At 45.3% G+C, this 144,179-nt stretch overlaps 2 protein-coding genes across 2 annotated transcripts; both read right to left on the bottom strand.

The window, feature by feature from the left end:
* Window positions 1–21,461: 21,461 nt before the first annotated feature.
* On the bottom strand, window positions 21,462–76,740 carry LOC148479044 (calcium homeostasis endoplasmic reticulum protein-like). Its single transcript, XM_088455009.1, has 19 exons — window positions 76,553–76,740; window positions 75,422–75,595; window positions 74,645–74,829; window positions 74,147–74,284; window positions 61,420–61,571; window positions 58,617–58,728; window positions 57,091–57,180; window positions 56,638–56,842; window positions 56,319–56,497; window positions 55,562–55,994; window positions 53,843–54,081; window positions 44,795–44,928; window positions 42,265–42,351; window positions 28,972–29,118; window positions 28,410–28,520; window positions 27,890–27,984; window positions 26,195–26,380; window positions 25,792–25,842; window positions 21,462–22,172 (listed from the first exon to the last, which is right to left on the bottom strand). The coding sequence occupies exons 1-19, from the start codon at window positions 76,575–76,577 to the stop codon at window positions 22,135–22,137; spliced, it is 2,781 nt and encodes a 926-aa protein (XP_088311135.1). The 5' UTR covers window positions 76,578–76,740; the 3' UTR covers window positions 21,462–22,134.
* Window positions 76,741–124,609: 47,869 nt separating this feature from the next.
* Window positions 124,610–132,347, bottom strand: LOC148479045 (solute carrier family 35 member E1-like). The gene is made up of 6 exons (XM_088455019.1): window positions 131,909–132,347; window positions 128,294–128,364; window positions 128,068–128,205; window positions 127,440–127,565; window positions 126,417–126,662; window positions 124,610–126,085 (listed from the first exon to the last, which is right to left on the bottom strand). Exons 1-6 carry the CDS (start codon window positions 132,261–132,263, stop codon window positions 125,858–125,860), a joined length of 1,164 nt encoding a protein of 387 aa, XP_088311145.1. The 5' UTR covers window positions 132,264–132,347; the 3' UTR covers window positions 124,610–125,857.
* Between the last annotated feature and the right edge of the window lie 11,832 nt (window positions 132,348–144,179).

Genomic DNA, 144,179 nt, shown 5'->3' on the forward strand with positions numbered 1-144,179 from the left:
CGGCGCCGGTGGCCACTGCGCCGACGAGCGGGTCAACCATGGCTGGGTCCTCAGAGCACACAGAAGAGGCCAGCCGCAGACGATTGCTGAGGGAACACTGGTAAGGCTCCCCCGCTAGACCGCCAGGGTGCTCAGGTGGTGGGGGGTTCTACACTGTAGGCGGCCATTGCCCTGGGGCTCTATATCAGCAGAGGAAAGTAGGCTCTCCCTGCTAGCTCCTCCCGCAGCCCATAGTGTGATCCCTCACGGAGGCTTCCTGCCATTAGGTGAGTCCTCCTCTCTCCTTCATGGCCATTGTTGAGCTGTCCTGCCTACAGTTAGTCTCCAGAGTGGTTGGCTCCTGTATCCCTGTATAGCTCCCCTCAGGTCAAGTTATACAGTCTAGCTCCATCCAGCTGACAGGTTTGGATTGTTGAGCACTATCTACCAAATAATTTTATGCATTGAATGTGACTGTTTGCTTGTTCTCTATTTCTGTATCTATACTTTGCTGTATACTGTCCTAAGCCCCAATCATTGTTAAATTTGTGTGGCCCCTACATCCTTTGCACTATTCCTTATTGCACACCTCTGTTTATATAACTTGGTGTGTGGGAATTGCCTTGGCATTCAGTATCCTGTCTAACGAGAACAAAGTGCCTGAGGAGGTGGAGTCTTATTTGCTGTGTACATTTAGAAATTGTTCTGCTGGTCTTTCACCATAGGACGTGGCACAGCCAGAATTCTGCATGGGCGGCCAACCTCTCACAGGTAATGGCGCAGTTGGTTGATCGCCTTACAGCCCCTGAATTCGTCCTCCCCACTTTGGGAGTTCAGCCTGCATCATTTAAGCAGTCTCATTTGCAGCTTCCCACTCTGGAACCCCCTTGATGATGAGTACCTTATCCTAGTCAATGCAGGGTTTAGCACAGGTGTCCGCCTCATTTCAGCAGATGCAGAATAAGGACCGTATTTCCAGGCACAGACCAACCAGGCGGGTTATGCTTCAGACTCGGAAATCTCAGATCAGAAGGAGGATTTTTCCGGTGCTTCAGAGGAAGAGACCTCCTCTGTCAGGGAAGAATCCATCTCAGGTGGCAGTTGTGGCCTTAGGACCAATGTTACCGCCCTACCTTTCTATTGAGGATGAGGAGGCGGGCCCTAGATCCAGGTCTCTGGTTTTCAAGCTTCAGAACTGGTTTCGGTAGAATTCCCTAAATCTGAACAGGCGGTTTGAGATCTCCAAGCGAATTGCATCCTTCTATCTGTTCTCTGTTGAGGAGTGTAACAAGTTGGGAGTCTCCACTCCCACAGTTGATGCGCATATTGCCTGTCTTGTTAAAAACCTCTACTCTCCCTATCCCTAACATGGCTTCTCTTACGGATCCAACGGATAGGAAGTTGGAGACTTTCCTTTAGGTCATTTATTCACATGCAGGTGCTATCGCCTGTCCGGTCCTTGCATCTGCTTGGGTGGCCAGGGCAATCTTCTTGGGCGGAAGCCTGAGAAGAGGGCATTCTGGTGCCTATGGGAACCAGTTGTTACCTCTTATGGCAGATATTAAGTAGACTGCTTCCTGTGTGGACGAAGCGGCCCTTGACATGGGTATCTTAACCTCCAAGGTGTCAGCCAGAAGGGCCCTCTGGTTGCGCTCTTGGTGCGCTGACAGACTCTAAGAAGGCTCTTGAAGCTCTTCCTTACTCTGGCGCTGTTCTCTTTGGTCCAGAATTGGACAAGATTGTAGCCACTATGGCGGCTTGCAAAACTGTTTCTGCCTTCGGCAACAGCCCCTAGGGCCCGAGCGTCTTATTTTCAACCTTTTTGCCTGAAAGGGAAAGCAGACAGTCTTTTTCTTGGTTCCAGAGTTCTTCCTCCAAGACCAGCAAGCAGTCCTGGCCTACCAGATGCCCGGCTGCTAAGCTAGACGACAAGCCCGCCGATTGAAGGGGCAGGCCTCTCCCTGGGGGATCGTCCGGCTTCTGCTTTTCTCTAAGGCCTGGATGGCGACCACGACTGATGCCTGGGTACATGGTGTAGTCTTGCAGGGCTACACTTTGACTCTCTGTAAACATCCTCTGCAAGGTTTTTTTTCCACAGGTCTTCCAGTGGATCCAGGAAAAGCAAAAGCACTGGGCGAATCCATTCACTCTCTGCTGGCCTTCAAGTTAATTGTTCCATTCCCCCTGGCTCAGAGGAGCTCAGGCCTCTATGCCAACCTCTTATTGGTTCAGAAGTCGAACGGTTCCTTCTTACCAATCCTTAACCTCCAATCCCTCAACAGGTATTTACAGGTCCGCAGATTCCACATGGAGTCTCTATATTCCGTCATTCTGGTGCTGGAACCGGAGGATTTCATTGCCTCTGGACATCCAGGATGCCTAGTTACATATTCCAATCTGGCTCAGTCCCCAACGCTTCCTCCGGTTTGCGGTCTGGGATGATCACTACCAATTTCGGGCATTGCCTTTTGGTCTTTTTAGGGCTCCTCATGTTTTCACAAAAGTCATGGCAGCTTACGGCACAGAGGTCTCAGGAATCTCCCTTACCTGGGCAACCTTCTTATCCTGGCCCAATCTCTGGGCTCAGAGAGCTTCTCTGGCTCACAATAGATCTCCGATCTCACGGATGGATCATCCATTGGAAGAAGTCCTCCTTGACTCCATCGCAGGAGATGCTCCATCCGGGGGACTTTTGGATTCCAGGGTTCAGAGGGTCCTCCTCCCCGTGGACAAGATTCATGAACAGCAGGACAGGAGTCACAGGTTCTTACATAATTCACCGGGTATCAATACATGCCTGCATGCAGATCCTGGGTTCACTGGTGTCTACATTCGACATGGTGGAGTACTCTCGGTTTCACTACCAACCACTTCAGGGGGAGATTCTGGAACATATTCCATCACCAGATAAGACTGCAGGCAATCACCCTATCTCAGGAGGTCCATCTCTCCCTCGCGTGGTGGCTCCAGAGCACCCATTTAAACAAGGGTCACCTCTTGTGGATTCAGGAATGAGTCCTCCTCTCCACAGATGCAAGTCTTCACAGGTGGGGGGCAGTGACCTGCCAGCAATCCTTCCAAGGTCGATGGATGGCTCAGGAGGGTCGCCTTCCGCTCAACATCCTGGTACTCCAAGCTGTCTTCAGGGCTCTCTGTCAAGCACAGCAGCTCCTTCGGGATTGTTGCGGTGCCGCCATGAAGGAGGTGAGTCACATTCTCTGCTGGGCAGAGCGTCACCATATCTGTCGGCGGGAGTCCAGAATTAGGAAGTGGACTTTCTAAACCGCCAGGACGTTCATTCAGACGAGTGGTTCCTTCATCCAGACATCTTTCAACTTTTGGTTCATCACTGGGGCCTGCTGGACATCAACTTGATGGCGTCTCGGCACTACCACAAGTTGCCCAGGTACTGCTCTTGCACCAGAGATCTGGGAGCTCTTCTGATGGACGCCTTAACGGTTCGGTGGACCTTCCATCTCATGTACGTATTCCCCCCCCCCCCCCTGATCTCGCTTCTTCTGAGGGTTCTCTGCAAGTTGAATTTGGAAGGCTGCACTTTGATTCTGGTAGCTCCCAACTGGCCGCAGAGGGCTTAGTATGCAGATCTTCAGAGCCTCTCCACCGTCGATCCACTCAGTCTTCCTCTTCTGTCTCAGGGCCTGTGCTTCCATCCGGACCTGATTCGCCTGGCTTTGACACTTGGAACTTGAGACATCAGTCTTGAGAGCTAGGAGGTTTTCGTGGTCAGGCATTCATACCATGTTGGAGGCACGAAAACCCTCCTCTAGTTGGATTTATCATCGGGTTAGGCATATGTACTTCTTCTGGCTATTGCTTCAGCCAAGAGGGTGTCTGGTCCCCCTACATACCTCTCCCTGGAGTTAGGTTATGTAGCCCTATAGCCTACCAGATGTTGAGTCACTGGCCACAGAATCTGTGTAGTTGATTGTAGTACCATTCTGCAGTTATATTGTATTTCTGCATTGTATGTGACTTATGCTAGCGCTGCCTGTCTATTTCTCTATACTGTCAGCATATAGCTTTCCCTTTTTTTCTGACTTTGCCCTAACATACAGCTGTATTCAGGGTTTTTCCCAGTACCTCACATGGTGAGGGTTGTCACATACAGTTGGTTACCGCACAGTGCCATATTTGTGCTGTGCCCTCCTGCAGCTTGCCCAAGACAGGATCAGTATATTGCATTCCTACTTGTATCATACATACCCAGTGCCATATTGTGTGCTATACTACTCTATGTCTAGCAAAGGCAAGAGTAGCAAGCATCTGCACCCATACTGCAATCATGTAAATTATGTGCTGTAGGTTTAAATGAGGAGGATTTGATACAAGATAGGTTATGTGTTAAATGTTATACTCCGCCAGGCCCATCATGCCCGACCCCCCCCATTCTCAGAAGTCCTGTCGCAAAAAACAAGGTAAGCGTCCTTGTAGAAATGGGTCAAGTTGCAGCAGGTCTGGACGAAGTGGGAGACACCACCCTGTACATACCGACCTTGGGAGAACATCTGTGTACCATGACTAGCATAGCCAGCCTGAAGCCGCCAGGATTACCCTCCCTCAGGAAGCCTCAATGCCCCTGGAGACCTGAGGGAACAGTGTGGACAGCGGAAATAGATGCTCTGAATGAAATATTCCCCGGAACAGACAGGCAGCCACCTGTGGAAGCCAGCGGATACCTGGATCACATACCAAACTGTGGAGCCTTGCAAATGTGCCGAGACGTCTTCCTACTGTTCAGAAGGCCTCACGCCCGAATGGTAGGAAGACCACTGGAGAGAGAACCCACTGCCCTGGGAGAAAACTGAGTCAACTGTCCAATCTCCCCTTATCCGGTATGACCACTGATGAGAGAGATGGAACAAAGGACTCCACCCCCAGAAAGCCCCCGACATCGTCGCCGCATTTTAGTGCATGCTGGAAGACGTACATAGGCCATCGCCGGGTCATTTGTCTGACCGACTGCGCCCGACCGGCCTGTGATTGCCCCCAATAGAGCCAGCATGATGGCTTGTAGCTTGAGTCCATCGAACAGCCGAGAGTCGTAGACGGTGACCCAAGGCCCCGGACCCAAACGGCACCTCAGCCCAGGAGACTCACTGTGACCTCGACCGCGAGCCAATACGGAAGGACCAAGGATGGGACCCGGAGGAGAAGAATGGAAACCCTACATCTATGGAGAGTGACAGGTGCTGTCGAGCAGAAGGGCAACTGAGACCAGAGCGATGCAGAGCAACCCATTCAACCATTCAAGTGCTCAGTGCACTAGGAAACCAGAGCGGTCGGAATGAGCCATTCAGCATTTGAACCAGGAAGGAGAAGCCCAGTTTCCGTACCTGTTGCGGAACTGGAGCAGAAAGAGGAGTGGAATGTCACCGCATTCACCGCTTCATAGGGAAGAGTGATGTGAAAAAACAATAAACAACACCTTGGTGGCGGACCTCCGAGGTCCCAGATGGAACCCTAGCGAAAGATGCCAAGCACCCAGCTGTCTGAAGACATCATTCAACGGTCACTGAACCAGAGCAACCACCCTACCAGTTGCAAGCAAACTGAGTAGAGAGAGACACTTCGTTAGGCACCAGGCTTCTTTGGAGCTATGGGCCTGATTCAGAGTTGGGAATAGAGGGTCTCATTCAGACCCGCTCGCGAGGGTCGATGTTACCCCAATGCGCACGTCCCGGACAGCGACAGCCAAGCTGTCGCTCCGGGTCTCGCACCAAAGGGGGTGTGCTGTCGATGGTGACTGACATCACGCCCCCTTTGGTGGGCGTGCTGGGGGCGTGGCTGCCAGACGGAGGCGTTCCCATGGGAACACCTACCGTCTGGGTCCGGCCCCACTGACATCACTAGTGATGTCAGTGGGAGTGATTTTGGCTCTGATAGAGCCAAAATCACTCCAGGGCTTGCGGCCACGAGACCCTAGCGCAGGGTCTCGTCGCAAGCCCGATGGTCTTGACCATCACGACCATCATCATGGACGCTCGCATAAGCTGTGGGTGGTAACCCACAGCTATGCGAGCGTCCAAAAGGCCGCTCCACATTTAAATAGGACGGCCCTGATTCAGAGCGAGCGGCTCTGAATCAGGGCCAGAGAGAGATCTCTCTATCAACTGTGAACCTGAACAAACCATATTGAAATGCAAGGGGTGTAAATACTAAATTTTTTTTTACATGTGGGGTAAATACTGGCTGCTTTTGCATGTAGCCCACAAATACTGCACAGCTTTATTATTACTCTACAATTTAGATGTCAGTTTGGAAACACTCCTCCCAACTCTAAATCTCTCTGCACATTTTAAATATGCCCCGCCTGCAGTGCAGCATGGTTTCACCAAGATCATCAGTTGAGAGAGATATCCCTCTCTATTCCCAAGTCTGACTCGCGCCCTATGTCCTCAGAACAGAGTGTGTTATGAAAAACAGCCACCTGCAGGTGAAGACTTTGCTTGTGTCAGACTGACCTTCCAAGGACCTACCGCCTTGAAGGAGCAACGAAAATGTGGAAACTCGGACCCTGCCGTTGGGGTGGGCCACCGGCAGACAAGTGCTTGTCCGACCGGTGGGGATTATTCAGTTGTGGCAAAAAGAGAACGTCCTTACCAAACAGAAGATAGTAGAAAAAGGAGGGAGATTTAACCCCCTATTGTACCTCAGCACACTGAATAATACCTGCAACAATATATGAAGACTATATGGTCATAGAAATTCAGAGATATTAGTTGCATGCATTTGCAAATACATGGGAGGCTGCTGGGCCACGTCACGGCTTCTGTTACCAGCAGTCCCTAACACTAAGGGGTTCACGTCCGGGGCACAGTGCACCCCAAAAAATGTCCAGCCCAGGACCCCCCCAGGGCATCACACGAAAATGGAAAAAGAGTGACAGTGCAGTGTAAAGTATAGCTGTGTGTGAGTAATCATTAAGTGTGGTATGAGAGGTTAAAATATATGTGAAAAAATACATGAATAATAAACAAACATAAAAGGTGATGTGAAAAGCAACTATGTGTATTAAGTGGTGATGCCCTGAGGAGGCCCAGCCAGACCAGTCCCGGGGGCCCTACGCCCAAACGCTCACCCCAAATGTAAAATATACCAATTATAAGGCCTCATGATAAAGGCACATATATAATTTTGTCAAATGTAAGGCCTCATGATAAAGGCACATACATAAATGCATCCAAATTGAGAGCCAGCTTACCTGGGAGTCACCCCTGGGAACTCCAACTAGCACTACTAGAACCAGCATGCCCTACTAATGCTGGCTCCTTCATGCAACTCATAACAAACAAACAAAAATGGCAGCTGCTCAATCAATCTAGCAGTACTAATCAGGTGCATGAAAGGGAGGGGTCATACTAAGTAGAAAAAGGAGGGGGATTTAAGCCCCTATTGTACCGCAGCACACTGAATAATACCTGCAACAATATATGAAGACTATATGGTCATAGAAATTCAGAGATATTAGTTGCATGCATTTGCAAATACATGGGAGGCTGCTGGGCCACGTCACGGCTTCTCTGTTACCAGCAGTCCCTAACACTAAGGGGTTCACGTCCGGAGCACAGTGCACCCCAAAAAACGTCCAGCCCATGTATTTGCAAATGCATGCAACTAATATCTCTGAATTTCTATGACCATATAGTCTTCATATATTGTTGCAGGTATTATTCAGTGTGCTGAGGTACAATAGGGGGTTAAATCCCCCTCCTTTTTCTACTTAGTATGACCCCTCCCTTTCATGCACCTGATTAGTACTGCTAGATTGATTGAGCAGCTGCCATTTTTGTTTGTTCAAACAGAAGATAGTGTAAGGAACACACTGGTAATGAATGCGTATGCAAAGCACGGACCCAAATGGCCTTCAAGCCGAACCAGTCGTAGCTGAACCTGGAAGCTACCTGTGCCCCGTCTTGTCTGGCCTCCCACACAGAACCAGCCACTAATGTCCCGCCAATTCAGCAGGTAATCCCAAGATGAATCACTGTGAAGCCCCTAGACTGATTCATCAATAAAAGTGACCATAGCTCATGCCACCCAAGTCACGGTTCGCCAGGGCCGGATAACGACCCTAGAACCTAACTAAACAGACCGGAGGCACCACTCAAAGGTCCAGCTAACGAATTCCTACCAGACGCTGAGCCCTGCACAGGAAGGGCATTTGTGGCGCTCTAAACCGCTACCGCCGCAACTACCGTGGGAGGTGCTTCCACTTGGACACCCAATCCGCTGGAAGCTAATGTACGAGGAAGGGAGCCCTCTGAATCTGGCGCCTCCTAAGTCTCCCTGAGGAGACTGGAGAGATTCGCCAAAGAGAAAGCAGTGACTTTCCGTCACCCATGCTTGTACAGACCCACAGCCACTGCTGGGGAATCCAAATGTAAACTTCCTAGACAGTAGTTGCTATAAAATATTGTATATCACTGCGCTTTGTTTTTTATCTGCTCATTAAAATAAATAGTATAGAATAAAAAGGGGTTATGAGCGCCATTTATAATATAATGAAATTAGTGGCACCTGTAAAAAAAAAAAAAAAAAAAAAAAAAATCATTAATTAATAAAACTCCACCAACTAACATCTCAGCCCGGACCTGACCTGACCCGCAAGGAGTACCCCTTGGAGGGACAAGGTAGGGACACCCAGGGCAAGTAGCAATACAGCAATAGTGATCCAAACCGGACTTCATCTCACATTTTCCTAAAAGGAGCTATAAACATATGTTTTATTAATTAATGAACATTATTTTTTACAGGTGCCACTATTTTCATTATATTATAGATAGCGCTCATAACCCCTTTTTATTCTTCCTAGAGAGTAGTGCATAGCAGCAGAGAATCGAACAGGACAGGAGGTCCTCATCCTTTGGAACAGTGCAAACTGTGCAAGGTCCGGTGCATGCAATACATCTAATGGGGCCCTGGAAGAAGGAAGACGCCTCCAAGACCATCCTCTACCTGTGCCCCGCACAGCAGAGGATTCCTGAAAAAGCGTGCCACGAACTTGACGCAATTCATGACACCGCACACTGCAAAGGACAGAGCCAGAGCAGGACATACCTTGGCTGGGAATTAACCCTACATAGGGAAAGAAGCCTGCGCCAGCTACAGGCTCCGCACCTGATTCATGGATGCACCCCCTCTCTGCAACAAGTGCTACTCCCTTGCTTTGGGAAAGCACTTGGTATGCTCGGTCTGAGCAGCCTGTGAGGTGCGCGCTCTCGCACTGGAGCCTCCCTCCTCAAAACACTGCAGGATGGCGTCGCCGTCCGAGACCGCGCTGCCTCCCACCACCATCTAAAAGGGATAGGGTGCACCCTGTCCCCGGGTCCAGGCAGCCTCTCTGGAGACCGAAGCGTCCCGCGGACGCACACCCTCCTGCCGCAGCTGCATATTGGCAAGCTGTTTCACAGCTCCAGCAGCCGCCCACACTCACGCTTTGCGCTGCTGCAAGTAGCGCGCAGCTCAACTAGAAATGAAAAAAAAAGTTTTACAAACAAAACAAAAAAATAGCTACCTACAAGGGCTGCATGGCAGACGAGGCTGAAGTTAGCTTCTTATTCGAGCTCCAGCTTCTTATTCAGTTTCCAGCTTCTTATTCACATCATGTTATATTAAAACATTTTTATAAAATAGAATCAATAAGCTTACATTAAATAAACAAAATATGGTATCTATTACACAAATTTCAATTGTACTTTGCTTGGCCCACAAAGCTTTTGGGCATGAAATAGGGTGGTAAAGTGGGCACAAGGACCAGATTTTCTATATTTGAATAAGTAGCTGTAGTTGTGCAAGGGTTAACTAGCCTTGGGCAACAAATTTGACATTTGGAATCCACAGAGGGGGGTCACTTACATATGACCCACTTGCAATTGGCCTTGCGCAACAAGCTTTTTAGCATGAAATAAGGTGGTAAACTGGGCACAGGCACCAATTAATACATTTGAATAAGTAGCTGTAGTTGTGCAAGGGTTAACTAGCCTTGGGCAACAAATTTGACACTTGGAATCCACAGAGGGGGGTCACTTACATATGACCCACTTGCAATTGGCCTTGCGCAACAAGGTTTTGGGAATGAATAGGGCAGTAAAGCTGGCACAGGCACCAGATATTGTCATTTTGAATAAGAAGCTGTAATTGTGCAGGGGTTTAACCCCATTTGTCTAGGGTTGGGTATGGGATCCCATCGGTCGGGATGGCGATGGTCAGAGTACCGACAGCGGCATCCTAACAGAATCCCGACAAGATAATGTAAGTACCATAACCTACCTCTCCCCACACCGTAAACCTAACCAGGACCGGATTAAAGGCAGGACGACAGGGGCGGTCGTCCGGGGGCCCCCACACACTGTGCACTAAACATTTTTTTTTTTGCAAATTTCAATGAGAACAGGGCTGCTGTTGGTGGAGGCGTTGCTTCAGTGCAGAGTGTGGAAGCTACGTGCTGATTGACAATCACAATCTCACTCAGCCTCAGCCACGCTCTGGACTCCTGCTGACAGCCTGCCTTAACACTGTGGAGCCCTGCAGTATTCTGCCGCCCCCCTGTTAGTATGTGCCTGTCAGAGCCCGGTGGTCATAGGGGGCCCGGCAACCCCTGCCACTTGTCCGCAAGTAGGGAAGTGTTTCAAAGGGTGGATTGCCCCACCAAGAACACGAGCCGGCTCAGAAGTACCCTGGCCCGGCCGAGGCCACCCTAATGACAATGGGTGGGCGGGCTGGGCCAGGGGTGCAGGGTGTAAGTGCCCCTTGGCTGCACTCTGTCCTGACCTGACCCTATCCGCGGGCTGATGATGGCGAGAGGTGAGGAGCAAGCAGATTCCAGACCGGAGCCTGTCTGCGATCTTCCGTTTCAGTCAGCAGAATTGATGATTGGAGTTGAGCTGCGGCTGTGTTAACTGCCAGGTATGAGTCAAACACAGCATGCAGCCGCACGGCTCTGTCTCTTAGCTGTAGCTGAAGTGTCCCTTGGCTGAATCTGCCTCCCCCGGCTCCTTCACATTTGGCACAACTAGTGCAGCTGCAGCAGCACTGACAGAGTGCACTGTACAGTCTAAGAAACCCCCTCTGTTACCTCCCGGTTGGAGGGTGGGCTGCCACTGGAAACACTAGGGCTAGTATTATTGGGCTTATATTGTCAGACATTCCTGTAACACACAGATTGGAATTTGGCTCCACCCCTTTGCTTCACACAGCTGCCTTTATTTATATGGCACCCGCCACAAAGGTTCCATCAATATCTGAATGAACGGCGTGAGTGTGGTGGACCCCTTTGTGTGTGTGTGTGTGTGTGTGTGTGTATATATATATATATATATATATAATTTAATTATATAATTTATTCAACTTTTATTGATAGGGGCCCCCACAGACCTTGATCCGGCCCTGAACCTAACCTAACCATCCCCCTTTTTTGCCTAAGCCTCCCCCTAGTGCCTAAACCCAACCCCATAAACCTAACAATGCCCCTGGTGCCTAACCCTAATCCCAAACTCCCACTATTCCCGGATACTTACCTTTGGGTTTCTTGCACCGGTATATTGATCGCCGGTATATCCAGAGCCGGCCCTAGCCAATTTGGTGCCCTAGGCAAAATTTTGACTGGTGCCCCCTACCCCTACAAATATATATATACATATATACGTACTGTACATAGTAATGCCCCTGTAGTAGTGCCCATATACAGTAGTAATACCCCATAGTAATGCCCCTGTAGTAGTGCCCATATACAGTAGTAATACCCCCATAGCAATGCCCCCATAGTAATACTCCTGTAGTAGTGCCCCATATCAATGCCCCTGTAATAGTGCCCATATACAGAAGTAATACCCCCATAGTAATGCCCTTGTAGTAGTGCCCATATACAGTAGTAATATCCCCATAGTAGTGCCCATATGGTAATACCCCTATAGTAGTGCCCATATACAGTAGTAATACCCCCATAGTAATGCCCCTGTAGTAGTGCCCCCATAGTAATGATCCCGTAGTAGTGCCCATATACAGTAGTAATACCCCCATAGTAATGTCCCTGTAGTAGTGCCCATATACAGTAGTAATACCCCCATAGTAATGAGGGCAGAAGTGCCGTTCATGCCCATTAAGGCCAGCTAAGCAAGTAAGTTGTCCCGTTGCGGGCTTGCTACGCTCGCCACAAGTTTATATTCCCCCTCTATGCCCACTTGGATGGTAGGGAATGACGCTGGACACTGGCTGATGACGTCAAGGTCCTCTCCGGGAAGGGGATTTAAACATTACACAGGGAAAAGGTATATAATTAGGGCTAATTGTAGAAAAAGGTGTGGTATAGATATAATAAAAAGTAAAGGGAGACAGTCAGTGGGAATCAGTATAATTTAACCCTAACCCCCCCCCCCTCCCCCCCCCGGAACCCTAAACCTAAGACACGGCTGTCCACTGCAGCGCCCGCCCTCCTTTCGATCGGGATTCCAGGCGCTGGTCTCCCAGCATAGGTAAAATGACAGGCGTCGGGATTTCGACGCCTGTCATTTAACCCTTGCCGGAATTAAGCAGTCGGGAAGCGGGAGGTCAGCATTGCGTCCACCGGCTTCCAGACTGCTTCCCAGTCAGAGTGGGAAGAAAGAAAGTATCATGATTGTAGGTACAAATCATGAGGAGTCAGAGAGACATGAGGGGGGAGGTGATAGAAGAATGCACACTGGGGGAGGGTAAAGAATTCTACATACAAATGAATTAGCTGCAGAATGAATGAATCAGGGAGGATGAGAAGAGGTGCTCAAGATCTGAACAGTCAGGGGGTAGCATAGGCACAGGAAGAGCTGCACCCCCAGTGAAAGAATGGATGCTAGCAGGGGTGTAACTATAATGGCTATGGGGGCTATCCACTAAGCGATTTAAGCAAGCGATTGCACGATAACGATGTCGTTATCCTGCAATCGCTTGCAAATCGCGCATGCATCGGGGATGTTTTGGATGGAAGCGACCCGCGATGCGCGTGCCCGCGGGTCGCTCCCGACATCGCCCGTACATGCAGGTCAACCTGACGATCTTGTCAGGTTCTGCATTTGCGGGGATGAGGGATGTGCCGGGACTGAATGAGTGAACGTTCAGTCTAGGCACATCACTAGCTATACAAACGAGAGCACGACTGCACTGTCGCAATCGTGTTGTTGTTTGTAAATTGCTAAGTGGATACCCCCCATTAGGGCCCCATAGCGCAATTTTGAAAGCCCCCCATCCCCCAGCTGCTAAAGAGTCACCTCTTTCCACAGCATTCCCTCAGACTTAAGTATACCCCCTGGTCAGGACCCCTCCCAATGTAAGCTCTTCTGAAGTCTGCACTGCTGCAGACTATCACAACTATGTGCAGGTGCTGAGTGCTCACCTCTCCCTTGGGTGTCGGTTTCTGTTTGGCTGCATGAGCTGCTGCAGTCAGAGTAGTGTTGGCTCCTCTAGTCCCGGCCCAGTTCATCTCTCTGATGCTGGGAGGATGGGGCTGCCCGGTGCGGTCCTGCTTCACTCTGATGCTGGGAGGATGGGGCTGCCCGGAGCAGTCCTGCTACACTCTGATGCTGGGAGGATGGGGCTGCCCGGAGCAGTTCTGCTACACTCTGATGTTGGGAGGATGGGGCTGCCCGGAGCGGTCCTGCTTCGCTCTGATGTTGGGAGGATGGGGCTGCCCGGAGCGGTCCTACTTCACTCTGATGCTGGAAGGAGGGGCATGCCCAGCGTGGCCCATAGTTATCATTCAAAGGGGCATCATGATTTTGTGCAGGGGGAAAGGCAGGCCCTGGGAGGTCTGGTTAGGCACTACAGAAGCAGGACCGCAGGCAACCACGATAGAGGGATGCATACGGCTAAGCTATTGTTTAGTCTCCACTCTGCCGGGGACTGATCCCCGGCGGTATATTAAAAAAGTGATTGTATGATTGATACCCCCATTCAATGCCTTGTCATAGATGGCGCCTGGAGCGTGACCTCCACGCTCCGCCCCTGCCTATAGTGCCGCTTATAAAAAAAATAAACACTCACCTTAATCCCCTCTCCTGCATCCGCCGCCTTCCTGTCTGCCCGGCTGCTCCTCAGAACTATGGGAGAGACGTCATGACGTTCCTCCAATAGTGCTCTCTGCGGGAGCCGGAGCTCAGGAGTGAGCTCTGACTCCTCGGATCTATGGGAGAGACATCATGACGTCTCTCCTATAGTGCCCGTGGGGAGACCCCGAAGCCAGAGTCCAGGAGAGAGCTCCAGCCTCCCGCTATCGCGACGCTGCAGGGAAGGAGCCGGGTGCCCGCTGGTAATAATATCTCAACGGGCGTCTGGCTTGGAGCCCCCCTGCGGTGCCGGGCTGGAGGACACTGGCGCCGGGTACAGCGGCACACGGTGCACATGCCGCCCCCCCCCCGTACAGAAGCTCATTCTGACCTGGCCAAACGCTGAGTTGCCAATCAAAGCTGAGCTCCGATCACGGCAGGCGGGGAGAGGGCAGCAGTAGAGCCGTTGGATTCCTCTGGGCATTTGCTTATACTGCCTATGCCTAGGGCCGGCGCTGGGTATACCGCACACCAGGATGCCAACTACATCCCTTCATCTATTCTTAGTGAATAATAACCTTTCTGCAGTCTCCACAATTCATATCTTAAATGTGACAGTTCTGTGATGCAAATTTTATGCTATAGAATCATACTCACAACTACAGCTACTTATTCTAATATAGAAAATCTGGTCCCTGTGCCCACCTTACCACCGTATTTCATGCCCAAATGCTTGTTGGGCAAGGCCAATTGCATGTGGGTCATATGTAAGCGACCCCCCCTCTGTGGATTCCAAGTGTCAAATTTGTTGCCCAAGGCTAGTCAACCCTTGCACAACTACAGCTACTTATTCAAATATAGAAAATCTGGTCCTTGTGCCCATTTTACCACCCTATTTCATGCCCAAAAGCTTTGTGGGCCAAGCAAAGTACAATTGAAATTTGTGTAATAGATACCATATTTTGTTTATTCAATGTAAGCTTATTGATTCTATTTTATAAAAATGTTTTACTATAACATGTTCTGAATAAGAAGCTGGAGCTCGAAGAAGAAGCTAACTTCAGCCTCGTGCATGGCAGCCCATCCAGACTGTGCCCTACTCCTAGGCACTTAAAGAATGGAATTGTGGGATTGCAGGGGGGAGGTGCTTAGGATTTAAAGCTACATTTTATTAAATGCCAGCTCTAGCCCCAACCTACAATCTCCATGGTCCAGTGTTCCCCAGCCTTGCTGCAAGAGAAGTTACATACAAGAGTGCCCCAGAAAAAGAGCCTTCTTCTCTTCCATTACTGTATCAGCGCTGTTATTTAATTGAGGGAAATCCAGAGAGAGGGGGGAGGTGTGATGACATGCATGAACCTGGTGGAAGGAAGATTTAGAGGGGGTCATAGATGTTATCATTACCTTGGTAAATGGATGGTTTGCAAAAATCTGTGAGCAAACCATCCTTTAGTATACAGTACTCAGTACTTATACATACAGTATTCAGAAGTGTATGCAGTTATGAGTCAATCCCTTTTGCTAGGTCTTTATTAAAAACAAATTAATTAGAAAAAGCATAATTCAGGAGATTGTAAAATATAGGATTATTCATCTTTATCAACTGCTTTTGAGAAGTATTTCAAATTGTCTCCTAATATAGAGGTTCCCAAACTCAGGCCTCAAGGCACCCGAACTGTTCAGGTTTTAAAGGATAGCCATTCTTGGCCACAGGAGAATTTATTAGTACCTCAGTCCGTTTAATTTAACCACCTGTGCTCAATCATGGATATCTCTAAAACCTGGACTGCTAGGATGCCTTGAGGACCGTGTTTGGGGACCTCTGTCCTAATATTTATTAACATCAACAAAAAAGAATTGATTGTTTTTTGTAATGTTGGATATTGCTAAAATACACTTCAGGTTTAGATTATGACTGATAAAGTTTATATGGTTATTGAAAAGCTCATGGCTTCAAAAGGGGCACCTTACAATTACTACTGTGGGCAGGACTTTGATGTACTTGGCACAGAAGGCATAGGAATTCTGTTACAGGAAATTTATAGTCCTTTTTCATATTTCAAGAAGATACCCATGAGCATGTCCATTAGATTAGGAAGGGCCTGGACAATTAATGCACCTCCAAATTTATAGATCATTACTTTGTTTTTATTCAGTAGCTTTTATGTTAAAATCAATTAAGCATTTACTGTTATTAATTAAAAACATTGATCTTTTATACATACAGATTACATAAACCAAAATTAAATATAGTGATTACGTAATAATCAGTCTCAAATATGGGAAAATATAAATTGCAGATACTATATATCATTTCCCATGCCAAACGCTCAAATTACCAAACTCCCTGAGAAAGTCTTTCATGCAATACTTAATACAAAGTGCACTTTTATGTGGATACCACACCAGGAAACTGCCCTGGCAGATGGTCAGGGCTTTCATCCATTCCTTAGTGACAAGCTTTTACTTGTTTTTAAATTTTAGATCAAAGTTCTTCTAAAACTTTTACACTATATATGCAACGGTTTTCTTTCAGATCTCAAAGACCATAATATGCCTTATCTTCCGCACCCTCAAAGAGAAACCTGGGCCTGCAAGACTGATACAGATGAGCTTATTTTCTTATGTATTTGGTACAAATTCAATTACCTTTTTATTAGAAGGGCACAGTTGTGCCCTTATATTAAGGCTGCATTATTTCTCCATAGAGAATGCTGGAGGGGGGGCAGGGTGTTCAAGGGGCTACACCTCAAAAACTATTAGAGGTACGGATCTGAAATTTGGTATGGCCGGGTAGAACTGTCACTGGGTGCTGCATGCCAAATATCAAGGCCAAAACAATTTAAAATTGAGGATTTGGGAGTAATCTAAAGCTGCAACTGTCAATTTTTTCTGACACTCAATTAGGACCACTTTTCTGCTGTAGTCTATAGGGTTTTTTTGGGAAGGTTAAACTCAGGGTAGGGGTGGAATTTAGACTTGGGGTTTGTTTTATTATGTAGCTATTGTGCCAGGGTACGTGCTTTTGGGGTTCAGGTAAATTAGAAAGTTACAGTTTTTAAACTATTACCTCAAGAAAGCGCCATTGTAGAGATAGGACTCTTCAACTTGTTGCGCAGCCACAGTAGGAGCCTCCAGCCAGTGTAATAACTGTGGCTTCACTTGGGTGCACAAAGATGGCTGTCGTTTGCGGGCTTTAGCGGTGGTGGGCTCAGGGGAAAGAAGCTGGCGTCAGCTGCAGCCGACGGAAAGGCGCAGGGGGTAGTGGGCGTTAGCTGCGACCAGAACCCGGGGACAGTAGCGGGCTTTAATAGCGGAAGTGAGGCTGGCGCTAGGACCAGCACACAGTATACAGGCTGAGATCTGGTAAAGCCATGATACCTGCTTCTGTGTTTAATTCAAGAAAAAAAAAAATGGCGTGGCCCCACCCCCCAGAAAGCAACCAGTCCCGGACTATGGAGCCCCAGTACTGGTTGTGCTAAATACAGGGGACAAACGATGTAGGGGTCCCCTGTATTAAGCACAACCAGCACTAGGCTTTTCAGAACCTGTTCTGGTTGCCAAAATACAGGGGACAAATGAAGTAGGGGTCCCCCATATTTAGCGGAACCAGCACAGGGCTCTGAGCCGGTCCTGGTTCTGGAAATACAGGGGGAAAAAAATGCATAGGGTCCTCCTGTATTTGGCCCCACAGCCGCAGCATCACCCCTGACCACTAGTCAGCCCAGAGATCAGTACAGAAATCCCGATGCGGAGCGCTCATTGGCTGAGAGAGACAAGCCTTCCGCCTCTCAGCCAATAAGCTGTTCTCACCATTGACTCTAATGGTGAGAGCAGAGAGTGCCCTTTTCAAAAATGGCGTCTCAGCTCCATTTTTGAAATTCAGAGACATCTCGCGAAGTCATTGCCCCACCCCCTCGGCTGGCTTAAATACAGCCAGCGTGAGGCCCCGCCCATTCAGTCATCGACAGGGTAGCTGAAGAGACCAGCTGAAGCATGAAGACGCCGCGGAAGCGCTGGATGGATGGCGGCCGCACAAAAGAGCTTAATGGCCGCCTCGCTCCAGGTGAATACGCCGTAGAAGTCCTGGGGGAGCGGCAGCCATGTAAAAGAGCTTAAAGGCTGCCGCTCCACAGGTGAAGGTGCAGCATAATAATATACTTTAAAAACTGTGTCTGTTTGTTTTCTTTTAATATTTATTTTGCAGTGCTACTATAGGTGCCAGCAGGACCTTAATGCCCCGCCTGCTGGTACTTTTGTTTCTCCAAGTACCAGTATGCAGGGATGCCTGGGACCTGTAGTACTACTGCAAAATATTAATATTTTCATATTCACCACATTTTACACAATCAAGCCAGCACCCACCACGCAGGGGTGCCCTGAGGAGGGGGACCCCTTTATTGGGGGGTCCCAAACTCCCCAGGAATCCCCGGCCTGGGCTGACTAGGTCAGGGGTGATGCTGCGGCTGGGGGGACTGGTGAAAGGGCTCCCCTGGTTGTGCATCACCAGCCCCCGATAGGAGTCCGGAGCTGGTTCTGGTAAATACAGGGGGACCCTACGCATTTTTACCCCGTCTTTCCAGAACCGGCTCAGAGCCGTATGCTGGTTGCGCTAAATACGGGGGACCCCCTACGTCAGCTGTCCCCTTGTATTTTGGCAACCAGGACTGGTTCTGAAAAGCCTGGTGCTGGTTGTGCTTAATACGGGGGGCACCTACGTCGTTTGTCCCCTGTAGTTAGCACAACCAGTACAGCACCAAAGCCCGGTGCTGGTTGTCTTCTGGGGGCGGGGCTATGCCCTTTTGTTTTTTACACATTCAATTTTTAACAGATGCGTAGATGGATCTCACTGCTGCATTCATGCATCTGTGATTTATTGATTTGATTACGCACTGCAAGTGAGCCCTCTATCGACCACTTATGCCCCCTTTGCACTGAAACGCTACCACTGCTCTGCACCATCGCTGTTGCTGCTACCCCCACAACTACAGCCGTCTCGCACTCTACACCTCCCAAACCAATCTCCTGTGTGCTGTCCCCTCTTCCACCTGTGTTAGGGTACCATTTTGTTGGTCTTCTCCCCAGCAGGTGGCCCGGTTTGCTCATCCAAACCCTGATGGTTAATAAAAAAAAAAAAAATAATAAAAAAAAAAAAAAGCTATGAAATTCCATAGACAAAAAACCTTACGATTTCACATGTCCCATTAAGGCTGCTTAGACATGATCTGAAAATTCACAAAACCTATTGATTTTCTGCCACTCAAACTTCAAAAAGCAATGAAATTACGATCATTAAGGCTGATGCCTTAATGGACGTGTTCCTTGCGTAATACAGATATGGTATGCCATCATACCCTGTGGTTAACTGCAGATTCAGCACTCTCACAGAATGAGATTGCTGTCACTCACAAAATGGTGGAGCTGCTAATTCCCAGAATTGTGTGCTCATTGGAAAATCAATATATTTTATGAATTTTCAGATCATGTCTAAGCAGCCTTAATGGGACATGTGAAAGGTTTTTTGTCTATGAAATTTTTAATATATCTCACATTTGGGCGTTACATATTGAACCACTGTCAGCAATATAAGCTACACCAGGAAGCTGGGACATACACCCTCATAATAAACACATTAAAAGAGCCATAAATAGATCTGACGTTTCAGGTCTTTAATAGCCCGTTTTCAAGGAGCAAAACGTTACAAAAGCTGTCATCTTACCTTCAAGTATGTATGTGCATGTAAATTACCATTATTTTTAGACTCTTGACTGGAAGCGCCGATCATTGGCTAAAATATTAGATAGATAGGTCTATCTATATCTACGTTATAAGATCAAGTTACGTACTAGTATGGAACAGTCTCTCTCTGTAGCAGAACATGCACAAATGTAAAGGCCCTGACTGAGAACAAGAAGAATTTCATATGGAATGTTAGCCCATGGCCAACTTTACTTTAATCAAAATGCCATTGCCAAATGACAAAAAACAGAACTATACACTCATCAGCCATAACATTAAAACCACTGACATGTGAAGCGAATAAGATTGATTATCTTGTTATAATGGCATCTATCAAGGGTGGGATATATCAGACAGCAAGTGAACAGTCAATTCTTGAAATTGATGTGTTGGAAGCAGGAAAAATGGGCAACTGTAAAGATTCGAGTGACTTTGACAAGGGCCAAATTACGATGGCTAGACGACTGGGTCAGAGCATCTCCAAAATTGCAGATCATGTGGGGTATTTGTGGTATGCAGTGGTTAGTACCTACCAAAAGTGGTCCAAGGAAGGACAACCAGAGAACAGGTGACAGGGTCATTGGTGCCCAAGGCTCATCGATGCACATGGGGAGTGAAGGCTAGACTGTCTGGTCATATCCCACATAAGAGTTACTGTAGCACAAATTGCTGAATAAGTTAATATTGGCTATGATCGAGAGGTAGAACACACACTGCAGCTCAGTTTGCTGCATATGGGGCTGCATAGTTACAGACTGGTCAGAGTGCCCATGCTGATTTCTGTCCACAGCCGAAAGCACCTGCAATGGGCAAGTAAGCATCAGAACTGGATCATGGAGCAACAGAAGACAGTGGCCTGGTTTGAGGGTTCACCTTCTCTTTTACATCATGTGCATGGCTGGGTCCGTGTGCATTGTTTACCTGAGGAAGAGATTGCACCAGGATGCATTATGGGAAGACGGCAAGCTGGCTGAAGCAGTGTGCTACTCTGGGCAATGTTCTGCTGGGAAACCTTGGGTCCTGGAATTCATGTGGATGTTAATTTGACACGTAACACCTACCTAAACATGGTTGCAGACCAAGTACTCCCCTTCATGACAACACTATTCCCTAATGACAGTGGCCTCTTTCAGCAGAATAATACAGCCTGCCACACTGCAGAAAATTGTTCAGGAATGGTCTGAGGAACATGGCTGAGATCAACATGTTGACCTGGCCTCCAAAATTCCCCAGATCTCAATCTGATCCGAGCATTTGTGGGGATACTCTTTGCTGTTTTTATTGGATGTGCTGGGAAAAAAAGTCTGAGCCATGGAGACCCCACCTTGAAACTTACAGGACTTAATAAGGATCCGCTGCTAACATTTTGCCACAGGACACCATCATAGGTCTTGTGGAGTCCATGCCACCATGGGTCAGAGCTTCTTTGGCGGCGCGAGGGGGGGGGGGGGGGGGGCCTACAAAATATTAGCTATGTGGTTTTAATGTTATAGCTGATGGATGTATACACACAGCTATTATTGCATTTCATGGGTTATACTTGTGGCAGACATTGTTGAAACTTTATATCTGTATCAAATATCACTTCAGATCAAAAGACAAAAATACACTTCCATGCAGTTTTGACGTTTCACCTTGTGGGGTTAGTTGTACCAGTTCACAATGATATATGCAGCTTTATATCCGATTGCTAGAAAGAAATTATGTATGTTCCAATTCAACAGTTTATTTTACAAAATAAAATTGTAAGGGGAAGATGGCTAATCACATACAAATAAAAGTTATAGAGCACAGGGTACAATATTAAACAGAAAACAGTCAAGGAGTAAGAAAATTGTGGCATCCTCCCGATCCACAACACCTTAAAATGTAGGAACATGTACCCAATACTTCTTTGTCTGAAAACACCCTACAGAATACTTAAGACAGCGATTTTCAACCTTGTTATGCCATTATTTTTAAAAAATAATTTTTAATGAAGTCTTAGAAAATCCATTGTATATGAGTAAACTGCTGGTGAACAGAACAGCCTTTACTAACAACCTAGTCCTTAATGCACTTAGATATGCCTCTAAGGTGGTGCAAGGCTTTTTACGCGGCGAGTGTAAAAAACAAACAAAACAAAAAAGCTAACAGACTGATACTTGGAGGCTGAAAACTAATTTTTCTCACTAGGTGAACACAGGTAGGAATATCTGACAACAGAGGTGAAAATCTGTAGCAGTAATACCCCTGTTGAATTAAATGGAATCCTAGTGTCAATTTTATGGAGCTGCACAAAGACCACCTGAATGATCCATCCAAAGTATGACAGAAACCAGTACATCTAATGCTTCCAGAGTTTACAGCAACAATTCAGGTTATGCAGGAGGCTTGGACTGGATTATTCTTGCGCTGGAGGATCTTGTCCCTCTCGCTTAACTAATGGGCAAAAAAAAACACAACAGCAAGTTAATATATAGTATTGTCTTTATGTAAAACGTTCCAAATTTTTAACATGCTTAATAATTATATTCAAATCACATGTACTCCTTGTCGGAGCATATTGGTATTTAAAAAAGAAACCTTCTGTTGTGTGGCCTGTGGACATCAGGCAGTGTACAGACTCAGGTAATGAATAAAAGACCATAGAAAAATACATCTAAATCCTTGTTACCTTAACAACTAGGCAAAAAGTACAGTTCATACAAGCTTGCTTTATAAAAAAAAAAAAAAAAAGTAAGTATTAAAGCGTCTTTAGATGTTTTTTAAGATGTAAATAATAAAGCTTTAAAGTGTATAAATATATTCGTGTTACGCTGGCATTACACACGTTATATTAGGATACTAATCACTTGGCATCCAGAGTTTACCAGTCAGTACAGTTACCATTTTTAGATTTCTCATAACTTTAATCCCTTTATCTATTCCAAAGAGATTTTTTATGATTATTACAGAAGTAATAAGCTTGTAAATAGAATAGCTGAGGGGCATAGGATACATGTGGTGCCATTGGGGGTGCGGACAAGGCCAAAAAGGACTGAAAGTATGACATGAAACAGGACACGGCACACACAACCTGCTGCTTACACCGAGATACAAAGCAGGATTGCTAATCTACAGAAAACTGATTTATGGTGGCACTCTTTAGATCGTTATTTACGTTAAAAATTTAACTTTCGATAATTCATCAATATAGACTGACAAAAATCACACAAACGTCTGAACGTTCAGTCATTGGCCAGTTTCAGGCCCATTTACAACTAGATTTAATACTTCCTTTATAACCAAATCACTGGTCTCAACAGTAATTTACAGTTACTCCTCTTTTGTTACTGAACTTAGTGTGATATTTGTCTATATTTAAGAATTATTAAAAGTTAAATTTTAAACAAAAGTAGTTATCCAGAGAGTGCCCCTAAAAAGGAGTTTCTTCCTTAGATTAGCATCCTGCTTCTCTTGCTTTTTCTGAGGAGAAGGAGTATAGTCAAATTCCAAGGGAACACCACCAAACACAATTTCAGACATCATGTGTTTAATATTACAATATTGTCATCATTCTTTATCTATACATGTATATATAGTCTTGTGCAGAATCGTGTTTAAGAATAAATTAAACTTTCTAGCATATAACTATAACTAGGCATAATTAAGCAAAAACAAACACTCTTTATGGCTCCTTTAAAAGGATAAAGCAGTATAATTGTTACATGAGTATACAGAGCACAGCTGTGGAGTTGGAAGAAATGTACAGACTTCAGCTATAAATAAAATCGTATATTATTATGTGTCTGAGCACATGAGCCTGATCATTATCTTGCAGAAAACAGCAAGAGGAGAAAAACAATCAAGTTTGTTGAACATGAAACTAAACCAAGACACTAAAAACAGCACAGCAGTGGTTTTTCTGTTAAAAACAAGAGAAAAAAAACTGCTTGGTGAAGTAAAGCTGCCCCATTGTTCAGGGAGTGATCACTGTGAGTGATAATACACATAATGTTGGTATTGGTACAGGGGTGTATTAAGAGCTAGCCAGTTATTTATCTAACAAAGCCTAAAGGAGCATGCAACAGGTATTAGGTGTGCAACAGGCACAAACACCACAACAAACCAGGGAGGAAATGCAATGTTCCCCAGATGGACTTTGAGGAATTGACTTTACAGTAAGGACGGCAATCATAAATTAGGTGGGAAATCCAGGAACAGAGTATTTTGTCCCTCCTGGAATGGGTTATGTTGGGAGGTGTGGCGGTGGTGGTCACGCACCGGCCAATACCTGCACAAAAATCTTATGCCGGAAACCCGCATATTTGGATGGACAAACCAAGTGGCCTCCCTGCGCAGTTGTTCAACCAAGGCACCCTTCTGTGCCACACAAGAAGCAGTCACAACCCGAGTAGAATGTGCCTAGATAGGGTCAGGCACAGGCTCACCCAAATAGACATGAGCCTGCTTAATAGCAGAGGTGATCCAGCGAGCCACTGACTGCTTGGAGACAGGCCAGCCTAGTTGGTGAGCGTCAGAGGACCAAAAGACTTTCCGACTTCTGAAACGTCATGGGTCGGTCCTCATAAACCGGCACCGCCCAGACAACATCCCAAGAAGTGGAGAGGGCTATCAGAATCAGGAGGGCTAAAAGCCGGTAACACGATCTCCTGATTTAGGTGAAACCACTTTTGTGTAGAAAGATGGCTGAATATGGAGCACCGCTTGGTTGGAGTAGAAAATCAGGAGAGAACTACCAGACTGCGCTGCTAGCTCTGTGGTCCTCCAAGGGGAGGCAATGGCCAACCAAAACGCCACCTTCCAAGTAAGCAAACACAGCTCAATCGACTCCAGGGGTTCAAGATGAGGTTGCTGAAGCACCCCCAAGACAAAATTGAAGCACAATGAAAGGTGGCTTTATATGCAGAACCCCCTGCGTAAAGGTCTGAAAATCCGGAAGCGAAGTCAGGCACTTCTGAAAAAGTACCAACAATGCTGAAACCTGACCCTTTAATGAAGAAAGTCTTTAGACCCTGTGACAATTCAGCCTGTAAAAAGGAAAGGAGACGCAGAACCGCGAAACAGATTCCCTGGTACTCACACCACCCAATACAGAAGCATAGTTCAATTCACAGCCGTAAAACCCCCCTTAGACCTCAAAATCCTGGTCTCAAGTTCCACAACGACAAAGGCAACCAAGACAAATCAGGATGCAGGAACAGCCTTTAATTTAGCAGATCGCCCCGCTACGGCAGTTCAACCAACACAGACAGAAAGCTCCACATACTGTGCTCTCTGGGACCAGTCCGGAGCAATGAGGAGAATGTGGGCCTCCCTCTTGATGCAGCGGAATCACATGTGGCAGCATGGAGTTGGACAGGTACAGGTAACCAATGCGAAAGGACCACATGACTGTCAGAGTGTCTGCCAAGGCTGCCATGACCTCTGTACCCCTAATGAATTGAAACCACTGGAAACCAGAGCCCACCACAACTGGGATTAGAAAAATACTTTTTTCCAGAATTCCAGTGCACAGAGGTGGAGCAGGCTGCACAGAACACCAGTCACTGACTTCAGGATCAAGTGGTCAGCTGCAGAGTTCCCATGGTATGGTGTCTCCAGACCTCCACATGCCTGAGCTTCACTGGCTCAGTAAAAAAATAAAATCAAAACAAAAGCCTTTAAAAAGGTGCACATCCACTAGGCGATGGGGTAACGACAATACGATTACAACATTGTAATCGTACAGTCGTTCCCCATCCCCTGTAGTGCCTGCACCGAAACAATTTGTCGTTCAGTGCAGGCACCCTCCCTCATCCCTGAACAATCTGTCGTTATCGGCAGATTGACCAGCATGTTCAGGCGATGATTGATGTCGGAAACGACCAGCGGGAGCGTATAAACCAGGTAGGCATCCTGCTGATGGGACAGATGCCCTACCAGTGCAAATGTGACTGAGGGTTCACATCCACTTTAAGCAAAATAGAACAATTTGACAGCTCCTACACACAATAATAAAGTAAAATTAGTACATAGGAAAGTAAAAATTCTATAAAGTAATGCAAATATTACTCACTGTTGGCCGGTGGCGTTGAACCTGGGGGGAACGGTCCACCTGCTTTGAAATCTGCGATAGACAAATTTTATGCAAACATCAAAAATACTGCTTTAAATTTTTTATTTAATACAATCACAAGGAGGAAAATACTGTAAATCTAAAATTACTGGAGCTATAACTTTAATTGGTTTGAAAAACGAGGTGCATTGAATTGCATCAATTATAAAACCCATCAAAATATGCAATATAAAAAGGTGAAGTATAATGTGCGACACACCATAGAATAAACAAAATTATTTACACATCCAAAACATTACTTGTAGTAGTCACTAGTGATAGCTTTCTTTACATTTCAAAATATATCATACAATGCACATGTGTGTCAGCTTGCATAAGTCCCACCACCTATCACAGCACTTACTCTCATCCCTTGCCTTCATACGGGCGATGAAGGAATAGCTTTTGTTCCTACGGTAATTTTCATAAGGGTCATCAAGAGACACACCAACTCCTTTGTACTGGTCCCACTTGTCACGGATGTCCCCACCTTTAATGGGATCTTGAATGCCCTGCTCATTTGCACCAAGGCCCCCAGCTCCACTCCATCCTAAGTAGAGAAGCACATACATTCAATGTCAGTTGCTGTAATACAGTAATAAATCTTTATACGGTTATAGTGTGGGTATCATTTTAAAGTAGGATGAAACAAAACATCTTTGTTAACAGGAAGTGGCAGTATAAAGAGAGTTGAATAAGAAGCCTATGGTCATATATCGGGTTTAGGGCATGTGTTTGAGGAGTTCGTCTATCTGGTTGCTTTTGCTGCACTGCACACTTTGGAGGACAAACATCAATTACATTGTGTCGCTAGAGCCGGAACAAGCTCCCTTAATGCTGGGCATACACGTGCAGATAAAATGCCTGTCCGACAGGCATTTTAACTGAAAGCCTGATATTGTGGCCATACACTGATAATTCACAGTGTATAGGCCACAATAGGGGAGGAGACATTTCCTCGTTCCTTCAGGAATTGTCCACATACACTGCACGATGTGGACGACTTTCGAATCGAATGGACATGCTGGATGATCCGACATCCCCGGTCAATCTATATTTTCTGATTGGTCGCCGGCAGACACTGTGCAATTACCCGTCCGATCCACTGAGATATGAGTTTTAAGATTTATACATTATTGTTTTTACATGTTTTTAAGTATAATCAGTTTATATACTATTGTTCTCAATGAAATTTCTTATTAACTAATATTTGGAGAACCCCTGCAACTTTATCGCTCTTGTTTTTGTTGTGTATAGCGATTTTGCAACTCCCTTGGGGTACCAGCTGCTCATTAAGGAATAATCACACATTGTATGACCAGCAATCACTGGGGGAAATTCAATTCAGCACGATGATGAATAGCCGCGGGAGGGAGCTAACGCAGCTATTCAATTCAATGCGCTGTGAACCTTGTTGGGAAGCAAGCAAGTCAGAGAATGGCGGTTCTCACAACTTAACCTGGGTGTTAAGACGCAGTAACCGGCATTCTCCATCTAAAGTCCCGGGCGGGCAGCTGTTAGCGCCGATGAAAGCCCGCAAACAGCTGCACGCCCGGCACTTTTGTCGGATTTCTCCTCGCATCCCCCGCCCTAACAGCGTGTTGTATTGAATAGCTGCGGGAGCTCCCACCCGCGGAAGCTCCCACCCGCACTGAATATAGCACTGGTACATAGCACTGAATAGAATTCCACCCACTGTTATCCAAATATAAAATAAGAACGGCTATGCACCACTTGGTTTATGTAAACACTGCTGTAAATTACTTGCATTAACACTATTATAAAGCTTTTCTTTTCTGTAGAAAATGATTGTTTAACACAGACTCTGCAGTTCTCTGCAGGGTTTGCAGCTACCTAACCAATGTGGCACTGTATGTATGATAGTAGGAGCAGCCTTAAAGTTGTCATTGTTAACTGACTATTTATAGGTGTGCAGAAATTAGACTAATGATCTTTGTGAACAAACATGATAAATAGCACTAGCTGTCTAAATATAACTTTCACCTTACTTTGTACCTATAAAAGAAAGAAAAGGCAAGCAAATTGTTACACATCTTACCCATTTTCACAAGCATCTGGTGCCCCTTGTTCTCCTCCCCAAGGCGCACAGTGGGTACAACTGCTCCAGTACCAGAACCCAAGCCAGAGGATGACCTGTAAAATACACATACACACTGAGAGCAGAAGGCTCCAAATGGAACAAACCCACTTGGGGCAATCACCGTACAAATGTAAGGCATTTACATTTGTACAGTGATTGCCCCAAGATAAGCTAAGAGCCCCCTTCCACCCACGGAGCCCTATAACTACCATCAAAGGCCTAATACTGTTCATTTCCCCCTCCAGATGCCAGTTGAACAGATGAGATGCCTAAATGATCATCTGCCATCCTAGCCATGATACCTAGGCAATCCAAAATTACAAATTTCTGTAACAAACTATTAGAAGTATCTATTTTTCTAATTTCTCAAATTGTTACAATGCTACAAGCTTATCTTTAGATAAACAAATGTCTTTGTTCGGAAAACGTAAATAAATCAATGTGTTTATACAGAAAATATGGTCTGCTGTCTACTTACGGTGGTGTGGCACTGCGAGACCTAGATCTGCGCCGTTTTCCAGGAGAGAAGGATTTTGATCGAGACCGAGATCTGGAAGGACTGCGAGATGACCGAGACCTGCTTCTACTCCTGAAACGAAAGGATATATAATGCAAACTAAACATACATTTGTCAAATGCACTTGTTAGGATCTTAAGTCAGAAACAACTGAACGGCATCCCAAAACCGACAGAAAGAAGGTGGTGGCTTTTACACCAGTCATAAATTTGCCAACCTTCATGTATCTTCTTTTGCAAAACAGCCCTTTTCTTTATGGATCAATAATGATAAAGTTAGCTGTGCACTACCTCCTGTATAGCCATACAGAATATTGTTCCAACCACCTCTTTGGACCCAAGGCAGAACATTTTTCAGCGCATCAAATACTTCAAATTGATTCTGGGGCTACTTTTAAATTTTATTTCCTGAACTGCTGCCGTTTGCAATGCACCGACATGACCAAACACAAATCATGTGGTCATGCTTTGACCTAATGATCCATTGTGTGTCTAAAAAAGATAAAATGCAACATATGCCTCACCTAGATCTGGAACGAGAATAAGACCTGGAACGTGACCGAGAACCTGACCGAGACCTAGAGTAGGAGCGGGAGGACTTTGAAGATCTGGAGTTGGAACGGGAGGAGGATTGTCCGTGACTTTTTGAACGACTTTGGGATCTTGATGGCCTGCCAGCAAAAAAATAAATAAAATATAAGAACATGTAAGATGTGTACACATGTAAAGGCCCTGACTGAACAAGAAGAATTCCACATGTTGGAAAAGTAGCTTAACTAATGTCCCCAAAGCTGACTGTTAAACAAAATTTCAGGTGTGGAAAAATGCTGCAAAGTGAGAATGCTTTCAAAAATAGAAGTGTTAATAATTTATTTTTATCAATTAACAAAATACAGAGTGAATGAAGAGAAGATAAATCTAAATCAAATCAATATTTGGCGTGACCACCCTTTGACTTCAAAACAGCATAAATTCTTCTAGGTACACTTGCAAAGTCAGGGATTTTGTAGGATTATAGTCAGGTGTACAAATAATCAATCATACCAAACAGGTGATAATGATCAACATTTTCATATGTAGGTTGAAACTGTCATTAACTGAAACAAACAGCTGTGTAGGAGGCTTAAAACTGGGTGAGGAACAGCCAAACTCTGCTAAAAAGGTGAGGTTGTGGCAGGCAGTTTCATGTCAGAGATCATACACCATGGCGAGACTGAGCACAGCAACAAGACACAAGGTAGTTATACTGCATCAGCAAGGTCTCTCCCAGGCAAAGATTTTAAAGCAGAAAATGTGCAGGTAGAGGCTGCACTCTCCGTGGATCACCATGCACTAAAGAAAGGGAGGGCTGCTGGAAACATGTAGGATACCCCCACCTACATAAGAAATGTATTTGAACTAAAGAAGAACCAGCGCTCCCCAGAATGTGACAAAGGATGGTAATAAAATATATGACAGACGACCCAGGTCCGGGTAAAGGCAAGGACCCTGAGGCAACAGGTCCGGACGTCGAGGCAACAGAGTGTCGATGGAGAGACTCCAAAGATGTGAGTACCAGTGCCGTCTGGGCCATGCTGGAGCCACCAGCAGGATTGTGCCTCCTTCCTGTTTGAACTTCTGAATTAATCGAGGAAGCAGGGAGAATGGAGGCACAGGTACGCAAACTGGAAGGCCCACTGCACAGACAGAGCATCCACCAGAATCGCCTCGGCATCTCTTGTTCTGGACCCGTACACTGGCAGTTTGTGATTGTGTCGGGAGGCCATGAGGTTCATGTCTGGAAGGCCCCACCTGTCCACTAGGAGCCGAAACACCTCTTGGTGAAGAGACCATTCCCCTGGATGCATGTTGTGACGGCTGAGGAAGTCCGCTACCCAATTGCGAACTCCTGGAATGAACACCGCCAAAATGGCTGGGAGATGACCATCCACCCATTTCAGAATCCGTGACATTTCTGTCATTGCCACCTGACTTCGAGTTCCCCCTTAATGATTGATGTAAGCCACAGTTGTGGTGTTGTCTGACTGAACTTGCATAGGTTTTCCGTGAAGTATGAGTCTGGTTTGCTGTAGGGCCCTGAAGACCGCCCGAAGTTCCAATATGTTGATTGGTAGAGCAGACTACTCTGCTGTCCACCACCCCTGAAAATGAGTGTGGACCTGTCACTGCAACCTAACCCCGGAGACTGGCGTCCATCAAGAGGACCCATTCCGGAATCCAAAAGGGGCGCCCCTTGGTGAGGTGACAAATCTGCAGCCACCAGGCAAGAGACAGACGCACCTCCGGAGAGAGCACCATCGTTTGTGCTTTTATCCGATGGGGTAATCCGTTCCACCTGGAGATGATCAATTTCTGCAGAGGCCTGGAATGAAACTGGGCATATTCCACCATGTCGAATGATGATACCATGGAGCCCAGTACTTGGCATTGCTGAGTGGATTGACACTTGGCGACTGTGGAGACATTTGCGTACTCGCGTCTGCAAAGTGGAGATCTTTTCTGCGGTCAGAAAGACTCTCTGCTGTTGGGATCCAACAGAGCTCCCAGATGCATGGAGTCAAGGAGGACTTTGTCCAATAGATCAACCACCCGTGAGTCTGAAGCACAGAAATAGTCAGCGGTAGATGGTGGTGAAGTACTTCTGGGAACCCTACCAACAATAAGGGGTCATCCAGGTAAGGCAACAGTCGAACCCCCTGATGCCGTAGATGTGCTGCCATGGCAGCCATAACTTTGGTGAACACCCGAGGAGCTGTTGAGAGACCAAACGGCAGAGCCCGAAACTGGAAATGTTGTTTCTGTATAGCAAAACGGAGGAAACGCTGGTGAGATGAAGCAATTGGAATATGCAGGTATGCATCCTGAATATCCAGCGATACCATAAAATCCCCCGGTTCCATAGCCAGTATAATTGAGCGGAAGGTTTCCATCCTAAACCAAGGTACCCTGAGGAATCTGTTCAGGGACTTAAGATTGAGGATAGGCCGATATGATCCGTTCGGTTTCTGGACCAGAGAGAGATTGGAGTAATAACCCGTTCTTCTCTGAGGAAGCAGTACCAGGATGACAACTCCTGCTTGAAGCAAGGATTGTATGGCTTTCTGGATTTGTAATGCCTTGTCTTTGTCTGACAGAGGGCTTTTGCACAAGAATTGCTGGGGAGGCCTTCTGCGAAAGGCAAGGGCGTACCAGTGAGAGACCACTTCTCTTACCCAAGTGTCTGTCGTGGTCTGACACCAGAAGTGGGCGAACTGAAGTCGGCCTCCCACCTTGAAATCCCCCAAGGGGAGGGCCGTCCCATCAGGCTGAAGACTTGTCATCGGACTTGGTCGCCAAACGTCTGGTACTCCAGGCCTGTTTCTTGGACTTTGTAGTCTTTTGAAGGCTGACTGTCTAGGAAAGGGCTGACCCTTAGGGCTTACCTTGGGGCCGAAAGGACGAGGGCCTGCATCTTGAAGAAGTAGATGCTGAAGGCAGACACGCAGATTTAGCCGCTGCCAACGTATCCACAATCTTGTCCAGGTCAGAACCAAACAAGATCTTACCATTATAAGGTAGACACGCTAATCCTTTTTAGAGTCCACTCTCCAAGAGCGCAGCCATAAGGAACGGCGAGCTGACAGCGCAGCAGCCTCATTGATATATGTAGCCGAATCACGTAGGTTACCCACCAGAGTCACTTGATCTGCAGTACATCTGACGGAAAAGACTCCTCTAAGGAGTCTGCCCAGAACTCCATAGCCTTAGCTACCCAGGAGACAGTCATAGCTGGCCTGGCGACTGCCCCTGAAAGAGAATACATTGACTTTAAACGCACCTCCACCTTCCTATCCGTGGTATCCTTTAAGGATGAAATGGATGGCATAGGTAGAGTAGCACTTTTGTCACATGAGAGTCCACCGCAGGAGGTGATTTCCATTTAGTGCAATGTTCCTCAGGAAAAGGATAGGCATAAGCCAGGCGTCTTTGCTGAAATCACTTCCCAGGCGATTTCCATGCCACTTCCATGTGCTCCACTAGATGATCAGATCAAGGAAATAAGGACTACTTCTGCAGTATTTCCTTTAACAGGGCATGTTTGGACCGGGGAGCTGGCGGTTTGTCGTCCTCTATAACTAGGGCTGAACGGACAGCACGTATCAGAGCTGGAATATTGATTTTTTTACTTAGACTCCTCCTCACGCTGAGAGGGCTCAGAGTCATCTTCCTCCATCATCTTCCCGGTATCAGTGTCATCGTCATCATATTGTGTAGATTGGGATGACGGCATAGGCCTTTTGGCCGGTCTAAGGGGTTTATCCCCCTGCAGCATAGCCTGGAGGGTAACAGAGGTATCTGCCAGGGTCTGTACCATAATAGACAGCGTATCTACCCATTAAGGAGGCACAGACTGAACCTGCATGGGTGAAATCTGTAAAGGCAGGCCCTGTGAGGGCATAATCGCCTGCTGTGTGAACCCCACAACGCCCACCGCCATGGTTGTCAAAGCCTGAGCAAAGCATGCCCATGGAGGGTCCTGTGAAGTGACTGGGACTACAGAAGGACCTGGGGGATTATAGCACCTCACACAATCCCACTGAGACCCTGACCCCCTCACCCAGTCCTGCAGCACATGATTTGCATGACAGCAGGACTGGAGTGGGATCGTGCACATCATCCCCACTTTCAGACATAGCAATGAGAGACGTGTACACGGTTTGCGACAAACCACACAATAAATATATTTATATGTGAGGTAAAATAAGCACCCTGACAAAACTTGTATTGTAAGGACTCAGAAAAAAAAAAGGTATAGATATATTGTCTGACAGAATGAGTAGAAATACAGAGACAGCGCTAGCATAAAGTCACATACAATGCAGAAATTACACCAGCACAATGGCACTATACCTCAACTACCCAGACTAGGTGTTTAGAAGGATATAGCGCTACATACGCTGACCAGGAGAGGTATGTAGGGAGACCAGGCTCCGCATCCCTGAGAGATCTGCGACTTTGCCAGGAGAAAATGGCCACCAGAGAGTCCTGTGTGAGGAGTGCTGCTGCAGCTCAGCCAGACCGCAGGTGCGCTGTGCAAAGGGGAGGAGCCGGCTGTAAAGACGGAAGGCTGCCTCCCCTGGCCAACGTTTAACCTCTGGGACGCTGGAAGCGCAATTTGCATTGAGCATTGTGCCCCAGCACTTGTCCCCAGGCAGGTTTTAAGTGGAAGCGCAGGTTACTCAGGCCTGGGTCCACTGTAGTCATCCCCCGATCCTTCCCGAGATCCGGGGGGAAAGGACTGCAATACACGGATCACCACAAGAGATCTGTGACTTACCTTAGCTTCCCCGTGAATCCGGTTGCAGTCCTGGGAGTCCCACGGGGTCTGGCTAGCACAGACCCCGGGCTCCCACCGCGATCCCCGGATCAGTACCGGCATCTTGGCGCCGGCGGGCTGATGGAGCGGCAGTGCTGACATCCCACTGGACTGTCCGCTTAGTAGAAATATATTCTGAAAATCTTCAGGGGCTGTTAAACAGCCCCACTGCGCTACAGTGACCCAACTCTGGCCGGGCACCAAACGAAACTAAGGTGCCTCTGGCCCGGAAGCGGGGTATAGGGAGAGGCCCTGTGCATTCTGGGAGAGAAAAATTAACTGCGTGGTGCCCGGATGTCCATGCCATCACCTAAACCCCAAGGTCTCTCTGTGGAGTCTATACCCTGAAGAAGAAATAGTGAAAGTTCTGAGCAATCTGGTAGGGCGCGCGATACGCCTGACCTGCGTTTTACTCAGCCGACTCCGCTTAGGTAAAGACCTTCCGTTACCTCCGGAGGTGTAGGAGTGAATCAGTCTGGTTTAGGAGAGGTTTTATTTGAAGTTGAACTGCCACGTTTGTGCCGTTTACTGCTGTTTAGCTTGGTCAGCCAGCTAGCTCAGCGCAACCTTTTGCCCTAAACTGAATGGTGTAGCCAGCCCAGGAGCAACGGCGGCCGCCTTCTACCCTGAGGTTCCTTCGCACAGAGTCATAAGTTCCCGGTTCCTGAGGTGTTTCAAAAACTGTGCGAGAACAGACATAGGGAGCCTTCATGCAGCCACATCATTCTATGGTCGTCACCAGGGATTCAAATACCCAGCAATAGTAACTTTCAGTACTTGATATTTGAACTACCAGTGATATTGGGTAAATGAGAAGGAAGAGACATTTCAAAGACTGTAATTAACCATTGAAAAGTTATCATTATGTATTATTTTATATAAATGAGCAATAGGGCCTAAGTATGCAGTTCTCAAATGTCAAACAAAGAAAGAAAAAGAACTCTGGGTGGGGGCACACAATAGGTATAGAGATAATTGAGTCAATAATTGCAAATAAAATTGAACTTTTATTATTAGTCTAAAAAAAGGGTACCAGCATTAGTGTCAACATACAGACGAACAAACAATTAAACACATATATAAATTGGATCAAAGGAGAGATACTCTCCAGAAAGAGATGTATCCTCTCTTGACATAAAAATAAAAGCTAGGCGAATTAATGAGTGTATTATTAATGTCACAGATGTATCCTATCGCCGTAAGCATCACAAATGGGCATGTTAATAGGGCAAATTGTCTATTAAATAATGTTTGTTCATTTAACTCCCCTCAGGGATATATATCACCATTTAGCTATACCAAAATTGGAAAACCATGTGCTGTAGTATCTACATATATCTAGGAATACATCCTAATCATAAATGTTCTATAAAACTGCATATAACCATCAGTATTCTATGAATAATATGTCTGAAACAATAATGATCACAGATTCCAATGCACAAAGGGTGTAGATATCACTAAATTGACAATGCCATACTGAGACTGATAATAAAGAGGACCAGCGAGCAAAAAATATATTATTGAGACAATTTAGAATAGATAACACAGGTCTTGTGCTGCCAAATCAGAGGAAATCTGGTGTGATAGTTCCTCACAGTAAATAACAATAGTCAATGCAGTATAGTGTGGCAGACGTCCAGTGGTATATGTAAAGTGTATAGAAAACAAACTGACAGGATCAGTGGCCGTCTGCCCTGATGCACAGGGCAGTGCAGGGGTTATACGCCACTTACCTGATCAGCGTGAGGTCCAGAAAGTCAGTCTGCAGTAATATCTATCAAGCTGGTACATGCCGCTTGTGTGTGGTCGGAAAGCCGGCGTCACGTGTGCGCACCACGTGACCCGGAAGTGTCTGACGCGCGTTTCGCCTTAAAGGAGCTTGTTCACAGTCCCAACCCTATAGTGATTGTAAAAGGTGCCTCTTCTTTATCCTCATCACTGGCCAATCGCGCGACTTCACAATGGATTGACAGGCAGAATGGCCTATGATTGCACAAATTCCTATAGCCCAATCAGATTGATCCATTCTATGATTGGCATCATAGTTGGCCTATCAAGAGGCCAAAAAAACAGCAAAACAGAAAAAGGATAAATTATCTCATTTAAATTATGGTGAGATAGTCGTTTTTTTGTGATGGATAAATTTAGGTGATGATGTTGTATAAAGCCATTAAAGGGAAAGGAGGGGGGGGGGAAAGGGGATGTAAAATAAGTAAAAAGGAAAGGTTATTTGTTATTTTTTGTGTTATAAAATAAAAACAGTTAGAGATGAGAGACGTAAAATCAATTAGTGCAAGGGTTAATGGATCTCCTTCTCATACTAAGTACACAAATAATCAGGGATTGGAGTAAATGATATTCACAAGGTGATTATATATATCAAATGGTTTGATATATGAAAATATATACCTCATAAAATTAATAAATATTAATGCTTAATGCTGATTTGGATTTCATTAAAGTATCCTGATGGATATTAGAAAAACAGGATAGTCTACTCCCAGATAATGTACTAAGTGAGTAGCTACTGCATATCATTATATCATGTAGTGAATGATATGTGAGCATACTCAGAAAGGCATCCAGGGATGAGAAAAAGTAGGTAAGGCATCTACTGTTGCATTGTATCAGCTGAGGGGCACCTGATGACATGCATTGCAGGTGCCTCTCCTGAAAATCTACAATGAGTGCCCTTAAAAGAGTAGAAAATGTAGAATATATAAGGCATGAAGAAGATAAAAGTCATTCAGTATATTATCAGGGACCCAAGCTATCTCCAACCATATACCAATGGAATTGATGGTTATTGAGTCATGAGGACCTGTATGCTGATGTGAAAGAAAACAGAAAATATTGCAAACATGTTGGCCGTGCGAGACACTGAACTCTGTTACTGCGGCATTGCAGAGTAAAAAATTTCCTCAAGCTCAGTCGTTCATGCTACATATTAGGAAAATCAGAATGATAATAAAATATAATATACAATATAAAATATATATGTGTAAAAAACATCAAAGTGAAGATGACAAAAGAACACCCTCAGGTGTTGCCAAAAAATCATGAAGAAATCATACAGCATCAATGTGAATAAATGAAAGATAAAGAAACCACAGATTCTGTTAGTATAATTAAAAATCACTCAAACCAGTAGCAACAATGTATATAATAAATGAATTATATCTTGATTAAGACAAAGCAGCCAATGCTTATAAATTCAATAAGAGCAATAAAACACACATGTAAATAATGAAATTGCATGTAAATAATGGTTCCTAAAATGTATGAATATAGAGTCCCGGACTTTTGAACAACATTTGGTGAAACCCTCTGAAGAATTCCTCCATACACAAATATATTTTTTGAACTGATGTTGATTAGTTCATCATCCGGTATAAAAGTTACAAAGTAATAAATGGGTGTCGATATTACCTTCCGTATAGTTGGATCAGACCCAGATCTGGGTATATGAATACAATGTGGATGATGGTTACCGTGGCTGAAGATGGCAGACCTCCCGATCTCGACCCAGCTGACGATGGAGATGCAGAGGGGAGTGGGTGGTCGCTCTAGTGCTCCAGGTCCGGCACAGGAGGGGCAAAACAATGTACTCCGTGCTCTATGAGTGAATGGGTCGTCTGACCAAGATGCACGTGCTCTACCCGACCAGCGGGGAGACTTGGGAAGAATTGAATGACGCCGCTCTGAGGCTCCGTGTCAGGGGGAAAGGAACAGAGGGCTCTGCGTCCCGGATGGGTATGGAGGATATTCCACTGCAAGCTGATAGAATGGCTTAAAGCTTGCCAGGCACGGTGTGTAGACGTGCAGAGAGAGCCAGTGATGAGACTCCAGGAATCAAAAACCGGGTAGATGCTGCATGTCTAGTTAGGTAGAATTAGGTCGGTAGAAAAACACCATAATTGATATATTCATTCATGCCTGTAGGTGTTACTGCTCCCAATTTGAAGGTCCACTCACTTTCTTTTCTAAGTAAGGTATTGGTGATGTCGCCACCTCGTATACCTAAGCTGACTTTCTCTAGTCCACAAACTTTAAGTTCGTTATATGATTTATGATGATGGTAATAAAAATGTCGGGCCACTGTGGTTAACTTCTTCATTTTTAATAAGTCTGTAGCTGCATTACGTATTGTACCTATGTGCTCAAGAATACGTTGCTTCAAGGATCTAGTGGTCATTCCTACGTATTTCATATTGCAGGTACACATAATGCAGTAGATGACTCCCTCCGTCCTGCAATTGATGTAGTCCTTGATTCTAATATCATTTCCAAATCTGTCCTTAACAGTATCTGTTTTGATGATGTGATTGCATATTTTGCAACTGCCACACGAAAAAGTACCTGATGCAAGAGATTTTTTAGGTGTCGATTTTATAAAGTGACTGTGTACAAGGTGATCTTTAAGATTTCTTGATCGTCTCCAACCCATAGCAACTTGCTTATCCAGTACTGCTGCTAGATCCGCATCAGCTAATAAGATAGGCCAATGTTTTTGAATCGCATGCTGAAGTTCTCTCCATTCTGTACAAAAATTGGCAATGAATCTTAATTTGCCACTTTTCTCCTTTTTGTCACCAAAAATCAAATCATTTCTTTGTGTGTATTGAACTCCTCTCTGGGCTTTTTTGATGGCAGTATTGCTATACCCTCTCTCACGCAATCTTTGAGATAGATCTAGACTTTGTTGTTTAAAGTGATCATCATCAGAACAATTCCTGCGTAATCGCAGGAATTCACCCTTAGGTATGTTAGCTACCGTGGGTGGAAAATGAGAACTTGTCTGGAGGAGAAGGCTGTTCGTAGCCGTTGTTTTCCTGTATAAATCAGTTGCAATCATCCCATCGTTCTTCACATATATTAATAAGTCCAAAAAATATATTTTCTCTTGGCTCACGTCATATGTAAGGGAGATGTTGAGATTGTTATTATTTAATGTCGCAATGAACAATAGCAGAAGATCAACATCCCCTTCCCAAATCATAAAAATGTCGTCTATGTATCTAATCCATGAGATAATGTGAGATGACAGATTGTCATTATCCTCATGGAAGACGAATTCCTTCTCCCACCACTCTAGAAAAATGTTGGCATAGGTGGGGGCACACGCAGCCCCCATTGCAGTTCCCCTAGTCTGCAAGTACAGTTTGTCATCAAATGGAAATAGATTATGATGTAACACAAACCTTAATAGCTCCAAAAGAAAACTGTGGAAGTCATTGAAACCTTCCATTGTCATGAAATATCGCACGGCTTTAATCCCTATATCATGGGATATGCTCATGTAGAGAGCTTCAACATCTAACGTTACCAGATATTGATTTCTCTCTAATTTGATATCATTGATTTTGCGTAGTACATCTGTCGTGTCCTGGACGTAAGAGGACAGGCTCAACACATGATGCCTTAAATGTAGGTCTAAAAAAGTACTGGCCGGTTCAGTTAGGCTTCCTTTGCCTGATACAATGGGTCTCCCGGGAGGGATATTTCTATTTTTATGCACTTTTGGCAACATATAATATGTTGGAATTTTGGGATGTTTTATCTGTAGAAATGCATGTTCTTGTGAGGAAATAATATGATCTTTAAATGCTCGGTCAATGATACCACAGTATAGAGTTTTATAATCCTCCATGGGATTAAATATCATTCTTTGATAACAATCTGAAGTTTCCAGCTGTCTATTTGCCTCAATAACATACATTTCTCTTGGCCAAATTACCACATTACCTCCTTTGTCAGAAGGCTTAATAAGGATGTCTTGCCACCCTCCAATTTCTCTTAGTGCCTTCTTCTCCCCCTGAGTCAAGTTGGTAGGGTATCTATGTCTTGATTTAGTTTTGAGATAAATATTATCAAATTCTTTGGACACCATTTTTGTGAAGACCTTAACTTCTGGACTTATATTGTCCTGGGGAAAAAAAGTAGATTTTTTCTTGACACAAGGTCTTTGTATTGGATCCCGGAGGGTGAGGCCATTATTTCCTGATTCATTCTCAAGATCTTGTAGTGCCATCAGGGCTTCGACTTCAGTATCCGTTAGATCAAGCATGTTGTCCAAATCCCCATCCTGGACGTTAAGTCCTAATGCAATATTATCCTGAGTGGATGCAGATGGTTTTTCAATGCATTCCAAAGTTTCTTTATTAGAGAACATTTTACATAGTAATAGTTTTCTACTGAAGAGGCGTAGATCTTTCTCCCAGCAGAAACGGTTCAGATTCTGTGTTGGAGAAAAAGACAAACCTTTGCTCAATACTGATTGTTGGGCATTAGTGAGATTGTGAGTGGAGAGATTGATAATCTTTAGTTGTGAGTCTGAGGATGAATTGTTGGGAGTGTCAGATGTTAAATTCAATAGCGTCGTGTCTTTCTTGTGGAATATCTCGTGGGTAAGGGTAATTCCCATTGTTGTTGGTCCCTTCCGCTTTTTGCGGCTCCTCCTCGTCTTCCTCTTGGTTGTCTCTGCCTGCTCCTTACTCCTCGAGGATCCTCTAAAAAAAAGAGGGGCAACATTCACATTAGATCCACCCCTATAATTGGAGGGGTGAAGATCAAGATCGGAATGATCTTGAGTATCCTCTGTACCAGACGATTCTGCTTCAGATGACGTGTAAGATCCTGGATTCAGTGGGGATTCTCTCCTTGGGTGAGTTTTGTGCCACCTGAAAACTTTACCGGATGAGAAATCCCTTTTGTCTCTTGCAAATTTGTTCTTTTTGCGGTCAATAATGTTCTGTTCATACACCATTAAATCCTGTTTTGTTTTCTCAAATGTGTTCTGAAAATGAGTATCATTTTCCCATTGTTCTAAATTCTTACCAAGATGTTCAATCTCCTTTTCACACTCTTCAAGAATTAAATGGTTATGTTTGACCAAAATCTGCATCAATTCCAAGGAACATCTATTAAGGCAGGTTTCCCATTCTTGTTTTAGATTTTCACTTGCCAATTGAAAAGCCGGAAAGACTTTGGGTCTCAATCCCCTTGGGGAAATTTTATTTTTGAGATAATTATCAAGTGTAGTGAGGTCCCAGGAGACTCTCACTTGTTTTTGAAGTGCGTATTTTAATTTTAAATAGTCTCCTTCCCAATTTTTATGTGGTTCAGTGTATGAAATATCACTAGGAAATATATCATCTAAGTTTTCATTATTTTTACGTCTCGCTGAGAGTTCTTTTTGTAAATTGAAACTCATTAATATAGTCTAACTTGAAAAAGGATTTTTGAAAAAAAGATTGTTATAGTATGTTGAGAACTAGTTTTCCCAGTTAGTGTAGCAGGGTTAGATCGTGCAAGGTGTCCCAGAATGACTGAAAAGAATCAGTCTGCAATTAACAATATGGAGAAAAAAGGAAAAGGAACCGTTCTCAAATGTCAACAGGAATTTTAAACGGGTTGGGTACGGGATGCCGGCGCTAGGGATCTGGCGTTCAAAATCTTGGCAGGGTTAGGATACAGACTCCGGTCAGTAAGTAACTCAACCCTCACCCTCTCCCTACCCCTAACCCTCCCTGGTGCCTAAACCTAACCTCCCCCCCAGTGCATAAGTCTAACCTCCCCCTAAACCTATCCCTCCCCCTAACCCTGCTACTTACCTTAGGGATGCTGGCGCTGGGATTCTAACCGCCGGCATCCCATGTGCCAGGATATTCAGATTGCTTTTAAACAAGTGTTATAACAAGCAAATGTGTCAACAAATTAAGCAGCAGCTCTGGGAGCTGCCCGTTTCCTACCAATGTTGTACTACCTTTGTTTGCAGATTTGGCCAATGGATCGTCTCCCTTAGCTTACACCACATTGCATGAGAGTAGTGGCCATTTTCTTATAACACACTTCTAAATAATGATCAGAGCGCTAAAGAACAGCGCCCATTTCCTTATCGCACAGACATTTATCCTGCTAGCTAAACACAAAAATGTATCCAATTGTTAGATTTTACTACTGATAGTACAGTATAATGTTTTTTATATAGTTTTCTTTTATTTTCACATTGAAGACCATGGACTGTCTGTTATGTAGGGCACTGTAAGTTAGCTCAGACTAGTTTGACAGCAGTTACAATATTAATCTCCTTATAGAACGAGGCCATGCACTTCAAATGACCATGCCAGCACTTCTAAGATTCCCACTATAACCACTGTAGGGAAAATGCAGAATTGGCGGCGGTAAACACATCCACATTGCAGGCACGGACAAACATACGAATGTTTGCTAGCATGACAAGTTGTAGCACTTCCCCAATTCATCCCGCTTGGTTTCATAGTGGTCATCAATATCAGTTCCCACTGTTACTAGCTGCACCGTGCAGGCCTCAACTTTGCACATTCTTGTTGACCTTTCTTTTTCTCATTTATCACATTAACCTGTGAGGCTGCATCACATCAGCACTGAGTCCAATAATGCCTAGGTGGATTAGAAAGGAACGCTATTTTATCCTCACCTGGTCCGCTTATCCTGGCCTTTTCTCCGACGAGCCCTCATTTTTGCTCTGAAGAATTCATAGAGGCCATTCTGCTCCCAACCTTCACTGGAGGTAAAAAGAAAAAAACAAGAAATGTTACTATGGAGATTGAGTGGAATCCATAGAGGGATCTAGGCCTCAAGAGTTATCAAGTGATATAGCAAGGTTTTAAAAATCAAAACAAAGCTCATATTAGCTTGACTGTTCTGTATTGCTTGAAAAAGGGTTGTGGACCCAAAATGTTGTATTTTTTTTTTTTATAAACCACTGGGGTTAAAGCATCAATTTGGATTGGAGTGACGTTTATTATGCATTAAACAATAACAATGAGTGCCCACATTTATAATCTCTCTCACTAAAATATATTATATATTAATATTAGAGTAGTATACATATATTGTAGGCGGCATTCAGACAAATAGTAAATGACACAGGAATCCCCGCTAGTCAACGTTTGTCCCTGGTCATCCCTGCAACCACAGCCACAAGAATGTCCAGGAGCTCACCGCACCGACCATATGACATCCAGAGTCGCGGTAATCGAGTCATCATAGTGATCTGCTGACCGAAGTGTGGGCAAGGACACCGGTCTCCGTCACTATAGTCATTGTTAGAGAGACCCAAGTACACAAAATTAACAATATATAGTGCAAATATGTATACACAAATCTAGAGGGACAGATATCCCTGGCAACATCTCTATGAAAGATACCAATCAGCACCACTATACACTATAGGGTGGGCGACAGAGGAAACAAGACAAAAATATTGGAATAATAAACTACATCTAGCGTAAATTAAATGATCATGTCGCAACCCCCATAAATAAAAGTATGTGCTAGCAAAAAAACTATGCTGATGAAGAGTAATTCAGATATTCCAATATTTTTGTCTTGTTTCCTCTTTCGCCTACCCTATAGTGTATAGTGGTGCTGATGGGTATCTTTCATATAGATGTTGCTAGGGATATCTGTCCCTAGCAACGACCATAGTGACGGAGACCGGTGTCCTTGCCCACACTTCCGGTCCGCAGGCCACCGTGATGACGCAATTACCGCAACTCCGGATGTGACATGGATGCGGAGGTGCGTTGAGCTCCGGGACCCTCCTGTGGCGGCGGTTGCAGGGATGACCTTCCAGTGGGGGGGGGAAGGGGGGCCTCTATTTAGGCAAGCTGCTTGTACCATTTATTTGTTGTTTGTCTGTCTATATATCCATCTCTACCTCACAACAAAACAACCAGCACATCCCAGTTAGCAATGCAAAAGAGTATTGTATTCAAAAAAGTGCATTCACTGTAAGCAGTAGGAAAGAGGACATTGAAAACGCATGTTTGCAGCTATTAGGCATGGAGCTAAAATATCATCCTGCAGTAGCAGCCTGATAGGTACGATCTGTCTTACAATTTATTGTTCCAATGCGGATGGGAACAATATATATATTGTGCGGATTGTATAGTGCCCGATCTTCGGCACAGCATATGGGACAAAGCAATGAACGACGCTATGCTGCTAAATGTAGCATGGAATATATATTGCGGGGTCGTATACTGGATCGTGCAGTGTGTATGGCTGATGCGATGTTTCATTCCATTGCGTCATGCCGTCGCTAGGTACACATCTTATAGTGTGTACCCAGAATTAGAGACAGCCATATCGGTGTACCAATGTACACTATCAAAGACTAATGGCTCAACACCAGGGGAAGCTAGATATACCCACAAATCGCACTACTTAAATCAACATAATAACTATGTGTATTTTCCACAGAAACTGCACAATAAATGAAAGGTGCAACAAAGTAAATATAAACCCGTAGTAGAAATACAGTATTATAGGCAACAGATATTGGTGTTCTAGCACCCTGCACTGTCGCAACCCGTGCAATTCCTCTTTCCTGTCTGGGTGTTGTATGCTCTGGTGCCAACTATCCTCTTAGTGCCTAACCCTTCCCCTAACTCCACTACTTTCAGTTGGTATTCCGGCGCAGGCATTCTGATGGCCCGGATCCCAACAGTCAGGATTATGACTACATCCCAAAGATAGTTCCCCCAGCGTAGATGTACACCTCTGGATAGTAAATACAGTGATCTCCTTGCGGGTGATTCAGTCATAATGCAATGTACACTGTGTGGTGGAAACGATAACGTCTATCAAAGACAACTGACAAATCTTCTATATTGCTCTTCTATCAAGATGCACCTAGCATCTTGTGCTTCAGCGAGTACAGTGGATGCATTTACCAGGACTCCTGTGGGATTAATGCAGTCAACTGCACTAGAGGTAAAATGCTATTGTTTCACCTAATATGGTGGAAAATAAATTCTAACTTCTCTCAAGTAGCAAAAGTGTACATATAGTGAAAGCAATTTTCACCATCTGTCAAGACTATGGAATACCAAGATAAAAGGATCTCCTATAGGAGTCAAAGAGGGTCTATTTTAAAAAATAACTTTTGAAAAAACACTTTCAAGCATGTGTACAGTCTTCATAATGTGTTGAGAACTGACCTGTTCCGAGGTCTATCGTGTGATGGGGGGCTGTAAAAAGCTTCAACCGCAGCCAAGAGCCTTTCACTGGGCGGCATAGGAGGAGGCAGCCGTATGTCCTTGGGGTCAAGAGGTTTGTACTCATGGTCTTCCAACTGCAGAGAAGAGAAATGTTATTGTTTCCCCTATGTTGAAAGTCAAAGATCAGTTCCATAAACATATACAGAGGCCAAGGAAGTTTGATGTGGCTTCACACATCCTTAATTTAAGAGGTGGTAAGCTATTCTTAACACACATACAAGTGACATATGCAATTATTTAGTCACACTTAGGGGGAGATTTGTCAAAGCTTGGAGAAAGATAAAGTACCAACCTAATCAGCTCCTAACTCATTTTCGAACCCAGCCCGTAAAATTTTAGTTAGAAGCTGATTTGTTGGTACATCTCCCTCATACTTACAGCCACAATATATTATATTGAAGATCGATATTAAAAGAAAACAAAAAAGAACAAAAAACAGTAACTCAGACCTCCTTTTTCTTTAGGACGAGGCATCACTACCCTATTGCTTTGGGTAGAGTTGGAGAAAAGGAGATTTATGTTATTACCTGCTAAATCCTATTCTTTGACTACATAGGTGGCACAGGGAAAAACAGTGAGAGAGGAGAGTCTGGGCACCAAAAAGTTATAATTTATTTCCCAGCAGCCCAGACTGCCCCTCCTCTATACTTCGCCCACAGCCAATGCCAGCCAGTTAGGTTAGCAAGCCACAGAGAGAAGGAGAAGGAAGACAGTCAGACACTCAAACACATTGGGAAGGTGAACAGAACCGGTACTAGAGCAACTAAACTCAGCAAGGTGCATCAGAATAGGCACCCTGTGCCTATGTAGTTGAAGAAAAGGATTTAACAGGTAAGGACATAAAATATCCTTTTCTTCTTCCTCCACTAGGGGTCACAGGGGTGACAATAGGATGTCCCAAAGCTGTCCACCTATGGGAGGACGCTCCCAGGCTGCACTGAGAACCATTCGCCCGAAGGCTGTGTCTGAAGACTTGAAGGTGTCAAATGCATAGAAGCAAAAAAAAGTGTAGGCGGAGGACCCTGTAGCAGCCTTACAAAGCTGTTCCGCAACAGCGCCACGCTGAGCCACCCAAAAGGCTACCACTGTCCGGGTGCAATAGGCAGTCACCACGGCAGGGGCATGAGGAACCGCCGAAGAGTAGGCCTGGCAGAGAGTCAAATGTAGTCACCTGGCCAAGGTCTGCTTAGTGGCCTGCCAGCCCCGCTCGTGAAAATCATACAGGACAAACAGAGAATCCGTCCTGCTGAAATCTCTGGTCCTGTCCACATAAATCCAGAGAGCCCGCAAAAATCTAAAGAGGCTTGCTCCGGGGAAAAATCTGGAACGCTGAAAAGACGGGACCATGATCTCCTGGTTAATGTGAAACGGGGAGTGACACAACAAGGTGGTTGGGTACGGGTTGCCTATGGTCAGTAAACAGACCATGGCATCCCGACAGCCAAAATCCTGATGCCTGAACGCAAGTAGCCTAACCCTAACCCACCTTTCCCACAGCCTAGCCCTAACTCTCCCCGCACTGCAGCCTAACCCGAATACTTACCGTTGGGATGCTGGCGTTCGGGATTTGAGCCGGAATTCAGACACTGGTATTCTGAGTGCTGGCATCCCAAACAACGGAATGGTGACTGCTACCCCGACAAGGCGCTCAAGTCGTACACTCTCCGGGCCAATGCGATGACAAGCAGGAAGACAGCCTTCCGCGTAAGCCAACGCATGTCCACTGTAACTACTGGCTCAAAGGGAACCGACTGGAGAGCCCTAAGAACCAAAGATAAGTTCCAGGGAGACATTGGAAGAACAAAGGGCGGCTGGACTTGGAGAACTCTGAAAAATGTCCAAACATCGGATAAGAGTGCAGCTGCCTCTGTAAGAACAGTCAGGGCCAAAATCTGTACCTTTAAGGAAGAGAGCCAGAGGCCCAAATCCAGGCCTGCTTGCAGAAAAGAAAGGACCCGGGAGAGGCGGAAAGACCTGGGGTCAAAGTATGTCCGCCAAACGCAATGATAAATTCTCATCAAAGAGGACTTCTGAGCAAAAAAACACGGTATGAATGACCCTTCTGGAAAATCCCTTCGCTCTCAGGACGGACGTCTGAAGTGCCATCCCATCAATGCGACACGAACCAGATCTGGATGGAAGCACAGGCCCTGAGACAGAAGTTTCGGCCGCAGAGGAGGAGCATTGATTGAGACGCCAGAGAGCTGCGCGCACAAAGCTTGTCGCGTCCAATCTGGCACCACGAGGATCACCGTGCCTCCCTCCAACTTGTGGAGGACCCGTAGGATCATCGAGACTGGGGGAAAGATGTATACAAGTGGAAACGTTCCCAGTACAGCTAGACCATTGGGATCCCTGGTGCAGGAACAATATCTCGGCAACTGGTGGTTGTGATGAGACACCATTATATCTATGTCCGTAGGCCCCAACAGCAGTAGCTGGAAGACGTCTGGATGTAGAGCCCACTCACTCGAGTGAACATCCTAATAATGGACTCCAGGGATGAAGAGGCAGAAGATGACGCTCTGCCCAGTGGAGAATGTGACTGACATCCATCATTGTGCAGTGCCTGCGAGAGCCGCCGTGGTGGTTGATGTAGGAGTCAGCGATCGCATTGTCCGACTGTACTTTGACAGGAAGACACTGGAGTAGAAACTGTTCCTGGCAAAGTGGTCTGTATACTGCTCGGAGCACCAGGACGTTGATTGACGCCTCAAGAGACTCAACTGTCCATCTACCCTGGAACATCTGACGACATGTCAACGCCCTTCACCCCCCAAAGACTTGCGTCGGTGGAGAGTAGGACCCAGTCCTGCATTCAAAAAGGACGGCCCCTGATCAGGTGGGACTGGAGGAGCCACCACAGACGAACGTCCCTAAGGGGAATAAGAGTCTGCGCCTTGGAGTTGCAGATGAGACTTGTTCAACCATGCTAGAATGACCAGCTGAAGAGGACAAGAGTGGAAAGGGCAAACTCGACCATGTCGAAGATTGAGACCAGAGAACCCAGGATCTGAATACTGGAGTGGATTAACAGCCGACGGGAGCACAGGAATGCTGTTGTCTGCAGGAAGTAAGACCCGCTGAGCCGTGGAATCCAGTAAAGCACCTAAATGTAACATCTCCTGAGAAGGCATCAAGGTAAATTTCCACCATCTGTGTTACTGCAGAATATCCACCATCAGACGGACGTGGCCTCTCAGAACAGCCGAGACTGGGCCAGATGAAAAAGTTTGTCCAAATAAAACAGGATTCAGACACCCCTGAATTGAAGGTACACTGCCATGACCTTTGTGAAAATGGACAGCCCAAATGGCAATGCCTGAAAGTGATCGTGCTTCACCGCAAACCTGAGGTAGCAATAGTGACTTACTTGGATGGGAATATGTAAATTGGCATCCGGATGTCCAATGATGCCATAAAATCCCCCGATTCTAACCGTATGTTTGTGTGTCGGTTACATACCTAATAGCAGCACTGTTAATGTTAGTTAGGTTACATTTACCATTAATAGTTTAGGTCAAACTTTTATTGTTAATTTAGAGTACACATTTCTGTCTGTCTGGATAGTCAGTATAGCCATTTGTAGTTTCTCACTGTGCCTACTTATTTGTCCATTTGTAGTCACTATATTGCATTTGGGGCCTACAGTAATTTTTTCCACTAGACCACTTATTCCTTGATTTGTGGTCTGTCAGTTCAGTGCTCGCACGCACACACCATTTAGTAGTATACTGTGTGTTTTCATTTGCAGACTGTCTTCAAAAGGAAACCTCCGCAGAGGCTTCCCGAGAGAGGACTTCTCCTGTGCTGCGTGACTACACCTGCAAAGAAAATAATTCATGCTTGGCTCAGGACCACCACTGGTGTTTGTGACCGCTGCACTGCAGAGGCACTGGAGGGGTCTGTCTCAAAGATGGTGACCCCACAAGAGTCTGCGTGATTAGCCTCTTTGTCACTTACCATGATGGAGTTGGAGACTCAGCTTGCAGCTTCCCGAATGGCTCTGCCTTCAACTGTATCTTCTGGTGGTCCCCGGCTACTATCGTCTCACCCAGTCCTTGGGGACCAGCAACCAACCCTCTCGGAACCATCGTGGGTTCAGGGTCTGTCCCAATCGGTCCAGGGTTTGGTGCAGGTCTGCAGCTCCCTGCAACACATGCTGGAGCCTCCAGCTAAAACACAGGGCACCCCACAGAGTTCTAATGCCTCTCCCTTCAGGTTATGATTCCCAATCTGACAACTTCTCGGGAGAGTTATCGCAGGAATCGGCCGTGGATTCTGTTTCAGCTCATGACGAGCACATCACTCAGGTTGACGTTGATGCTTTGGTCAGAGCAGTTAAGTCTGCCTTACTCATTAAGGATTTGGATGCTTCTCAGACTTCGGAAGTACCCATCTTCCAAAGTAAGACAAAGAAGCCAATGGTTTCCCCTTCCCCCCCCGTCCTCTGCTCTACTGGAGGGTATTTTGGCAGAGGTTTGGTCGCATCGTAATACAAAGTTCTCAGTTTCAAAACAAATACCACCTTTTTATCCCTTCCCGTCTGAAGAGCGGAAGAAGTGGGAATCACTTCCCCCCCCCCCCCCCCATGGATGCCCATATTACTAGGTAGGTGAACTCAACCACACTTCCCATCCCCACTTTGACCTCTCTCAAGGACCCCACAGACAGGAAATTAGAACACTTCCTTAAATCCATTTTTATGAATTCTGGGGAAGCTTTACATTCCAGCTCTTGCCTCAGCTTGGGTTGCAAAAGCCCTCGGTTGCTGGGCAGATTCCCTGGAGGAAGGTCTCAGATCTGGATCTCATTGATCAGACCTCCTCTCCTTAGTAGCCAACATCAGCAAGGCTGGATCTTATTTGGGCGAGGCCGCCATTGATTCAGGAATCTTATCTTCAAAGGTGTTTGCTTCCTCCGTGGCAGCTAGACGCGCACTATGGCTTCATTCTTGAGAGCAGACGGAGAGCCCAAAAAGGCTCAAGGCTCTCCCGTTCTCTGGTGAGGTTTTCTTTGGCCCCGAACTGGATAAAATTGTGGCCACAGTAGCATTGTCAAAGACTGCTAGTCTTCCTTCCGCAACGCCATTCTCCTTTCGCCCACAGGGAAAGGCAAGAGGTCAACCTTCTTCCAGAGCTCAGGGATCCTCCAACAAAAATCCCAAAAAAAGAGGCCGTCAGGCCCCTAAACCAGCCGATAAGCCTGCGGCACACGGGGTTGGTCCCCACCTGGAAATTTCCAGTGCGGGCGGTCGTCTCCTACAGTTCGCCGATGCCTGGCTGGAAACAACCTCGGACACCTAGGTAAGGAACATCGTGTCTCAGGGTTATTCTTTGACTTTTCAGGAACGCCCTCTACTTCAATTCTTTTCCACCGGGTCTCCTGTCGACATCGGCAAGGGCGGCCGCCCTTCGGGCTTCCATCAAGACTCTCTTAGCCTCCAATGTGATCGTTCCAGTCCCTCTTCACCAGAGGAGGACGGGTTTCTATTCAAATCTGTTCCTTGTCCCCAAACCAGACGGCTCTTTCAGGCCTATCCTCAACCTGAAAACACTCAACCTGTTTCTCAGGGTTCCCAGGTTCAAAATGGAGTCACTTCGCTCTATCATGCAGGCCATGGAGCCAGGCGATTACATGGCCTCCTTGGACATTCAGGACGCATACTTACAAGTACCCAGGGAGGGTCATCAGTTTCCTCCGGTTCGCCATTCTGAGGGACCGCTTCCAATTTCGGGCTTTGCTTTTTGGCCCATCAACTGCACCTCGAGTGTTCACGAAAGTCATGGCGGTTGCCCTTCGCCGCCAAGGAGTCCGCATCCTACCATACCTAGACGACCTTCTCCTGCTAGCCAGGTCTCTGTACATTCTTCATGAACACCTCCAACCTCACCCTGGACTTATTGCAGTCACACGGCTGGCTGAACAATGGCGGAAGTCCAGCCTGACTCAGTATCAGGAAATTATCTATCTGGGTGCTCTCCTGGACTCCAGAGTTCAGAGAGTTTTCCTACCCAGGGACAAAATAACACCCCTTCAGCCCCAAATCAGACTTTTCCTTCAACAGCAAAGAATCTCAATACATTTCTGCATGTGAGTTCTGGGCAAACTGGGCTCCACCTTCGATATGGTGGGAGTATGCACAATTTCATTCCCATCCACTTCAATGGGAAATTATGCAGCGGTGGAACAGATCCCACTGGCATCTCAAATCCCAGACCCTAGTTCTGTCCAGAGAGGTCCATCATTCTCTCCTGTGGTGGCTCCAGTTGTCACATCTCGACAAGTGTCATCCATTCCTAATTCAGGATTGGGTCCTTCTAACCACAGACGCCAGCCTTTGCGGCTGGGGAGCGGTCACAGTCATTCATTCTTTTCAGGGCAGGTGGAAAGTTCAGGAGACCAACCTACCAATCAATATCTTGGAGCGGTATACCGCGCACTTAGTCAAGCAAAACCCTTCCTTCAACACAGAGCTGTGAAGGTGCAGTCAGACAACACGACGGCGGTCGCCTACATAAACCATCAAGGCGGTACCAAGAGTCAAGAAGCAATGAAAGAAGTCTGTCTCATCCTTCGTTGGGCGGAACGCTACCATCCAACTCTCTGCGGTCTACATTGCGTGAGTCCAAAATTGGGAAGCGGACTTCCTCAGCAGACAGGATGTTCACTCCGGCGAATGGTCTCTCATCCAGCCGTTTTCCAGATGCTGATCCATCGATGGGGTCATCCAGACATAGACTTGATGGCTTCCCAGCACAACAAGCTTCCACTCTACGAATCCCGATCCAGGGACCCAGGAGCTTTCGTGGTGGACACACTTGTGGTACAGTGGACATTTCCACTTGTATACCTCTTTCCTTCGATGGCACTTCTCCACATGTCCTTCGCAAATTTTAGATTCAGTTATCCGGACCATGCTCCGCGACCGGAAACTTTCTTCGGCGAGGATTTACTATCGTGTATGGCGGACTTCCTTTTTTGCTTGCGGTCGAGATCCTCTGGTGTTTTGTCTTTCTAGACTTGTCTTTCTTGCAGACAGGTTTTGATCTGGGCCTTCGCCTTGCTTTCTTGAAGATTCAGGTGTCGGCTCTCTCTGTATTTCAGCGCAGAATGGCTTGTCCGCCAGCTGTTCAGACGTTTCTACCTTCCTTCACATTCAGTCACCTTCCGTTCCCCCGGTAACGCCGTGGGATCTTTCTTTGGTTTTAAGTGTTCTACAAAAACCCCCCTTTGAACAGTTTGATTCCATTGATCTGCGTTGGCTGACGTGGAAAACTAGTTTCCGTCTGGCTATTGCGTCAGCCCGCTGAGTTTCAGACTTAGGTGTATTGTCTCACCGTGCACATTTCCTGGTGTTCCATCCTGACCAGGCAGTTCTCCGCACACGTCAGTACTATCTCCCTAAGGTAGTATTACGCTTCCATACCAACCAGGAGATCGTGGCCCCTTCCCTATCAACTTCAGGTTCTACTGACTCGACGCTGGACGTTGTCCGGGTTCTTCGCACTTATGTTGATCGGACCAAAGATCTTCTGAAGCTAGACTCTCTGTTTGTTCTTTATGACTTCAAGGCTGGCCAGCTTCAGAACAAACTGACTCGTTGGTTGCTCCTTACCATTTGTCATGCCTATCTTTTGGAAAAGAAGCCGGTTCTGCCTTCGGTGAAGGCTACTTCCACTACATCTGTGGGGGGTCTCTTGGGCGGCTCGTCGTGGTGCCTTTACCGAGCAACTTTGTAGGGCCTCTGCCAGCACTTTCATAAAATGTTACAGTTTTGACACCTTCGCCTTTGCTGATGTGGCTTTTGGGCGTCTGGTTCTTAGCGCAGCACAGGAGCGTTCCCTCCCTTAAATGGACAGCTTTGGGACGTCCCACAGTCCGTGTCTCCCATTGGATGAATGAAAAAAATTGGATTTTTGTCTTCCCTGTAAAATCCTTTTTCTGAGTCCATGGGGGACACTGGGCACCCACCCGCTCGCACCTGACTGGCAGGAGGTTTTATGCTTCCAGCATATGGTTCCTAGACAGGTGGTGTGCCCGATCCTGTGTGCATGCAGATTTCTCTTCTCCGTTCCTGTTCTTTGAGCTTGTTAAGAATAATTGGCTTCAGATGGGGTGTACAGGAGAAGGAGCCTAAGCTGCTGCTGCAAAATAAGTTAACTCCATGATGCCCAGGCTCCTGTATCTTACCCTACACACCCACAGTCCGTGTCTCCCATGGACGCAGAAAAAAAGGATTTTACAGGTAAGACAAAAATCCCTTTATTTTCCTATGTAACACTCATTGCTTTAATAAAAATATTTATAAAGAAAATAAATACAAAAAATTGCCGGTGGCAGGGTATAGAGGTGAGGTAGTCTGGGCCACTGGGAAATACATTTTGAAACTATTTGATGCCCAGACTCTTCTCTCCAGGCTATGCCCATTGTCATCCCTGTGCCCCTAGCTGAGGAAGAAGAAATATTAATTGCAGCTTTTCATTCAGTAATTGAACAAGGGACTGGATAGGAACAAAAGTGTTTCTAGGCAATGGCACAACATCCCGCTCTACAGCTGCGACAACACCTGACCGGAAGAGAGCCCATACCTTTCCTCCTGCAAATACCCATTACACCAAGACAACTGTGCCACAGAAACAATTCTTACAAAATGTAACCATCAGAGGCAACCACATGCCAAATATAGGTCGAGATGTATCAAGCCTTGGAGAGCGAAAGCATCAACCAATCAGCTCCTGCCATTTTTTCAAACAGCCTGTAAAACTGACAGAAGCTGATAGGTTGATACTTGATGTCTCTCCAAGGCTTTATATATCTTCCCACCCCCAGTATCTTTCAAAGATCTGTGATTAAAAAAAAAAAAGATCAAACCAGTTGTGCAATACACATGTTGCCCTGACACTGAAGTGGTCAAAGGTTTTGAAGCCACTCAATTCCCACTTGTGTTTTATGGTTGAGTTTGGCAGATCGATTAAGCAAAATTACCTTAACCAGTGGGGCCATAAGTCCAGCAGGAAGGTCAAAGTAAGGGACATTGGGTACAAGGCTGGGGTCATCGTGGTTAACATGTGGAGGTCCTTGTCTACGCATATGAGGTGGCTGTCCATTAAATCCATGTGGTGGTGGGCCAAAGTCTTGGTGTTGGGGACCTCCCCATGGAGGATGTTCATTCATGTTCGGATGGGGCATTCTGTGGCCTTGGTGATGGTGCGGTGGTCCCATATCTAAGGATTTGAGTAATATTATAGTAATACACCAATAGTTATTAACTTTTCTGTTTCCTGAGCATCACGATCTGATGAACAGATGTGCAGCATCGGAAAACGCATTAGAACTTGCGAGCTATTTGGATTACTGACCTCCAGAAAATCAAACCACCTCGACTGGCTAGTTATTGGACTATTTGGCTTATATACCACTCAGACACCTGCTGACACTAAGGCTGGTTTATAGCAGGTGAGCCATAAATACTATACTTACACGGGCTGCCACCGAATTTGGCTGACAGCAAAAGTGAGCTACGGCCAGATAGGGACAGAAATTCGGCAATCATAAACTCAGCATTCAGCGTGTGCTCCTGCTGGATGTACCTCATATTGGATGTGTCGTCCGAGATAATTGGCCTCTGGCAGGCGAGAGTTGCATAGGTTTGCCAGGAGACTAATATATGTCTGCACTCAGTAAGTGGGATCTGTATAATGAAAGCGGACTTGGCTATTAATGAGAAAAATCCACTGACTGATTTACAAACTGCCAATCTGGTGATTTTTTTTCAGCCTGCTAGACCGGGTACAGATATACCAGAAATGGGGATTGTAAAAGAAGCAGTAACTTAATCCTTTCATGAAAGGTGATATTTAAATCTGGATAACATTTTAAACCAGAGTCCACAGAAATACTGGTATCTGACCAACATGACTATACTAATATATTCTATTAACTAAAAGGAGGAACAACAATTTTATTTAATTTTAATTACGTACATCTGGCTCCATCAAATCTACCCAATTTTTTGTCTTTTCAGTTTATTGGTTCATTTGGCGGTAACACAGACACCGCCTAGTTAGGAGTGCTGCAAACCTACCTCTGTACATATAGTTGATAATTATTTTTATTATTTGTATGGAATTGGCTCTTATTGATCTGATTTTTTACTATTGGTCCTTGTGTGTTCATATTTAATGCCATGAAGAGGTGGATCTGGTCTGATTTGTGCACCACAGTGAATGTAGTTGCTACACTAATAGTGTCACATTGGGTGAAGAACATTAATTCTTCAGCAATAGACCACCTTTGAACTATTTATGGGCTCTATTTTTTTTTCCTTTACACATGATAAAGAGGCAAAGTGTCCATTTTGTAAATATAACCAGTATCCCATCTTTATTGTTGGTTTAAACACTCTAGCTGAACGCTGTAATAAGTAGTATGAGTTCGACACACCCTGAAAGAATGTACCTAGCCAATGATTAAAGTTAGGATAAGTGTTTTATTTACAAAATACGTTGGCACTTTAATATTTTTATTACGGACATATTTTTTCCATTAAGTAGTCCACAAATGCGGATAGCCTTTAAATGTGTCAAAAGAAAGCAAAAAAAAAAAAAAAAAAAAACTAAAGAAAAAGTTAACAGAGCATGTTATCATTGGTGCGAGAGGCGATCCATTGATAAACTTTGAACAGTAGTTTCAATTACTGGTTACCTGAAGGAAAGTCTCCTTGTGGATAATCAAAACGATGAGGGAAGGGTGGTCTCTCAAAAGGATGGCAGGGGGGGAAATCCTCCTGCATAAATCGTGGCGGAAATCTGTTAAAGTTGTGAGGGTGAGGTGGTTGATTGAATTGGGGTGGATGCTGTTGGTGAGGAGGGAATGGACCCATAAAGTGTGGTGGGCGCTGCATGCGAAAATGTGGATCCCTTTGAGCTCCAACACCCCATGGTGGCTGATCATGCTGGTTGCTCCAGGGGGCATCAAACTGGTTATTCCATGGAGGTTCTCTCTGACTGTTCCATGCTGGTTCAGGCTCATTATTCCAGTTTGGGTCACGCTCACTCCACATACCTTCATGGCTATTGTTCCATGGAGGGCAGTGAGGAGGAGCCTGGTGGTGAGGAAAAGGGGGCTGCTCGCATGGCTATGGAAAAACATAAGCAATTTAGGATTCTCCTCAGAGAAAAAAGGTGCTGCTCTCTATGGCACATACACAATAAAAAAAAATGTTTAATTTAAGACAATGACACCAATATAGCAAAACAAAGGTTAATCCCAAACAGAAAAGGCATGCTAGAAAGGTGGTAATAGGCATCTTTCATTTATAAATATCAGACACCATAGCTACTACTTCCTGCATGACTGAATTTTGTCAAATTAGATTGTCACAAAAACCTAAATAAAATTGCATTTTCTGCTTTAATTTGTTTTCAAATTAGATTAGTTTGCTATGTGGCAATTTATATACCTGCTGCTGGCCCCAGGAAGCTATAGGCTGTGGCTGGTCAAACCATGGTGGTTTATTTGGAGGAATCTGTTCATGAGGAGCTGGGCCTCTGGTTCCTGCAGCTCCTAGATCTGGTACACTACCAGGAGGGGGCTCAAATTCTGATGGAGCAGGGATAACAATTATCGGCTTCACATCCTCTATAAAGAAAAGAGCAAGGGAGAAACCATATGAAAAAGTGTGGATAGCATCCTTTTTTTTATTAGAAAGGTAATATTAATATAAAAAAAAAAAACAGAAAAAAAAAAAATTTATATAAGAGTAATAGAAAAGTAGCTACCTGGTGGGGGTACAGGAGCTGGCGCAGGGGTAGGAGCTGGTGCAGGAGGTTCTGGAATTGGCTCCACCACTGGGATCTGGATTTGCTGCTGTTGCTTTAAACTAGTCACAAACTCTTCTTGCTGTGTTTTCAAGGTCTGCATCTGCTGCTGGAATGCCATAAGGATTGGCTGCACCACTGTGAAGTATTCACCCAGTAAAGCAGCCTTGAGACCCAATAAAACAGGTAATGAGAAGTCAGACCACTTAAAGACTATTCACTGTCGTCCTGCAACTAACAGTTCTCCCCAGTTTTTATATGATTTGGTACAGAAGTGCCACAGAATGCATAGGTGATCTCTATACTACCCATGTCAGGCCAAACACATCACTAAACTCCTAATCACTTAAGATATATCTAAAGAGCAAAGGATTGTGACAATTATTTATAACGTTGAAATATAAACAGAATTACCTGGTGTTGACCCAAGCCAAGAGCAGGGCTCTGCAGTTGCTGAATTGTAGCCTCATCAAAGTAGCCATTCTTCTCCCAAAGCTGGAGCAACTACAGAAGAGATCATTTGGCATATGTTTATAGAATAAAGTATACACCAACATATCTTGTAAAGAAGAGTGTGCATACACTGTTTTTTCTCTATGCTAACCATTGGCATCACAACCGTAGCGGAAATAAGCTTATGAAGGGACTGATGTACTGGGAAAGCAGTCACCAATGTCACTCAGACAAAGAGGATCTAATGAGTTGGTGCTCTATTCCTGTTAATTCAAGACATCCATGTAATCTCACACACATATACATACATATATATATATATATATATATATATATATATATATAAAAAGACAAATTACTTATCGAAACGCGTCAGAGGGGGTTTAAGCAGCATGCCAGAAGGACCAACCCGGGAATCCAAGTGCAGTAAGATCGCAGGACTTAATCTCACCTACATCTGGTACTGTTTGTGATATGCCGTTACATTTTATTTATTTTATAAATAAATTCATTACATTTTAAACTTCCTCCATATTGGTGGTACTATGCTATATTTGGATTTAATTTCTTTTATGATACTTCAACGGAGCCTTATCTGGTAATTTCAAAGGTGAAGGAAAATACCTTGAGATATGCTCATTTAACAAATTAAGCTAGTAAGAGCAATTTGCCACACTAAGGATTGGTGGAAGAATATGTAAAAGGATACTTGTTTTATTCAGTTGGCACTGAGGTGTTTAATTGTGTCATTATTGCACTATTGTGTTTTTTTTTCTATACATGTTTACATGAAGGATTATTTGATATCTTACAAGAGGAAAGTGAAAGCACAGTGCCCATCAAAGAGTAATTCATTTCAGATATTCTTACTTATGTGCAGTGTTTTATAAGGACACTGTATATGTTTTGGGTCAGAAGGGTCACTGTTTATTATGTTTTGGGTCAGGCACTGCTTAGCGCTGAGAGTAGTTTTATTGTTTACAATCTTTTTGTTAACTATTAATGTTCACATTGGTCACTACTGCTGATATATTTCTTTAATATTTTAGTATTCAACATTAGTGGGTAATGTGTCCTTTTACAATAATTCTCTTTGTAACAGGCTGTTACAACAGACAAAATGTAGTGTAATCCATGATATTTTATAATACAGTGACCATTTACTAATTGGAGCAATAGTGCAAATATGATCATCATATAGAGTACTGATGCAATGCTGCTATGCATTAATTATATATAATCATGTAAGCTTGGATAGTTAATAAGAAATAAGGCCCCTGCATGGTGTTTGGTTGCAGACTAATCTACCAACTACTGATCAGTCCTGGATCGTTTTTCTACCACTTTGCAGCAACTCCCAAACCCTGCCGCTGTTTTGCATGGTCAAGTGTCATTTAAAAAGGAAACCAGCTGATATAATGGGTGTGTCAGTAGTCTCTTGTATTAGATGGAGCGAACCTGAGATTTGGGGCTAAAGTGATACTCACACGTGCAATCTTCTGCTGCTTGTCCTCCTCCACCGCTAGAAAGCTAGTACAGTAAATAGGAACTACTACTTTCTGAAGAGCAGCCAACAGTTCCCGCGCTTGTTTCCTCTGACTGCAAGGAAAGCAAGAATTATTTTATGTACCCGCATGACCATGTGTGCTTACCATTACTCTTTTGGTTATAAAGTATATTTTTACATGCTACTGATAGACAGAAAATGTATTATTAGAATCCGGATAAACTCACTTCAGGAGAACTACTGGCATAGGAATTGTTATAGTTGGAGCTCCTTTTCTTAGACATGTTTAATACTGATGTAAGAGTTGTGGAGGCTATAGGTGTTCCATAGTCTGTATGCAGCAGACACTATACACTGTAACCAGACTATAGTTACAGCCTTTGGTTCCAACACACTGCCAGGGTACCTGACCAACAGTTTTCCATGGGCCTTCACTGCTCTGAGATGCTGCACTTCCCCACACCTTATTACACAGATATAACTGTGGAGGAGTAAGTTATCCCACAAATACTCCAAAGTTATACTGATGTGTCCTCACTCGTCTTTGCTGCAGTCGTGCCCAACAGCCTTTCTCAGCACGCCTGGTCCCATGAGACTGTTAGTGCCGAGCGTCTTTTTTGCCATCTAGGTAGCAATGTGATGTGACTAGGATGCACCTTGACACACTACTGATTCAGTAATCGTGCTGAGAGAAAAAAAAAAAAAAAAATTGTGGGTCCCGGGGACAAAAAAAATCGGGGTCCTACTTCGCGGATTCTGGGTCCAATCACATTATGGGGGGTGAGGGCAGGCAGGAGTTGGAACAGTTCTGGGGGCAGGCGGTAGTTGGGGTAGAGCTGGGGGTAAAGGCAGAGAAAAGTTGGGGTAGAACTGTAGGTAAAGGTGCATAGGGCGGGCAGTGCTGGGGGTGAGTAAAGCGGGCAGTGCAGACAGTGTAAGTGACAGTGCTGCAAGGCAAAGAGGGAGCAAGGGTAGATAGCAGCTGGCGCAGTACTGGGGGGCAAAGAGGGGGTTATGGGGCTTTCTAACGAGGAGGGTATAGGCTGAGGCAAGGTGCGGGAGCAGCACCCTTGTTGGAAAAAGTAAATGGCTGATGGTGCAGTCTCAATGTCTGAATAATCCTGGATAAACAGTGTGGTTTACGCTCCTGGCGAGGCAAGTAATATAGTGGTCGCCGGCTTACGGATGAGTGGGTTCGGAGTTAAATCAGTCCCCAGATATCAGCGCTATTTGTGCTGTATTTAAGAGTACAACTGCAGAGGCTGCAGCGGGAGTGCTGTATTATGCAGCACCCTGACTCCCCCCTATATCTGCTTAAAGCAAATTATATGATTGGCAGCTTGTTACATGTTATAATCCATTTTGCAGTATTCCTAGCCCTAATGTCAACACTGCCAAGTGTATGTCACAGTAATCCTCTGGAGTGATATTTATAATGATTGCTATGTAGCAAGGTTTAGTATTGATTATTCAGGGCTGATCTTTACATTATGCCATAAGGCTGATCCTACTCTAGTGTGCTGTAAGCTCCAGTAAGCAGAGGCTGTAGAGGGATTGCTATTACCCATGGATACGTACCACTTACGGGCGGGCCGTTGGCTTCCATGTATCGGTTTATGCAGTGTCTTTGAAGTTACAGCTTGCTCGCAACTGCCGATCATCCCAAAATTCAGTGACCTGGCTGGTGGAGGATGGCCCGGGGGTGTCAGCAGACCTGAGCATGGAGGACACACCGTCAGCCCGCCTGCGAGGCGCAGGGAACTGGGAGCTGCTGAAGGTAAAATAGCGGCTCAGCTCCACCTCAAAGATCCGTGAGGAGAGGGGAGAGAGCCCAGCGGCGTCATGTGACGCAGGTCTCAGACACCAATTGGATGATGAGACGCTCCTGCCCGCGGTCATTGGTTGGGATACACTGATGTAAGTCACTGGGTCGGCAGCTGCGGCACACACACAGCGCGTCCTACAGGACCCATGGACTTTTAAAAACTAGGTCCCTTAGTGCCTGTTGAGCTTAAATATGCGCTATATTGCTTGCAATCACTGAATAATTTGATATGTAACACTTGTATATTGGTGTGCGACTGAGTCTCTCAATCAGCATGTGAAGTGCTACGATGCAGCCCCCGCAGCTTTTTCCATCTACACACAGATATACAAGTGTCACATATCAAATTAATCAACACAGTCTCCTGGTGTGACTTAGACGCATCTGTGCCAAAAAAAGAGACACTAGCAGAGATGCACAGGACCTGGCGGCTTACTCACGCCAACCATGTCGCGCTGCATGGCGTATTGAGCAAGGACACATCTGTATTCACACTATTGTGTAAATGTCATCATAATTAAGAAAAGCTGCTAAAGTTTACCTTTCACATTTCTTACAATTGTATGCCCACTTTGAACCAGGGGCAGTTATTCTGGAGCACAGTATGTGCGTATATATAAAGGAATGAAGGCAAGTTTTATTTTGTGGTGCAATGAAAGTTCTGGTTAAATACAGTACTGCCTTATCCTGGATATTAAAGCATTACCCCAAAAGGTCAATGAAATAGTTTCTATAATTAATTTGAACTAAAATTTTAACAATACAAATTAATACCAAATCCTACTGGAGTCTTCACAATCATTATTTTCTCCACCCATATAAGCATATTAAAGTGTATGTCCTAATTATGTGCTAGAATGTATGATGAAACATGCAGTTTTATTTTTTATGGATGCAGGGCACTGGTGTAAATGGCATGTACAGATCCCATGAATGTATTTCAATGTGCATTGCTTACCAGTGATGTAATACGTCATTCGTCAAATAAATAAGATGCAGGCGCAATTCAAAGTGTGCCCCTTCAGCTGTGATACGATTGCAGAGATGACCAGCCATAAGCTCACAGTGCTGAGGGGACTTTGCGTTGCTGAACATCCAATTCTTGCCAGCCTAGGGACACAACAGAAAATCTTTAAAAATGACATTGTCACTGTAAGTAAATCAGCCTTTTTTTCAGCAGTACATTAAAATCACACTGTGCTAGCCATTTTTTTTTTTTTTTAAGCGTTCCATTCATTCTATTATATCTTCAACAGTCTTTCTGCCTTCTGTTGATACAGCAGTGTTTAATTCAAAAAAAGATTACAAAGTTGTTTTAATGCAACAAAAAAAACAAACAATAACTTACCTTTGTTAACTCTCTTTCTTCGAAGTCCATAGGGAGACCATGGGGTGTAGGTGGTGGTTGAGGACCGGGCACCACACGGTTAAAGCTTTCAGCTCCTAGGAAGCACTGGTCCAACCCCCTAAACCCCCACCCCCGAACAAGAGGCACCTCAGTCCGTAACAAGCCAAAGGCCAGAGGAGGAAAAGATAGAAGACTGGTACATACAAGAATCACACACTCACGTAGAAGGAGACGGGAAACCGGTGACCAGAAACATAGCCCATATGAAGCCAGGTGCGTCAGGGCGGGTGCCCTGTGGACCCTATGGACTTCGAAGAAAGAGTTAGAAGTTTTACCATTACTCATTTTCTTCTTCAGGGTCCATAGGGCTCCACAGGGAGACCTTGGGGATGTCCCAAAGCAGTCATTTAAGGGTGGGGACGCTCCTGAGCTGAGAGGAGAATCCGGCGCCCAAATGAAGCATCCTGAGAGGCAAAAGGTATCAAAGGCATAAAACCTCTGAAATGTATGGACAGAGGACCACGTGGCCGCCTTACAAAGCTGTTCAGCTGAGGCGCCAGAGCGAGCTGCCCACGAAGGACCCACAGAACGAGTAGAGTGAGCAGTAACAGTAGCCGGTACAGGAAGGCCTGCTTGCGTGTAAGCCTGCGAGATAGTCTTTCGAAGCCATCTAGCCAATGTCCATTTGTTGGCTGGCCATCCCTTCTTGTGAAATCCATAGAGCACAAATAAGGAGTGATCTCCGAAGGGAATTGGTACGGTCCACGTATATCCTGAGGGCACGAACCACATCCAAGGAGGCCTCACCTGTCTGTCAATAGGTCTGGGGATTGAAAGGCCGGGACTACAATTTCCTCATTAATGTGGAAACTAGTAACTACTTCAGGAAGGAAACCTGGGCGAGTCTGAAGCACAGCCCTGTCCTGATGGAATATCAGAAATGGGGAGTGACAGGAGAGCGCCCCTAAATCTGACACCCTTCTGGCGGATGCCATAGCAAAAAAAAAAAAAAAAAGTCTTTGCTGTGAGCCACTTCAGTTCCACAGAATCCAGGGGTTCTAACGGAGGACCCTGGAGGGCATGAAGCACTACTGTCAAATCCCATGGAGGGACAAAAGGGAGGTTGTATATGGAGGAAGGTGTGGACATATGGAAGTGGAGCAAGTCTACGCTGGAACCAAATGGATAGAGCAGAGACATGCACTTTCAGTGAGGCCAGGCAAAGTCCAAGGGCCAATCCAGCTTGAAGGAAGGCCAGGACTCTGGAAATCCTAAACACTTGGGGGTCGTAGCTTCTGGTACGACACCATTGGAAATATGTATGCCACACTCTGTAGTAGATCCAAGCAGAGGCTGGCTTGCGCGCTCTGAGCAAAGTTTTGACTACAGAGCTAGAGAATCCTTTGGACCTCAGGAGGGATGTCTCAAGAGCCACGCCATCAAAGACAGACTACTCAGGTCCGGTTGATGAGCCAGCAGGAACGGAGTGTCGATGGAGAGACTCCGAAAATCTGAGTACCAATGACGTCTGGGCCAAGCTGGAGCCACCAGCAGGACTGTGCCTCCGTCTTGTTTGAACTTCCGAAGAACTTGAGGAAGGGAGACTAGAGGGAAGAGGTACGCAAACTGGAAGGTCCACTTCACTGATACTGCGTCTACAAAGGTTGCCTCGGCATCTCTTGTTCTGGACGTGTACACTGCCAGTTTGTGATTGTGTCGGGAGGCCATGAGGTCCATCTGCTCACAAGAAGTTGAAAAACCTCTTTGTGAAGAGACCATTCCCCGGGTTGCACATAGTGATGGCTGAGGAAGTCTGCTTCCCAATTGAGAACTCCAGGAATGAACACCGCAGAGATGGCCGGAAGGTGACCCTCGGCCCATGTCAGAATGCATGACACTTCTGCCCGACTTAGAGTGCCTCCTTGATGGTTAATGTAAGCCACTGTTGTGGCATTGTCCAACTGTACCTGTACAGGTTTCCCGTGAAGCATGTACTTGGCCAGTATGGGGACCCTGTAGACAGTTTGAAGGTCCAATATGTTGATTAGCAGGGTTGAATTCGACCGAAGTCCAGCGACCCTGAAAAAGGAGTGTGTCTATAGCCACAAAGAGAGGGACAGAGAGAGTACCATTGTCTGAGCTTTGTTCCGATGAGGTAACCCGTTCCACCAGGAGAGGATCAGCCTTTGCAAAGGCCTGGAATGGAACTTCAAATACTCCACCATATCAAAGGTGGACACCGTGGATCGACACCCGGCGACTGTGGAGACATCTGCGCACTCATAGTTGAAGTGTGGAGATCTTGTCTGATGCCAGAAAGATTCTCTGAACCTGAGAATCCAGCAGGGCTCCGGGATAAATCATTCGCTGTGAGGGATTCAGGGAGAACTTTTTCCAGTTGATTAGCCATCTGTGCTTGTGAAGGAAAGCAATGGTTAGCCGTAGATGGCGGTGAAGCACTTCTAGGGATCCTGCTAAGAGCAGGAGGTCGTCCAGATATGGTAATAGTTGGACACCGTGACCACGCAGGTGGGTCGCAATGATAGCCATAATTCTGGTAAACACCCATTGAGCTGTGGATAGTCCGAAGGGCAGAGCCTGAAATTGGAAGTGTTGCTGTAGTATAGCAAACCAGAGATATCGCTGATGTGAGGGCGCTATAGGTACGCGTCCTGAATATCCAGAGATACCATAAAATCCCCAGGCTCCATAGCTAGGATGATAGAGTGTAGGGTTTCCAGCCTGAACCTGGGTACCCTGAGGAATTTGTTCAGGGATTTGAGGTTGAGGATAGGCCGATGAGACCCATTCGTCTTCTGAACCAGAAAGTGTGGAATAGTAACCGGTCCCCAGCTGAGATAGCGGGACTGGCACAATTACCCCTGCTTGCAGCAAAGACTGTATGGCTTTCTGGATTTGCAAGGTCTTGCTTAGGTCTGAAGGAGGGCCTTTGTAGAAAAACTGTTGGGGTGGCAGTCAAAGAAATGAGAGGACGTACCCATGAGAGAAGTCTTTTCTTACCCATGCATCCGTGGTGGTTTGACACCAGCACTGGGCAAACTGAAGAAGTCGGCCTCCCACTCTGGGATCCCCCATAGGGAGGCCCGTCCAGTCATGCCGAGAGCTTATCCTCGGATTTTGAAGCAGGGCGTCTGGTGGTCCAGGCCTGCTTGGTCCTGGGCTTGGCGGCCCTAGAGGAAGCAGACTGCCTAGGAAAGGACTAGGTTTAGGTTTTCCTTGAGGATGAAAGGACCTAAAAGATGTAGTCCAAGGCTTTGCAGTAGTAGTTGCTGAATGCAGAAATGCAGTTTTTGATGCAATCTTGTCAAGGTCTGGGCCAAACAATATCTCCCCATTGTAGGGTAACACTTCTAGGCCTTTCTTGGAGTCCGCGTCTGCCTTCCATGAGCGTAGCCACAGGGTACGGCGGGCAGATACTGCCGTGGCCGAGACTCTGGAGGTTAGGAGACTGGCATGTAATATCGCTTCTCGAATACAAGAAGCTGCATCTCGAATGTGAGCAATGAAAGACATCTGATTCCCAGAAGCATCTGAGGGAAAAAAAGAGTCTTCAAGTGCGTCAGCCTAGATCTCTATAGCTTTAGCCAGCCATGCAATAGCCATGGTCGGACGGGCAACAGCCCCTGAAAGAGTATATCGATTTAAGGCAGGATTCAACCTTTCTATCCCTAGGGTCCTCCAAAGAGGATACTGTAGGGATAGGTAACCTAGCGCTTTTAATTAAATGCGTAACATGCGAATCTACTGCAGGGGGGAGTCTCCCATTTTGAACAGTAAGCTGCAGGAAATGGGTAACAGGTGGTCAGACATTTTTGGGGCTGAAACCTCTTACCAGGCGTCTGCCAGGCTGCCGCCATGTGTTCAGCTAATTGATCCGATACAAGGAATTCTGCTGATGCCACTTTGTCATTTAAACAGTGGGTGCTTTGAGTTAGGGGCTGGCTCGTCATCTTCTATTAGTAAGATGGATCTAACAGATCGCACCAAGGCAGGAATATTAATTTTAGACTGACTCATCCCCCCCCGGAGGAGAGTCAGTGTTAAGAGAGAACAGCATATTCTGTCTCCTCAGATGACACTTCAGAATCTGAGAGCTGCGTGGACTGTGAAGAAAACACAAAATGCTTAGAAGGCTTACTGGGTAGGGGCTTCTCACCCTGCAAAATAGTTCAAAAGGCTATAGAGGTAGCCACCAGACTCTGTACCAGGCTAGAGAATATGTCTACCTATGGAGGGGGCACAGGAGGTACCTGTATAGCCTGAACCTGTTGTGGCAACCCCAGAGAGGGAATCACAGCCTGTTGTGGTAGCCCCATAGGGGGAATTACAGTCGGTACTGCTAGGCGGTCCACAATAGTAGCCAACACCTGAGAAAAGCAAGCCCAGAGGGGCTCTTGTGCAAGAGCTGGGGGGTCTGATGGGCCTGGTGGAGTATAACATTTAACACATAACCCATCTTGTATCAAATCCTCCTCACTTAAGCCTGCAGCACATAATTTGCATGATAGTAGTATGGGTGCAGATGCTTGCTTGCTACTCTTGCCTTTGCTAGACATAGCTGTACAGTAGTATAGCGTTCCCGCTAGGCTGTTTTAGCGGGGCGCGGCGCCCTGCCCTCCTTCTGGAGGGCAAAAAGCACCCTGCCCTCCAGGAGGAGGGCAAAAAGCGCCCTGCCCTAACAGCCTGCGGGAGCCGTTCTCACCCGCGGGACGCAGTGTCCCGCGGGTGGACAAACATGTGGTGACCCGGTCACCGCCGGAGAATAGACGCCGGGCGCATGCGCCCGGCATCTATTCTCTCTTTCTGCAGCGCTTGGGGGCTGCCCGGCATGTCCGTAAGCACCGGGCACGCCCCCAAGTATGCCGAAAAGGGGACGCGTCTTATAGACACGCCCCCTTTTCATAACCACAACCCCTTTTCGGACGCGCGCGCACAAGATTGCCCTCTCTAGCTCCGGCGCCCTGCCTGCCGCCGGAGCTAGAGGGAACACTAGTAGTATAGCACACAATATGGCACTGGGTATAATGCAACCACTGGGTATGTAGGATACAAGTAGCAATGCAATATACTGATCCTGTCTTAGGCTTGGGCAACCTGCAGGAGCGCACAGCACAAATATGGCACTGTGCAGTAACAAACTGTATGTGACAACCCTCACCAATACATTTATTGTAGAGATGTGAGGTACTGGGAAAAATCCTGAATACACATGTACAGTATGTTAGTGCAAAGTCAGAAAAAAAGGGAAAATATGAGATATGGTAAGAACTTACCCTTGTTATCTCTATTTCTACGAAGTCCATAGGGTTCCACAGGATACCTTGGGGTATAGGTGTGACGTCAGTCGCAGGGCACCAAAGAGTTAAGCTTTCAGCCTCCCAGGATGCACTAGGTCCCCCTCCTATACCCCGCCCCCGGGCCAAGGCACCTCAGTTAGTTACCAAGCCATAGGCCGGAGGAGGAGAAGGAAGAGAGAGAACAAAGATCTGGACACATACAAGAATCACATTCTCACCAGAGGGAGACGGAAAACCGGTGACCAGAGCAAAGCCCATCTGCAGCACAGGTGCGACAGGGCGGGAGTCCTGTGGAACCCTATGGACTTCGTAGAAATAGAGATAACAAGGGTAAGTTCTTACCATATCTCATATTTTCTACTTCAGGGTCCATAGGGTATCCACAGGATACCTTGGGGATGTCCCAAAGCAGTATCCTTTAAGGGTGGGGACGCTCCTGTGCAGAAAGGAGAATCCGCCGCCCGAAGGAAGCATCCTGAGAGGCGAAGGTGTCAAACCTGTAATACCTCACGAAGGTATGGACAGAAGACCACGTAGCAGCCTTGCAGATCTGAACTGCCGAGGCACCACGTCGAGCTGCCCACGAAGGACCCACAGACCTAGTGGAATGAGCCTTCAGAGAAGGAGGGACCGGTAGGTCTTCATGAAGATAAGCTTCAGAAATAGCCATACGGATCCAGGCTGCCAAAGTTTGCTTTGAAGCAGGCCAACCCTTTTTACGGAAGCCATAGAGGACAAACAAAGCGTCCGACTTCCTAAACGAAGAAGTGCGGTCAACATAAGTCCTTAAGGCCCGCACAACATCCAAAGAGGCCTCACCCACGGAAAGACCCGGTGAGTTAAAGGCCGGAACAACTATTTCCTCGTTAACATGAAACTGGGAAACAACTTTGGGAAGAAACTCGGGCCGAGTGCGGAGCACTGCCCTGTTCCCATAAAAAACCAAGAAAGGGGGTCTACAAGAAAGAGCCCCTAACTCAGAAACACGTCTGGCCGAAGCAATGGCCAGAAGGAAAACAGTCTTAGCTGTTAGCCATTTAAGATCCACTGAGCCCAGTGGTTCAAACGGCGGTCCTTGGAGAGCCCTCAGGACCACAGCCAAATCCCAAGGCGCCACAGGTGGAACAAAGGGCGGCTGAATGCGGAGAACACCCTGCATAAAGGTGCGCACATCCGGGATTGTAGCAATCCTACGGTGAAACCAGACAGATAGGGCCGAAACCTGTACCTTCAAAGAAGCAAGGCGAAGCCCATGATCTAGTCCCTCTTGTAGGAAGGCGAGAATCCGAGACAGACGAAACTCCCGCGGTGCATAACCTCCCGGTCGACACCACTGGAAGAACGTATGCCACACGCGATGGTATATCCTCGCGGAAGACGGTTTCCGAGCTCGTAACATGGTACGCACCACAGAGCTGGAAAACCCCCGGGACCTCAGCATGGCCGTCTCAACAGCCACGCCGTCAAAGACAGCCGAGTCAGGTCCGGGTGAAGGCAAGGACCCTGAGACAGAAGGTCCGGTCGTAGCGGCAACCGCAGAGGACTGTCCACGGACAGACCCTGAAGGTCTGAGAACCAGTGCCGTCTGGGCCACGCGGGAGCTATCAACAGGAGCGTCCCTCCTTCCTGTTTGAATTTCCGGATTACCCGTGGAAGAAGGGAGACCGGAGGGAACAGGTATGCGAACCGGAACGTCCACCGGACGGACAGAGCATCCACCAGAGACGCCCCTTCGTCTCTTGTGCGAGACCCGTACACCGGCAACTTGTTGTTGTGCCGGGACGCCATGAGGTCGATTTCTGGAAGACCCCACCTGTCCACCAGTAGTTGAAAAACGTCCGGGTGCAGGGACCATTCCCCCGGATGAACGTCCTGGCGACTTAGAAAGTCCGCCTCCCAATTTAGCACTCCCGGGATGAAGACCGCTGATATGGCCGGAAGATTGCGCTCCGCCCAAACCAGGATCCGAGAGACCTCTACGAGAGCCGCCCGACTGCGAGTTCCTCCTTGCCTGTTTATGTAGGCCACGGTGGTAGCGTTGTCCGACTGGACCTGCACCGGGCGACCCTGGAGAAACCGCTGTGCCTGCTGGAGAGCATTGAAGACCGCACGGAGTTCCAAGATATTTATTGGAAGCTCCGCTTCTGTCGGCGTCCACCTGCCCTGGAACAAGTGTGGACCCGAAACTGCTCCCCAGCCCCGAAGACTGGCGTCCGTTGTCAACAGGACCCAAGTTGGAACCCAGAACGGACGTCCCTTGTTGAGGTGGGTCGTCTGTAACCACCACGCAAGGGACAGGCGAACCTCCTGGGTGAGCACAATCGTCTGGAACTTCAGAGACTGAGGCAGCCCGTTCCACTTGGACAGGATCAGGTGCTGCAGAGGTCTGGAGTGAAACTGGGCGTATTCCACCATGTCGAACACCGACACCATGGAGCCCAGTAACCTCATCGCCGAGTGTAAGGACACCCGGCGGCTGTGCAGACAACTGCGCACCCTTGACTGTAAAGCAGAGATCTTGTCCTCCGTCACGAAGATCCTTTGCTGTCCCGAGTCCAATAAGGCTCCAAGATGCAGAATCCTCCGAGACGGGATTAGAGGGGACTTCTGCCAGTTGATTAGCCAGCCGTGCCGTTGCAGCAGTGCAATGGTCAGGTCCAAGTGGCGTAACAGGAGCTCTGGAGATCCTGCCACCAATAACAGGTCGTCCAAATACGGCAACATGCGGACTCCCTGCAGCCGCAGAGAAGCCGCCATGACCGCCATCACCTTGGTGAAAACACGTGGTGCTGTTGCCAGGCCAAAAGGTAACGCCCGAAACTGGAAGTGGTCGCTGCGGATTGCAAACCTGAGGAACTGTTGATGGCGCAAAAGAATAGGGACATGCAGGTAAGCGTCCTGTATGTCCAATGACACCAAGTAGTCCCCAGGTTCCAGCGCCAGAATGATGGACCGTAGGGTCTCCATCCGAAACTTCGGGACCCGCAAAGACTTGTTGAGTGCTTTGAGGTTGAGAATCGGACGATATGACCCATTGGGTTTCTGTACCAAAAATAGATTTGAATAGAAACCCTGGCCCCTCTGGGAGAATGGAACAGCCACTATAACTCCAGCCTGGAGCATAGTGTGCAATACCTTCCGCAGCTCCGTAGCCTTGTTCCGGTCTGATGGGAGACCCGTGGTGAAGAAGCGAGCCGGGGGTCTGTGCCGGAAGGAGAGGGCGTATCCGTGGGAAACCACCTCCAGAACCCAAGTGTCTGTCGTAATGGTCGACCAACACTGGGCGAACTGTAGCAGGCGGCCTCCCACCCTGGGATCCCCCAAAGGGAGGCCCGGACCGTCAGGCCGCAGGCTTGTCATCTGGCTTGGGGGCCGGACGTCTGGTACTCCATGCCTGCTTCCGGGGCTTGACCGATTTCTTAGGGCCAGCCTGTCGAGGAAACAACTGTGGTTTGGGCCTGCCCTGGGCCCTAGATGACCGAAAGGACGATGGTCCCGAACCAGAAGGAGCAGCGGCCGACGGGAGACAAGCAGATTTGGCTGCCGCCAGCGTGGCCACAATCTTATCCAGATCCGGACCGAAGAGAACTTCTCCGGTAAACGGCAACGCTTCCAGACCCTTCTTGGAATCTGCGTCCGCCTTCCAGGATCGCAGCCACAAGGTGCGACGAGCAGCTACCGCTGCTGAAGAAATTCTAGACACCAGAGTACTAATGTCTAGAGCCGCCTCGTTGATGTAGGTGGCCGAATCACGGAGATTGCCAATCAACTCCGCCTGTTCGGCCGGACAGTCGGATTCAAAAGAAGCCTCTAATGAATCCGCCCAGCGCTCCATCGCTCTGGCAACCCAGCAAATGGCCATAGCCGGCCGTGCTGCCCCCCCTGCAAGGGAATAAGCGGACTTCAGGCAGATTTCTACCTTGCGGTCCGTAGCATCCTTAAGGGAGGACATGGATGGCATCGGCAATGTGGCACTACGGACAAGACGGGTCACGTGAGAATCCACCTGTGGAGGGGATTCCCACTTAGCAAAATAATTATCCGCGAACGGATAAGCCACCGCCAGGCGTCTCTGCGGCTGGTATCTTTTGCCAGGTTGTTTCCACGCCTCCTCTAAATGGTCCACCAACTGACCCGAAAGAGGAAAGACTGTGGCATCGCCCTTCACATCTTTGAAAAAGGCATACTTAGATTTAGCCGCTGGGGGAACTTCGTCCTCAATCACCAAGGCTGTGCGGACCGCCCGAATAAGTCCAGGAATATATACTTTGGACTTCGCATCAGCGTCCTTAGTATGGAGAGGTTCCTGATCGTAAGGATCCAGAATCTCCCCATCATCAGACGTCCCTTCGTCATCCTCATAAGGAGCGGACAGAGACGCCACCAGCCTTTTATGAGGCCGCATCACAGACTCCCCTTGCAACACATCCGACAAGTGCTGTACAGAACTCGTCAGGGAGTTAACCCACGCTGGCTCCTGAGAACCCGGGAGCGGGGAAATAGGGAGACTGTGGGGTACCACCAATTGTCGTGGGAACCCCTGCATGGGTGACAACACCACAGACTGCTGGGACAAATTCATCGGAGTAAACGCGGGCTGCGGAGCTAACTGGCCCACTAAAGCTGTTAACGCCTGAGCGAAACAAGCCCAGGGCGGCTCCTGTACCGGTGCTGTAACCGTAATAGGCCGCGCCATGGACAAACACTGCCGGCAAAGGCCCTCCGCGCTACCCTCCCCCTCCGCTAACGGTACTTTGCACGTGGTACACTGTAGCCGGAGGGGAAAATCACTTTCAGACATGATGGCACCACGTATGTGACCTCTCTCACCAATTAAGTATTAAATAGGCGAGAGACCACCCTGCAGCACCGCACCACAAGGGCTTTAGCAGAAGAACAGGGACAGTAATAAAGCTGACAGTTTAGAGAAGAAAAGTTACAGGCAGCGCTAGCACAGTCACATACAATGCAGAGAAATAACAATTCCTGCACTAACAGCGCTGATCACTCAACTACACAGACACAGGGCCTGGTAGGACACAGCGCTGCATACACAGACCTGAGCCACAGCGGAGGAGAGGTATGCGGGGGGACCCAGACCACGATGCTTCCATCCAGCGCTTCCAGCAGCGTTCACCATGCGTTCTGGAGAAGATGGCCGCCGAGGAGCAGAGAGGAGGCTGGCCTGGGGGAGGAGCGCTGCCACAGGACCAGTCGGCAGCATGCAGAGAGGGCTGTGTGCAGCGGGGGAGGCGCCGGCTGTGAGACAGGGAAGGCGCGCTCCCCTGGCATGCATTTAACCCCTGGGACGCCGCAGCGCTACCGCTCTGCTGCGGTCCGCTGTCCCAGGGGGTAGTGGAAGCGCAGGTTGGTCGCCTGGCTCCACGCTGTAGCCAGTCCCCAGGGAGCCCCCTGCCTGGGGACTTAGGACCATGTGATCAGCGGGGACCCACCGCGGGACCCCGCTGCTTACCTCTGTCCCCCTTGAATCCGGCCATGGTCCGGAGCATCTGGGGTCACCGCTAGCTGTGACCCCAGACGCCCACCAGCATCCCCGGATCAGTACCGGCGTTCTGGTACCGGCGGGGTGTAGGGAAGACAGCATGGACGTCAGGACTGACTGTCCATGCTGTTCATCCAGATGTGCAGCCACAGCTGCATGAAGAAAAAGCTTCAGGGGCTCTTCTAGCCCCCACTCCAACAGGTGCACCCGACTCCGGCCGGGCACCAAACTAAACTGAGGTGCCTTGGCCCGGGGGCGGGGTATAGGAGGGGGACCTAGTGCATCCTGGGAGGCTGAAAGCTTAACTCTTTGGTGCCCTGCGACTGACGTCACACCTATACCCCAAGGTATCCTGTGGATACCCTATGGACCCTGAAGTAGAAAGAGATATATACTGACAGTATAGAGAAATAAACAGACAAGTCACATACAATGCAGAAATACAATATAACTGCAGAATGGCCCTACAGATTCTGTGGTCAGTGACTCAACATCTGGTAGGCTATAGCGCTACATAACCTGACTCCAGGGAGAGGTATGTAGGGGGACCGGACCCTGCGTTTCCCTGAGAGAGCTGTGGCTGAGCCTGGGGAAAATGGCCGCCGGAGACCTCTGAGGGGGCGTGGTGTGAGGAGGAGAGCAGTTCAGGGAAGCAAGACCTCAGAGGAATGGCGCCCTGAGCTGAGGGGCCGCTTTAATGTGGATAGCTGACCCCCCCATGCTGATTGTTTACCCACTGGGACGCTGGACTCCCGCTCCATCTGTACCCTGGTGGTCTAGTGGATCACTTTGGACAAAGGCTGTGTTCACTCTCAGCACCTCCGGTCTGTCCACTGAGACCAGAGATGACTGTCATCCGCGGGTCACCGCAAGCGATGACCTGTCTTACCTGTCCCCTTGCGTCCGGGCTGCAGTCTGGGTGCGTCAGCGGGGCCGGCTAGCGAGGAGACCACGATGCCCGCCGAAATTCCCAGCCAAAGCTGGCGTTGCGGCTCCCGGAGGGGTGACGGAAAGTGGCAGCGCAGTCGTCCTGTGGACAGCCTGTTGCTGCACGCTCAGCAGGAAACATTCAAAAAAGTTTTAATAAATCAAATCATAAAATAATAGCATTTTTGCGCTGTATAATGGTGACCCGACTCTGACCGGGCACCGACGAAACTGAGGTGCCTCTGGCTCGGGGGCGGGGTATAGAGAGTTGAACCAGTGCATCCTGGGAGCTGAAAGCTTTAACTGTGTGGTGCCCGGTCCTCAACCACCACCTACACCCCAAGGTCTCCCTGTGGAGCCCTATGGACCCTGAAGAATATATGTAAATGTGCGCATTAGGCATTTATTATTATTTCCCTTATTTAAAGACATCTAAAACTCATAGAAACAAGGACAGCTCCAATACAGGCCACAATCTGCAATAGCCCAGTGTCTGAGGAGCCAACACAAGGGAGAAGTCTAATCAACCAGAAATTATAATTGACTGGATCATTGTTGGAAAATGTAAGACAGAAATGTATTTACTTACAGATATGGCATCCTTTGTACACGTGTCAATGATCGGCTGTAGCAAGTTATCAAACTCTGTCATATCCAGTTGAGTTTCATCACGCAGTTTCTGCATTTGCTGCTCAATGGCATGTACTAGTGCAGTTGAGATTTGCTCCTGAAAGGCAGAGGAGAGATAGACAGACATATATATATATATATATATATATTTATTTTTTATATACATACATACACATTACACACACACCTGGCAACAAGTATATATTAGTGTTCACTCTACGTGTTGATCAGTAAGGAGGGCATATTTAAATTTTGAAGGACAAAATTTAAAAACATGATGTACCACTACAGTAGCTGTAGCGATACATTAGGTATAAAATTTTGCCCTTGAAAATTTTAATATGCCCTCCTTACTGATCAGCACCCTGCACATAGAGTGGAGATATATTATATACACACACACAGTAATATCTAATTTTTCTAACTAATTTAGATTGCAGACAAATCAGACCAATACCTGTCTCGTGGTAAGGAGTTGCTGTTCTTGTTGTTGCATGCTCCACTGGCTTTGCTGAATAAGTTCCTCTAGGACAGTTGCCCCCTGTGGGGGTGGCACCAACGTAGGGGGCATAGGCAGATCTGGTGGGGGAATTGTGGCGATCGGAGGCGTGGGTTCTAAGTCCTGAGTTTGCTTGCAAACCACTGAATTGGACGGAAAGCAAAGACAATTGAAAGCAATAAAAACTACCAACCCATTCTTATAAAATAAAAATAAGTGAAACCCTGAACTAAAATATGTCCACAACAATCCAAAGAATAACAATATGTGCTATGCTAGAAAAAGGGAAGGAAATCCTGACTATCCGCTCCTCAAAGAGTGGAACCACACTGAAGAAATCCATGAATTAAAAGAGGAGCAATCTATAAAAAGGTATAATCTGAAGGAAGATGAAACAAAATACACCTGTAATAATATACATACTGCTATACCAAGTGATACCATATGGATTTCTATTACTTTTCCAGATGTTTATAGACTGCAATATCATTTATTGAAATGAAGACTGGATACAAAATGCATAGGCCTTCTAACACAGGGCATGTATGACACATCAGGTGCAAAACTCAACATTTGTATAGTAATATAACCATGCAAAGAAGCTGGTGGTTTCCCTGACAAAATGCATAAAAAAATAAAGTTCTAGCATATATAAAAATAATCAGCAACTTAATAAAGAATACAGAATAGAATCACTACACAAAAGCATCCATTTTTCAGAAACATTAGACATACACTGCAGTTGTTCCATAGAAAGTTTACACTTGTAGTAGCTGTAGTACTCTCCGCCAAACAGGAATGAAAACTTTGGGTTTTCTTTCTGCTTCTCCATGGTCATGTTCTCAAATTCAGGCCCATTTCTAGCCACAAACTGTGCTAGCTTGTCAATTACATTACGAAGCTCCTGGTCTATAGAAATAATAAATAAAAAAATATAAGTACGATGTGCATTCCTTGTTCACCAATTTCAATAGCTCTATGCTCTCACAAGCTTATTTACATGTATAGCAACATAACATAAAGTGCTATTTAGACTTGAAATGAAATAAATTATACTGGACTCAAATGTGGATGAATACAGGCATTGCTGATGACCCACCAATACCACCACAAAGCATAGAAAATACACAAGGCAGGGTGGACACCATTATGTAGATACAGTATAAGGAATTTGTCAGTCACATCAAGAAACCAATAGCAAAATTATCACATATGGGCATCCGAATAAATAACACCGAAAAAATGTTTGCCACGTGTAATATTGGCATTACGCTCCTGAAATACACAAGTCCAGTCATTCAACTGTCAATCACCAGCTTTCACAATAGTGGGGAAAAAAAGTCAGAGAATTATTAAACATTAGGTTACTTTGTCATCCTTCTACTTACAAAGGGACACCAGAAAAAAAATACAAGCAGGCAAAGACATAAGGCTTGAGCCATTTAAATTAGGATGCTAGATTTTAAATTAAGATATAGGTGCTGTAGATCCCCCACCCCCATTATTCTGGACATAATTACATTGTAACAAAAGTAAACTATAATCTGACATTACACTCTATTTTCCAGAAAATTTTAGAAACATATTCCTCCTAGTAGCTTACAACCATCTACCCCACCAACTCTAACTAGTGATAACGAATTTATCTAAGTGTTTAGATTGGGATATTGTAAGTTTATATTGAGCACTGTGCACCTTTACTATTCCTAGTAATGACACTGGCATATAATTATGCTGTAGCTCTAACACACCAGACACAAAAAGATAAGGTCTCGCTATCACCAGTATTATTCACACGGGCCTCTATGTGCAAAGGTAAAATATACAAATCCCACAGCAAGTATTTGCACGTATGCGGTCTCTCACCGTCGGGGGGCAGGGGAACCTCCATGGCTGGGAGTCACTGCGGCCTGCTGCGCCGAGCCTGACCTCACACCACCACCACTCGCCACCTATACTCGCACCGGAAGCGTCGCAAAACATGATCTCGCCAAACGGCCCATTACTCTGACAGCAAAACATAGCCTGGGCTTTTGCCGGTGACGATACAATTGTGCGCCGGAAGCACTGAGGCAGCCATATTGGTAAGTCCTCGCGTGTTTCTTTTCGGTTGACCTTAAGGACCTGGAAATGACGTTAGGTGAGGGCGGAAGTGCTGTTTCATGAAGAAATGTGTTCGCTCGCCATGCTTCGGGCACGGTAGCTCGCTTCCCTCGCATTATGTTTATATTCCCTCTCTTAGAGAGCCGGCCCTAGACAATTTGGTGCCCTAGGCAATATTTTGGCTGGGAAGATTTTGGCCTTATATATATAGATGTACACATGCAAACGGGCGGTGACACCGGTCTCAAATTAATTGACATCACACCACACTGATGCTGTAATGGAACGTTCAAGTGCTTTATTGCACTTTTGTCAAGCAAAATGCTGCGCTGCATGAGCGTTGAATGAGCCATTACATCATATGTAAGAGACAAGGCGGAAGTCAATGACGGACTCCCCTAGTCTTCAGCAATCACTAATGGCGGACTCCAGAGCATTTTAACAGAAATGCCAGTCTGACAGAACCATATATACACACACATAATATATACACATACATTTACACATATGTACATATATACACACAAATTTAAATATACACATGCTGTATATACATATATGCACATACATATATTTTGGTAATGTATATATACATACATACTGTATATATATATAGATAGATAGATAGATAAATATACACACATCTATTACAGCGGCACCCGTCGGATTTCTTTTAAAGAACCTAAATTCCACACTTAAGATTTCAACGTTTTGAGTATATCAGTAATGAATGATGAAGGGTTGAAAATAAATATACTCGAAACGTTGAAATCTTAAGTGTGACGTCACAGAGCTGTGATGGGTGGGGGGTGTTGTGTAGGAGCCATAATGGGGGGGCTGGATAGAAACTTTGGGGAGGGTGAGACAGAGCTGCAATGGTGGGGGTAGAGGGGGATCAGGATGGAGCTGTGATGAGGGGGGGCACACAGGCTGAGAGGTGGCAGGGTCAGAAAGAGATGGCAGAGCCAAGCATGGAGGAGACAGTTAAACTAGTGCATATACATATACACACACATTATATATATATATATATAATTTAACACAACATATAAAAAATAACTACAATTAGTGAAATCCTCAGTCAGAGTCAGTCAGTGCCTTTTACCAGGGAACTGCAGGACACCTAGGTCACAAGCAGTAGCAGCCAATAGGTTGTCCCCGATCATCCTAAGCAGCCCTTCAGCAGCTAGTTAACTCAGCCTCAATCACGATCTAAAGGCCGCCTTCCCGGAGCTGAGCATGGCTGCTGCAGCTGTTCAGAACTATGGTGGGGCAGTGCTTGTCACACGGCATAAGGTCACGGCGCATGGAAGGCGCAGAGAAACTGCGAGTGTGCGGCGAAGGGAGGGCTTATGCAGCCTTCCACTGCGCCACCATCAACAAATTTGTTATGCCGGGTAGTGATACATTCAACCTAGAGCGGGCGGTGGTGGGGGGATGGGTTAGGGGTTGCGGTTTGAGTGGGTGGGGCCTCTGGCAGCTGCTGCCAAACTGAACAGGAGAAAAAGTTTTCCTGTCTCCAGTGCAGCACAGTGGTTGTGGTGGGCTTATTTTGATATGGGGCCTGGAGCTGCAGCTCCACCCAGCCCATTGAGAAGCTCATTCTGACCTGGCCGGGTGGACGATCACACACAGTCATGTGACCGGCCAATCGCTGTGTTCTCCGATCGCGGCAACAGGGGGGTAGTTAGGCTGGGGGGGCAACGTCAGAGAGCCCTGGGATGCCCCTAGGCATCTCAGTCGCCCCTAGGCATTTGCTTATAATGCCTAGGGCCGGCTCTGCCCCTCTATGTCCATGTGGATAGTAAGGAATGACGTTGGACAGTACGAACCACGGGGACATAGAGGGGGAATATAAACATGTGGCAAGGAAAGCGAGCCACCGTGCCTGAGGGGCTGTGTTTGAAGCCTGGTGAGCCCGTGGGGGAAATGTTTCTTCTTTTGATGGACCTTATGGACATGGAACCACACTTCCACCCTCACTTCACGTCACTTCCAGGTAAAAATACTGAAGCATACCTCCCAACTGTCCCGCATTCAGCGAGACAGTCACGTTTAATTGCAACTGTCCCACTCGCGGGCTGCAGTGTCCCGTGGTGGGGGGGAGGTTGGGGGAAGCACACACCGTTGCTAAGCAGAGCGATAATAGATATCGTGCACATGGCATCTATTCACGGTGCAGGGAGGAAGCCTGTGGGCAGCCCAGCAACTCGGAGATGCTGGACACGCCCATTAGTGATGCAAACGGGGGGGTGCTGCGAGGCCATGCCCCTTTATGGATAGACTAAACCCCCTTTTCGGGAGCGCCCGCCTTCGACGTGTGGGAGTCCCGACCTGTGAATCTCAAATGTTGGGAGGGATATGCTGAAGGGGATCTATACACTACCATATTTGCATTATTTGTTAGGTAAACCCACTACCCAGCAAGTGCAGCACTGGCTCTAGAACTATAAATGGATCATCCCAGCACTTAATCTATATATAAAGTCTGAATTCACTGCTCCTTTTAATCAAAATGATATTAAAGATATAGCGGTAGATGTTTCAAAGCTTGGAGAGAGAGAAAATACCAACCAATCAGCTTCTATCAATTTTCAAACAGCCTGTAACAGAAGATGATTGGTTGGTACTTCTCTCCAAGGCTTAGTACATAGACCCCTTTTATCTATCTCCACTTTATCTCACTCTAAGCTTTGATAAATCTCCATCATAGACTAGTAGCAGAATCAGTGTCGAGGCAAGGTGTATTGGTAAAACACAGCGAAGTTCGTATGAATTATTATTATTAAGTTACTTATATAATGGCAGCATATTGTATAATTTCTATTAGGAAAGGATATCGGAAGCCCATCATCGAATGGTGGGACGAGCTTCCTGTAACTAACCATCGCCTCAAAAGCATTTGATGATCTATTAATTTGTGATGGCTCACGCAGGCGCAATACCCCAAAGCATCTGGCCGGAGTGGGTGGGTTGGGCTTTCTCACTGGAGGAGACAGCAGGACAGGAAAACGCTGCCACTTTTCCAGTGACTGCTTGCTAAACCACCTGTCACTCTGAATTGTGTGTATTGATGCTGGGAGAGGACGCAGCAGGCACTGCAAGTAGCAGCACCAATTAGCCGGGGTGCAGGGAACGTGTCACCACTAACTGAGCTGTCTCTGACTAGCTGTTCATACCTATACCCAGGGCTATTTTTCTGAAAAAAATAGGTTCAGGAACTGGGGGTGGAGCTATAGATTAAAAAAATATATATATATATAATATACATACTGTGTGTGTGTGTATATATACATATATAGAGAGAGAGAGAAAAGAAGGCACTCAATAGGGACTTTAAAATGAAACTTATCTTATGGAAAATACAGTTTGACCCAGTACATTACATAATAGTTAATGAGAGGTTCAGGAACTGATTCATTACGGATCGCAACTGCGAATGCAATAGTGATTGCGCACGCAATTCACCTTCGATAGTATGCTAATTCATTGAGATCGCTATGCCACCGCAGCACTACACATTCGTAATGTTTAGCAAGACGGCGAAACCATCTGTACAATCGAGCCTCACACACACTTTGCTTAGAAATTGCTAACTTCAGCGCACGCTATGAGACCTCAGGATGCGTATGGCATCGCAGTGACTAATGTATGCACGCCCATGTAATGGCATTCAAATGCACTGGCACGCCTGCATTTTGCCGACCACCCCCAGTCACCACCCACAGACGGCACTACCTGTAAATCACTCTGCGATTGGTCTGCGTGGTCCCGATTGCAGTGGCCGGCTCACGCATGCGCAGAATGCAACAATTGGCCGATCGCATGCGTATTAGCAACTGTGATCCTTGCTGCATCAGGCCTTGAATTCTGACTTGTTCCTGCACTGCCTATACCCATATGAATAGACATTGTATACAGTAGATAATGATATATATAATATATTATATATATATATATATATATAATATCCATGTGGTGGAACCGCTCATTGGCTAAGTCCACGTGGGTCCCAGCCAATGAGCAGCCGCTAATGGAAGCCGTCGCTGATTGGCTGTCGGCCGGGAGACTGAAATCATTAGCAACACTGTTACAGTATGGTGAGACATGCTGTTACAGTGTCTCCGCCCACAGAATTGGATATCTGCGGAGAATGTCGCTTGACATAAGGGTGAGTGATGGCTTTTTCTTTCAGATTTTTCCCTCAGATACTTTACGTTGACAAGTAGACACGAACATCTGGCAGCAGGTAAGTCTGTGTGTATGTATGTGTGTAATAAAACTTTTATTTCACGGTGTGTGTAGTGTTTTTTTACTCATTTCTTTACAGGTGAACTACAGGTCCAAGCAGGCCCTTAATGCCCCGCATGCTTGTACTTGTGGTTCTCCAAGTACCAGCATGCGGGGGAGGCTTGCTGGCACTTGTAGTTCGACTGGAAAGACAATCTTGATTTATCTAATTTTACACAACACAGACACTATCAACCCGCCACCCACCGCCCAGGGGTGGCGTGGATAGCCCCGGGCTATCATCCTAGGCCAGGGGTGCCCTGGAGAGGGGTACCCCTTGATTGGAGGGGTACTTAACTCTCCAGAGATCCCTGGCCTGGGCTGACTAGCGGTCAGGACTTATGCTGCGGCTGGGGGGCCCGGTGAAAGGGCTCCCCTGGCTGTGGCATCAGCCCCCGCTAGAAAGGGTCCAGGGCTGGTTTGAAATATAGGGGTACCCCTACGCAAAATTTTTGCACTTATATTTTGAACCAGCCCTGTCCCACCTGCCTGGTGCTGGTACCTCATTTATGGGGGTACCCTATCCATTTTGTACCCCGTAATTTTAGGGACCAGGACAGGCTGCCTAGTCCGGGGCTGGTTAGTGGTTTTTGGGGGGGTCCTCACGTAATTAAAAAAAAAAAATAATAAGAACATTTCTGCATCTTTCTCACCCGAGATTCTAATCTCGATTCTTGGATCATTTGCGGACTGTATTTCTGACATGTTAAAAAGTACCGATGTTTGCTGAAGGCGAGGTTTAAATCTCGGGCGAGAAAACAGGTGAGAGAACCAAACTCACTACAAAAACCCGCCAGAGTTTGCCTTAAGTAAATTTGCGAGATGGAAAACATGTCTAAAAACAGGTGAGATTGCAATCTCGACCAAACTCGTTTCTTAGTAAATAAACCCCCTAGACCACTAGCTTGTGGGGTAGGGTTGATTGTCGACATATCAACAGTGATAGAGATATCAGGTTGGTTTCTACTATTGGGTGGTAAAAATATTATTCATTCTGTTTGAGGTGGTGAGATGACATCCAAAAAAATGTAATCCAACCATTTATCAAAATTAATTTGGATTGAAAATTTTGAGTTATGGTAGACTTACCTAGATAACTCCTTTTCTTCTACGTCCATACGGTCCACAGGGATACCATGGGGGGAATATTATGGTTGAAGACCAGGCACCAAACAGTTAAAGCTTCAGCTTGTAGGCTAAATCGGGTCCTCCATATATATACCCTGCCCCTAGCCATAGGACTTCAGTTTAGTTAACAAGCCTCAAGGCAGGAGACGGAAAGAGGAGAAGGTAGAGCAATCATACACCAGAAACACTCTTACACAAAATGAGGGAATCTGTGCCCGAAAGAAAAAATTACCCATGCAGCCAGGTGCGTCAGGGTGGGTGACCTGTGGACCTCAAAGAAAATGAGTTCTCTAGGTAAGTATCATAACTCTAATTTTTATTTTTCATTTATCTTCATTTACCTGAAAAACGGGACACTACCTTAGGAAGGTAACTCTCCCTTATATGAAGAACAGCTTTATCCTGGTGAAAAATAAAAAAATGGAGAGTAACAAGAAAGCGCTGCCAAATCAGAGACTCTGCGAGCAGAAGAGATGGCGAGAAGAAAAGTGTCTTCGCTGTCAACCACTTCAAATCTACACTTGTAGCCCCTTAAGAACCAAAAGACAATCCCATGGTGCTACTGGTGAAACAAAAGGAGGCTGAACTCGCAGAATTCCTTGGAAAAAAATTCGAACATCTGGTAATGAGGCAATCTTCCTCTGGAACCAGACTGATAGTGTAGAAACCGGCATTCTCAAATGTAACCAGGCGGAGACCACGTCCTGGAAATCCTAAACACCTTAGGATCATACTTTCTATGGGAACACCATTGACCCAAAGAATTCCAAACTCTAATAGATGCAGGCAGAGGCCCTAAGCATTGTTTGAATTACAGAATTGGAAAAACCTTTTGCTCTTAAGATGGAATATTCAAGAGCCACGCTGTCAAAGCCAGACGAGGAAAGTGGATACCGGCAGGGGCCCTGTGTAAGCAGATCCTGCCATAAAGGAAGAGGATACGGACTGTCTATTGCCAGATTCTATATGTCGGTGAACCAATGACGTCTGGGCCAAGCCGAAGCCACCAGTATTACTGTTCTGCCCCCCTGCTTGAATTTCCTGAGAACTCTTGGGAGGAGGGAGATCGGAGGAAAGAGATACGCCAGCTTGAAGTCCCATCTTACTGCCAGTGCGTCCACGAAGGTTGCTGATGGGCCTCTGAACCTGGACTTGAACCTAGGATCCTTGTGGTTGTGATGTGACGCCATGAGATCTATCTCTGGTAAACCCCATTTGTTTACCAGGAGCAAAAAACACTCCCGGATGGAGAGACCACTCTCCGGCGTGTATGTCCTGGCGACTTAGGAAGTCTGCTTCCCAATTGAGTACTCCCGGTATGAATATTGCTGATATGGCAGGAAGATGACGTTCTGCCCAAATCAGAACCCTTGTCACTTCTTTCATGGCTGCGTAACTTCTTGTGCCTCCCTGATGATTGAGGTAGGCCACTGTTGTTGCATTGTCGGACTGGATCTGGACCAGCTTGCCCTGGAGCAGGTCCTGTGCCATGACAAGTGCTTTGTATTAGGGATGAGCGGGTTTGGATTTCTGAAATCCGAGCCCCCCCGATAAGAGTCAAATCCGAGTCAGGCTCGACTTTTCCCGCCTGACTCGGATCTAAAATCGAGGCAAAACGTCATCATCCCGCCTTCTGGATCTCGTGGGTTTTGGATTCTATAAAAGGTCCCCGCGTCGGCGCCATTTCTGACTTCGGCTGTGGACAGTGAAGAGGGAGGGTGGGAGCTAGGGCTGGCTGAGCTGTGTTGTGCTGATGTCATAGGGGCTGGCTGGGCTGTGTTGTGCAGTCAGTTGTCCGTAGGGGCTGTGTCCACTCCAAAGTCTATAGGGGCTGGCTGGACTGTGTTGTGCAGTGTCCCATAAAGGCTGTAGTCCTAGAGGGGTGCTGTAGTGTTGTCCAGGGGGTGATCTGTGCATCAGGGGTGCTCCCCCAAAGTGCACTCTAAAAAAAAAAAATAATAATTTTTTTCCCCTGTGTTTGTGAACTGTGTGCGCAGTAGCCGCACGTGCATCAACAAAGTAACGCCAAGCGTGCGCCTGTGGTATATGTAAAGGGCCGGCTGGCTTGACCGTTAAAGGGTGCTGTAACCCCCAAAGTGCACTCCAAACAAAATAAAAAAGTATTTTCTGTATTTGTGAATTGTGTGCACTGTGGCTCCACGTGCATCAACAAAGGAGCAGCGCCAAGCGTGCGCTTGTGTCATAAGGGCTGGCTGGCTTGTCCGTTAAAGGGTGCTGTAACCCCCAAAGTGCACTCTAAACAAAATAAAAAATTTTTTTTTGTGTTTGTGAACTGTGTGCGCAGTAGCCGCACGTGCATCAACAAAATAGCGCCAAGCGTGCGCCTGTGTCATAAGTAAAGGGCTGGCTGGCTCGTCTGTTAAAGGGTGGTATAACCCCCAAAGTGCACTCCAAACAAAATAAAAAAATATTTTCTGTGTTTGTGAATTGTGTGCACTGTGGCTGCACGTGCATCAACAAAGGAGCAGCGCCAAGCGTGCGCCTGTGTCATAAGTAAAGGGCCAGCTGGCTTGAACGAGTTAAGGTGGCAAAAGCACAGCGAAGAACTGTGCGTTCTAAGAAGATATCACAAATCCCCAAGGAGAGTCCAAGTGTGGTGGCGGTTGCGATGCCTGACCTTCCCAGCACTGGACGGGAAGAGGTGGCTCTTTCCACCATTTGCACGCCCCCTGCAAGTGCTGAAAGGAGCACCCACAGTCCACTTGCTGATATGCAAATTGAAGATGTCACTGTTGAAGTACAACAGGATGAGGATGCTGGTGCTGAGAAGGAAGTTGGCGAGGAGGATTCTGATGGTTATGTGGTTTGTTTAAATCAGGCTCCGGTGCCGCCCACTTGTGTCGCTTAGCATAGTCATCCAGCTACCTCGGTGCAACCTTTGGACATAAAAACACTATTGTGAGGTGTTCAGAATAGACTGGAAATAAGTGGAAATTAAGGTTATTGAGGTTAATAATAGCCTAGGAGCAGAAAAACCCACAAATTCTGAGATTTTAGCTGTTTTTATGCTTTTTTTTTTCAAAAAAATACAGATCCAGAACCCAAAACACGGAAGGATGGTTTTGGCAAAACCAATCCAGATCCAAAACACGAAGAAAGATCCAGATCCAAAACACGTGCACACCCCTACTTTGTATACTGCTCGCAGTTCCAGAATGTTTATTGGCAGATTACTTTCCCGATTTGTCCATCTTCCCTGAAAGGTGTGATGACCTGTCACTGCTCCCCATCCGCGAAGACTGGTGTCTGTGGTGAGCAGCACCCAATTTGGAATCCAGAATGGGCGTCGTTTGTTCATATGATCCTTTCTCAGCCACCACAGGAGGGAGTGATGAACATCTGGAACTTTATTCGATGATACTGGGCCTGATTCAGCAAGGAACGCATGGATGCAGATGCAATCGGCCGATGTTCGCAGTCTACACATGGTCTGGGTTGCAGTGTATGAACCACTCACTGCGAGTGCAGTGAATACTCAGACCCAGACAAGTGATTCACAGGAAGTGCCGTTTGTGGGTGGAGTAGTCGGCCCAACGCAGGCGAGCCAGTGTGTTCGCCCCCCTTTAGAGGGGCGTGCATAAATTAGCCACTGAGATGCCAGACGCATCCTGGCGTCCCTTTTAAGTGCAGGAAGTCTACTCCTGCTGGAGGGTCAGGTCTACCTTAGCGTGCGGATCCGATGTTACTCGATGTTCCCTATGTTTTCTCAGCCTTGCGCATCAGTGCGGAGGGTAAATTGAAGATGGTTTTGTAAAACAACTGGAGTCTGTGCCATTATCAGAAGGTCATACAGATATGGCAGAATTCTAACTCCATGACGTCTGAGAATGGCCATCATGACTGCCATTATTTTGCTAAATACCCAGGGAGCCGTAGATAGGCCAAAGTGTAGAGCCTGAAATTGGTAATGTTGCTGAAGGACAGCAAACCGTAAATAATGCTGGTGGGATGGTATAATAGAAACATGCAGATATGCATCCTGATTGTCCAGGGAAACCATGTAATCCCCTGGCTCCATTGCTAAAACAAGAGAGATTCAAAAGAAACTTGGGTACATGGATAAAACTGTTGAGGGTTTTTAGATTTAGTATAGAGCGATAAGCCCCATTCGGGTTTCTAAACCAGAAATAGATTGGAATAATAACCCCTTCCCTGTTGCGACACAGGAACCGGGACTATTACCCCTGCCTGCAGCAGGGAGTGAATGACTTCCTGCAGCGCCAAAGCCTTTAACGCATCTGCTGGTGGATCTGTGCAAAAATAACATCTAGGGAGGATGCCTCCTGAAAGTGACTGCATACTCCTGAGAGACCACTTCTCGAACCCAGGTATCTGTTGTTGTTTGATGCCAACAATCCGCAAACTAAAGTTGTCTGCCTCCCACCCTGGGAACCGCCAGGAGGAGGCATGCCCCATCAGGCAGAGGGTTTGTCGTCCGGCTTAGAAGTTGTAGGTCTTGCCGGGCCAGACCTCTTAGTTTGTCGCCTTGATATCTTGCGAAAACTATACCTCTTAGAGGAAGGCTGTTCCCTTGCTCATCCCTGAGAAAGGAAAGACCGAAAAGAAACCTGCCTAGACTTTATAGTCACCGTAGATGGCAGACCTGCTGACTTTGAAGCTGTCAGAGTATTATTTTATCCAACTCTGCTCCAAAAAGTACTTTTCCTTAGAAAGGTAAAACTTCCAGCACCTTCTTTGATCCTGTATCAGCTTTCCAGGATCTTAACCAAAGGGCCGAGCGTGCCACTGTTGAAGCTGCTGATGCTTTAGAAGCTAAAATTCTAGCATCTACAGCAGCTCCTCCCAGATAGGAAGCCACTTCCCGTATATGGGAGATATACATCATCTGTTCTCTGGTAGTATTTGGTAGAGAATTTTCCAATGCTCCCATCCATTCTTTAACAGCTTTGGCTACCCAGGCTCCAGCCATAGCTGGACGAGTAACAGCTCCAGATGATGAAAAGATTGTTTTAAAACATGCTTCAATCTTTTTATCCGTGGAATCCTTCAGGGAAGATGCCGACGGAATAGGCAATGTAGCATAATTGATGAAATGCGTCACATGAGCATCCACAGTAGGAGGTACCTCCCGCTTAGTACATACAGAAGCCCGGAAAGGATACAATGATGTTATTCTCTTATTCACATAAAAAAGTTTGTCAGGGTTACCCCATGCCTCATTCATAAGCTCAATGAGCTGTTCAGATACAGGAAACTCTGTTTTGACCACCTTCCGGTGGTGATTAAACACTGGAGCCTTCTTACTATGAGCTGGTTCATCATCCTGAATGCCTAGGATTGATTTAACCGCCTTCACCAAAGAAGGAACATCCACTGTGGATGAATGGTCCTCCCCGAGCTAAACCCTGGAGAGGAACCTCGCACATCATCTGAATTCATATGTTGAGCAGACTGATAAAAAGCTAACTTGTGTGCTTAGGTGCCTTAGTAACTACCGGTCAGCTATCAACATTAGATGGTGCCATACTCTGACTAGAATGGCCATCAACATTCTTCCATGAGGTATGTATAGGAGGTGCAAACACAGCATGCTGTGGACACCCCATCCAAGGAGGCATAGTGGGAGCAGCCATACGATTCACAAACTGCTTCATTACCTGGGACAAAGAGGATACCCAAGTAGGGTCTTGTCCAGGGAGAGGTAAACTGGACTGGTGAGGTGGCTCTTTATAACAGACAACACACAAACCATCCTTAAAGTCCTGAGGGGACAAATAAGCCATACATTATTTACATGAAACCAGCACAAAAGGCTCCCCCTCCTGTATTCCTTTATCTTTTGACATGTTCAAATTAAGGCAATAATTGCAATGTTATGTGACAGCCTTCACAAAATCTTAATGAATGTGAAGTACTCAGAGAAAAACCTCCACCCAAGAGGATGGAGAGAAAAACAATGATAGTTATAATTGACAGACAGAAATAAAAGACAGTGTCAATACAACATCTAGCAAACAGTCACACACAATGCATATGTTATAAAATTACAATCGACTCTAAATCAACTAAATAGGGAAAGGCAGTCACCCAGCTCCGGATAACGGGATGTGCCATAAGTGATAAGTAGTCCAATCTGTGCTCCACCACTCAAATAACGGATGCAGTCCACAGAGCCTACGCAAAGCGTCCGTTATTTGAGTGGTGGAGCACCGATTGGACTACTTTTTCCTTGTGGAACATCCCGTTATCCGGCTGAGTGACTGCTTTTCCCTATTTACCATCCAGGAAGGCAAGGACAAAGTATTTGAAAGTGCTGCCGTTATGCCATTGTGGATGTATTTTTAAAAAAGCTTGAATTTGACATTTTGTAAGTGCAAACTACCATTAAAATATATGTGTCAAGTTTGATCTGTACTATCTTGTATTTCTCTTCATATCCCCCAACACCTGTGTTGCTTTAATCAGCACATAAAGAGGGGAGGTATATATTTATTGTAGATTCCATCAAAGATCTCTCCAAAGGTGTTCTATGTGGATGATCCATTATTCAGTGCAGTCTTTATGGTGATTATGTTTTCATTATATTTATCATTTCCCACTTATGTGAATTTTTTATTGGGAGAGTGCTAGAAGGTGATACACATTATTCAAATTTCTTATCCTCGTCTTGGTTTCACTCAGGTTGATGGGTATGTGTAGTAGGTTTATTTTTTAAGGTTATACAAGTTTATAGGAATACTGGTCCGTTATAATAACCGATCTCTAGTATGTTCCATATACAATCAATATATGAATAAATGACTTTCCAATCTTTCTGTAGTGAATATTTTATATTCCGTTTACTTGTATAATATGGTGATGTACCATAACTCACTGAGAAAAGGTGGCTATAAAGTTTATAAAGGTATATCTTAACGGTGTACCACAACTCACTGGAAAATGATGGCTGTGCCACATATAAAGGTATCTTTAGCCTGTGGGCTTTTTGGTTTTTTTGTTTATATTTTACCCCCATTTTAATCACTTGTGGAATAAAGCCCAATATATATACTTTAACACATCACCTTGTGGACCGTGTATTATGGAGAGGCACTCCACCCAAGGGGGATAAAAAGAAACCGTGATATGTGTCACATATCCAACGCTATCGTGAGTATGGGTACGCCCACCTTGTCTATCTAAAGATACCTTTATATGTGTAACATCAATAATTTTCTAGAGATGTGGTACTTCTTTAAAATATACCTTTATAAGCTTTATAGCCACCAGTTATGGTGCGCCACCATAGTATACAAGTAAACGGAATATGAAAGATTTGACAGTCATTTATTCATATATTGATTGTATATGGAACATACTAGAGATCAGTTATTATGAGGGACCAGTATTGCTATAAACCTGTATAACCTTAAAAAAGGAACCTACTACACATTGTACCTGAGTGAAACTAAGACGAGTATAAGAAATTGTTGAAAAAGAAATGGAATCCCCACCTCTATTAGGGATGTATGGTTTTTATTTATTTCTTGCATGTATGTTTTCCTTTCACACTAACCACATACCAATCATCAATCCCAAAAAAGGAGCGCCACTTGACACTACCTATTCTTATCTATTTTGAGCTAAATACATTGGGGACCTGTAGGAGTAGACTCCTTGGTAGTAGCAAAGGCAGAACCTTTTTGAAGCGCCCCAGCTCCTTATCATACCATTTTGCATTATATATGGAGAAGGACCCAAGGCATCCAGGGAGCTGAAGCTTTAACTGTTTGGTGACTAGTCTCCAACCATAATATTCCCCTCCATGGTATCCCTGTGGATCCCTATGGACCTTGAAGAATAAATGAGAGTTAATACTTGGTAGAATCACCCTTGGTTGGCTTTCGCGCATATACGCTTTTGCAAAGAATCGGCTTTGCATAAATCTCTGAATCAGGCTCTATGTTTGTATCATGATTATCTCAATGTACAGCACTGTGTAATATATGAGGGTGGCTCAATAAATAAGGTAACAAGACCTCTCATTGAGTAAATTTATTCAACTTGTACAAATAGATATAATCAATAGTATGGCCTTGGTACAGATTATTTTTCCCCATACTTTTCTAAGCATGTGTTCCAACGGTACACCAAGGCATCGATCCCTGCATAGATGAAATCAGTGTCAAGCGCCTGAAGCCTGTAAATGACGGCTTGCTGAACCCCATTTGCTCATGAACGATGTTGTGCACAGTACCCACTGAGATATTCAGTTTGTCAGAAATATCACTAACTTGAATGTGTCTGTCCTGAATTGGACCTTCAATGCAGCACAAATTGTCATATGTGGCGGACATGCTTAGCTGGCCGGATGTCTGCTCAACTTCAACGTCTTTCCTGTCGTTATCACAGGTAGTGCACCAAACCTGTCCCCATGACATGATGTTATCACCGTACACCTCAACAAGTTCGTAATAAATTTAATCTGCTGATGTGCCCTTTAGACGCAGAAATCTGATCACACTACGCACCTCAATGTTTGACCATGTTTCCGCCAACCCCACCATCTTACACCTAATGTTGGGACAGTATGACTGATATGAGGCGCAGTCTAATGGCTGTGATAGGGAGCAATGGTCTACCTGCTCTGGCTTGGGGGGAAATTAGAATGAAATAGAGAACATTACACACGTGAGAGGTCTTGTTACCTTACTTATTGAACCACCTTCCAATTAACACTTTAGAAAGAATAATATATGGTACAATACACACTTTATTGTCATCAACAGCAAAACAAAACATGTTAGTTTGTAAATGAAATGTTGATTGCAAACACTTCAGCATATAATACAAACCAATAAAACATTTCCAGAATACTCAGGTCAGTGCATTTTGACAGTTCAATAGACGGAACAGCTACCGGAAAGAAGCTATTTTATAACCTCTTTGTATGTGTGCGCACACTCCTAAAGCGTACATTTGATGGTAATCATTCGAAAACCATATAGTTGGGATGACTAGGATCAGCTAAGATGCTTCTAGTACGCTTTAATACTCTACTCTCATAAAGAACTTGAATTTGGGGCAGTTTTACACCTATTATTTTGCTTGCAGTCTTGACCACCCGCTCAAGAGCACCCCGATCCGCAGCAGAACAATTCCCAAACCATATAATAATCCCATAAGTCAGGACACTATAATACAACGATAAAAGCTTAGGAGCGTCTCCGTACTCAGACAAGCTGCATTCGGTCTCCGCAGAAAAAAAAAGGAGTTGTGAGTTCAAAGACCAGGTCAGATCCTTCGAAATATGAACTCCCAGAAATTTAAAGGAATCCACCTCCTCAATGACCATATCATCCAAAACCACTGGTAATTTAGATCCACAACCCAACTTCCTAAAATCAATTACCATCTCTTTAGTTTTTGTGGAATTTAGGAGTAAACAATTATCCTTACTCCATTCAAGCAATCTTTGCACCTCATACCGATAGGCTTCCTCCCTCTCATTTCCTATCAGACCCACAATGGCAATGTCATCAGCAAACTTCACAATCTTAACAGACTGTGAAGTTGAAACACAGTTATAAGTAAATAGAAAACGCACCCCTGTGGGGCACCAGTTTTCAACAAAATTTCTCCAGAAACACATCCCTCTAACTTAACCACATATACCTATTTAGACCTAACTGAAAAAGCTTTGAAACCAAAGATTCCGGAATAATAGTATTAAAAGCAGAATTAAAATCAACAAATAAAATTCTAACATAAGACCTCTTTTGCTCTGTGAGTCTGCACCGTGTGTAAAACTGTTAAAACAGCATCGTCTGTAGAACGATTTGCCCTATAATCAAATTGGCAAGGATCACATCCAGCAGCAAAGTGGGCTTTAATATGTTTCAGCACTAAACGCATGAAACATATAACAATGGAAGCTAAAGCAATCGGGCGATAGTCGTTTAGACATTTAGGCACACCTTTTTTTGGGACAGGAACAATGGTTGTTCTTTAAAACATTTTGGGACTTGGCAATATGCAAGGGACACATTAAATCTTAATGTAAAAATCCCTGCTAACTCATTACAACAATCTTTTAAAACCCTCCCCTGAATTCCATCTGGGCCCGCAGCTTAACCCGGATTTCCCTATGCAAACACTCCCTTACAGATAATTCATCCAACACTAAGGGTAACTCCTTAGGTTGAATTTCTGGGACCATAATTCCGGACACATTTTCCTTGTCGAACCTAGAATAAAATATATTCAGGTTCTCCACCAAGGCACTGCTAACATCACATAACTCAGTCGCTTTAGTTTTCTAATCAGTGATATCACATAGACCCTGCCACATACTCCTTGAGTCTTTACAATGATTAAATCTATCCCCATCCTAGTTGAATACTCTATTTTGGCCCTTTTAATACCTCTCCTCAAGTCAGACCTCGCCTTTGTATATACAGTTCCTTATTACTAGATTTAAAGGCTCTATCCCGAGCTTTAAATAAGGAACATACCTCACTATTTAGCCATGGTTTCTCATTTGGGAATACCCTAAATGTTTTCCTTAATGTCACACTCTCAACACAGCAGCTAATATAGTCCAAGACCATAATGGTCAGAAGATCAAGGTTATAGACCCTTCTACCATGGAATCCTCAATTAAAACTCTATCCCGAGCTTTAAATAAGGAACATACCTCACTATTTAGCCATGGTTTCTGATTTGGGAATACCATAAATGTTTTCCTTAATGTCACACTCTCAACACAGCAGCTAATATAGTCCAAGACCATAATGGTCAGAAAATCAAGGTTATAGACCCTTCTACCATGGAATCCTCAATTAACATTTCCCAATTTGTAAATGCTAGGTGGTCCTGTAACCTCTCAGTTGCTCCCTCTGGCCAAACTAAAACTGATCTCCTAATAGGCCTAACACACCTGACCAAGGGCTTATACAAAGGTATCATGAACAAGGAGATATGATCCGATTTTCCAATATGGGGACATACAACAGTCTCACAGGCTATTTTAAGATTTGTATAGACTTGATCCAAAGTATTTGCACCCTGAGTGGGAACCATAACATTCTTAAAAAACTTTGGCAGTACCACTTTTAAATCAGCCTGGTTAAAATCACCTGCCACAATAAATATACCATTTACATAAGTAGATTGCAATTTGGTTAAAACATCATATAAAGTGTCCAGTGCGCATCCAACATTTGCCTGTGAGGGAATATAGACAGCTATCACTATAGCAATTGCAAATTTTCTGGGCAAATAAAACGGCCAGCATTTAATCAACAGGTATTATAAATCCACTGAAAAGAAACTATCAATAAACGTAGCATTAGAACACCACTTATTGTTCACATATATACAGAGTCCACCGCCTCTGAGCTTACCAGAGGCCTCAGTCCGGTCTGCCATAAATAATGACTATCTACAAGACATATAGCGGAATCCTGGACCAAACTGTTTAACCAAGTCTCAGTAAAGATTATGATGGAGCAGTTCCTTAAATGATACTTGCTTGCTAGATCCACTTGTATATCATCCAGTTTACTGGGAAGAGACTGAACATTTGCTAAAAAATAAACTGTGTAAAGGGGGATTTAGGGGGCAGAGCTGTGTACTGATACACCAGTTGGCATTCTTTTTCTGGTTCTCACAGTCTTTCTAGTATTAATGCATCCACTACCCAGTGAGTTTTACGGGTTCTGCCACTTAAAAGTACCAAGTGGTTAATAATTAAGTATACATACCTTAAGTTAAACTCTCTGTATTGTCCATCTGTAAATTGTTATGAATGCTGATACTGCTGCAGCTCAAACTCATCCACAAGCTGTTGTAAAGTATAAATATAGGGTGCTACTTGTCTGGAAAACCTTGGCCTCCACATCTGCTGATAACAGATTGCTCTATTATTTCACCTTTTTAAATTTTGGGAGCAATTATAAATCATCTACAATTGTAGAGAAATCACAATTTAATATTAGTGCCATTTTTAATTACAGACTCAAAACCACAGAAAATGTTGCTTACAAAAAGCAACTTCATGGCAAATCTACCCGAGTGGCACCCAAACTTGGTGCTGTGGCATCCAGTGGCGGTTCTAGGGGTGGCCTAACAGGGCCGTCGCCCGGGGCGCCGGCCCCTAGAGGGCGCCACTAAGCCCCCGGAAGGTAAAAAAAAATAAAAAATCCCATAATAACACCCCCCCCCCCAGCACCGGTCCCCCCCGCGTTGCCGGGCACCTGCTGATATTTGTTATCAGCGGGCACCCGGCTCCCTCCCTGCAAAGGCAGCCGAAGCTCACTCCAGAGCTCCGGCTCCCGCATAGAGCACTATGGGAGGGACGTCATGACGTCTCTCCCATAGATCCGTGGTGGAGCCATGGTCGGTCCGGATGGCGGCGGACGCAGGAGCCGGGTCTAAGGTAAGTATTGTGTTTGTATTTTTTATTTTTCAGATGGGAGGCCTGGGGGCATGTCTATAAGGGGGCATTACTACTGGGGGCATGTCTATAAGGGGGCATTACTACTGGGGGCATGTCTATAAGAAGCATTACTACTGGGGCATGTCTATAAGGGGGCATTATTACTGGGGGCATGTCTATAAGGGGCATTACTACTGGGGGCAGGTCTATAAGGGGCATTACTACAGGGGGCATGTCTATAAGGGGCATTACTACTGGGGGCATGTCTATACAGGGGCATTACTACTGGCGGCATGTCTATAAGGGGGCTTTACTACTGGGGGCATATCTATAAGGGGCATTACTACTGGGGGCATGTCTATAGGGGAGCATTACTACTGGAGCATGTCTATAAGGGGGCATTTCTACTGGGGGCATGTCTATAAGGGGACATTACTACTGGGGCATATCTATAGGGGGGCATTACTACTGGGGACATGTCTATAAGGGGGCATTCCTGATGGGGGCACTACTATAGGGGGCACTAATGGGGGCATTCCAACTTTGGGCACTACTATAGGGAGCATTCCTACTGTGGGCACTACTATAGGGGGCATTAACACTGGGGCACTACTAATGTGGGCACTACTATAGGGGGCACTACTACTGTGGGCATTGTATTAGGGGCACTACTACTCAGTACTGTGGGCCTTGTGTATAAGGGTCACTAATTTGGGCATTGTGTAAAAGGGGCACCACTGTGTGTCATAACATGAATAAGGGACTAATGTGTGGCATAATTTGAATTGGGAATACTGTATTATAAAGGGAATTACTGCATGTGGCATAATGTGCTATACAGGGCATTACTGCATGTGGCATAATGTGTTATACAGGTCATTACTGCGTGTGGCATAATGTGTTATAAAGGTCATTACTGTGTGTGGCATAATGTGCTATACAGGGCATTACTGCGTGTGGCATAATGTGTTATACAGGGCATTACTGTGTGTGGAATAATGTGTTTATAAAGGGCATTACTGAATGTGGCATAATGTGTTATACAGGGCATTACTGCATGTGGCATAATGTGTTATAAAGGCCATTACTGCGTGTGGCATAATGTGTTATACAGGGCATTAATGCGTGTGGCATAATGTGTTATACAGGGCATTACTGCGTGTGGCATAATGTGTTATACAGGGCATTACTGCGTGTGGAATAATGTGTTTATAAAGGGCATTACTGAATGTGGCATGTGTTATACAGGGCATTACTGCGTGTGGCATAATGTGTTATAAAGGCCATTACTGCGTGTGGCCTAATGTGTTATACAGGGCATTACTGCGTGTGGCATAATTTGTTTATAAAGGGCATTACTGCATGTGGCATAATGTATTTATAAAGGGCATTACTGTGTAAGGCGCATTACTGCACATGGCAATTATTCGCCACGAGGGGAGAGCTTGGGGTTGAATTGGGGGTGTTCCGCAAGGACACGCCCCTTTTCCGGAAGCGCGTGTGCTTTCAGCGCGTGCAGAGGAACGTCATCTACAAAAAGTTGTTGTTTTTTTTTTGGTGGGGTTGGGGGCGCAACTGTGAACTTTCGCCCTGAGCTCCACAATGTCTAGAACCGGCCCTGGTGGCATCCTTAGGTGCAACGGTGTACTTGCAGGGGTGCCATGTCTTGGTGGTCCAGAACCGAATCAGATTATTTATAGTCAATGTGATAGTCAAAACGATTGCTGGTGACTGACTGCCAATCATAAAATACATGGACAAATAGAAGCTCTGCCCTGTCCACCACCACATAACTGAACATTGGAATGACAGATTAGCACAATTTACTCAATTTAATAATTTTTGTTGAATTTCTCAATAAGAAATTTTTCGTTGTTTAAAAATTCTGATACTCTAGGGTGCCGTGATTCAAGAAAGTTTGGGAATCACTGATTTAGCCTATTGTGTTAAAAGAAGCCATCATTACAGTCAAAATCCCAGAATAAGAATGCAGTATATAATCATTAGTTGTATGTGTTTTCCATTTTTCTGCTAACATGTTGTAATAAATGTTTATTTTTTAACATCAATAATTTTTATTGAAAAGAAAAAAACTTTTGTTTTAGGGGTAAGGAAAGGGGTACCGTGGGGGAAGGGTGGATACAGCATAATCAACATACATGGGATATATAGGTTACATAATTATACATAAAATCACATCAATAATTAACAATCAGTAGCAGACTGTCAAACAAAAAACAATGAAAACAGAATTGACATTGTTAATCAAACTGATATTGCGTTACCATAGAAACATCAGGGAGAGTCAGCCTCAATTGAAGAGGGTTAGACTGAGAATTCTGTGGCAGAAATTGAACTCCTTCGCCTGTCATCACATAGTCTTGCCAAGGCATCCAACGCACAAGTGAGGAGGATGCAGAGAATGAATAAGGCATAAACTCTGCTTCCATAGCAAAATGGAAATGTACCTTATGGAAAACTTTTAAAATGGGGGAGGGGGGAGAAGGTTGTTTCCATGATTGAGCAAGATACAGATATGACCTAAGACGTATTGATGATGGGGTTAGACCGCAGGAGGGTACATGTTTAACAGTGCAACAGTCGGAGAAGGTGAAAAAGGTCAGCCTCCCAACACTTCTGGACCTTTGATTTGGATGAACGTACTAACTCTATAAAAACTTTATACCAGAATGATAAATCACTTCTGGAGCCATGGGATTTCATGCGAGCCATGACTGTAGTGGCTAGTGGGCATAGAGGGGCCTTAGGACTAGGTAAGCTAATGAACCAGTGTTGGATTTTAAAATAATGAAGTAGTTCAGAATGAGGGAGAGAACTTTTCTTGAAGTTGAGAGAAGGTAAGCAGAGCATTGCCAGCTAAAGGGTCTCCAAACAACTTTATACCTCTGGTGTGCCAGTGAGAGAGATTGAGGTTAGGAATAAGTTTAACGATGGCTTGCAATGAGAGAACCGAGAGCTGAGGATGGAAACTAGGGGATTTTAGACACTAATTTATCCCACACCTGAATAGCAGCCCGGGTGGAGGTGAGAGACGTCAGGGAAACTCGGCATAGCAATTTAGCAGGCCATAAATCATCTTCCAATGGAAATGCTGAGCAAGCCAATCTCTCCAGAGGGACCCAACGGGAGGACTTCGTACTCCAAGCCTTAATTTGAGCCAGTAAACATGCTTCATGATATAGTGTGAGATCAGGGAGAGCTAAGCCACCTAAAGCCTTTGAGAGGATTATCCTAGTGCACGCTATCTTGGGAGGAGAGGATTTCCACAAAAAACTCAATAGAATAGAACTACATTTATCCAAAAAATGTTTAGGAAAAGAATATGGGATAGTGCGGAATAGATACAATTTGGGCAAAAGGGACATTTTGAAATCCACCGAGTCCAGGGGTTCAAATGGAGGGCCCTAAGAACCACAGCCAAATCCCAAGACGCCACAGGAGTGACAAAGGGAGGCTGAATGCGAAGGACCCCCTGTAGGAAAGTGCAGATATCAGGAAGAGGAGCGATCCTTGGTTGGAACCACACTGAAAGGGCATAGACATGCACCTTCAGTGAAGCAAGGCGGAGACCAAGGTCCAAACCCGCCTGCAGGAAAGCCAAAACTCTGGATATCTTAAACACTTGGGGGTCTTAACTTCTGGGACAACACCATTCAAAATAGGTATGCCACACCCTGTGGTAAATCCTGGCAGAGGCAGGTTTCTTTGCTCTGAGCATAGTGTTAACCACAGAGCTGGAAAAACCCTTCGACCTTAGGAGGGCAGTCTCAAGAGCCACGCCGTCAAAGACAGATGACCCAGATCCAGGTAAAGGTAAGGACCTTGAGACAACAGGTCTGGACGTTGAGGCAACAGCAACGGAGTGTCGATGGAGAGACTCTGAAGATCTGAGTACCAGTGATGTCTGGGCCATGCTGGAGCCACCAGGAAGACAGTTACTTCTTGTTTGAACTTCCGAAGTACTCGAGGAAGAAGGGAGATTGGAGAGAAAAGATACGCAAACTGGAAGGTCCACTTGACTGACAGAGCATCTACCATGAGAGCATCGGTGTCCCTTGTCCTGGACCCGTACAGAGGCAGTTTGAGATTCTGTTGAGAGGCCATGATGTCCACTTCCAGAAGGCCCCACCTGTCCACTAGGAGCTGAAACACTTCTTGGTGAAGAGACCATTCCCTGGGATGCACGTCGTGATGACTGAGGAAGTCCGCTTCGCAATTTAGAACTCCTGGAATGAACATCGCCAATATGGCTGGTAGATGGCCTTCCGCCCATGTCAGGATGCATGACACATCCGACATAGAAGCCGGACTTCAAGTCCCTACTTGATGGTTAATGTACACCACAATTGTGACGTTGTCTGACTGAACTTGCACGGGTCGTCCGTGAAGTATGAGTCAGACTTGTTGCAGGGCCCTGAAGACTGCTCGAAGTTTCAATATGTTGTTTGGCAGAGCAGACTCCTGTGCTGTCCACCATCCCTGAAAAGAGTGTGGACCTGTCAATGCACCCCCTACCCCGGAGACTGGCGTCCATCGTCAGAAGGACCCAGTCCGGAATCCAGAAGGGGCGTCCACTGGTGAGGTGGACCGACTAGAGCCACCAAGTCAGAGACAGACGCACCTCCGGAGAGAGCACCATCATTTGTGACCTTATCTGATGGGGTAATCCATTCCATCTGGAGAGAATTAATTTCTGTAGAGGCCAGGAATGAAACTGGGCATATTCCACCATGTCGAACGTCGACACCATGGACCCCAGTAACAGCATTGCTGAGTGTATCGACACTTGGCGACTGTGGAGGCATCTGCGTTCCCGTGTCTGCAAAGTGGAGATCTTGTCTGCTGTCAGAAAAATCCTTTGCTTTTGGGAATCCAACAGAGCCCCCAGATGGAGCATCTTTTGAGATGGGATCAGGGAGGACTTCTTCCAATTGATCAACAACCCGTGCGTCTACCATAACCGTTGTAATTTTTGTAAACACCCACGGTGCAGTAGAGAGGCCAAACGCCAGAGCCCGAAACTGGAAATGTTGTTGTGACACAGCAAACCTGAGAAAACGCTGGTGAGCCGAAGCAATCGGGATATGCAGGTAGGCATCCTGAATATCCAGCGACACCATAAAATCCCCAGGTTCCATAGCCAGTATGATCGAGTGTAGGGTTTCCATCCTGAATCGGGGCACCCTGAGGAATTTGTTCAGGGACTTGAGATTGAAGATAGGTCGATGGGATCCGTTCGGTTCAGAAAAAGACTGGAATAATAACCCGTCCCCCTCTAGGGTAACGGGACCGGTACAATAACTCCTGCCTGAAGTAAGGACTGTACTGCCTTCTGAATAACCAAAGCCTTGTCCTTGTTGCACAGGAGGCCTGTGCAGAAGAACTGATGGGGAGGCAGTCTGCGGAAGACCACTTCTCTCACCCAGGTATCTGTAGTAGTCTGACACCAGTATTGGGCGAACTGAAGACGTCGGCCTCCCACCCTGGGATCTCCCAGGAGGAACCCTGCCCCGTCAGGCTGAGGGCATGTCGTCAGGCTTAGCAGCCGGACGTCTCACACTCCAAGCCTGTTTCTTGGGATTGGTAGTTTTTTGGAGGTTGACTGCCTAGGAAAGGACTGAGGGCCTGATTCAGAGCCGGACGCTCTTTGAGAGCGCTTGCTCTGAATCAGGGCATCCCTGTTTATTTTTTAAAGACGGCCTCCTGGCCACTTGCTAAGCTGTGGGTGACCACCCACAGCTTTAGTGAGTGGCCAGGTGATGGTCACGATGGTCACGACCATTGCGGCTTGTGACAAGACCCTTGTGGTAGGGTCTCGTTCCCGCAAGCCCCAGTGAGCTTTCGGCTCTCATAGAGCTGGAAGCTCACCACTGACATCACTCGTGATGTCAGTGAGGCCGCTCCCAAACGGCAGACATTCCTTCGGGAACGCCTCCATTTCACCAGCCACCCCCCCCTGCCCGTCTCCAAAATGGGGCAAGTTGTCAATTAAAATCGACAGCCGCACCGCTTTGTTGCGAGACCCGTAGCGACGGAGCACCCGTCGTTGGCCGGGTCTCGCGCATGCGCATTGGGGTACCATTGATCCGCTTGCGAGCGCTGTGCGCTCGTGAGCGGGTCTGAATCAGGCCCTGAGTTCTAACCTTACCTGGGGTCCGAAAGGATGAAGTCCGAGACCCCACGGGAGCAGAAGGCAGACAAGCTGACTTAGCTGCTGCCAATGTATCCACAATTTTGTCCAAATCAGGACCAAATAGTACTTTGTCCCGTTATAAGGTAAACACTCAAAGCCCTTTTTGGAGTCCGCATCTGCCCTCCAAGAATGAAGCCACAGAGAGCGACAAGCCGCAATGGCCGCAGTGGAAATCCTAGCATTCAACAAGCTTACATCCAAGGCAGCCTCGTTAATATAGGTAGCTGAATCTCGTAGGTTATCCACCAGATTCAAGTGCTCCCTGGTCGCCTCTGAAGACAAGGACCCTTCCAGGGTGTTTGTCCAACATTCTATAGCCTGAGCCACCCAACAGATAACCATGGCTGGTCTGTACGCGGCACCTGAAAGAGAATAGATGGATTTCAGGCAAACCTCCACCTTCCTATCCATAGTATCCTTCAGGAATGACAGTGAAGGCATAGGGAGTGTCGCGCTTTTAACAAAGCGTGTTACATGGGAATCCACAGCCGGTGACATTTCCCATTTAGTAAAATAGTCCTCGACAGGGGCGCCGAGAGGGGGGGGGGGAGCGGGTACAGATTACCCGGGCCCTGGCTTCCTGAGGGGCCCGGCGGGAGCCCGGGCCCGGCGCCACTCCCCCTCCCTCACAGCAGCCCAGCACACAGCGTGTGCTGAGCTGCAGTGGAGACTGCTCGTGGCTGCTGAGCAGCAGCCACAGCAGTCTCCTATGCCTGTGGGGGGGAGCGATCACACTGATCGCGCCCCCCCTGGCTTTGAGCAGGGCTGAGGGGGCACAGAGTGCCCCCCTCCCCAGCGCGCTGCATATCTTTTTTTTTTCGGGGAGGGGGCGTGGCCACGCCTCCTGCAATTAGGCCACGCCCCCTATTACCCGGGCCCGCCACGGCTCTCAGCGGGCCTGGTCCTCGACAAAAGGATAAGCATAGGCCAGACTCTTCTGCCGCTGGTAATGCTTTCCAGGTGTTCAACCAGTTGATCAGGCAAAGGAAATATAGCCGCGGTTGCCTTTATGTCCTTGAAATAAGCATGCTTGGACTTAGCTGCTGGAGATTCGTCCTCCTCTATGATCAAGGCTGCCCGGACAGCTTGTATCAGACCCGAAATATATATTTTGGATTTGGTCTCTACCTCACGTGTAGAGGATTCATCCGGGAGCACCCCATCGTCAGATGATACAGCATTATCATCATACAGAGTGGATTGAGACTCTTTTAGCCAGTCTGCTATGGGATGCCTCCCCCTGCTGCACCTCAACCACACTTTGTAGCGTGATGGGAATCGTATTTACCCACGGAGGAGATAAAACCTATATAGGGGCAGTCTGCGGAAGCAGGCTCTGGGAGGGCGGGGAAAACACAGGAAGGGCAACTAAACGTCCCGCAATGGCCATAAATGCTTGCGCAAAGCACGCCCAAGGGGGATCCTGCTGAGTGGCAGAGACCGCAGAGGGACCTGGACAAGCATAACACCTCAAACATAATCCCTGAAGAATCATGTCTCTCACCACACAGAATAACAGACTGTGAGGCTACACCCTGACAACACTTGTATTAGGGTTCAGTGAGAAAAAGACACAGGGAAAGTAAAATGGCTGACAATTTGGAATGTGAAACTCAGACAAACAGCGCTAGCATAAAGTCACATACAATGCAGAATGGCATGCACTTAATGGCACTTCCAATCAACTAAACAGACTCAGTGTCTGGTAGGATATAGTGCTACATACACTGGCCACCTGGAGGAGAGGTATGTAGGGGGACCCTGGCTCCGTACCGCCTGTGTGATCTGCGACTCAGCCAGGAGAAAATGGCAGCTGGAGACCTCTGAGGGTGAGGATCCGGAGGAGGAGAGCTGCCACAGCCCAGCCAGACAACGGTGGAAAGGCGCGCTGTGCAGCGGGGAGGAGCCGGCTGTTAAACAGGGAAGGCAGCCTCCCCTGGCCAGGGTTTAACCCCCAGAATGCTGAAGTGTATCCAGAACGCTGTAGCATGCTGTCCAATAGTGGAAGCGCAGTACTCATTGCCTGGCTCCACTTGCTGTCATCCCCAGGGAGTCCCCAGCCCTGGGGGAAAAGGACCGTGTCTCGGCGTGTCACCACCGTGGTAACACACCGCTTACCTCTTGAATCCCTGTAGTGTCCAGCCACAGTCCAGGGATCCTACGGGGTTCCTGCTAGCCAAGACCCCGGAGGCCAGCCGAGATCCTCAGATCAGAACCGGCGTCTCGACGCCGGCGGGATGACGGAGCGGCAGCGCGGATGTCCCCTGGACTGTCCGCTCTAGAAGAAATCTTCTTTTCGAATTTAAAAGAAAATTAAAAATCTTCATGGGCTGTTACACTGCCTCCCCGCTTCTTAGTGACCTGACTCCGGCTCTGCACCTAACGAAACTGAGGTGCCTCTGGCCCGGGGGCAGGGTATAGAGGGAGACCCAAGTATATCCAGGGAAAAAAATATACTGTGTAAGTTGCCCAGATGACTCTGCATCACCTATACCCCAAGGTCTCCCTTTGGAGCCTATGGACCCTGAAGTAGAAAACACAGATAGTTAAGAACCATCAGCCCACACCATCTATGGCAAGTTCATTGACCATCAGCCAGCCACCAATGGATAACCCTAAGCATATGCAGGGTCTCCTCACTCAGGGCCTGATTCAGAGCCGGACGCTCTGACCAGAGCGCTCGCTCTGAATCAGGGCCCTCCTACCTAAAAATGGAGCGGCCTCCTGGCCGCTCGCATAGCTGTGGGTGACCACCCACAGCTTATGCGAGCGGCCAAAATGATGGTCGCGATGGTCAAGACCATCGCGACCATCGGGCTTGCGACGAGACCCTGCGGTAGGGTCTCGCTGCCGCAAGCCCAGGAGTGCTTTTGGCTCTATCAGAGCCAAAAGCACTCCCATTGACATCACTAGTGATGTCAGTGGGGCCGGCTCCAGATGGTAGGCGTTCCTATGGGAATGCCTCCGTCTGGGCAGCAACGCCCCCGGCACGCCCACCAAAGGGGGCGTGCTGTCACTCACCATCGACAGCACGCCCCCTTTGGTGCAAGACCCATAGCGAAAGCTTGGCTGTCGCTATGCGGGTCTCGCGCATACGCACGACGGAGCTCCCTCCGTCGTGCGCATTAGGGCACCATCGACCCGCTTGCGAGCGGGTCTGAATCAGGCCCTCAGTCCCCTCTTCAGCAGCCAGTAGTTCTCCAGGCATGCTTTAGAATAAACAGGTGGGTATTTTGAATAGCAACAACATGACAACTCAGCAACCACATATTGCCTGTGGGAGACTTGTCTCTGCTCCAAGGAACACATGGGATTGGCATTTTACAGTTGTTTTATGTAACTGGTTCTTCCTTTCCCTGACCTCTACTGAGATTGTACCCTGACTGTTATTTGCCCTGACTTCTGCTTTGACCTTGACTGCTGCTAATTGCCACATTCCCTGACCGTTAATCCTTAAAAACAGTTCAAATTCACTCTGAGAAGTCCCTCTTTATTTGCTTGTGGAGAGGTATTTCAGGGAACATCTAAAAGCAACTCTCACTACTATTGCTGGATTATTATTTCCCAAATAACAAGTTGCATTACTTGAAACATACCATTCTCTCAGGGTGACTGAAGAATTATAGTGCTTACCTTTACAATTCATATCAGTTAAAATAGTAATAGTGTTTTTTTGGGGGGGACATTCTATCTTTCTACATTGCCACTTCTAATAAAGCTGGGTACACACTGGCAGATATATTGGCCGATCAATTGATCGGCTAATATATTGTGTGCCCGTTGGCAAGTGTGTACCAGCGATATGTCTGTGAACGTCGTTCATAGACATATCGCATCACTGCACAGACTATGCCTAATATACAGTCAGGTGCATAAATATTGGGACATTGGCCCTCATTCAGAGCCGTACGCTCTGAGCAGAGCGCACGCTCTGAATGAGGGCCGGGCTCCATTTTCATGGAGCGTCCTCCTGGACGCTCGTATAGCTGTGGGTCACCACCCACAGGCTATACGAGCGTGCTTTTTGATGGCCGCGATGGTCGAGACCATCGCGACCATCGAAATTGCGAGCCGGAGCCTGCGGTTGAGGTTTTCAACCGCAAGCTCCGGAGTGATTTTGGCTCTATCAGAGCCAAAATCACTCCCACTGACATCACTAGTGATGTCAGTGGGCCGGCTTCTGACGGGAGGCGTTCCCGTGGGAACGCCCCCGTCAGGGAGGCACGCCCACCAAAGGGGGCGTGCTGTCAATCAACATTGACAGCACGCCCCCTTTGATCGGACACAACGAGCGAAGGACTTTCCTTCGCTCGTCGCGTCTGGCGCATGCGCACGACGGAGCTCCCTCCGTCGTGCGCATGCTCAGTGCATAACATCGAACCACTTGCGAGCGGACAGCCGCTCGCGAGTGGGTCTGAATCAGGCCCATTGTCAGAATTTTCATATTTTGGCCTCTATTCACCACCACAATGGCTTTGAAATGATACAAACAAGATGTGCTTTAACTGCAGACTTTCAGATTTAATTTGAGGGTAATTACATCCAAATCAGGTGAACGGTGTAGGAATTACAACGGTTTCTATATGTGCCTCCCACTCTTTAAGGGGACAAAAGTAATGGGACAAACTAAACTATCCTAAATCTAACTTTCACTTTTTAATACTTTGTTGCAAATACTTTGCAGGCAATTACAGCCTGAAGTCTGGAACGCATAGACATCACCAGATGCTGGGTTTCATCCCTGGTGATGCTCTGCCAGGTCTCAACTGCAAATGTCTTCAGTTCCTGCTTGTTCTTGGGGCATATTCCCTTCATCAAGTGAAATGCATGCTCAATCAGATTCAGGTTAGGGGATTGACTTGGCCATTGCATAACATTCTACTTTTTAGCCTTAAATAACTCTTTGGTTGCTTTTGCAGTATGCTTCGGGTCATTGTCCATCTGCACCATGAAGCGCCGTCCAATGAGTTCTGAAGCATTTGACTGAATATGAGCATATAATATTGCCCGAAACACTACAGAATTCATTCTGCTGCTTTTGTCAGCAGTCACATTAATAAATACAAGGGAACCAGTTCCATTGGCAGCCATACATGCCCACGCCATGACACTACCACCACCATGCTTCACTGATGAGGTGGTATGTTTTGGATCATGAGCAGTTCCTTTCCTTCTCCATACTCTTCTCTTCCCATCACTCTGGTACAAGTTGATCTTTGTCTCATCTGTCCATAAGATGTTGTTCCAGAACTGTAATGGCTTTTTTAGATGTTGTTTGGCAAACTCTAGTCTGGTCTTCCTGTTTTTGTGGCTCACCAATGGTTTACATCTTGTGGTGAACCCTCTATATTCACTCTTGTGAAGTCTTCTCTTGATTGTTGACTTTGACACATATACACCTACCTCCTGGAGAGTGTTCTTGATTTGGCCAACTGTTGTGAAGGGGTTTTTCTTCACCAGGGAAATAATTCTTCTGTCATCCACCACAGTTGTTTTCCGTGGTCTTCCGGGTCTTTTGGTGTTGCTGAGCTCTCCGGTGCGTTCTTTCTTTTTAAGAATGTTCCAAACAGTTGATTTGGCCACACCTAATGTTTTTGCTATCTCTCTGATGGGTTTGTTTTGATTTTTCAGCCTAATGATGACTTGCTTCACTGATAGTGACAGCTCTTTGGATCTCATATTGAGAGTCGACAGCAAATGATTCCAAATGCAAATGTCACACCTAGAATCAACTACAGACCTTTTACCTACTTAATTAATAATGAAATAACAAGTGAATAGCCCACACCTGTCCATGAAATAGCTTTTGAGTTGATAGTCCCATTACTTTTGGCCCCTTAAAAAGTGGGAGGCACATATAGAAACCATTGTAATTCCTACACTGTTCACCTGATTTGGATGTAATTACCCTCGAATTAAATCTGAAAGTCTACAGTTAAAGCACATCTTGTTTGTTTCATTTCAAAGCCATTGTGGTGGTGAATAGAGGCCAAAATATGAAAATTCTGTCAATGTCCCAATATTTATGGACCTGACTGTATCTGCACATCATGCTGTGCGTACACTTGCTACACAGGCCGCGGGGAGGGGGCGCAACACGACCCGTGGCCAGATGCTGGTTGTTCGGTGATCAATCATCATCTGCAGATATATCTTTTAGGTGTGTACCCAGAATAAAGGGGAAGGGAGTTTGTAGTTGCTGTTTGATGTTCAATACTTTACACATTAATCTCATTACTTGTCCAGTAATTTATATTCTGTTACCTGTGCTGTTGTTTTGGCACAACGGGAAGTTTCTACCCACCCTGAAAACAAATCTGCACATACTAGAACATATTCTACATTTCTTACCTTAGGCAATTGAATGAAGTCAATCTGCAACACATCAAATGGGCACTGGGTACATAGGAGATCCCCAACCACTACATGACTGTTGCCTTAATAAAATAAAAATCTGCTCTTGAAACTTAATTTCTTTCTTTTTCTTCCACGACCTCAATTTAAACATTAACCATGTGTAGGAATAATATTCTAATCTAACATGGCCTGCCATATTTTAAACTGGGAATTGTACAGCAAAAAAAATAGTGAACCCTTTAATGAAACAGTATAGTGTCACTAGTCAATAAATGCTAAGAAGCTACATCATTTGAAAGAGTGAAGTCCCCTCTTTCCTGTTAGGGTGCCCCCAAGTGCACAAGTGCCATCGGCGTGATATGGCAGAGAGTGCACTCCAATTGATATACAGAAAACAAGTTTCCCATGGCATTTTGTAATATTGTCTTGTGATCACCAGACAGTAGCTTCTAAGGGGCCGCATCATTTAAGAAAAGGTGCCCCCATTGTTATATGGGCACGATACGGCACATAGTACCCTCCTGTCCATATGCAGAAAACATGTTTCCCATAGCACGTTGTAACATTGGCGATCACCTGACATGAAATACAAAAGGAGTCCCATTACTTGAAAGAGAGGACCTCACTTTTTAATTTGGGTGCCCCTAAATTATTGGATGTTAAGTCGGGAAGTTTTTCCCTTATCCTTGGATTCCATGATTTTCCTGTTGTGCAAGGGGTTTATGGCTGTTGAGCACTCCCACAATTACTGGCAGGAGAGATCTTTTTTTTCCTCCTCAAAGTACATCTGTCGCTATAGAGAATGAGTGAGACATGTCTTCTTCAGGCTTAAGGTACATGCAAAGGACGAACTTAATTTATCCTCAGCAGTGTATGGGTTAAACATTAGTTTACATATTAAAAGAAATGAAATAATAATTTAAAAGAAAAAACCAAATCTGAACCTCATCTCTTGGATGGTTAGTACATAGAATTCAAAACCATTCTTCTCAATCATATAAAAACAAACATAAGGAACAAAAAGAAATCTTTGCTTGCTAACTAGTTACTGTTGAAGTGCTGAAATCACAGCTTAATATTCTTTATATTAAGATGACTGAAAATTTAAGGGAATTGATGGGTTTGGGTGCACTTCTTGATATTTTGGAGACGTAAATGGATTGTGGCCTAAAAAAAAGAAAAATCATCCCAAAATATAATGCATGATGAAAGTCAGTATCTCCACTAGATGGGATGCAGTCAGGAGGCTGACGGTCAAAATGCCGACCACCGACTTCCCGACTGTCAAATCCCGGCAGGATACTAATGACAGGCGTCGAAATCCCGACGCCTGTCATTATACCGAATGAAGGTAAGGCGGGCGGGTTTAGGCACCCCCCCAAGAGACTTAGGTTTAGGCTACGGGATGGGGGGGGGGGGTTAGGTTTAGGAACTTAGGGGGGGGGGGTGGTTAGGGTTAGTTATACTCACCTAAATCCCCTGTCAGGATTTTCACTGCAGTCGGTCTGCCGGCATCTGGATTTGAACCGCTGGTTCAAATCATACCGATTCCCACTAGATTGAGGATGATACAGGAGAATTCAGAGGACAGAGAAGGCACAAACAAAAGCTATGATTTAAGGGCGTTTCTGATCTGGTTTTATGTGATGGTTTAACAAATTATCTTACTACAAAAACCACTTGATGGCAATAGGACCACACATCTACAATTTACTGATCAACCTTAGGGCATTGCACCTTATTTGTATTTCTTAGTTAGCAAAAACGACTGCTCTTACTATTAAGGAATCCCTCTTTTTGAATTTTGGTCATTATACTGATAGTTCCTTATTTAACAAAAATGTTTACATAATACATGTTTATGCCCTCTATACAGTCACGTTAGATTTCTTCAGAAATTTACATTTAATTTTTTTTTTTTTTTTTTCACTTGCATTCCTACAAATTTCTTGCACTCATATCTCATTTACATTTCCAAATTTAATTCCTCTTGCTTACTTATAAACACCATGACAAGGTTTTCGTCAACTCCCTCCTTCACTCAGTCTCTACCTAATCCTCTGTTCTGCCCCCTGCTTCCACCTTTATCCTTTCCCCCTTATCTCTTCCACCTCCTCCTTCCCTTCGCCCCCTCCTCTGTCTGCCTACTCTCCCCTCCTCTCCCATTACTCCACTTTCTTCCTGTTCTACCCCCTCATTGTCCTACTACCCCACCACTAAACCCTCCTCCTACACTCCTCTCCCTGTCACTTCACCCCACTGCCATCCACATCTCCCTCCCTGCTCACCTCCTACAGGTTCCCTTTCTAGCTCAGGTGCCCGCACCATCACTAAACTCTATTCATATCGGTCCCCCAAATTAATCTTACCACCATGTTACAGCAACCCGGATAATCTTATTCACATCTCCCCAACAAATGCTATCTCTCTATCCTGTGCCCTCTGGAATGTCAGGTCACTCTGTAATAAACTGGTCCCCACCCATGACCTTTTTATCTCCAACTCTCTGAATCTCCTAGCCATCACTGAAACTTGAATCTCACCCTCTGACACCACTTCTCCTGCTGTTCTCTCCTCTGGGGACCTTGCCTTCTCCCACACCCCCCGGCCTCGGGGTCGCCATGGTGGTGGTGTTGGGGTCCTTCTGTCCACCAGTTATTCCTACCAGCTAATACCCTCTGAACCAGCCCTCACATTCCCCACATTTGAGGTTCATGCTATACGCCTCTTCCAACCAGTAAACCTCAGAGTAGCTGTCATTTACCGTCCCCCTGGCTCTCCCTCCAAATTCCTTGACAACTTCGCTTCCTGGCTCCCTCAGTTTCTCTCCTCAGATCTTCCCTCCATTATCCTAGGTGATTTTAATATTCCTATTGATATTCCCACAGAATCCTCTGCAGCTAAACTCCTTACCCTCACCTCTTCATTTGGTGTCGCCCAATGGACCTCCTCACTCTCCCATGTGAGTGGGCACTCACTTGACCTGGTCTTTACTCACCGTTGTGATATTTCTGATTACTCCAATTGCCCATTCCCCCTCTCTGACCATCACCTTCTCTCTTTTAACCTATCCCTCTCTCCTTCCCCTCCTCTAACTCCTAAGGCTACCATTACTAAGCGTAATATTGAGGCTATTGACACTGTTGCTTTTTCCTCCCTGCTGGACTCTCTTCTCTCCCCTATCATTTCTGTCTCCTGTCCTGAACAAGCTACTTCCCTGTACAATTCCTCCCTTACTTCTGCTCTTGATTCTGTTGCTCCAGCAATAACCACTCACCCTCGCAGATCCACACCACAACCCTGGCATTCCAAATGCACCAGATACCTACAAAAGTGTTCAAGATTTGCAGAGTATCAGTGGAGAAAGTCACGCTCTAAGGCTGACTTCCTCCATTTCAAATTTATTCTCTCTTCCTACACTGCTGCCCTGTCTCTCTCCAAACAATCATATTTCAAGAACCTCATCTCCTCCCAGTCCTCAAACCCCCGGCGTCTCTTTGCCACTTTCAACTCCCTACCCTGCCCTTCCCCTCCTCGCCTTCCCTCCTCGCTCTCTGCCCTCGACTTTGCCACCTACTTTACATCTAAAATTGACTCCATATGTGAGGACATCATATCCCATCAGACCCTCAGCACTTCTCCCCCTCCTTGCCCTTACCACCCCTCCCCTTCTGTCTCACCAACTCTGACATCCTTCTCCCCTGCTTCTGGAGAGGAAGTCATGGCCCTCATCCGGTCCTCCCCTCCTTCCACCTCCCCTCTTGACCCTATCCCTTCCCATCTCCTCTCCCACCTGTCTCCTTCTGCCTGTTCCCATCTGGCTCACCTCCTTAATCTCTCCCTATCATCTGGCACTGTCCCTTCTGCATTCAAACATGCTCTTGTCTCCCCCATTCTTAAAAAACCTACCCTTGATCCTAACATACTTTCCAACTATCGACCCATCTCTCTTCTCCCTTTTGCTTCCAAACTCCTTGAGCGTATTGTCTACAACCGCCTTACCACTGTCTTTCCTCCCACTCCCTCTTTGACTCATTTCAATCTGGCTTCCGATCTCTCCACTCCACTGAAACTGCCCTCACGAAAGTCAGCAACGACCTCCTTGCTGCCAAATCCAAGGGCCACTACTCTCTGCTCATTCTCCTTGACCTCTCTGCTGCATTTGACACTGTAGACCACCCTCTCCTCCTGCAAATCCTTTACTCTCTCGGTTTACGTGACACTGCCCTCTCCTGGCTTTCCTCCTACCTCTCTGATCGTTCCTTCGCTGTGTCCTCTCATGACTCCTCTTCCCCTCCACTTCCACTAAAGGTAGGAGTTCCCCAAGGTTCTGTTCTTGGACCTCTCCTTTTCTCCCTATATACATCATCTTTAGGTGAACTCATTAACTCCTTTGACCTCCAATATCATTTCTATGCAGATGATACTCAAATTTACATTTCCACCCCTGAGCTCTCCTTACCCGTATCTCCAACTGTCTCTCTGCTGTCTCTTCGTGGATGTCCCAGCGCTTTCTTAAACTTAACATGTCTAAGACTGAGCTGATCATCTTCCACCCTCTTCCATTACCTCACTTCCCACAATTTCTTTATCTATTGATGGCACAACTATCTCCTCTAGCCCTAAAGTGCACTGTCTTAAGTTATCCTTGACTCCTCCCTCTCCTTTAAACCGCACATTCAGCACCTCTCGCAGCCCTGTGTTTTCACCTAAAAAATATCTCCAGGATTAGACCCTTACTCACCCAGGATGCCACTAAAACCCTCATCCACTCACTGGTCATATCCAGATTGGACTACTGTAACCTTCTCCTTGCTGGCCTCCCAGTCTCTCACCTCTCTCCCCTACAATCTGTTCTCAATGCTGCTGCTCGGCTCATCTTCCTCTCCAGACGTTCTACATCTGCTTCCCCTCTCCTTCAAGCCCTACACTGGCTCCCCTTCCCCTTCAGATGCCAATTCAAGGTTCTTACATTTGCCTACAAAGCCCTCACCAAATCCTCTCCCGCATACATTTCTGACCTTCTCTCCCTTCACACTCCCGCCCGCCCACTTCGCTCAACTAATGCATGCCGCCTCTCTTGCCAACTGATTACTTCCTCCCACTCCCACATCTGAGATTTTGCCCGTGCTGCTCCCTACCTTTGGAATGCTCTCCCTCTCCCTATCAGACTCTCCACCTCTCTACAAATCTTCAAACGGGCTCTCAAGACCCACTACTTCATCAAGGCCTCTCAGCACTCATCCTAACCCACCTCATGCTCTTTCCTTCCCATCTTCCCCTTCTGTGTCACGCCTGTCTGTCTGCCCCTCCCCTTAGAATGTAAGCTCTCATGAGCAGGGACCTCTTCCCTCATGTGCTTCTCTTTACATTTTCTTCTACTCTCTACTCCCCATTAGGGCACCTAACACGGGTCTGCCAACTCCCGGCAGCTTATTGTGAGTGCTTTAATCACTATTTCAGCAATGTATATAAGTTGTGTCCTTGTCCTGCACTGTAATGTACTGTAAGTTACTTGTTTCTTGTTCACCTATTAGTTCTATGTACGGCGCTGCGGAACACTTGTGGCGCCATATAAAGGATAATAATAATAATAATTTGAACCCTTTGGGAATGTGTGTGCTCGGGGCAAGGCAGAGATGAGATAACCATAAAACTATTTCTCTGAACATTATTAACCAGTCAAAAATCCTCTCTAAGCTTACACTGAAAGAAAAAAAAAATTGTCCGCATTAGCTAGCATTTTACTAATGGATTTTCATATACAGTATAATCATATAGCTGGATCATTTCTAAATTTGATTATATACATTGTTATGAAGATTATTTGTTCTCAAACCATAATTTGAAACCATAAAATTTTTTGGATAAAATAAGCCATTTACCCATAAACTACGCTGCTCCCCTGAGAGGTTGGTGCTTCACTCATTTAGCTTCATCTCTCTCTCTCTATAAATAGGCATTTGTATACCTAACCCTACTCAGTCACTCATATCAGCAAATAATAGAATTTGAGGGCTTGTGTTTAAAAGCTCCAGATCGTAGGTTTCAATCACCTGGAAATGTTTTACAGGGAAAGCATCTTTCTTTAAAAACCTTCCCCCAGTCAAAAACTGTAGGACATGGAAAGAAACCGTTACAAGACACCAGGCTGTAGCAATAAAGACTTCCCAAGGTTACCAGGTCCATAATTGTGATAAGATCTGATATGTCAAGTCAAGAGGGAAAAAAAATTGAGTGGAATGACACCCTGCAGCCAGCAGTGCAGCTTCAGTGCTGCTCTCCACACGTCTACTGCTGCCATGACACAACAGGTTGGCTCAGGGTCGCAAAGGGTGCCATTGAGTGCTGCCTCCAAGTGAATGATTATTCATTGAGCGTGGTGTACCAGAGGTTCTATACTGTGACCTGACATTTTACATTAAAATAAAGATTTTTCCTTACCATTTTAGTGTTCCTTCTAGCTCCGGCGGGAGGCAGGGCGCCGGAGCTAGAGAGGGCGCGCGTGCGACCGAGAAGGGGGCGCGGTCATCGGAAAAGGGGGCGTGTCTATAAGACGCATCAGCTTTTCGTCACTCTTGGGGGCGTGCCCGGCACTTACGGACACGCCGGGCAGCCCCCAAGCCCTGCAGACAGTGAGAATAGATGCCGGGCGCATGCGCCCGGCGTCTATTCTCCGGCGGTAACCGGGTCACCGCATGTTTCTCCACCCGCGGGACACTGCGTCCCGCGGGTGAGAACGGCTCCCGCAGGCTGTGAGGGCAGGGCGCTTTTTGCCCTCCTCCTGGAGGGCAGGGTGCTTTTTGCCCTCCAGAAGGAGGGCAGGGCGCCGCGCCCTGCTAAAACAGCCTAGCGGGAACGCTACATTTCACTTGCTCACAGGGGTGTTTAGAAATAAAAATATGAGATGTGGTAAGAACTTACCTTTATTATCTCTATTTCTACGAAGTCCATAGGGTTCCACAGGATACCTTGGGGTATAGGTGATGACGTTAGGCATCGGACACCATAGAGTTAAGTTTTCAGCCTCCCAGGATGCACTAGGGTCCCCCTCCTATACCCCGCCCCCGAGCCAAGGCACCTCAGTTACGTACCAAGCCAGAGGCCGGAGGAGGAGAAGGAAGAGAGAGAAAAAAGATCTGGACACACACAAGAATCACATTCTCACCAGAGGGAGACGGAAAAACCGGTGACCAGAGCAAAGCCCATCTGCAGCACAGGTGCGACAGGGCGGGAGTCCTGTGGAACCCTATGGACTTCGTAGAAATAGAGATAACAAGGGTAAGTTCTTACCATATCTCATATTTTCTACTTCAGGGTCCATAGGGTAACCACAGGATACCTTGGGGATGTCCCAAAGCAGTATCCTTTAAGGGTGGGGACACTCCTGTGCTGAAAGGAGAATCCGCCGCCCGAAGGAAGCATCCTGAGAGGCAAAGGTGTCAAACGCGTAATACCTCACAAAGGTATGGACAGAGGACCATGTGGCCGCCTTGCAGATCTGGACTACAGAGGCACCACGTCGAGCTGGCCACGAAGGACCCACAGACCTAGTCGAATGAGCCTTTACAGAATAAACGGACTTTAGGCAGATCTCCACATTGCGGTCCATAGCATCCTTTAGGGAAGACATGGAGGGCATGGGCAATGTGGCACTACGGACTAGGCGTGTCACATGAGAATCCACCTGTGGAGGGGATTCCCACTTAGAAAAATAATTATCCGCAAACGGATAAGCCACCGACAAACGCCTCTGCGGCTGGTACCGTTTGCCAGGCTGTTTCCACGCCTCCTCTAAATGGTCCACCAATTGACCCGAAAGAGGAAACACTGTGGCGTCACCCTTAATAGCCTTAAAAAAGGCATATTTAGATTTGGACACCGGAGGATCTTCGTCCTCAATCACCAAAGCTGTGCGGACTGCCCGAATAAGTCCAGGAATATACACCTTGGACCTAGCGTCCGTCTTTTTAGTACAGAGAGTTTCCTGGTCCGAAAGATCCAGAATCTCCCCATCATCAGACGTCACGTCGTCATACTCATAAGGAGCAGACAGAGACGCCACCGGCCGCTTATGTGGCCATAACACAGACTCTCCTTGTAACACATCCGACAAGTGCTGTACAGAACTTGTTAGTGAATTAACCCACGCAGGCTCTTGAGAGACTTGGGGAGGGGAAATAGGGAGACTGTGGGGTACCATCAATTGTCTCGGGAAACCCTGCATGGGTGACGACACCACTGATTGCTGGGACAGTCCCATCTGTGAGAACGCAGGCTGCGGAGCTAACTGGCCCACCAGGGTTGTAAGCGCCTTAGCAAAACAAGCCCAGGGCGCCTCCTGCACCGGTGCTGTGACAGTAATTGGCCGCGCCAATAAATAACACTGCCGGCATAGCCCCTTCCGCTATAGGTACTTTACACGTAGTACACTGAAGCTGGAGAGGAAAGCTACTCTCAGACATGATGGTAAGTATGTGACCCCTCTCACCAATACTTGCTAGTATAGCGAGAAACCACCCTGCAAGCACCGCACCGCAAGGGCTTTAGCAGAAAGAACAAGGCCAGTGATAAGGCTGACAAGAAATTAAAAGTACAGGCAGCAGCGCTAGCACAGTCACACATACAATGCACAGAAAAACGAATTCCTGTACTATCAGCGCTGATACTCAACTACACAGACACAGAGTCTGGTAGGACACAGTGCTGCATACACAGACCTGACCACAGCGGAGAGGTATGCGGGGGGACCCAGACCACGATGCCTCCGATCATAGGCTTCCAGCAGCGTTCACCATGCGTTCTGAAGATGGCCACCGAGGAGCATAGAGGAGGCTGGCCTGGGGGAGGAGCGCTGCCAGAGGGCCAGTCGACCTGTGCAGAGAGGGCTGTGTGCAGCGGGGGAGGCGCCAGCTGTGAGACAGGGAAGGCACGCTCCCCTGGCATGCATTTAACCCCTGGGACGCCACAGCGCTACCGCTCTGCCGCGGTCCCAGAGGGGTAGTGGAAGCGCAGGTTAATACCTGGCTCCACGCTGCAGCCAGTCCCCAGGGAGCCCCCTGCCTGGGAACTTAGGGCCATGTCCAGCAGGGTTCCACCACGGGACCCCTGCTGCTTACCTGTAATCCCCCTTAAATCCGGCCATGGCCCAGAACATCTGGGGTCACCGCATACCCGGATCGGTACCGGCGTTCTGGTACCAGCGGGGGTGTAGGGAATACAGCATGGATGTCAGTACTGACAGTCCATGCTGTACTTCCAGATGTGCAGCCACAGCTGCAATGAAGAAAACTTCAGGGGCTCTTCCAAGCCCCCCTCTAGCAGGTGCATCCGACTCCGGGCACCACACAAAATGGAGATGTCTTGGCTCGGGGGCGGGGTATAGGAGGGGGACCCTAGTGCATCCTGGGAGGCTGAAAACTTAACTCTATGGTGCCCGATGCCAGTCATCACCTATACCCCAAGGTATCCTGTGGATACCCTATGGACCCTGAAGTAGAAAAATTTTAACTTTTGTAGAAAATGCAATGAAAGTCTAGAATTGAACTGCAGATGCAATCGCTGTGCTAATTCACTGTGAAAAGGACTCATAGAGCCCAACTCGATCCTAAATGAATTGTCCAGTCATGTATTGTAGCACTAAAAATTATCTGCTTTTGCTGCACAACTGATTAGTAGGATTAGAGATGGTCATACATGCAGATTGGTGTCTGCAACAGTTTAATTGTAGAATCTGTTTTTCTCTCGCAGAGAAGAAACAAAGCTTCTACATATGCTTTATTATGGACAAAATCACAAGCCACATGGCATTTGTAAGCATGCACTATCATTGAACATTGTGCCCCCGTATTATCTGCTGCTTGGCCTGAGAGTTGTCTGCTCTTCATGGCCAGAGAGGTCAGCGACTGGATTGGAAGAAAGCACAAAGTAACAAAATGCATTTGCACACTATACAGCCAATAGAAGCAAATGGAGTATTCCTGAGAAAACAATTCTACAATTTCTCAGAGCAGAACAGTTTCTCCAAGTAGTTTTAAGCAGATATATTTTCATCCCAGTATGGAGGCATTGGACACACCTGTACCTTGTACACGCATCAGAACGATGGGTAAAATACGCTCTTCAAGGGCATGACCCAGACATCTGTGCAACCAAACATGCTCATTAATATGGCAACAGTGATGACATGTATTGTTTGGCAGGGAAGCTGAAAGTTGGTCTACTCAATTGTCCCATACCATATTATAAAATCAGTATTCCTGGAACAGTAGGATGTTGGGGAATACAAGCTACATCTTTCGGATTAACCTTAATAAAAAGTAATGCAGACGCGCTGTTAATCAAAGCAGCTGGAAAAGGGATAGTCTGTCCGGAATCGGTATAATTTACCGCCGGACCCCTGCCCGGCGGTTGGAATCCCGACACCGGCATCCCGGCAGAGGAGGAAATCCTGATAGTCGAAGGTAAGTATTCACTAGCCTATTTCTAACCCCCTGACCTCCCCCCTATAAGTGCCTAAACCTAACCTCCCCCGCCGCCTAAACCCAAGTCCCCCCCGGGGGTGCCTAACCCTCCCTCCCCCTAGCCTAACCCTAAGTCGACTGTCATTTAACCGTCGCCGGGATAAAACAGTCGGGAAGCTGGCGGTCGGGATTAGTTCCGCTGGCTTCCCGACTACATACAGTCAGTCCCTGGTAATAGTTACAGAATTAGATATATAAAGAAACCAGCGCTATATAAATCTCACCAGTATGATGGACGGTTTTAGTAATAAAAATAAATGCAAATTTATTCAAATGTTTAGCGGTGCATATTAAAATAAAAATTTAGTATCCAGATAATTATTAGCATGTATGTATAAATACATATATAAAATTCCACAGTATGCACAAATTAAAAACGTGCAATAAACTCCCAGATCACTCCAACTGGAAGTAGGGACCTCCCTCCTATGCATCCAGTGAGTCTTTGGAGTGTATAACGTAAGCCCCTCAACGCATTTCGCTGGGGTATGATCCCTCAGCTTCCTCAGGAGTATAGGCCAAAGACTCACTGGATGCACTCTGGGATCTGTTTGCCAACTCCTTGGAACAGGATTTCTGGATTGCAATGCTAAAGACCACACATGGATTACATCTCATTAACCTTCAGCACATCACAGTGGATGCTAAAGGATATCTTGAGAACTTATGACCACAGACTGGTAAATCTTCCTGCTGCTAATATTATCCTTTGGACACATAGGAGGGGGTCCCTATTTCTAGTTGGAGCGATCTGGGAGTTTATTGCACGTTTTTATTTTGTGCATACTGTGGAATTTTATATATGTATTTATACATCAAAAAAAGGACAAAGGCACTCGCTTAAACAGTAAAAATATGTATATATTGTGAAACAGTCAATAATAACAGCAAACTGCGTATTTCAGATATAGTGTAAACAATATTAACAGCAATCGTGGTGCTCCAATAATCAGTCCTAGATACAAAGATAGATAATGGATTTTCTCTCCTTTTCCAGGATGTTTTGGAGTATGGAATCCTGTTGATCTTTGAATGTTACAGGGTGATGACAACACCATTTTCAGATTATGCAATCCCTCCTTCAGATATGGCTGAAAGATACCCTCACACCAGAAATACACCCAAACAAAAAAAGGCCAATAGGCCACTATCAGTAACGGATAAAACACTTCCACAGTACTGTATTTATACATGCATGCTAATAATTCTTATCTGGATACTAAATTTTTATTTTAATATGCACCACTAAACATTTGAATAAATTTTCATCTATTTTTATTACTAAAACCGTCCATCATACTGTGAGATTTATATAGCGCTGGTTTCTGATTAACCGGATTTTGTTAAAAAAGAAGAAAAAAAAAGTGCCCGTCAAGCAGTTAGTTCACAAAGGGGGAATTGTATCAAACCTGCTATAGAGTGAAGTGGACAAGGTGCCCATAGCAACCAATCAGCTTTGAGGTAGTATTTATCAAGTCCACTCAGTAAAATGATAGGTGGAAGCTGATTGGTTGCTATGGTCATCTTCTCCACTGTTTAGGTTTCATGCATCTCCACTTAGTAGGACAGGCATAATTAGAAAGCGAAACTTAAATTTTATTGCCCACACAGAATATTCCCACATTTTCTCTAGTGCTGCTCCTCTCAGTAACAGGATAATGTGACCTAATTAACAGTGCCCATCTCAGATCCATCTTGGAGTCTCTCGTGATGTTTGAATAGACAAAAGCCCACACTTATTTAATCCATTGTAAAGGGGGGCTATCCACTTAGCGATTTAACCAAGCGATTGCGCGATAACGACATAGTTATCGTGCAATTGCTTGCAAATCGTGCATGCATCGAGGCATGTTTTGGTCGGAAGCGACCAGCGATGCGGGTGCCCGCTGGTCGCTTCCGACATCGCCCGTACATGCTGGTCAACCTGACGATCTCGTCAGGTTCAGCATGTGCGGGGATGAGGGATGTGCCTGGACTGAATGAGTGAACGTTCAGTCTAGGCACATCACTAGATATACAAACGAGAGCACGACAGCAATGTCGTAATCGTGCTCTCGTTTGTATATCTATAAGTGGATAACCACCTTAAGCCTTGCTAAATGTACCTTTGCTTACTTTTACCAAACAGACCTTAATGAAAAAAAAAAAAAAGTAAAAATTATGGTTTTGGAGAAAGTATCCCCTACTACTTTTAAATAGTTTTGTTAAAAGTAATTTTATTTAGGCAGACTAGGAATGTTGAAATGCAAGAGATCCTACTTGAAATTTCCTATACTCTACTGTAGGCTAAATGGCAATTTTTTTTAAAAGTTCACATCTTACTGTCCCTGAAAACAGTATATTAATTCTAATAAATTACTGGCCTACCAAGCAGTTATGGACTATTTCATTTATAGATCAGTCCATCTTGCATATACCCATTGTCAAGCTTATACTAAAAATCCCATTATTTTTCATTAAAAAAAAAAGTATTCACACAAGTATTCACGCTCCAAGAGTGTTGGAGGTGACAAAATTAATGCTAGGACATTTACGTATGTAATAAATTGTAGATGATTTGAACAGACAGCAATACTGCATAAAAATAACACGAATGTAAACATATATCCTAATCAGGGGGCAATGCAAAGAAAGGTTATTAAGAAAGAAAAAGGTCTTTAAATCAGTAATAAATAAGCATTTTTTTTATTCTGGTTTTCCTTCGTTAGGACACAAACCATAAAACACAGGCAAAATAAAAAGACACGATTCACAGTACCAAAAAAAAAAAAAAAAAATTAATTCAGTCCCCTTAAACCCAAAATTAAAAATGAAATAAAAATAAAAATTTCTTTATACAGTTAAAGATTGAAAATATAATTGCAAACACATCAAATTGTTCACTAAAACGCTTCATTTTTGTATATGACACATTTAATGATCATATGTACATAACATGGTAGAGCCTTTTCTTTATTTTTTTTTATTAATATATGTACACAATCTGCCAATAAATAGCATCATTCTACATATAAAGCCAGTGTTGTACTTAGTCTGGTTATGGCTTGGGGGAGCTTTAAGTAGTGAAGGGCCCAAGTACAGCATGCACACATAACCTTCAGTATACATGATTAGAACTAGAATTTAGCAATTAAATGGGCTAAGTAAATTATTCTATTGGATAAAAAAAAAATAAAAAAAAAATCAATACATAAAGTGAAACCTGAATGTTCTAATAGTCTTGATAAAACTTCTATACAATTTATTTTTGCCGACTTATTCACATATAGTTGGAGTCTTCCAATACTAGGTTGAGAGCTATATTGAATCGATAACCAATGTGTATAAAGTCTTCCTGATATATATATATTTTGAGTACTGTCAGAAGTAGCTGTCACCCCAAAACCATTAAACCAGAAATGAAAAAAAAAAAAAAAAAAAAAAAAAAAAGACATGGGGCATTTGTTGTTTCCTGTACAGTCTTAATCATTGATTTGAATTGAGATGGATATAAAACTATAGGGCTAAACCCTTTTTTCAAAGTAAACTGAACAAATTAATTCCACCTCTCTCATGAGTACAAGTGGTGTATGCATATGAATATATACTATATATAATTTCATACACACATTTTATTGCTTTATTAAAGCAAAATAAAGCCCAAAGCAGCACTGGATTGAATCATTTTAGTGAGATAAGATAACAACTATACAGTGACACTGTTGCTGAATATTTGTAGCCACAAATGACATGCGAAAAATTACTTCCTTTGTGGTAAACCACAGTATCTGTAAACAGCCAATCATTAGCGTAAAAAAAAAAAAAGTTCTAGCACTCTACACTGATTGAATTAAATTCTCACAGAGGCACACTGTACAGGCAGTTACTACCGATCGCAGATTTCTTATAATTAGAAATCTGGGGAGGCTAACCTTTATTTTTATTTTTTTTCCCCATTTAAAAAAAGGCGATTTACACACGAATTTAAAAAAAAAAAAAATCATGTAAGGATGCATTTTTTTAACGCATGGCATTCATGCTGAGCAATTGAGTATAGACCAGGGGTAGTCAAACCCTGGTCCTCGAGAGCTACCAACAAATTCATGTTTTCCAGGTTGCCCCACATAATCACAAGTGAAATAGTTACCTCCACCTGTGAATCTTTTAAAATGTGTTAGTGAGCAATGCCTACACCTGTACACCAGCTAGGTGGTCTGGAACACGTGAACTGTTAGTAGATCTCGAGGACCAGGTTGGCTACCCCTGGTATAGACAAATCATTGTACTAAACAAGACAGTCCGTGAGCTTTTTTTTTAATGATTCTCGTTCCATTTCAATGCATCGAAGGCATTTGAAAATTTAGTCTTCTCAATGGTAACACACTAATCGCAATGAGATGGTAAGGAGCATTCACACATTTCCACATAGGTTTTGCTCTGACAAGATAACTTTGCAAATGTAGGGTGTACATAATCGAAAATGGATTAGCAAATGGCTAATATTCCTTAGTGAAATTGGTAACTAAAAATGAGAATTATAATTTTATTTAATGGCTGCTTTTCAAGGTCTCACAGGGATATGATTAAAAGTAGGAGCTAGTTTAATAAAGTGCAGTATGAGGGGGGAGGGGTACAGAAATTGGTTTATTTATTCCCCCCCAAATACTAATAACATTAACAGTTTCAGGTACACTTTATGAAAACCTGCATATAATATCTATGTAATATTCTAATGTAACACACATTGAAAGACTTTGTTCAATCTTATATGTACTGAAAGTAGGAATTATTCTGACCACTTTCATAGCACCTAAAAATGCAACTTTTATTTAGAACTCCTAAAATAAATTAATATTTTTATTCTCCAGAATAGTAAATTAAAATGTGGTATCAAAACACAGTTTAGAATAGCTACACATCAATTTTAAGCAAATACCTTCAGTTTTTCTAAACCAGTACTAAGAGCTACTTAACTACATTTGCCTAAAAGTTCCACTAGTTGGACAGCCCTGGGATTCTATATATTAATCCTACAACATCCTACTCATCTGTATTAGGCTTATGCGGATCTCTTTAACTACTAGACACACAATTATGTTATGTATTGTTAAAATAATATCGGAAATATTCATGTGATAAAACTCTATTTAAGTAGAAAACAAATAAGGTACTTGTGTACTTTACGGACTCATTGCAGAGAGAACCCAAGTGTCCTACACTCATTATTATCAATCATGGTAATGTCTAAATCCCCTTCACGGAGAGGACCCTGTCCAACGTCATTACCTACCATCCAAGTGTGCATAGAGGAGGAACATAACCTTGTGGCGAGGTCGAAGCGTGGCGAGCGCAGCGAGGGGACAACTTTCATTTATAGGTTGGGACAACTTTCGGTAACTTGTGTACGTAAAATACACAAAGTACCATTTAAAATAGGGATGGGAAACCTCAGGCCCGGGGGCCGGAATCATTTTGTCTGGCCCTCAGAGCCAGAATGGCACCTTGCAGCCAGAATCTATGCAGCAGTGCGGCCTGGAGTGTCTTTAGGATGCTTCAGACGGCCACACTGCTGCCCTTACAGCTCCCCGGGCATTGCTGTAATCACCGGCGATTGTGGCCCGCCCCATGTGGCATTACATGGAGGGGGCGTGGCCTGCACCAGACCCACGAATATTGTTATATATATCAAAATGGCCCCCGGCAGGAAAAAAAAAGGCTTCCCACCCCAGATTTAAAACATTCACTGGGTTCTCTCTGCAATGAGTCCGTAAAGTACACAAGTACCAAAAATAATAGTTCTGAGCTTTAAAAGGGGATAATACTCAGTTGTCTTTGTAAAGAGTTTCCTTTTCCCTGATTAGCAGCAGCGGGGATTCCGTCCATGGGATACCCACTGTTACTAAAATACAGCAAAGAAAAGATTGTATTCTCTAGTTATTGGTACCAGGCAAACCTCCAAAGAAAGCAGAAATGTCTGCATGATGTTAGCTCCTGAAAGGGCAGGTGTTTGGAGTATAGATTTCTCTCAACAGGACCTTATGTTGATAGGGAGCTAGAGGGTAGGATATCAGTGGCTCTGTCACAGCTGCATGTTTTGCCACAGACCAGCAGCACCTGTCAGGTTCACCTGATTTTGTCAGTTGTTCTCAAATAAAGTACTGACCCAATTTTTTGTGGCGTCAGTGTGACAGTTTACTGTGATATGCACAACTGTCATTGAAAACAAAATATACCAACATAGGACAATCATCTCAAACAAGCATCATTTATCTAGCAGCAATAGTAATGTAGCCTTCCCTACTTTGTCTGATCTTCTCTGCACTACACATACAATATGGACACATATCATAAAGCCTGTCCAATAAGGCAGCTCTTCAAAATAAGCTCACATGAGCATAGGTAAATGGGCTCTCTGTGCTCAAGAAAAAAAAACATATGGAAATGTTGTATTGTTACACATACTGAAACTAGTGATAACTATTGTCAGTCACATAAGCTGCATAGGAAAAGGCAACACATTAGTAGGCAGCCTTTACTTTTGTAGTTGTGTAAAACAATAATACTTTAAAGTGAAGGGAAAGGCAAGGCATTACATTCTAAACCCAAAATATGCCATTCTGTTTAAAGTGGACCATTCATTAACAGGAATCCCTATATATCCAATGACCATTAGTTTGCAGACTTTGTCGACCCAGAAAAAGACATAACCAAGATAAATACCTATTTGTTCAGTTTGAATTTATGCGGTAATATTTCCAGGGTATTTTAGAGAATGAAAGCAAAGTTCTGATTGGTTGCTATGGTTAATATTAGCTTTTCTTTATTTCTACACATACCCCACAACCATCCCGCTTTGAGCAGTACAGTCTCGCTTTTCAGGCACTTCCGCCATCCTGCCCATGAGGAGGAGGAATATTGGGGGGGGGGGGGGGGGGGGGGAGCACTCACTACTCAATCATATGGCATCTACACAGGCAGCACAGCATTTCCTGGAGTGCTGGGCACGCCCCCCAGAGTCATCAATACGAGGGCGTACTGCACACCCACTTTTTCAGGTGTGCACATACTTTCCCTCCTTCCAGTCACAATATATTGGGAGGTATATATACATGTAACAGTCTCACCCATCTGTTTAACCATCTACATTCAAAACAGTCTGTAAACAAATGCTGCCTGAGCTTAGCTAAAGGTAGGATTTATCAGCTATGTGCACAAATATTACAGCTATACCCACTTCACCCGTCATTTGCCTCTGCAAAAAACAATCTTATTTGAAAAGATCCAGAGGATTCAGTCTCCAACCACCGCATGTAGTTTATGTAACAACACATAAATAGCACATATTTGTAATATACAGCAATCAGAAATTTGCTTTCATAGTTTATCTTGCCCTAGACCAATGAAAGCCAATGCTTGATTAGTCACTGTGGGTCACATCTCAGTTGTGCTATTTTCCTTACATTAGGCCCTAGGGTATTTTTCTTTCAAGGGACAATTGTGCTGGTTTCTATGTGCAAAATGGTAATGGTGCACATGTAACTACAAAACGATCTTGTAATCCACACCAATCAGCTATCTTTAATTGTACAAAGTCAAATAGGATAAGAGTATTAAAATCCAATTGGCTGCTATGGATTCTTTTTGCAGTTAGAAGTACATCAGCAGAGGAGACCTTCAACTCCACACTCTGAACACTAATTAAAACACATTAATCTAAACCCTAATTCAGACAGAAATATGTAAGGATACTCACAACCACTTTGTGTACATTTTTAAAATACAAAAAGGAGCCACTAGTTGGCTTTTAGTCTGTTTATACATTTGATGTGCAAAAAAAAAAAAAAAAAATGGCTGCCTCAAGACAATCAGGAGTAGTACTAACCTCCTCAGAAGGTCTGGAGATAGACTACAATCTGCAATACAACATTAATGTCTTACAGAAACATTTGGGATACAGTCCATAACCAAAGACTTGACCATGCCTCATAGAAGATTTCCTTCCTGTAGCTCCTTCACTTCTCATTAACAAGCAGCGGCGCTGCTTCACACCAACCAATAAAAGGGGAGGCAAATTGGAGAGGAGGAAAGAATTCGCCTCTCTTTTTTGGACTAAGTGATGCGACGCAGGAAGGGAGGTGGGAATGCTCAATAGATATAAATAGATGGATATGGATGTTTCAGACATCATATCTGTTGTGTGCGTTGGGGTGACTCTGCCGACTATACTGAAAGTGATCAGTCAGTACGTTGCTTCGACCATACTGGTAGTCCCTTCCAGGAGTAAAGGAAGTAATGCCATTCTGTAGCTTTTCAGGAAGTTCACGGTGGTGGTCCAAACCCTGGACTTCTCCCGATGCGTGAGGGAGTAATTGCTTCTTTGCTTCTTGGTTAGCATCATACTTGGCCTGCAAATATATACAATGACCATGGAGCTCAGGACCAATGGAGATTGCTGAATTACAAACTATATTGCGGTTTGGAGAGTAAGTTTGCAAAAACAAAATCGTAATCTGCAGCTGAAATTTAATTCTAACAAAAACATTGATTAGTTGAGAAATAGAAATGCAACTTCCTACCAAAATCACTGGAAACTTAATGATCTACCCATTTATCCTATTTCAGCATTTTTCTAGGCATTTAAGATAATTATTTTGTTGCAAAGTCCATGGCACGCTAATCGGGGCTATTTGAGGAAAGGTGTAGTTTGACACATCTGTATGTGAAAGCAGCACTCACCTTGTTATATAGGAAGACCCCAAGAATTGCAGTCATCATTCCAAGAACATTGGTGCCAGTTACAGGATTACGAAGCATGATGAGAGAAACTGTAATGACCATGATCCTTTTGGTGGCATTTGCTACAGAATAACTGAGAGGACTTATAAGATTCAAGATGCTGAAGGCAATGAGGTTCTGAGCAAAATTACAGGTCCCGCTTATGACTAGGAGAAGAAGTGTCCATGACCACTGGGATACGGAAGCCTGGGTAGGATGGCAGGAAGAGAAAAGTAATGCAAAAATTAAATATATGAAGACAAATCGGAAGCAAGAAAAATAAAAAAGTGCAAAACCAGTCTTTTTTTAGGTTTTAAAAATAAACATTAACAATACATAAATTAACATTAGTTGGAAATATATATGGATCTTCTAGACTACATGCCTATTGAACGCTGTACATTTTGAATTCTAGGGCCAGTGACTGATTCACAGATGCTCCAAACAATTTCCAGTCAAGACAGAATAACACAGGTAGGAAGTATAAACTGGTTTTCTGGCTCCTAGACATGACCTACAGGCTCCTGAGTACAGGTAATCTTGGTTTGGGTATGGAATCCGGGGTGTTCGGGATGCTGGTGATCAGAATACAGACTGCACAATCCCGATGGTCAGAATCCCAAAATTAGGTAAGTATCCTAACCCTCCCCCTAACCGACCTGTCCCGCACGGTAACCCTAACCCTCCACTCCAGCAGCCTAATCCTATCCTTCCCCATAGTGCCTAACCCTTACAATCAGGATGTCAGCGGTCGGGATTCTGGCACCGGTATTCTGACCGCCGGCATCCCGGCCGCCTAGATGCTGACTTCATCCAACTATCTTTGAATGTGTGTTTCCCGTAGAGATAAAGTATGGCTGTCCACATACTCCACTAAAGGGATTGATTTATTTAAAAGATACTTCCCATTTGCCGATATTTTAAAACAGGAAGTAATCAATATTACATCTCTATCAATGCCTACGATTTAGAAAGTCAACTCACCAGATCGCTCTCCACTAAAAATGATGAAAGGTCTAGTAGCACCCATGTGGGGATCATGAAAAAGACAGCGTGACAGCCTAGGAGGTTGAGTAACCGCAGATGATGTATCCGAGAATCCTTTAGAACCTGCAGATTTTGTATATAAAAAGATAGGCCTTACATGTGCACATAAGGTCAAAGATCTACTACAGTATATATTTCATATAAATTTAGTATAACATGGTCAGAATCTTACACCTATGATTACTTAAAGCAATGTAATTGAGAACTGCCATAATAAAATGAAATGTCACCTATATACAGCAACACATCAGTCAGCAAATGTTTATGAAAATCATTCTGCAGATGCTTATGTATTATTCCGATTGCCCAATGTCTAAGTTGTCCCTAATAATGGAGTGGAGCAGAGCAGATGCCTTGGATTTGACTGAAACCAGGATGCTATATTTAATTATTCTTTATAAAGATTGTAAGCTTACGAGCAGGGCCTTCCTACCTATATATCTGTCTGTTATTACCCAGTTTTGTTCTATTTATGTTTCCAATTGTAAAGCGCAACAGAATATGCTGCGCTGTATAAGAAACTGTTAATAAATAAAGAATGGCTAATAGGTAATGAGATACTGGCCTTCTTGGAGAAGATGTTTTGCAGAGAAAAGCAGAGGGTGGCAGCCAAAGCACTGATCAGACCCCACATGTCAAAGGAGATCTCCGTGACTGTGGCCAGCAGGACACCTCCTATTATTGGAATCAGGGACACGTACACCTGTGTTAAGATGAAAAGCAGGTTAGACAAGCAATAAATCAGGTTATGTCCAAGTTATTCAGTAGTGTGTTGTCCACTCTACACTCACCCTGGTGGTCTGTTTCTCCTTCATTATTATTCTTGACAATAGCACAACCCATATTGGCATTGTGGCCTTTACTGTAATATAAAAGCAGATATTCAAAAAAGTTATGACTGTGCCATAATCCCATAGTGGATACACTCAATGTGTTCTAAATGTGTGAATAATTTCAGGAAGATCCTGTATTTTAGGATTTTTTTGATTTTCTATGGTTTACTCCCGGGTTAGCCAACCTCAGTCCTCAAGAGCTACTAACAATTCACGTTTTTTCCAGGTCACCTAGCTGGTGCACAGGTGCATTCATTACTCAGTGACATTTTAAAAGTTCCACTGTTGGAGCTAATTATTTCACTTGTGGTCCTGTGAGGAGACCTGGAAAACATGCACTGTTTGGGGCCCTGAGGACAGAGTTTGAGAACATGTGGTCTAATATCTGCAAATGTGAGTTTCAAGCACCATTTTGGAAGAATAAATCAAATAGATGGAGCAGAACAGACACAGCAGGTATTAAGAAAGGGAGGTAATGGGGTATGACAGTGGCTCCCAAACTGAGGTGCCACGGGCTGGTGGTTCAGTATCAAATAAAATTATTTTGGTCAATGTGACTGGCAGCCACCAGCACTGGTTTTGCCTATCAAAATATGGGAACAATTAGAAGCACATCTCTTTCTACCACCAGATAACTGAACCTAAAGCCGCAGCATACACACTAGACATTTTTATGAACGATAACGATATCGTTCAATAATATATCATATCGTTCAGTGTGTATGCAGTGAACGACCAACGATGCTCGCTCCCGCGGGTAGTTAACGATGTCTATTTTCGTCCGTACATGCAGGTCAATCTGACGATTTCGTCAAGAATTACCTGTTCAGAGATGTGGCAGGATGACTTCACTGAAAGATATGTTCCAGTGTGTACACCCAATATAGTTTGTCCTGCACTACAAAAGGTTCAAGGGAAATCTTTCACCAATATCGTTCATACAGCACATCGTCCAGTGTGTATGAGCCTTAGGGGTCTATTTACTAAGCTGTGTTAGGAGATAAGGTTAACGGTGATAAGGTATCAGCCAATCAGCTCCTAACTGCCATCTCACAGGCTGTGTTTGAAAAATAGCAGTTAGGAGCTGATTAGCTGGTACCTTGTTATCACCGTTCACTTTATCTCCTTACACAGCTTAGTATATAGACCCCTTAAGGTGCCCACACACTAGAAGATTATCTGCACGATTTCAATGCATCGTAACAATAAATAGTTTAAATTTGTGCAAATCATGCAGTTTCCAATTAGCGATAATGATCCGATGCACGGTCCCACGGGTCTTTAATCGGATCTTCAGATCTTACCTACTGCAGGTAAGATCTGGGACTCTCTTTAACGACGCACTGGAAATCGTTAAGGATGCATGATAGGTCGTTAGAAGATAGTTTGTCAAAATGAACACTATGCACGGTATCATTTCTCCAGGACTGCTTGGAGCTGCCGGGGAGTTCAAGGGAAATCGTTAGCGTGTGGGTACCTTGAGAATGACTGGTGAACACAATTTACTTAATTTCATCATTTTGCTCAAAAAGATTATTTTGGCCATGGGTGCCATAACTAAAAATGCTGGCACTCTTGGCGCTGTGATTAAAGAAAGTTTGGGAGCCACTGGGAATGGGGAGGTAAGTGAAAGTTGTGGTAGCTATTAAAAAAAAAAAAGTTTCAAAGACAGAATTTAGGAATCTTGTTTTCAAAACAACTATATTCCTTGCCTGCTGATCAAAGCAATCTTGGGCTATATAAAACACCTAAAAGAAGCCAAGCAAGAATAGCTGGAACTAAAAATAAACCATACATGCGAGAACAAAACCATCCAACCACGCATGAAGCATGTTCCGTTTTCCTAACTGTTCCATTTGTAGATGACAACCTCCATTCTCTTCTAATCTCCACAATATTCTCCAGTGCCTGCTAGAAGGCAGTTTCCTAGGGGTCTATTCAGCAATGCATTTTTTACTTAAATAATGCAGAAACAAGCCTTTCCGCATTTTTTTTTTATTTTAAAGTATTTCCACTATTCAGCATAGGGTTAATGCAACTATTTTCTCAGTTAATACCTATCTCGAAGAGTATCACACTGTAGAGAGCAAGCCATTGCTCTCTACAGTGCTTAAACATTTTTTGCTATTCAGCAAACAACAAAACATTGAAATACTCCATAAACATTGACTTTATATAATGCCATCTCAGAATGGTATTATATGAAGAAAATCCTTTATTTTCATGACAACTGAAGGGGCAGCAGTAAGTTTTCCCATCAGTCCCTGCAGGATCTTGAAACTCCACCCCAGTTTCCTTCGCTACTGTGTGGCCAGCAGCAAGTATGTACAACTCCAGCCACCCAAATGTGTCTAAATTGATTAAAATGTGTTAAAATTAATCTATATACTTTTATACATGTGGTTTGATAGATAACCACAAATATAAATCTATATAGACTAATATAAAGCATTGTACATGGAGCTGTACTGTACATACTTGCCGCTGACCAAACTGCAGAGGAGACTATTCGCACTGATATGAAGTGCATGTCTGACTATAAGCCTGAGCACGCGCAGAACAAGAAAAAGAAGGTTGTTTTGTTTTGTTTTTAGACTTCAGAAAACAATGCCTCCGGGAACTTTGCAGGGACAGCGTATTAACGCAAACACTGTCCCTGTGAAGTTTAATGCTGACTAGCAGGGATACAAGAATTGTTAAATAAAAATGGTCAGTGTTGCACGAAAATATTCAGCACAACAGTGACACTAATGCTGAATAGAGCTCCTAGTCCTTTTTAGTTACATTCAAATATATTATTTCACAAAACAAAACAATGTAAGCTAGTTGTGTTTCCAAATCCCTACTAAACAGAAATGCATTTTTCTTATTGCAGACATAGGGGCAGATGTATGAAGTTCTGGGAAGTGATAAAGTGGAGAGTGATGAACAACTAATCAGCTCCTGTCATTTTTCAAACACAACCTATAAGATGACAGTTAAGGAGCTGAGTGGCTGGTCGTTTATCACTCTCCAATTTATCACTTCCCAGAGCTAAATACATCTGTCTCTCACTTTCCTTTTGGTACCATGCAACATTATCAGTTGTAGTTCGAGTGCCTGAAAGTTACATTTTGCCAATGTGCACCATATGGCTGGGAACAAAAAGTCAGAAACAAATATTTGATTATGTTGTCTCCAGTAGGTTAGAAAAATAAATGCAATAGTCAGAAGTTTCTAAAGTACCCACCTAATTAGCAAACCCACATCACATTCTAAAGTATCATCCCACCAACAGCTGCAACCTGCACATTATTTTACGAAGACAGGTTACACGAATCTCGTCCTAATACTAGTGTGAGTGACACCCTGACAGGAGCTTCACTGTATAATAATGGGGGTCACCTCCTCCTCTGATCACAGCCCCATGCATCCCTTACGTTACCATACTGATGCCCCGACACGCAGTCACACCTCCCGATCACAGGCACCTGCGTGCATCCCACCCCACTGCAGCATGCAGGACCTAAATCAGAGCCCCCCTCTCAGTGCAGCCAACACCCCGATCACAGCCTTTACCCGCAGGTCACTTACCTGTATGTGCATAAGACACAGGCACCTTCCAGATGCTGAAATGCGCGGACACGGACGCGAAATACTTTCCAAAGGCCAGCGGAATAATGTACCAGCGGTAATACCGGGAGGGCAGCTGGGTGTGGGGGACCCCCCAGGCCCGGAGCATTGGGGGCAGGAAGCAGCAGATGGCCATGATGTGGAAGAGGGACACAGTCACCGGGTAAGGGAACCCGTTCAAGATGATCTTATTCACAACATTGCCGCCGGAGCTCACAGAGTACCAGAGAACGCAGAGCATCGCCACCCGGGCGCCCTCCCGTACACTGGCTACCTGCACTGGCCCACCGCCAGCTGCAGCGGACACCACCGCCATGACCACGGCCCTCCTCCTCCTTCCCCTCTGGGAAGCCGCACACCGGCCCGGGACACACACAAGAAGACGTGGAACTGGAGACGTCAAGAGAATGGGAGGGGATAGAGCATTTTCACAATGATGCCACTTCCGCTGGGATGATCCATTTCAACAAAATCGTAATTTCCGGAGACTATATATATATATATATATATATATATATATATATATATATATATATATATATATATATATATATATATACATACATACACACACACACACACACACACACACACACAAATGTGATCATGCTCCTGTCCTTCATGTTTAAGTTAGGAGGCGGTTATATTAAAATAAAATCACCGTGTGTTTATCAGATTCTGTTGTGTGGGAACATTTACAATTGCATTGTGTATAGATACGTCCTGCTCCATATTACTATGACATGCCTTCAACACAGTGCATACGATTAATACAATTGGTGTTGAAGATTTATTTTCTTAGTAGAATTTATAGGAACATCTGCGAAGTAATCGTTGGAAATACACCTGACAGATGCTCCAATGACACTACCATGCTTCCATGCGCTCGAAATGAATGAATGATGAATGGCTGTTGAAAAAGCGTTTTCTTTGGATCGGGCACTTCCATGTTACATCACTTCCTGGGAAAGATAAGTAATCAGCAGCACAGCTCCTCCATGGGGAAACACCGTTACCCTAGGATGAATTTGGTTTCGTCTTCACTGCGGAAAACTTAAAAAAAAAGTCACTGCTGGATACTTTTCATTTATATATTGAGTAGCAATTCAGTTAGCCATAATATTAAACTCAATTAGTCTAATCAATATTTAACTATTCCATCACAATTTTTATAATATATCTACATACATTTTATATATATATATATATATATATATATATATATATATATATATATATATATATATAGTCACACTTTTTTTTTTTAAATGAAACCTACACTAATGATAGGTAGGGGTTACTAAGAAATCAAATACCCCTTTCAAATTGCAATGCCGGGTTGCACCCAAAATGTTCAGGCTTCCATCTCAGGTGCGACCCGGTTGAGACCCCTTTCAGACTGGCTGCCCGACACGGCTTATTGCCGGTTTGATGGTGTCACCTCCATCACGTGCTGATCTTCCTATGCTGTAAACGGAACTCGGGTTGCATCGACCCAGATAACCCATTCACAGTGCAACGCAAGCATGGTTGAACCTGAGTTCAACCCTGCTCATTACCAGCGTTGAAATGCCAGGTCACTCAAACAATCTTATTTCAACCTGGCCCTTTCGCACTGCACAGTAACCCGGGTGCTGCACATTCACGTGCAATAACCCAGGTTATTGCAGCAAGTATGAAAGGAGTATTAAAAAGAAATCAGATATTTTTTTTCTTCTCTTATTCTTAATTGCTGACAAAAGTTTATTAAATACATCACTGGCAGCATTGATGGTTCAATGGTTAGCATTACTGCCTCAGCACTGTCGGAGAGAGAGAGAGAGAGCGGGAGAGGGAGAGAGAAGGAAAATAGATTGTAAGCTTCACTGTGGCAGAGACTGATGTGAATGGCCAATCATTCTCTGCAAAAGCACTGTGGAATATGCACTATATAAAAGGTAATAAGCCACATTATTTTTGTTCTGGTTTTCCTCTGTCTATTGAAAGGGTTGGAATGTCTTGTTGAACATTAGAAATTAAGGATCTGATAGACACCAATAAACCTATACAGTAGTAAGTGCAAAGATAAAAGGGGCATTTTGGTGGTATTTCTGATTTGTCACATATTAGATAGCTTGGAATGCCTTTCCTACACCATATGCATGGCTATGACATGATTACCTTTGGACTACTAGTTGCATATTACCCCTTTTACACAGGAGCTAAAACCCGGGTTTTTGAAGAGTTAACACGGGCAGCTCCCTGGTGTAAAAGGGGAGAGGGACCCCCTAATTTCCTTTAATGCTACATAATTTGGATATGGAAGTTGGTGCTGCAGACCCGGGCTCGCACTGTTTTGTCTTATCTTATTTTATTTTATCTGTTTACCATTGTATAAAACGTTGGTAATTGACTGTATTTGAATACCGGACAATGGTTATTTTGCTGTAAAACATTTTATTAAAAAAATGTATGTGCTTACGTTTGAGTTGCTGTCATATATTTATTATGCTTCAATAAAAAAACTTTGTTGAAAATATTAAAAAAAAAAAAAAGGGGAGAGGGTTGGATCGCCGGGTCGAGTGACCCGGCAATCCAACCCAGGTAACTAGCAGGGTTTAACACGGGTGTAGCCCGTGAAACCCTGCTGTGAGAACATCGCTATCCGGATCACAATGACCCGGAGTGCGCTGCTAGCCGGCCGATTGGTCCGCCTTCAGTGGTATCTGGAGATGACGTCATCTCCAAGCGACCACTTTCACTCCGGAAAAGCCGGGTCTATGCAGACCCGACTCCGATGTGAGCGCCGCCGACTCGGGAATATCCCGAGTCAGCACCGGCAAAATTCCGGGTCTGATCCAGATAGGAACTTTGTTCCAACTCTGGGTCAGACCCAGAATTTAAGTGGAAAAGGGGTATAACTGACTGCACTACACCCTGTTACTGTATTTTGTCATTTATATACATATAGCCTATGATTGAAGATACCGCTTCACCACACATTGCTAACTACCAACTATTTTTGAGAAATTCAAAATTCAGTTTTAGAAGATGTGTACAAATTTCAGCCTGTTTCTAATGCCTCGCCTCGCCTCTGTCCTTCAAACCACATATTCAGTCCCTTTCCCACTCTTGTCACTTCCACCTTCATAATATCTCCAAGATCAGCAAAAAAAAAAAAAAAAAAAAAAAAAAGAGATATGACATTAGCTCCCACATGGAAGATTGTTCATTAATTCATCTTTTACGTTACTAATGAAGTCCCTATTTCCCTCACATTCTCTCTCTGCCCTAGAATCATACATTTTAAATATGACTAAAGGTCAGATTACCTGATATTGGAGAAGAGCAAACCTGACTCCCATTTCCCACAATTAAAGGAAGCCATATGGCAGGCTTACAAAATGGAGCACATCTCGAGAATCAAGCCCTAAAATGATCGTTTTGCAGCCACCTAATTCCCCCAACTGTAAAAATGATCTACTTTATGGTCCACCATAACACTACTTCCCCACTTTCTTTAGACATCAAGCTAGTCTAATGTACGGTGCTGTGCAACCTCTGCCTCTCTTTATGTCTGCTAGTTAAGCACATACCTCCCAATACCATTTATCTATTATTTTCTGATGTCCTTATTGTACGATCACTTAGTAAGTCACTTCTTTTTCTTTTAACAATTCAGTTCTTTGATTGCATTGTAACTCTTCACTACACTTACGTCCTTCTGAACCAGTTTCCCCTTTATTTTTTCGACAAAACCCTTACTAGATATAAAAAAAAGTTTTCCGATAGGACCTTGCGACTTTTGCCACTTACACCACCCTAGTCCTGCTTAGTGTCAGTTTATAGAAGCAACTACAGTCCAGTTGTCGGAAAAGACAGTATAGGTTAAGGTTAAAAGTGCTGAATTGCATGCCATAATTTTCAAAATATTTGTGTGCAGATATCCTTAACACTTGAAGCACATGCCCTGTACCCCGCCTTTAAGGAGATGGGTACGGGATGCCTGCATTCAAAATCCTGATGCTGGCATCCAGAGAGGGTTAGTATACCGACACCCGTCGGTCAGTATCCTAACCCTCCCGCCCCAGTGCCTAAACCTAACCTCCTCATCATCATCCCCGCACCCTAAACCTAACCCTCGCCCGAGTACCTAACCCATCTACTTACCTTTGGTATTCCGGTGGTCTGACTGCCAGATCCCATCTGCTGTATCCCTCTTTAAGTATAGAAAAGCTAGATCCTTTGGAACTGAATTTGGTGGGGAGCAATAGCCATTCTGGCTCCGAGAGAGACATGCCTTGACCCTTTAACATTGGATTCAGCCACCATCCAAGGTATTCCTTGTGTCCTTGGTAAGTCTGATAACATGATCTAGAGTTGTGAAACAGACTCCCACTCCGTGAGCAGATCCAGGTGGAGGTTTTGCATACACCATCTTGCTAAACAAAAAATGCCTATAGTAGATGAGAACATTTCTAGGAGACAATCCCTTGTTACTACCAGCTGCCTGATTCAGAGATGGACGCTAACGCGATCTCATACAGAACGCAAATGAGAAAATATGCTGTTAGCAAAGATCACCTGAGCATAAATATGCCCACTGCAGCCTTCTTACCTGCGTGCGACCACGCATACATGCGTAAACATCAGTAACTTTGAAGCACATCGGCAGCTGTCTGACCCTCCGCAGCCTTGGGTGCTTTTATGACACGCAGAGCTGCATGTGCAATAGAAGTGGCTAATTTATATACACCCATGTAACAGCGTTCAAACCGCCAGGCACATCTGTGTTTTGCTGCCCCCTCCCCCGTCACCACCCCCAAAAGCTCACTTCTTGTCAATTACTCTGCGATGGGTCTCGGTGGCCTGCACGATCACAGAGCTGCCTTCGCGCACTGCGATGCACACGTAATGGCAAACAATCACTCAATCTGCGTGAAAATTGCTTTAGCATCCATCTCCGAAGCAGGCCTTTTGTACGCTAGCTGTTGCATTTAGAAAAATGTTTATAATGTCAATGATACTGTGGCTTATGCTATGTCTCAAGAGAAGGCTGTATTGATGTAGGAAAGTCATCTCCTTAGCTGTCTTGCCTTGTTTACAGTCACAACAATGTTAGAAGGCAATAAATATTATAAGGCAATACAGTAATTACCTGTTTTCTGAGAGCATCTGTGAAAATTACCAGCACCATGGTGAAGGTCCTTTGAGAAGTAGAAATTCTGAACAGGAGACAGGTGCACTGGTTGTGATGAACTAGACATTTCAGAAATTGATTATATTGAGCTGTGGAGATAAGTATCTTGTAGATCAGAGGTTCCCAAACTCTGTCCTCAACACACCCTAACAGTCCAGGTTTTAAGGATAGCCATGCTTGTGCATAGATGGTATAATCAAACTGATTGAGGTACTGTGCTTGATATCCTAAAAACCTGGACTGTTAGGTTGCTTGAGGACAGAGTTTGGGAACCATTGATCTATCTCCATACTTTTGTTAAGATGTTTAAGGAGAACCTTCACTACATTGATAAAGGACATAGGAAATTCTCTGCTTCCTACTCACTCCTAAATGAGTTTTAACTCAGAAAGTGAACGATTTTTTCAACGATTGAACGATATCGTTAATAGTTAAAAAAAATCGTTGTGTGTCTATGCACCTTAACACATTGCAGACATTGAGGCACAAATTAGGGTAGTGGCTCCCAAACTCTGAGTACATGTGGTTATATCAAAATGAATGGTTTCGCCTCCTTTTGGTTGTGGGACAGCCACTTGTGCCCAAAAGAGTAAATAGCTTACACATATAAGAGCACACACAATTTCAGCTATAAAGAGGAACTCCCTCTCCCCCAAAGAATGACTACCTGAAAGCCAGACCAATATGTTACTTAGGGACATATGTATCAAGCTGATTTTTACATAAAATTATGCAGAAATTGCAGTTTCTGTATAATTTTATGTATTGCTCCTATGTACTAAAAGCACAATGCAGGAGATTTTATAGAAATCTCCAGCCAAGTGCTATTAGCACTTCAGATCGCAGTCCCCATTATTGTCAATGGGGACTACGATCTAACCTCTATGTACTAAACTCCAAAAAAGCTAAGCTTTTAAGAGTTTAGCCCCGGTAGCTTACACCATTTTCAGATGGTGTAACTACTGTAAGCCTATGGAGGCTCCAGGTGCAGGAGAGATCTTTCGATCCCTTTCCCGCAGCCGGCTCCGGAGGCTGACACCATGCGCAGTGTCAGCTTCCCCGGAGAAGTCTTTCACTTCTGTGACAGACTTCTCCTAAATGCCGGGGATATAGCTCACAGGCACAGCGGTTAACAGCTGTCCCTGAGAGTCTCTCTTTGTACATAGCAGGGATATTTTCATTGAAAATGAAAATATTTCCGGCGAGATGGATACATAATAATTGCAGCAGTGCTGACATTATTAGTACATAGACCCCTTATGGTGCATACACACGATCAGATTTTTTCTTCAGATATGGACGATAACGATTTAAAAATCGTTCAGTCGTTCATATCTGATGAAAAATCGTTCATATCTGACATGCCTGAACGATGGACGATCAACGATGCGCGTTCCCGTTTGTCAGATAACGATATCTGACATCTGATGGGTTTGCAGTCAGACTTGGACGATTCCATTCATTTTAATGCAGTTAAAAATCGTTCAATCGTTCAAATCGTTCAAAACTTTGGTCAAATCGTCCAAATCGTTTAATCGTTCAGTCGTTCATCTGACAAATCTGACAAGTCTGACAAATCTGACCGTGTGTACGCTCCATTAGACTTCCTGAAGCAGTAGAATCTCACACAAGCAAATCCTAAAATATAGCTTGTTGGAGGAAATACAAAATTATAAAGCTACAAACTGATGATTCCTATACCAGGTCAAATGTTATGTAAACTTACTTTTAGTTTTTATTTTTCAGTAAGTTGCAAAAGTGATGTATGGCTGATAGCAACACCCTATTGTAAGGAGCCTAAATTGTTCTTAGTCAGAAAGTGTTCAATCACATGTGTATCTGTATACAAATGAGGGATCAGTAAAACTTATTGTGTAATAAGAGTATATAGCCTCAAGTTTTAACCATCCCTACATTACATCACACTCACATTTCATTAGACCACAGGTTCTCAAACTCGGTCCTCAGAACCCCAAACAGTGCATGTTTTCAGGTCTCCTCACAGACTAACAAGTGAAATCATTAGCTCCACCTGTGGATCTTTTAAAATGTGCCAGTGAGTAATGGCTGCACCTGTGCACCTGCTGGGTGACCTGGAAAATGTGACCTGTGTGGGGTCCTGAGGACAGAGTTTGAGACCACTGCATTAGACCATAGAATGAGAGGGCTAGGCTCAGCAATAGCATTGGAGGGAAGCTCTTATTGCACCATTTTTTGGTATCTGCAGAAAAATATACAGAACATGGAAATACTACTCCATAAAGAAAGATAAAAACACATAATGCACTAGGTGTTCCGTCCTTACATTTATAAAAAAAAAAAAGTTGTTTAGTGCAGAGGTTCCCAAACACGGTCCTCAAGGCTCCCCAACAGTTCAGGTTTTAGAGATATCCATGGTTGAGCACAGGTGACTTAATTAATACCTCCGTCAATTTGATTTAACCACCTGTGCTTAACCATGGATATCTCTAAATCCTGAACTGTTGGCGAGCCTTGAGGACCATGTTTGGGAACCTCTGGTTTAGTGACAAGACATTACCAGCTGGGTTACCAATCTTGCCGCCCTGATAGGCTACAGTGGGTAATGTTACTGTGCATGCAATGGTTCAGGTCATGAAGTTTGGAAATCCCAGCTTCCTAATTGAGTAGATCAAACAAGAGAACTTACAGCACTGCACATTTTTCAAATCCTTATGGATACGTGGCCTGTTTATAGTTCCCCACTGCCACAGTTGTCCATTTATACCCAATACTTTAACACTCTCTGGTAAAGACTCAAATGTAAACCATTTTCTTATTAAAAAACCTAAACTGTAAACACCCACTTGTCACACCAATCATTCAGTTGGAGGATTCATGAAAAACCCTTATTTGGTTTGAAGAAAGTTGGAAATCTTTTTATTCTGCTTTATTAAGCTAACATCCATCTTCATTAGCCAGTATACTGACAAAAAATACATGGTGCTTAGTAACGCATTAGGAGCTAGATCTGGACCTTTGATGCAGTCCCATATTGCCAACAGCATTCTGTAGCAGCTACATCTTAACACTGCGTACAGGAGAGACTATTACCACACTGTGCATAGAGGGCCTGATTCAGCAACAGATGCTATTGCAATCGCAGCTGTGAAAATATGCTAATGCTTCCAAAAGTTACCAGCGTATAGGGGCAGCCACTGCTATCCGTCAACGTGAACATCGGTATCAGGCAGTCATGCAGCATATAAGTCTGACCAGCCGCAAACACCACTCCTGACACGCAGAGCTCTCATGCTGCAAAGGAGATCGCAATAGATCATTTATGCACGCCCCTGAAACATCGTTTAAACGGTCAGACACTTTTTTCTAACCACTCCCCTGTTCTTGCTCCCAATCGCTGACTACCTGTCACTCACTTTGCGAATGGTTCTTCTGTACGAAAGTAATCGCAATACAATCGCTGCATGTGCACAATGCAGCATTCACACATGCGCAATAGCAATCGCTCGAACTGCAAAAATATCAGCATTGCATCCGCTGCTTAATCAGTAGACACCAGGTCATACATGCCTACTTTCCCGGGAGGCTACCGATTTTGAGTAACCCCCCGCTGCCCTGGAAGAAAAGGCATATCTCCTGCATAAATATGAGGGAGGATTTATATATTATATTATATATATATATATATATATATATATACACACATACGAGGACAGTCTCTTTCCATCTATTCTATAGGACAGGGGTAGTAGACCTCGGTCCTCGAGAGCTACTAACAGTTCACGTTTTCCAGACCACCTGGCAGGTGCACAGGTATATTCATTACTCACTAGCACATTTGAAAAGATCCTCAGGTGGAGCTAATTATTTCACTTGTAATTTTGTGAGACCTGGAAAACATGCACTGTTGGTAGCTCTCCAGGCCCAGGGTTGGCTACCCCTGCTATAAGACTTCTGTTCTGAGAGCCATACACAAAGGCACTTTTTAGAGACCGCTACTTGTATATATTTTCTACTAGCTGCAGTACCTGGCTCCGCTCGGGTGGAAGTGTTATCGGTCTCACCCTAGGCAGCCAGCTCCCTCCCTCAGTGGCCTGCACTCTGGTAATCTCTGCCACTTGGACACCAGCTCCCTTGTACTGTGCCACACCACCTGCACAGCAACTTCCTCTAGGGACGAGTTGGCTCCTTTGTCCTCCTAAGTGACTGCCCATCGGTATTCTCGTCACTGAGGACAGTGCTGCAGCATCCCCAGATTACAGGGAGCTCCACCAATCACCACACATAATGGGTCCCTGAACAGCAGGTACACCAGCACTTTTGTAATGGGTCTCCTGAGGTGGCAGCTGCCCTCTTTACTGCACGCTCTGGACTACTCTCATTGCTCACAGCAAAACCTGAAAAATAGGCCTGAAAATTTAGACTTGTCAAGAGCAGTGCAGGGGACCCCTCCATGCGTAGCCCTGCTAACAGTCCTCTGACAACCAATCGTGATGATCCTTAGCCTAAAACCCATCTAGGAAAATTACCTACACAACTATGAAAACAGCATCACAATCCGTTCAGTGGTTGCAGTTTATCACAATCAGACACTCATATTTATAAATATATATACACACACACATACATACATACATACACATACATACTTTTATACCTATTTTTCACACCATTGGCTCTCATTTGTTTGTTACTATTAATCCTGCAAGCTATCCTATATTACATGAAGTAAACAGGATATTACTTTCTTAAGAACGTTGTGCATCAGGATCTGTGCTTTTAAGGAAATAATGATGCCCACAGTGGCAAACACAGGGGGGGGGGGGGGGTAGAAAAAAATGCCTGATTTTAGAGTGAGCGTGGCCAGTCCATGAAGAGGGCATAATTAGCACTTATACAGCTTTAATATGCATCATACAAAGTGTATTGTGTGTCATAATTCCAGCATATACAGGATCACAGGAAGTCATTAGATGCAGCAGTAGTGCCATCCTGCCTGAGCTGAATGTTTTTATTTTAGATGTGGGCTCCATTCCAGGGCATGGGAGCAAGTTCGGGAGTCTGGGGGAGCAGCAGAAGAACCTAGCACTGCCCTGGACATATATGTAAATATTGGGCTCTATAGCAGTGCATCCCTAAAGGCTCCCATACATCAGAGATTGATTGCAAATTGCACGATTGCTGCAATCGATAGTGTATAAAAATCTTTCCCTTTTTTAATCGATTGCAGATTTGCCACAATCGATTGAAAAAGGGAAAGATTTTTATACACCATCGATTGCAAATTGCACAATTGCTGCAATCAATCTCTGATGTATGGGGGCCTTAACAGTGCATGTTCTCCAATCCCCTAATTGGTGCACAGGTGTATATATTACTGGCTGATACATGTTAAAAGATCCACAGGTGGTGCTAATTTCATTTATGATATTGAGAATAAAATGCAGCGCTAGTAAAATTCCATTATATTACTATTTCTATTGTGATCATGCTGGGGAAAAGGGTTTCCAGGCAGACGGAACACCCCCCCCCCCCCCCCCCCCCCCCTGCGTTTGCCTATAGCGATCTGCACACAATGAGCCAAAGTGTACGATTTCCCTTGAAACTGTCCCCGGCAGCTCTGCACACGATCTGGTGGCCCATCTTCAAACTCTCTCTCCTGCATCCAAACTTTCAGTTTATCGTGTCCTAGATTGTCAGATCTGCCCTAGTGCAAGGCAGATCTGACGATGCGATGTGCAACCAGCGGGGACGCGCATCTTGAGTGGGGACTCACAATTTACTCTCAATTTGGCCATATTTTACACGATCTGTCATTCCAATGTGTCGGAATCAGCCAGACCGGGTAACATATCACTGTGTGTGGCCAGCTTAAGGGCACTAACCTTGATTATTTAATTTTTTTCCCCAATATGAATTTAATAATGAATACAAAGTGGTTACTAGTTTGTGTGTTTTTTTTTTATCCAGTAACTATGAAGAGTAGATCAGACTGCTTGCAGAGCTCACCCTTTACCATAATTGCCATTGACTCTCTTTCTCATACCTTTTCTCTCCTCTCAGAGCTTTCCAGTCAGTCTAGTTAATGTGCTATAATTTTCTCACCATGGTCCAGTCGCAAGGACTATGTGTGACATGATTAGTGGTGTGGTCAGATTAACAGATTCAATCCTTCCCTTCCAGAAAGGGTAAAGAGAGGAGATCACAAATTTGCTCTAGTCTGCTCCGAAGAGATAACATTGCATAAAATATACAAAGACATCCCAAGCAAAGATAAGTCACAAGTTAAAAGTTCTCATCTCCTACATGCAAGTACAAATATATATGTACTAGTATCTAGCTCCATCACAGCCAAATAGGTTTATTCCCGGCTACCCTAAACTGCATGTTTTTCATGGGTATAATCATGTGGAAATACTGCTCAATACATAGTGACAATTTCAGTTTAGTATGTTGAGTCAGAGCTCCAGGTCAGGTTTATTTAAGCTCGCTGGTTTGACCTTGAGGAAAAACAAATAAAAACTTCAAGCCGCTTAAGGTGCCTATCCACTAGAAGACAGGCAAAATCCTGCACGATTACAACATTGTAATCGTGCAGTCGTTCAGTGTAGGCACAATCATCTGCCAACATGCTGAACCTGACGTTATCGTCAGGTTGACCAGCATGTTTGCACGATGATAGATGTCTAAAAGACCAATTTTTGAAACAAACAATCTCAAACGATTATCGAATATAGTTATCGGTCACTCACTCATTTTAATCATCTAGTGAATAGGCACCTTTAGAGCTAGTGGTGATTCCTGAGCAACTCCAAGATCTATTCATTAGTCAACTTTTATTCATCAAGTGCAAACTGACACGCTACAACCTCAAATATTAGTTCAACCTACAAAATTGCTGCCTCCTGTGTGCAATTTTTCATTTTTAGGTGGGTTGGGGTGAGGAAAGATTCAGCGATTGCTACACAAAATTCAAACTACTTTAAGGAACGGGGTCATATTGTAACATCTAACACATTGACTCAATTTAACTAAACATTTTCTTTTTGAAGTGTTTTTGGAAACGTCAGTTTA

The sequence above is a fragment of the Taudactylus pleione genome, unplaced genomic scaffold (genome assembly GCF_031769625.1).
Source record: "Taudactylus pleione unplaced genomic scaffold, aTauple2 ptg000641l, whole genome shotgun sequence".
Taxonomy (NCBI): Eukaryota; Metazoa; Chordata; class Amphibia; order Anura; family Myobatrachidae; genus Taudactylus; species Taudactylus pleione.

What these genes read in the sequence shown, in the direction of transcription:
- LOC148479044 (XM_088455009.1), bottom strand. Translation starts at nt 76,577, where the DNA reads ATGGAGGTTCCCCTGCCCCCCGACG. An exon ending in GGCCAGGATAAGCGGACCAG is followed by an intron (nt 29,119 to 42,264) that starts GTGAGGATAAAA and finishes TTTTGCTGGCAG; the next exon opens with GCCATCAAGATCCCAAAGTC. An exon ending in TCTCGCAGTGCCACACCACC is followed by an intron (nt 27,985 to 28,409) that starts GTAAGTAGACAG and finishes TGTATTTTACAG; the next exon opens with GTCATCCTCTGGCTTGGGTT.
- LOC148479045 (XM_088455019.1), bottom strand. Translation starts at nt 132,263, where the DNA reads ATGGCGGTGGTGTCCGCTGCAGCTGGCGGTGGGCCAGTGCAGGTAGCC. An exon ending in AGGAGAAACAGACCACCAGG is followed by an intron (nt 128,206 to 128,293) that starts GTGAGTGTAGAG and finishes ATCTTAACACAG; the next exon opens with GTGTACGTGTCCCTGATTCC. An exon ending in GGGTCTTCCTATATAACAAG is followed by an intron (nt 126,086 to 126,416) that starts GTGAGTGCTGCT and finishes ATATATTTGCAG; the next exon opens with GCCAAGTATGATGCTAACCA.